Source organism: Pinus tabuliformis, chromosome 3_1, assembly GCF_031772625.1.
Source record: "Pinus tabuliformis cultivar Carrire ecotype Pingquan chromosome 3_1, CPIR1, whole genome shotgun sequence".
Classification (NCBI taxonomy): Eukaryota; Viridiplantae; Streptophyta; class Pinopsida; order Pinales; family Pinaceae; genus Pinus; species Pinus tabuliformis.
In genome coordinates, this window is record NC_142301.1 from 316,181,752 (window position 1) to 316,325,930 (window position 144,179).

Here is a 144,179-nt window from a genome sequence, read left to right on the forward strand (position 1 = left end):
CTCAAAAATTCTTGCACCTCACATTACAAAAATCTTCAACAAAATCTTACAATCATCATACAATAAGGGCTCCCCATAGATTGGACAGCTAGCTGGCAATACCTCTTTTTAAAAGCGGTGACGTCAATAATCCCTCCAATTATAGGACATGATAAACCCTTTGTTTGCAAAGCTATTTGGAAGCATGCTAGAAAACAAAATTAGCAAGTGGGCAGAAGAAAGAGATAAGCATGCTAAAGGGAAAGCAGGTTTTAGACCTAAACATTCCACAGTTGATCATCGTATAACTTTAAGGCACATCATTGAAAAAGTTTGGGAGAAAAAGGAAACAGTCTTTTGTTGCTTTGTTGATTTCAGAAAAGCATTTGACTCGGTTCCCGGGGATAAGCTTTGACACATAATGTTGGAACTTGGGGTTCCTAAACATTTGAGAGCAACTGTGCATAGGTTGTATGAAGAGGTGAAAGTCAAAATTAGAACTTTAGCAGGCATTTCTGAAAGTTTTAGAAGCGATATCGAGGTCAAGCAAGGTTGCCCACTATCTCCTACCCTTTTTGGTTTATATATCGACAAGCTTGAGGAGTGGTTAAATTCGCAAGGGGGTGATGGTATCTATTTGGGCAAGTTTGTTATAAGGCTTCTTTTGTATGCAGATGACCTTATTCTGATTGCTAAATTGGCTCTTGGTTTGCAAGAGCACTTACTATCCCTTGAGAATTTTTGTAGAAGTGTGGGGATGCAAGTCAATATCAACAAAACAAAAGTAGTGTTCTTCTCTAAGAAAAGAAAACATAACCAACATAAGGTCTACTATGAAGGCAACATTCTGGAAGAAGTTGTGGATTACAAATACCTCAGAATTGACTTCAGCAAAAATCTAAGCAGGAATGGTTGTAGAAAGAAAAGAACTTTGGGGGTTGGAAAGCATTTTATGCTTTTCAAAATAGGTGTAGAGAGGCAAAGTTATGGGACTGGAAAACCACTCAAACTCTTTTTGGGATTCTAGTGATTCCGATGATTCTCTATGGTTGTGAACTACGGGCCAACAATACATCCAACATGCAGTGGAGACAAATCGAGAAAATTCAGAAGCATTTGATTACAAACAAATTTAAAATTAAAAGTGCAGTTTCTTATGATATCTTGTTAAGTGAAACATGGACTGCTCCTGTTGAAGCAATTGCTATGGTGCGAGTCATAAGGTATCTAAAAAAAATTGAACAAATGGAAGAGGGTAGATGGCCTAAGGTTGTCTTTAATGATAGATTGTGCAAGAGCAAAAAAACTTGGATGCAACAAAATAACAAATGTTTTAGTAAATGAGGTATTTGCTTGAATGTGTGTCCCATAAACAATGAAGAGATAAAAGCTTTTGTTATGGAAAAGTTCCACAAGCGTACTTGGGATAAGGATCTAGGAAGAAAGAAAAATGACTATATTGAAGTGTTTAATCCCACTCATAGTCATCAACCAAAAGCATACACAGAGGCCAGTGTCTCTTGGAGAGCCAAAATTACTATTGCTTAGTTAAGGACTAATTCTCATCAACTCCGTTGTGAAACAGGGTGCTGGAAAAGGCGAAAGGAAGTGTGGGAGGAAAGAGTATGCATTTTTTGTTCTTCCGGAAAAGTGGAAACAGAAAAACATTTCATTTTAGAATGTGAGGCCTTCAAAGATGAGGGAAAGTTATGCAAATATGCTGGAAGCTAGTTCTTGGGATAATCTATTTAGCGAGGGATTTGTCAAGAAGCTTGGAGCATTTATTTTGAAGCTTCACAGAAAAAGGGTTGAATACATCAAGCAAAGGATGAAGAAATAATCTCTCCTATAGGATATCTTTAGCCTCATGAACTTTAAAATAATTTCTTTCTTTCTTTCTTTCTATATTATTAAGGTCGGAAAATTAATTTTCAAAGAAATAAGATTATTGGTGAATAAATGTTTAGATAAAACTGTAGAAATAAGTATATCAAAATGAAACTTTAAATCTTATAAATTAGTAAAGGTAAAAATATATTATAATATTATTTTATTCACTAAACTAAAATAATTAATAAAATAAATGCATTATTGATTATTAAAATCAAAATTTATATAATAAAAAATAAAATATAATAATAACCTAATTTTGATGTTCACTTAAATACTTAAATTTAAAAATAATATAAAATGTGTTATCCAGATATATTTGTGACTATGACACTTTCACAAACTACAATCTCATGTTTTCAAAACTAATCAATTTTACCATGGATCTATGCGGTAACCACTTTATCTTAAGGGTTCGCTTTAGATAATTCTGGAGCAAGATCGAGATTTCTAATAAGGTGCGCAATTTTAGGGCCTCCATTCACTTGTTTTTCTCGAAGAATTGATACATTCAGGCAAGGCACACCTCTACATTCCCCGCTTTTGTTCTAGGCTCTAAAATCATTTCAGACGGACCATAGGTTTGAATCTTATAGCTACTGCGTGTGTATTTTCTTTCCGTTAAGCTTTGGGAAGGGCGTGCACCCATGGAATGTGATTCGGTCTTGCGGGACAAACTTGTGTTAGAAAAATGTAGGATTGAGTCATGCTGATCAGAAAAACGCAGCTCTACTTTTACCTTGGGGTTCAGAAGATGCGATTTCAGTATTGCCATCATTCAGGGACCCCTTTCTGAGGTCATTGAATTGACGGGGCTAAATCTTGCACTTGTAAAAAGCTGATTCCCCTACACGCTGGTTCCATTTCACCTTCGTCAAAGGTAGATATCGGTAGCAAAAATTCAAGCTCGGCTTGGGTAGAGAATGGGATAATATCCTGAGCCGGCCTTCATTCATCAGAATACTCTCGTCAAACAATTACTGGGCTTGCCTCTGAAAATAGAGTGTTTACCTGTGTTCTAGGACGCTCAGGACCAGGCCTAGAGATGGAAGCTGCAGATCCGGGCGAATCTCCAAGTGATTTCGAATTTCCCCATGTTGTGTTTTGGGTTCTTCTCGAATCTTCTAAGTGATTTCGATTTTCACCATATTGTGTGTTATGTTGTCGAGTGTCCTCCGTCCATAAACCAACATATATGAATCTTTACTTCCGATTTGTCACTCTCGCTATAAATTCATGAACATTTACTCGTCTTACTTTAAACTTCACTCATATGTTATTTTTTAACAAATTTGCTTTAGTCCATGTTTTTTATTATATTTGCAAATTTGTTTAACACATTTTTTAAATTGAATTTTTCTTATGTATAATTTTAATTTCTTATTATTATATATTTTTAATGGAAAAAAGATTTAAAGTATATTAAAAATTTTTATTAGTTTATTTTTAATGAAAACAAAAAGAAAATATTTTAAATATTTTAGAAAATTTGATTTATTTTGATAAATATATTTCTTATGAAATAAATATCACATATAAATAGTTTATTAAATTTTATTTAAATATCATATATAAATAATTTATCAAATTTTATTTAGAAAAATGTTTATGTTGAATTTTTTATTTATAAGTGAGAAAAATGTTTATGTTTGAACATCAGATGCCAAGCACTTTCAATGAGATTTGAACACTGGCAGATTTGTAAAGAAACCCTTTGGCTACCGAGACGAGAATGTTGAAATTTATTTTAATTTTAACTTAAGAATTTTGAAATAATATTTTTCTTTATTAATATTTTTTTTGGTAAAATGCTATCTTTCAACTTTATTATAAAAGTACACCTTTTTCATACTTTACTTATTTATGCAATCCATTCTAAAAAAGATGACTTGTCCATATGTCATGGGAAAGTGTTGGTTTTTAATTTCTTTTCTACACTTTTTTTCCATGAGGAAGTGTTGGTTTTTAATTTTCTTTTCTATATAGTTTTTTTCATTCGATGTTTCCTAGCTACTTGTTAGAAATTGTGATAATTTGTCTATTGATTTGTAATTTGATGAAAATGTCTGGGTGAATTTTTAGGAATATTGTTAACTAAATTAAAACGAAATTCAAATGTGTTAATCTCAAAATCATATACCAATTGAGAATTGGGAAATCAATTGTTGATAAAGAAGTGTATAAAATATTTAAGATTTGATAATAAAAAAATATTTATATATATGACAACAAATATACAAAGTTTTCTTTAGCACATAGCATGTAAGGATGAATATAGTAAAATGACAGCCATTGCAATAAAACCAAAATATATAAAATACATAAACATTTAAACTAATGACGTGAGGTGTTTAAAAATAATCATATTACAATTTAAGGTAACTCCTTTACATCCTCCTCATGGCTCTCTGTGTTTGAAGGTTTTAAAACAATGTTAGTAATTTGTGGTGGTGAAAGTGGCTTCAAGTTTATCCTTGATAGTGGGAGCATTATTAAATATATGAAAGTTAGGTTATATGATAATCCTAGGGTTTCTATTTTGGTTTTGTAAGGATGGATTGCTATAAAACTAGTCAAACTAGTTAGTTTTGACAAGCCAAAAAAGAAAATTGGGTTTTGTTAGCACTAATTAATTTAGATAACAGTGTTATGTATCTCTGTTTTTTTCCCTAGAGTGACATTATATTAGGATGTACAATTTTTATAGAATTTTATACATTTCTCTTAGTCCTCTTAGTTTAGGTTGTTCCCTTAAAGAAATGTATTTGTGTTCTTTTCCCTAGAGTGACATTATATTAGGATGTGCACTTTTGGTAGAATATTATACATTTCTCTTAGCCCTCTTAGTTTAGGTGTTCACTTAAAGAAATTTTTGCCATTAGCATATGTACTTTCATGGTGGTTGACGATGGTGCTAGCTTCTCTTCAAATTTTAATACAAAATATTTTTTCTCTTCTTACAAGTGATCGAATTTTACTTCTTTGTCTAAGGTTTACCCAAAATTACCTCTTTAACAATTTTGGTTTTTGTTATTACTTTAATCCATGCATCTAACTGTTTCCTTCAACACTCCCTCTCTTCACGTGATTCGTTGTATTATGAGTTTTATTAACCTATTTTCGTAGTTGTGAAAACTAACATACTTCTTTTGTTTAGTTCTTTCTGGGGCAAGATGGTTGATTAGTTTTAATGAGATACATTTTTGTAATTTTATGTATGTGTAGAAAAAAATATGTTACATACTTTCTTCTTGCTTTATAAACCAATTTTCTAGTTATTAACTAAGTCACAAGACACGTCCCTCAGGGTCTCGTGTCTCGTATTTCACATGTCGGACAAGAACTATGCCATAAAATGTGTTGAATTTTTTTGTGTCCTATAATTGAGACATGTGTTTTGGACGTGGAAAAACGTGCCCTAACATTTTTGGCTCTTAGGACACTTGTCCCACAATAAGTGACATTAATTTTTGGGTTTTTTGGTCATTGTTTGCCGCCAAAGTCAAGTTTGCGCCGATGGAATCAAATTTGTTGTGCAATGTGAGGAATTCCGCCGAATTCGAGCGCATTTCTCACAACTTCACAATGAGAGCAAAGTTCACAAGCTCTAAATTTCTAGTGTTATTTTATCAATCATGATATTGCTAAATTTCTAATTATTAGTTTTTATGTGCTTGAACATTGTTAATAACATGAACAATGAACATTGAACTGTGGACATCATTGATATAGTAATGTAAATAAACTAACTAGTAAATAGTAAATATATATCATCATGATTCATATCTATAGATGTCCTAATTTCTAAAAAATATGGATTAGGAATTATATTTCGGTATTATATATATATATATATATATATATATATATATATATATATAATGTGTTCCTTGTTGAAAAGTGTAATAGGTTCCGCCTTCATAATGTCTATTGTAATCATGATTTTATGTGTTTGATGAAAAGAGAAAAATATTTTTTTATTGTCATTCTTGATGCATGGGCTTCATAATCAAGGTAAATTTTGAAGTCAAAAGACTTATTGTCATACATGTAAGACCCCTTTGGGCATGTTGTATCTTGTTAATAATTTTTTTGTAGAATAAAAAATGTCACATCGACCCTCCAAGACCTTGTCAAGCAAGTCGACCTACATGAAAGATCACGTCGACCTCATGGAAGCAATTTGTACCCCTATAAATCCTATATATAACAAAGAACTCAACCTCATTTGGACAAAAAAAAGAAGCAAGTTTGATCTCTAGAAGAAAAAAGCAGCAAGACCAGAAGAAAAGGGAAAAATCACAGATTAGAAGAAGAGAAGCAAGATCGAAGTTTTGGACCTCTCTCTCTCTTGTGTCAGGGTTTCTAAAGTTGCTATACAAGTTGAAATTGTTGAAAGTTGTTGGGCAAGTTGAAGTCGCTGAAAAAGTTGTTGGGGTCAAAGTTGCTCGGAAAGTTGCTAGGGTCGATGTTGCTAGAGAAGTTGTTGGGGTTGAAGTTGTTGCTGGAATGTCAAAGTTTGTTGTCGTAATTTGTGTAAGGAAAGCTCATCAAGAAGGAAGGTTGAATTGGTCTTGGAGGGGTCTTGGTCAAGGGTATTAGGTCTTGGAATTCGTCATTTGAAGATTCTATAATAAGAGAAGAATTCTTGTGTGTTTTCCTTTCAAAAGGAGAGGCTTTGGCCCTTGCTAGAAACCTACATTTTGTGTCCTCTTGTCTCTTTGATATTCATTATTTGGTAGTTTTTTTATGATAGAAAACACAATAATAATCAATTTAAAGAAGAATCTAATTAAGTTAAGTAAAATTACATCACAAGTAGTTATCAAATTAAGAGAAATCACTGAATCTAGCTACCCCTAGATTTCTCAACATGGTATCCAGAGGTAAGGTGACAAGATAAGAAGAGGTAGCTTGAAGATCATGAGTTGAAGAAGGATACATAAGGGTTGAGCATAAGGAAATCATCAAGAAGGACCAATCCACACATCATCTTGAAGGAAGGAACTAAGGAGCATTAAAGAGGACTACCCTTTATTGAAGAAGAAGACCTCATAGACCCTACCTATTCAAAGAAGGAATAAATATTTGAAGAATTCTTAAATCATCATCCAAGGAATCAAAAGGAAACATTGCCATCATCACCAAAGAACTCAAGGTGATCTCCCTCACATTGAAGCAAAGTTCACATCTTCATATCACATTGACAAAAATCATCAAGAAGGCATTAGGTTGAAGTTATCATCATCTTGGAGCATCTTCACTTGAAAAGTAAGTATATTTATATTTATGTTTGAATCTACTATCAATATGACTTCATTCTGCAAGGAGGGCAATAAAATGGTTGGGTCATCAAATTTCCTTGCATGGAAGAAGAGGATAGATTTGATCCTCATAAAGAATGAATTTATTGGACATGTTAAGGGCTCAATCTCCAAACCATCACAAGAGGAAGCTAAAGCGTTATTGAATTATATGAAAGGGGAAATAAAGGCTCAAAGAATCCTCATAGAATCAATCAAGGATTCTCTCATCCCTAGAGAGATCAAAATAAATCTATGATAAGCTACTAGAGATGTTTTTCGTAAGCATTGCAGGAGAAGTTATATCATTAAGAACTGAGTTATACAAGATGAAGATATCAAAGGAAGAAGGGGTAGCCTCATAAGGGTTTCACAAATAAGAGGTCAACTACAAGAATTGGGAGAAATAATGTTTGATAAAGAAAATGACCACCATTTTTCTCAATGGACTATCTAATGAATGGGGCAACTTTGTATCAAGTATCCATGGAAAGAAGGAAGCCACTCCATTCAGTGAAATTTGGTCATTATGTAGATTGAAGAAAATAGGTTGAAGGCGAAGAACAATGTGGGATCAAATGAACAAGTTCAAGCATATGCTTCCATGGCCAGGAGAAAAGGAAAGTTTGTTCCACGGAAAAAAAAAATGAATATTGATATGTCAAAGATACAATGTTATGAGTGTAATGAATATGGGCACTTTAAAAGGAATTGTCCTAAACTTAAGAAGGACAACAAGAAGAGAAAAGAAAGAAATGAAGCCCATGTCACCGAAGAAGTGGAAGAACCTGAAAAGAAGAAGACAAAGGAGGAGGTGAAAGACCTCTACTATGACTAAAATATACTTGAGTTCTTTTCATTTTGTAGAAGATAGCAATCATGATGGAAAGCATCACAAGCATCAAGATGCATTAGAGTTGAAATAGAGATGACATTGTCATAGAAGCTTGGAAGGATAACTGAAGTAGAAGTATACATGATTGTAACAATCATCATGATAGAAAGAAAGTAGCTCATGACATCTCCATTGGAAGCATATAAGGACAACTGAAGTAGTAGTATATATAGTTGAAAGAAAGTCATCTAGCATGATAGAAGATAAAGAAATCATCATACATCATCATCATTAGAAAGGAGAATTTGGAGGATAGGGATCATCAAGATCCTCCACTAAAATATTTGTAAGAAGCTTCACCTCTATTTGGAAGAGGTAAGTGTCTCGCTAATCGTCTATGGTCCACCTTGTGTGGGATCCATTGGTAAGGTATGATGACAAAGCTGTGTAGCATGTTGAGTTGTTTGGAGTACTTTCATCTTCAAACAAGAAAATGAAGCCACTAGAAGGAAGTCTAGATGACCAAAAGAAGAAAAAGGTATGTATATATTTGTTTGAGTCATGTCATTATATAGTTGCAGATAGTTTGGTTGAATTGCTCTATCTCATGAGCATGATCGAAGAAGATGAATCTCTTCCATTAGAATGATGCATGAAGGCATGTAGACAATGTGCCTTGAACTCTTCTACATATTGATAAGATGAAATCAACATAATATGACCTCATATGGAATATGAGGTGGTTGACAATCATGGTTCCTATGTTGAAAGAACCATGTAAAGAAGGTCTCAAGGAAAGAAATATGTGAAGAAAGGAAGAAGAGTTTGTGAAATATGCAACTATAGTCACGTAAGATAAGATAAGTGATCAACATCCGATAACTAGAAGAATTAGCTATGACATCTCCATGGAGAAGGTATGAAGACCCTGATAAAGTCTGAAAAAGAAGGAGACCCTTGATATTGAATGTCTTGGAGATGGAGTCATACATGTGCAAGATGTTGATGTATAAAAGGCCATCATAAAAAGGTAATTTTAATTTGATGTTCATTTTGATTTATGAAAACATATCGTTGGGTTGAAACGGGGCTACAGAAAGAGGGTTGTAGATGTCATTTGCAACTAGCACTCATGTGATTGGATGGAATATCCTGAAAGAAACATGACTTGGAAGAGGTAGTTGTATGAAGAAAAGCCAGATGTGGACTAGAAGATCACTTTCTGATGAAAAGAAGGATGACATGACTATTGGTTCAACACTATGGTTTGTTGAAGGGAAAGTGATGGAGAAGATGGTTGATGCTCTACAATAAAGTGATGATGAATAAGGCTCCATAATGAAGAAGGTGAAGTTCATAGAATAATGCAAAAAAGGAGTCCTGCAAGCGACTGATAGTACCATGATCTCCACCATAGAGCATATAACTATTGTTGGAAACAAGTTCCTAGTTGAAAGGGAGCTTGGGCAAGTCCCTGATTAAGAGGGAGTTTGGGTATATTCCCTGTCTAGGAATGATTAGACCCCCCTTAGTTAAGAGTGAGTGATGGATATGGCTCTCTACTTCATGTGTCATGCACTAGATCAGGACTAACAACCATAAGTCTTAGTGAAAACCATGAGGGAGAGAAGGACACATCATTCTTGTCTTCATGTTATGAAGAAAGAATGACAGATTAGGTAAGCATATGGTTTTTGATAATCTTTGAGGATGTGGCAGGGCATCCAATAGGTAAGAGTAGTTGAATAGGAAATTCCTTGAGGATGTGTTATTCCAAGACAAGAATTGTCCTAGAAGGACAAACCTTGTGAACATTCAGGTGGGGTATGTGCCTTTAGAGACAATGATGATGGTGTTCTATCAACCATTGTTTCACCAACATTGTGCTTCGATCTTGGGGAGAGATAGAGGTGTTAGTCAAGGCCTTGCTATGTGACAATGTTGGTTGGTATGGTGAGATGCACTGGTATAAGATGAAAAAATAACTTATGATATGGCTTACCAATCTGAATCTTCTTATGAGAATTCTTCAGTTTGAGAATGTCCAAGTATCATGTATGGATTATGAATACCTCCCTAGTTAAGAGGGAGTGTTGAAACGTGTAACTAGGTTCGGTCTTGATAATGTCTATTGTAATCATGATTTTATGTATTTGATGAAAATAGAAAAATAAATTTATTATTGTCATTCTTGATGCATCGGTTTCATGTTCAAGGTAAATTTATTTATAGGTCAAGAACCCATTGAGTGCTTCTAGTTTCTTCATAGAATTATGAAGTCAAAAGTCATTGCCATACATGTAAGACCCCTTTGGGCATGCTGTATCTTGTAAATAAAATTCTTGTAGAGTCAAAAATGTCATAAAGATGCTCCAAGACTTTGTCAAGTAAGTCGGCCTACATGAAATATCAAGTCGACCTCATGCAAGCAATTTGTACTCGTGGAAAGGCTATATATAAGAAATAAATTGACCTCATTTGGACAAACAAAATGAAGCAAATTCAATCTCCAAAAGAAAGAAGTAGCAAGACCAGAAGAAAAAGACAAAATTCAAGGATAATAAGAAAAGAAGCAAGATCAAAGTTTTGGACCTCTCTCTCTCTCTCGTGTTAGGGTTTCTAAAGTTGATGGGTAAGTCAAAGTTGCTGGGCAAGTCGAAATTGCTGAAAATGTTGTTGGGGTTGAAGTTGCTGGGAAAGTTGTTGGGGTTGAAGCTGTTATTGGAAGCTCAAGGTTTGTTGTTGTAATTTGTGTAAAGAAAGCTCATCAAAAGGAAGGTTGACTTGGTCTTGAAAGGGTCTTTGTCAAGGGTATTAGGTTTTGAAATTCATCATTTGAAGATTCTATAAGAACAGAAGATTTTTGTGGGTTTTCCTCTCCAGAGGAGAAGTTTTGGCCCTGGCTAGCAACCTTCATTTTTTTTCCTCTTGTCTCTTTGATCTTCATTGTTTGGTAGTTGTTTGATGATATAAAACACAATAATAATCAAGTTAAAGAAGAAGCTAATCAAGTTAAGTAAAAATACAACACAAACAATTATCAAATTAAGATAAATAACTGAATCTAGTTGCATCTTGCCCCTAGATTTTTCAACATCTCCAGTGTCTTGTTTCCATGGTCATTGTGTCTCGTGTCAAATACTCACATTTACGTGTCATTCGTGTCTCATTAGGGGAGTTTTGAGGTCTAAAATGGGCATTCCAGGGAAATTATAAAATAATAGTGGAAATAATAAAATAATATTATATTAAATTATCAAATTTAGAGGGAAAAAAGAAAAAAAAGGTATTTTTTCAACTCGTATTTTCAACTTATCTCCCTATGGGTTTACTCAAATTTCGGGCGGAAACACTCGTTGGATGTAGAATTTGATTCCTCATCCAAGGAGTACCCATGTTGCATCTTTTCAATGGACCCTGCTACACGAAAAATGAGAAATACATGAAAAAACGTGAGAGTACCCATGTTGCATACTTTCGATGGACCCTGCTACACGAAAAATGAGAAATACATGAAAAAACGTGATTAGAATCATGTTTTTTCATGTATTTCTCATTTTTCGTGTAGTAGGGTCTATTGAAAGTATGCAACATGGGTACTCCTTGGATGATGAATTAAAATTTTCATTCAAAGAGTACTCCTGCTCGAAATCTGAGTAAAACCTTAGAGAGTCAAGTTGAAAATATGAGTTGAAAAGATAGTTTTATTATCTTATTATTTTTTAATCATTTTACTTTTTTACTCAAAAAATGGTGAATCATCCTCTATGGTTGACATCATTATCTTGAATCTTATTGGTTCTTATACAGTTTATTTTGGTTGTACATTTTTCTTAAGAGGCCCATTTTAGACTTCAAAATTCCCCTATGCATGTCCTCGTGTCATGAGACTTAGTTTTAATGAGTGTTCTTAAAAATTACAAGATTTTTTATTTTATTTTATTGCCTAAGGCCTTTTTCACCTTTAAATTATAAAATATTTAATTTACTTGAAATGTGTTGATAACCCTAAAAGCGATGTCCAGATATATTAAATATAACTTTTATGGTATGTGCAAAATAACCTAATTCAAGCCGAGTAGGGATATCAAATATGATCAAGGGACCATTATGATTGTGTTATACAAATTCTTAATGTAAAGAGATTCATTTGAGCTGAATTAGAAGCTCATCTTGCTCATATCTGAATAATAAAAAAATAGGTTTTAGAAAAATTATCTTTGATGAGACTTATGGTGGTATAGTTTTTTTTGTATTGGTTGACCAACAAGACCACCTTGGGGAAGGCGCATAAAGTTTTGTTGATGAATCCATACCATGGCGGGAACACATAGTTGGAAGTGTTATGGAAATTCTCCATGGAGTCAAATTATTTATGATGTTTTGTGCACATAATTTCATCACTAATTAAATGATGGTCTTGATCTATTCTCTAATTAAGTGAATAGATTTGAAAGGATGATTTTCGGGTGGAGTGAATCCATAAGTAGCTGTAGAAGCTAAACAATTTAAATGCAAATAGCGAACCAGCAATGCCTTAAACAATTTAAATGCAAATAGCGAAGAAGACATGCCTTAAACAATTTAATGCAAATAGCGAAGAAGACATGCCTCTGCGAAAGAAAAAAAAAAAACACGTGAAACCACTCCAGCACTAAGGGTTTTAGGAAAGGTTAGATCTAACTGCTGGACTGCCAAATTACAGGTAACTGGATGATCTGCAATCCGTCTCTTATGTCTCTTAAATGAAATATTGCATTATTATTTTGGTAGAAAGTGAATCTGTATAAAGTTTAGGGTTATTTATTGTTTAATTCCATACTTGAATGTCTAGAGATCATAAAGGAAAATAGAAGATTTGCTCCCAATTTCTTGTTTTTTATAAGGAATATTGAAGTTGGGAAATGCATTTTTCCGATAACTAGGCCAGTAGGCAGTTGTTACTGGATAAAAGGACGCATACTAGGATTTCCATGTCGCTTTTTGGCATTTTCTTCTTCTTTTATGTGGAGGATGGCCAATCCATTTCTGAGTAAAATTGACCCTTTTTCCGATTTTTATGTGTAAGTTTGTTTTCCTTGCTTAGTCACTATAATTTATAATTTTCGGGTATAACAGTGCCTTTTATTTTTCTTGCTAGACAAGTGGAGAGATTACATATAACGGCCAAAAGTTTTCAGAATTCGTTGTCCAGAGGACATCAGCATATGTCAGTCAAACTGATAGTCATATAGGGGATTTGACAGTCCGTGAAACCTTAGATTTTGCTGCAAGATGTCAAGGTGTTGGCTGCAGCTACGCAGGTAGGGACAGAAATGGTTAATGCAATTAATCCTCTATACTATAGGTCTTGGTAGTATTTTTGTCTAGCATGTTAGTTTGCTTAGTTAAATGATCGATTCATAACATATTTGTTATCTCTATCGTTTTATTATAATATTATGAATATTTACACACAAGTTCTGGATTGGTGTGCAGAATTGGCAAAAGACTTGGAAAAAAGAGAGAGAGAAATGAAAGTTCGTCCCGATGCAGTGATTGATGCTTTTATTAAGGTGAGAGTTTCAGCAATATCTACATTTGACTTATTTGTAATGTATTATATTTCATTGTTATTAGTACTGACAGTGTTATAACTTTTCAGGCAATCGCCGTTGAAGGAAAAAAGAACAGCATCTCAACAGACTATATTCTGAAAATGCTTGGCCTCGAGATATGTGCAGACACAAAAGTTGGCAGCGAAATGGCCAGGGGGATCTCTGGAGGCCAAAAGAAACGAGTAACTACAGGTAAAGATGTATCTATGTGATGTTGTAATGATATATGCATTTTACATCTTGTACATGATACTTCGAGAAAAGGATTTAAACTGATTAAATTCAATTCGATATGCTTATTCATACATTTCTAGTTAATAAATAGAGTAGCATTCACAATTTTAACCATATAAATCCAAAATCACCGGGGACAATTGAAGGACATGTTAGGACGAAGAAAAATGAAGTAAAACACTGTGCATGTAAATAAATCATGTGCCATAAATGATTGGAAATACGTGGAATCATTCTAACTTGTGTTTTCTCCGATAAATGGTGTAAATTGTGTGACATAAATTATAGAAAATTAATATAGCTCCGTGTAATCATTCAAATTTTATATGTGTCCTCTTATCTCCGCAGGAGAAATGGTTGTTGGACCCAAGAGAACGCTCTTCATGGATGAAATATCCACGGGACTCGACAGTTCTACAACTTATCAAGTAGTGAAATGCATCGGCAATTTTGTCCGCATTATGGATGGAACCGTACTAATGGCTCTCTTACAGCCTGCACCTGAGACTTTCGACCTATTTGATGATATAATACTTCTATCTGAAGGTCAGATTGTTTATCAAGGCCCTCGTGAAAGGGTACTAGAGTTCTTCGAGTCTTTGGGGTTTGTATTGCCACCCCGTAAAGGCATTGCAGACTTCCTACAAGAGGTATTATTTAGACTTCTACCCACTTTCATGTTTCACGGTACGATTGACTTTCAGGGTTCTGAGTCACACATTTGCACACATTTGCAGGTGACATCACGTAAGGATCAAGAGCAATATTGGGCAGATAAGACGAAAGAGTATGAATTTGTGCCCATTTCAAAGATGGTTGAAGCTTTCAACCAATCAGAGTTTGGGAAAGATATTGAAGCATATTTGTCATTTCCATATGAAAAGTCCACAAGTCACCCTCGAGCTCTTGCCCAAACAAAGTATGCATTACCAACCAGGCAGCTTCTCGAAGCATGTGCGCAGAGGGAGTTGGTTCTTATTTACCGCAGCTGGTTTCTTTACGTTTTCCGCACCTGCCAAGTAAGAACATTTATATTTTTATTGTATATAGTATAAACATAGGCATCTTGTGTGGTGGAAAAACATCACTTGAGAGATACTATATTATCTAATGTGTTGTGTTAATTTTAGATAACGTATTATTTAAGGTGTTGTGTTAATTTTAGATAACAATGGTATGTTCTATACTTACAACAATTTTACTTCAAATTTCTTTATTAGCCCAATATCAATATCTAGTTTAGCAATCACAGCATCATGATAGTAAAATGTAGATTGAACATAAACAATAATAGTAGAAGACAAGCCAAGACAAGAGGACACGAGATATGACACCAGCCAGAGATAAACTCCAATGTGGGGAAACCCTTGATCAATTCTTCTTATAATTCTTCAAAAGTTCAGCAGAGAGATAGTACAATATACAATATTCACTTGCCCAATCATAGTGAAATTTGATTAGTCAAACAACAGAAATAGAAAACCCTAACTAGAAAGTCAATGCTGGTCAACAAGGCAGATTTTGACCTCCAAAATAGTTCGATCAAACTCGGTCAACTTGGCCTCCAACAGCTAGTCAAATCAGCCCAAAAACAGTCCGAAAATGTCCAGTCAAATCTGGTCAATGAAAGTCAACACAACAACAAGCCCTTCCATAATCAATGCTGGTCAAACAGTGGGTCAAACAACCTTGGTTTTTGTGCCCAGAACTGCAGCCTACCCAAATAGAGATACCCCACAAAAAACTGTAGTCAAAACTGGTCAAAACAACTTTCTGCAATTTTTGGTCAACGCTGGTCAACGCAGGGACATAAAAAGTACAATCCTTTCTTCACACGTGTGGAGAGAGAGAAGCCTCAGAAATCCGTACCCAATCAAGGAGAGAGAGATGTGTGAGTGAGTGAAGTGCCAATATGAGGAGGAGGCCTCTTGAATTTATGTGCAACATTGAGGTGTAAATTAGATCATTGGTTGACCTTGACAATTTGTCCATAATCAAAATAAATTCATAATTCCATTTGTACATGTCAGAATGGGATCATTTTTGGATCAATCCTACACCTCTCGGAGAGAGGAATCCAATAAAAATATCAGCTGCCTCATATGCGCTGTCCAATGTGAAGTTTGGCCCTAGTTTCCATATTTAACACTCTTTCACAACTAGGGAGAACTTCACCTATCAAACTGTCTGACAATCTGTACCATCCCTGTCTCTGCTTTGTTGAACCATGAAGAAAGAAGAAATGATGAGAATGTATCATACCATTCTCTACTGACCCGAAGTCAATCTCCAATAATAGAGAGTGTGTCATACCACTCTTAACTGACTCGAAGTCAGTTTCCATTGATCCCAAATCAATATCAGCATGCTAGCATAGGGAGTACTATAGTACACGATGTGTCCATCGGTAGTACTATGGTCCCTATCCTCATTTTCCCACTCATTGGCGAGAGGTACCTTCCATGAGTCTCGGACTGCATGGGTAGAATGTGCCGACAAGAGAAGTTGAACCACTCATCTTGCTCATATGCCATAGGAGAAGGTGAACCACTCAACCTATGCATATGTCACCATGGGGTATCATAGGGGAAGGTGAACCACTCACCCTGTACATCGTGCACCATTAGGGGAAGGTGAATCACTCTCCCTATGGTCACTCATTGCTCCAAGAAGTACCCCAAGCCCCACGGAGCTCCTAGAGCTCAACATCCATCTCATATGGTACCCTCATAAGAGGGTCTCTCCACGACTCCAAGTCGTTCATGGAAGGTTAAGAATTTGACCTTCCCAGGGGCTTCGTAAGAATATCGACGGCCTGATCATCAGTACCAATGTGCTGGAGCATTATTGCTCCCTGTTGTACCATACCTCGGATAAAGTGGTAACTGAAATCAATATGCTTAGACTGGTCATGAAACACGGGATTCTCCGAAAGATGAATCCCACTTTGGTTGTCGTAGAAGATCGCAGAGGTATCCAACACATGTCCAAATAGCTCACTAAAGAACTTACTTAACCAAACAACTTCACAGGAGCCCAGACTAGTAGCAATGTATTCAACCTCAGCGGTGCTTAATGCAACTGACTTCTGCTTCCTGTTTATCCATGATATCAAAGCAGAACCTAGAGAGAAGCAACATCCAGATGTGCTTTTATGATCCACCACATTGCCAACCCAGTCTGCATCAGAGTAACCATAAAGCCTCACATTTCTGACAGTGTATCTCAGTTCATAAGTGATTGTGCCCAGGAGATATCTCAAGAGATTCTTGGTAGCAATCCAATGTATGTGATGAGGTTCGACCATAAACTGACTCAATGTATTCACTGCAAAACATATGTCTAGGCGAGAGTTCACCAAGAACATCAGGGCCCCCATGAGTTGACGATACTCAAAAGGATTTCCCAAATCGGCCCAACGACACTTCCGCATAACTTCTTGAAGTTAAGTTCCATCGAAGTAGTCGTGGACTTGCAGTCCACTATCCCAAATCTTTCAAGTATCTTCATGATATGTTTTCCTTGAAAAAGGAAAATCTCACCTGGCTTTTGCCAGACCTCCAACCCTAGAAAGTATTTGTAAATTTTGGTATGTTCTATGCTATGCTTAAGAGAAATTTACTTCAAATTTCTTATTAGCCCAATATCAATTTCTAGATTAGCAATCACATCAGCATGATAGTAAAATGCAGATAGAACGTAAACATAAACAGTAGAAGACAAGCCAAGACAAGAGGACATAAGATGTGGCACCAACCAGGGACAAACCCTAATGTGGGGAAACCCTTGATCAATTTTTCTTATAATCTTCAACAATTCAGCAGAGAGAGAGAGAGATAGTACAAATATACAAAACTGATATTTTGTGACCGCTACAATAAACCCTAACCAACAAAGTCAAAGCTGTTCAAACAGGGCAGATTTGACTTCTAATTAGTGCGGTCATCAACCCAAACAACTTGGCCTCCAACAACAAGGAGAAGCAGCCCCAAAACTGTTCGAAAATCACTGTAAAACTTCAGTCAACTGCAGTCAGCCTTGCGGCCAGCCCTAACACAGTCAACGCTAGTCAACACAGGGTCAAGGAGGGGTCTAGATGGCTTCCCAGAACTACGACCTGCCGAGGAGAGGCAACCTAACCCAATTCGCAGTCAAGGAGAGAAGACGCTGTCCAAAAACACAGTGAAAATCCTTCTGCAACTTCGGTCAACCTTCAGTCAACGCTGCCCTAACAGAAATCATAATTCGCCTTCCACATGTGTGAGAGAGACAACTCCAGTAATGCGTACCCAAACAAGAGAGAGAAGGATGAGATGAGATTATAAAATGAAGCCATAAGGTCTCCTCTTTTTATAGCAATGTTGAGGATAAGTTGGGGGTGAAAAATAACTAATTTGTTTGCTGGCCGACCTTGACAAATTGTCAAGAATATAAATAAATTCATATCTCCATAAATACATGTCGGAATCGAATGATCCTTAGATCAATCCTACACCTCTCGGAGAGAGGAATCCAAGAAAAATATTAGCTGTCCCAAATAAGGTGACCCACATGGAGTTTGGCCCTAGTTGCCAATTTTAACACTCCCTCTCAACTAGGGACAACACCATTTGCTAATCCATTTGTCTGTTGGTACTATCTCTGCCATCAATGCACTGCTCTGCTCTGCTGAACTAGAAAGAAGAAGAAGTGATCGAGAATGTATCATACCATTCTCTACTGACCTGAAGTCAGTCCCAGATAAAAGAGTGTCTCATACCACTCTTACTGACCTGAAGTCAGTTCAAATGAAGAGAGTGTGTCATACCACTTTTACTGACCCAAAGTCAGTTCCAATGAAGAGAGTGTGTCATACCACTCTTACTGACTCGAAGTTAGTTCCAATGAAGAGAGTGTGTCATACCACTCTCACTGACCCGAAGTCAGTTCCAATTGATCCTAGATCAATATCATCCTATCATAGGGAGTACGGTAGTACTATGGTCCCTATCCTCATTTCCTTACTCATTGGCCGGATGAGAGGTACTTCCTATGAGTCCCAGACTGCATGGGTAGGATGTCTCACCATGAGAAGGATGAACCACTCATCCTGCCTACATGTCGCCATGGGGTAATTACAGGGGAAGGTTGAACCACTCACCCTGTATACAACAAACCACTAGGGGAACATTGAACCACTTAGTGTCCATATCATACAGGACCCTCATAAGAGGGTCTCTCCACGACTCCTAGTCGTTCTTGGAAAGTCAAGAATTTGATCTTTCCCAGGGGCTTCGTCAGAATGTTGGCGACCTGCTCATCAATCCCAATGTGATGGAGCCTTATTCCTCCTCGTTGTACCATATCCCGGATAAAGTGCTATCGATGTGCTTGGAGGGATCATAAAATAAGAGATTCTCTGATAATCAGATCCCACTCTTGTTGTTACAGAGGATCACGTTGGTATCCAACACATGACCAAACAACTCACTGAAGAGCTTCCTCAACCAGACAGCTTCATAGGAGGTCATACTCACAACTATGTATTCGGCCTTAGCAGTGCTCAAAGCAACCGACTTCTGCTTCCTTCTCATCCAGGATATCGAAGCAGAACCTAAAGAAAAACAACACCCAGAAGTGCTCTTGCGATCCACCTTACTTCCTACCCAATCAACATCAGAATAACCATGCAACCTCACATCTTTGGCAGTGTATCTCAGTCCATGAGTGATTGTGCCCCAAAGATATCTCAAAAGATTCTTGGCACCAATCAAATGTGAGTGATGAGGCTCAACCATATATTGGCTCAACATGTTGACTGCAAAACATATATCCAGACAGGAGTTCACCAAGAACATTAGTGCTCCTATGAGTTGATGATACTCAGAAGCATTTCCCAATTTAGGTCCGGCAGCACTACTGCATAACTTATTAAAGTTAAGCTCCATTGGGGTAGTCACAGGCTTGCAGTCCACCATCCCAAATCTTTCCAATATCTTCACCACATATTTTCCTTGAGATAGGAAAATTTCTCCTAGATTTTGCCAGATCTCCAACCCTAGGAAGTAGTGCATCAGTCCTAGGTCCTTCATCTCAAATTCGGAAGCCAACTCCCTCTTACATTTGTGAATGAGAGGTTCTGCACCAGTCAAAAAGAGGTCATCCACATAAAGCACCAGTATGAGAGGTCTATCATCTTCAACCTTGAAGTAAAGGTTTGGATCAACTTCACTCTTAGTGAATCCCAACTTCATCAAGTAGCTATTGATCCTCTCATACCAAGCTCGGGGTGCTTGCCTCAGCCCATAGAGAGCTTTCTTCAACCTGCATACATGAGATTCTCGATCATGAATCTCAAACCCTATGGGTTGTTCCACATAGACTTCCTCTTTAATCGAACCATGCAAGAAAGTGGTCTTGACATCCATCTGATGTAGGTTCCATCCTTGTGAAGCAGCAAGGACTATGATCGAGCACATGGTGGTATATCGGGCAATAGGTGCAAATATCTCATCATAATCTACACCTTCCTTTTGAGAGAAGCCTTGAGCAACAAAGCGAGCCTTGTACTTTTCTCCATTCCCATCAGCTCCATGCTTGATTTTGAAAAGCCATTTAGATGTGACAATTGATTTGTCTTGGGGTCTAGGGACCACATCTTAGACATCATTCTTCATAATGGACTCGTATTCTTCATTCATAGCATCCTTCCATACTTTGATGCTTCACGGCTTCTCGAATGATGTAGGCTCATTTTGAATGATAGTGCTCATAATGGTCAAGTATCCCTGATACCTGGTCGACTTCTTGCTTTCACGGAAAGTCGCCCTAATATCCCTGATAGTGCTCATAATGGTCAAGTATCCCTGATACCTAGTCGACTTCTTTCTTGGTGTAATATGTTTCTTGGCATCTTCGAGAGTCTCCCTAAGCCATGAGGGCCTCTTCTTGGAGGAGGAGGGCTCTTGAGGAGGGGGATCAATAGGATCCATAGGTTCATCTACATACGGCATCGTTTCATCTTCTTTTTCATCCTTCTTTCCAGTGTCAGCGTCTTTATTCTTCCTTGGAATAGGAAGATTGTCAACCTTGCTAAGAGCCATATCTTTGTCAAAGGTGACATCATGACTTATCTCAACTTCCCTTTGACCAGCCACATAAATTCTATAGCCCTTAGAATTTTCACTATAGCCCACAAAGATTCCTTTTTTTCCAGATGCACCCAATTTTCTTCTTTTCTCTTTCGGCACATGAAAGTATATGGGACTTCCAAAAATTCTAAAATGAGAGACATTGGGTTTCTTACCAGTGAACATTTCTTCGGGAGTCTTGGAGTCCAATGCTTGATGAGGGCATCGATTTTGAACATACGGTATTTGCAGCTTCAACCCATAGAAACTTCAGAAGCCTTTGATCATGAAGCATGGCACGAACAACTTCCATAATAGTACGATTCTTCCTTTCAACCACACCATTTTGCCCATGAGTGTATTGTACAGTAGTCTCCCTCTTAATGCCAGCGTCTCTGCAATAGTCATGGAATTCATTGGATTCATATTCTGTCCGATTACCAGTCCTCAATATCTTGATTCTCTTCTTAGATTGATTTTCGATCATGGCTTTGAAGTGATGGAACCAAGTGAACACTTCATCCTTCTTTTTCAAGAAGTAGATCCAAGTCTCGCGCGAATAATCATCTGTAAAAGTGAGATAATATAAATATCCTCCCAAAGAGTTTACGGGCATCATACTAGATATGTCAGAGTGGACCAACTGCAATATATCTGAGGTCTTGCTATTACTTGAGGGGAATGGTCCCCTTTTGACTTTTCCTTCGGCATATCCCGGACATATACCTTCATGCTCTACTTTGAACTTGGGCATTCCTGTCACCATCTGTCTCACATCGGGTAGGGCCTTATAATGAAGGTGGGCAAACCTCCGGTGCCATAGTTCAGATTGTAGAGATGTGTCACAAGATATGGCCCCTAATGGACTTCCTCCAACTTGATACAATGAACCGTGCATCTCTTACCTCTCTTGAGCAGTCTTTCGCTTTTAAAAACATTGCTCCTTTTGGTTAAGTGGCAATGATATTCATCAATGGCTTGCGCCTTGTATCTGTCCATCCATCTGAGACTATGGTAACCTAGAGCTACTCTAGGAAGAATGAATTGGTGATAAGATATCCTCCACAAGCTCCTCATTTTTGAGAAGCTGAGTTCTGTCTTTCTCATAGTTGGGCCCCTTGTATTGTGTGGGAGCTTTGTTAACTACCCTTATCATATCTTGCCAGTAAGGAGAGTGAACAACATTGAATGGGATACCACATGCATAGATGCATCTAGCCACTCTGGAATCAACTTCTTCTCTTGTTTGCAAATTCACAAATTTAGCAATTTTGCTACCTTGAACTAAGGTGGATGCCCCTCTAGTATTTTTGGATGGTGGTTGTTCTTGTTGTCGAGTGGCTCTCTTATTCCTTGCTTTAACCACAATCCTTGGCTCAATGTTTGGTGGAGCTTGAGGAGTAGATTGAGGAAGCTCTTCATGCCTTCTTTTAATTTCATTGGCCTCATCTTGTTTTATTTGATATGCCCTCCTCATCAATGGGTCTATTGTTTTTGTGCAACTTGCAATCCCCTGTCCTCCTCCATGCAAAAGATGTGCCTTCACTCTTGGGTAGGAGCCCTTGTATGAATTACTGCAAAGATTGCATTGCCATTCCCATGAGCCACCACCTCCACATCTTTGAAGCTTTTGAACATGCCTCCAAAGAGGATGATATACAACCCTCAGGTTGGACTTGGGGGTTGAACTTGCACCTTGGTTGGAAGCCATTGTTGCAAAAAAAAAAAAAATTGTAAAGAAAAAACGTTTTTCACATTTTTGGAAGCATAAGCCCACGAAAAATAGAAGAAATAGTGGGAAAAAAATAAGAAAATGAATGCTTCTTACCCAAATTAATTTTTTGTAGCTGAAGCTACCCCAAAATGTCACAAAAAACAAGAGAAATATGTTTGTAACTGAGCCAAAAACCAAGAATGCCGTAGTTGGAAACTCCGCACTCCAAATATGCTTGTGAAATCTCTTTCTCTTGCTGCTGAAATCTCCTTTGCTCACCGTTGAAAATGCCCTAGCTGAAACCACTGCTCTCTTCCTCTTTTCTCCTTGCTAAAATCCTCTGCCTCCAAGTGAAACAACTTGCTCAATTCGTGTGATGAGGGAATGAGGTGAGAGTATTTTTATAACTTGCAAGAGCCATCTAGAAGCATCCAAAAAATATTTTATTCGCCAAATAAAATAATAAAAACGAAAAAAAACCACTTAAATGCTGAAACGTGGCCGTACGACCTGGAAACGTGTTTCAGGCTGTACTGGGCTATGTTTCACCCACATGAAACATGGCAGTATGGCCTGAAACACATTTCTAGGCTGTATCAAACATGTTTAAGCGTTTTTGTACCGTTTTTGCCCAAAAACGGGCTCTGGCTCAACATTTCCTGCAACATTGATATATATTGACCCTTGGCTAAAATATGACTTTATTGCTCAAAACCGCAAGGCACAAGCCTAGCTATTAATGATAGAAAATTGAAGTGCAAGTTAGTAATGAAACTAATCTATAATAGAAAAATAAAAGTTTTTGGATTTGTAATAAATAAGTTGTTGTTGAAGAAAAGATGCCATTACTACAATACTTTACCTCAAGCTGTCGGTTTGTGAACCACAAATCCTCTTAAGTCGATTATACAATTTAGACAGTGAGGTGGGCTTGGCCTAAAAAACAGAATATCATCCCCACCTATGACTAAAATGTCTCCACAACTTCAGATCCAACTAGGAGTAGCTTGTAGCATGGCGTCTCTGACCTTCTGGTCAACTATGTGCTGAATGCTACTTTTCTCTTGGTTGAAGCTACCTCCTCAAAATATTGGTCCAATGTTCGTCCAAGTGATCCTACAATAACAAAATGTTAAAGTAGACTAGCGCCTAGTCCACCTTTTCTGCGTGGCTATGTAGCCCCTCAATGGATCGTCCCTCCAAATTTTATTTAATATTAATTATTATGGAAATATTTTATGTTAAGCCCTCTTACAACTTGAATCAAGAAATAGAAATACAAGAAAAACCAATCCACACAAATTTTTTTATATAGAGGTTTGCAAAATGAGTTCTTTTATTATGGTGTAAAATGATCTCACAAAACAAGAAAAATAATCTCCTTGAGGAGAGGCTAGCTTTTATAGTTTGTTTTTTTTAATGGCTAGTTGGACTGCCCCTCTAGGATTTCATTTTAAACATGTCATCCACATGTTAGAGACTAAGTAATTTTAATAAAATATTGCATTTACAATTTTTTTTTTTGCAAAACCCTTATAATAGCCCTATAATTTACTTGATTGGTCTAAGGATAGAGTGCTTGAATTTTGGTGAAGATTGCATTAGCCCTCTAAGCTCTGCCGATACTTTTTACCAATCATTCGACCTTATCCATCATCTTGAACCCTGCTTATTGAATATCCTTTCACTAATCTATAGGGTATCCTCCCTTGAGTTTAAATACCACTTAGTAGCTGGAGAAAGGATGCTGAGGTGATAGTGGTAGCTGATCTGTTGTTGCCCTCAGGTCTAGATTTGCCTTGTGGGGCTTTGCACTAGGCCTGCTAGATTTTGCAACAATAGGTCACACAGACAATTCTCTGACTCAATCCCAATGATTCTTCATTCAACAATTGGGTAGCACTTTTCCCATCTTTAGTAGGAAATGAGAACAATTTCCTGTTAATAGGGAGGAATAATGAGACAAGTCTAATGAACATGTATTGTATTTGTACTTTTTTGGTTTTATACAATAATACACTTTGCACTTTATGGCTTAGTCTAAAATTTAAATTGATCACTCACCCACATTATTGTACTTCATTGGAAACTTGGTCAGTTTTGATCACTCTCCTCACAATTTTTACTCTCTATATATAACAGAAATGGGTGCTCAACATGCATACAATTGTTGTAATCATTTTCTAATACTTGCATAGTTTCATCCTATTATTTCTTGTGTGGATATCTTCTTGAATTGCTGGTATTTTGTTCATTTCAAATCCATACAAAAATTGGTTTTCCGTCCTATAGGTGTTGCACCCACACTAGGGGCGTCTAACATGCATGGGTGAATTGATTTGCATTTGAAAGGAGGTGTTTCTAATGACTGGAAAGGAATTTGGTTAGGGGGTGTCCTAGATGGAGGCGTTTTCCAACAGTGGAAATGCTCCTTGTAAATTGGAAGTATTTCAACATTCAACAGTTAGGAAACCGTTCATCTTGGAAGATAAGTCCCATAAAGACATGAAAAAAAAGAGCATGCATGGGATTCCATCAAGCTGCCCTACTTTGCATCAGCCTTTACTAGGGGTTTTTCACTTGGTGGTTTCAAGACGTCCATATAAAATTCTCTAAATATGTGGGTATTGTGTAAAGAACGTATGGCTTAAGCAATACACTGCGCCATTAAGTTGGGCATTGCAAACTAATAGTAACTATTTTTCTATCTTTTGCACTTGTATTTTAAGTGTAGAATGCTGAGCTATAAGATAGTTTGTATTGGGAGTGCTATACAAGCTATACACTCCTCTTTGTACTCAGAATATGTTTTTTGAGGTGATCGTCATTCATCCATGCAACAGTACTCTTTTGGTGTGCATGACTGGTTCTATTTCATCTAGCCTCATAGATCTTTCTTAACTTTTTGTACTAGTTATTTAGATGTTTTGCTCGACTTAATTATAAAATCTTCCTCAACAAGTTCTTAAGAGACACCTGGGAATTTTTTTAATGCGAAATCCCTGGGTTTATTTGCTAGTTATTTCAGAGGTTTCAATCTTCTTAGTAATAATTTTTTGTACCATTATTTATAGGAATTTGACAATTACTCTGTCTAATCACAGCTCTGTCTATATATATCAAAGTATTTATAATTTCTTAGACGATGGTATTTTGTACGAAATGAGTTATTATAACTTACGCTATACATAGAAAATTTGACAACTAACGTGTTTTTCATAACATTGGTGCTGTTTCATCATGGATCAAATGCATTTGCAGGTTGGATTTGTAGCATTTATCACCTGTACATTGTTTCTACGGACAAGGTTGAGTCCCACAGATGAAAACAATGGAAACCTATATCTGAGCAGCCTGTTTTTTTCATTGGTGCATATGATGTTCAATGGCTTTTCTGAAATGCCTATTTTAATAGAACGCTTACCAATATTTTACAAGCAAAGGGATAATAACTTTTATCCTGCTTGGGCATTCTCAATACCAAGCTGGATATTACGGATACCTTATTCTATTGTTGAAGCAATTATTTGGTCTTGTGTTGTGTACTACACGGTTGGACTTGATCCCGACATAGGAAGGTGAGTCTGGATCATTTTCAGTGATTATGTGAGTTGAGCTTGCCAAGTTAGTACAAACCAACTTTCTGTTACGCTTTTGGTTTTGTTTAATCTACAGAACATTTGCAGGTTTTTCCGGTATATGCTTTTGCTATTCCTTATACATCAAATGGCCATTGGTCTCTTCCGTTTGATTGGTTCCCTTTCACGAACCATGATTGTTGCAAACACATTTGGAACTTTTGGACTCTTACTCATGTTCCTGCTTGGTGGTTTTATACTCTCTAAAGGTTGGTACTTCATTGTTTTTCTCAATGATCGTTTGGGTGAACTATTGTCATGAAGGATAAACCATATCATTATTAATGTGCATTGTAAGATTATTTTTTTCTTATTTAAACAGGTGATATTGGACCCTGGTGGGTTTGGGCTTACTGGTTATCACCACTATCATATGGTCAAAACGCACTCTCTGTGAATGAATTTCTAGCACCACGATGGAATAAGGTGCATCTTTTGTAAACTCTGATCTTTCTGTTTGTGGACAAGATTGACAAGTATCCAGATTTGTTTTTAAAGTGTGGCCAGGAAATGACAATCTTTTTTGGAGGGCGTTCTATCAAGTACTGTTTGCTATTCTTTATTATTTGCATAGAGATTCTGCAGAGATGCGACTCTTCTCCTTGCAAGTGACATAAAGATATATTACATACTTTCTGTGCTAGTGCAGACATCTCCCTCTGGACATGGAACCCTTGGATCCAATGTTCTCGAAGCACATGGACTTTTTAGAAGGGGATATTGGTATTGGGTTGGCGTTGGTGTGCTAATAGGCTACACAGTCCTTTTCAATTTTCTGGGGACATTGGCTTTGCGTTATTTACAGCGTATGACCTTAGACTCTGAATAATGTTCAGTTATTTTTTATAAGATTAATTTAATCTTTTGCATGGTATCTTGAAATCATCTCTACAACCATTTCTTGCTTACTGCATGCAGCCCTTGGTAAACCTCAAGCAATGGTTCCTGAGGATGTTTTGAAAGAAAAAACTGTTCATAGAAGTGGTGAGAAGTTTTCATCCCCGGTTAAAGGAAATTAATGAATTTTTTAACCGTGCTGTTTTTTGCATGCAAAAAGTGTAGAAACTTTCCTAAAGTGGACCATCTAGTGGAATTAGTTAGATTATGTTCTTAATTTATTTGGTTTCAGGAGACTTGGGAAGCAGTGAAACAGATCAGCGGCAAACTTATCAGGAGTCTGTCCCCAACGAATTTGATGTCTTAGAGAGTAATGAACGAAATGCTCCAAAGACTGGCATGATTTTGCCTTTTCAACCATTAGCAATGACATTTTATAACATCAATTATGATGTTGATGTACCAAGGGTAAATAGGGATTTACAAGAGTCAAATTTCTACTTGATGAACCGATTTCAATGACAAGGATATGTAATTTTGATTGAAGGCAAATTCATTGGAAATTTTTTGCAGGAAATCGATATTGAGGGCATGGAAAGAAATAGATTGCGGTTGCTGTGCGATGTGAGTGGAGTCTTTCGGCCTGGTGTGCTCACTGCTTTGGTTGGTGTAAGTGGAGCAGGTAAAACAACACTTATGGATGTGCTTGCTGGTAGGAAAACAGGTGGATATATAGAGGGGCAGATCAGAATCTCGGGATATCCCAAAGTTCAAGAAACATTTGCACGGATCTCAGGATATGTGGAACAGACAGACATACATTCTCCTCAAGTAACAGTGGAAGAGTCCCTTGTTTATTCATCATGGCTACGACTTCCTAGAGATGTGGACAAGGAAACACGTGAAGTAAGTTGCATATACTTTTTACTGCTGTGCAATTGATTCTCATAGAATGCATTCATTTTTATTTGAAGGTGAATTTCAGGACTTTGTTACTGCAGGCCTTTGTAAATGAAGTAATGAGGTTAGTGGAGCTTGATTCTTTGCGGGATGCATTGGTTGGTCTTCCAGGAAGTGCTGGCCTTTCTACTGAACAGAGGAAACGTCTTACTATTGCTGTGGAACTGGTAGCAAATCCATCCATTATCTTTATGGATGAACCAACCTCTGGCCTGGATGCAAGAGCAGCAGCAATTGTAATGAGAACTGTTAGAAACACTGTGGATACTGGTCGAACAGTAGTATGCACAATTCATCAACCAAGTATAGATATATTTGAAGCATTTGATGAGGTTTGTAAACCTTCTTCTTCTTCCTTCTTTTAATTATATGTTTACACGTCTATTTTACACACATGGAGAGAACCATTACTTGAAATTTTAAGACCATATATAATACTCATTTAGTGAATCATTTTCTGACAGTTGTTACTTATGAAACGGGGTGGACAAGTTATCTATGGGGGACTTCTTGGTCCGAACTCACAACAAATGATTGATTATTTTCAGGTAGAATTTGTTGCTGTAAATTGAAAGTCCTTACAACTTTTTATTGATTATTATTTGAGAGAAGAAGCCTACAGCAAGGATAGTAACCATGGATTTAGTTTGAGTTTCTATCCATTTTGTTAATTCTTTCTTCTATAAATGCAAACTAAATTTTAAAGATCTATTAATCTCATGAATTTGGAGAAAAATAACATAGTATTATTATATTTACCCTCTTAAGATAACAAAGCATAAAATTGAAACAAGAGGATCTTTATGTATGGCTCTTTAGAGCTCTTGTCTTAACAGCTAAGATAAAGGCTATACAAAAATTTTTGTTTCAAATCATATTGAATGATTGCATGTAGGCATGTAATAGGTGCCATGTGAAGCCCTAAGGTTTAGCTCAACTGGTTGAGTTCCCGTTGCTAAGCACCTCACCGATTGGGAGGTCACATGGTCAATTCTCCTCGATGCTCTTGGGTTTAGGCCCTGCTAGTTTGGCCGGCAGGATTTGTGATTCCCTTCGGGGTTGATCTGCCTAGATTTTCTTGTGGATGTAGTGGCCAGCCAGTGTCCGTGAATCACCATTAAAAAAATAGGTGCCATGTGAAATCTCAATTTGCACAAAACACAGAGGTTCCCTACAATGCTGATTGACTATGATGAATTTTTCAATGTTGGATCGATTTTACAGAATCAGGTGGTATTGGTGCGATCCTTGAGGTTATTCCCGTGGATTGCCACTAGTTCCATTTTTCTGAAACTGTCACTATAATGGAAATATATAGGCCCTCAGCCATGTAGAGATGGAACTCAAGAAATACAGTTTTGGATTTGGATTTTATCAAATATTATACTTTTTTCCTAAATGCCCATGCCATGATCTGCCAAAATAGTACGAGTGTAAATGTAGCATACATTTGGTGCGGGCCATTCTTCATATCAATGTTTGTTCAGGCATAATTCACGCACATGCTGCATTGCATTCCTTTTTGTTGCTGAAAACGCAACATATATTACATTAGAAATCAAAATATGTGCATGTCAAGATTGACACGTCTGGGAGCTACAGAGTATGCACACCTGATTCCCCCTTCCCTACAAGGACAGATGGTGTATCCATTTTGGATCCAACTTGAAGTGTATCTACAGCTTCCCCAGAAAAGCTATCTGGGCCAAATTTTGGAAAAGCTAAATCTGATATAATTGTAGAAACTTCTCCCATGTTGAACAAAGTATTTACCTCTTGAAAGGCTATATGTTGGCCCTGTTTCATCAAGTGATGCCTGTTAGTACTCATATCTTACTTTTGTCATCCTGCTGAATCATCCACTTGTCCCCAGACACAATCACTTTCCAATGACAAGGAGAGACCAAATTTTGTACTTGGCAGAACTAAACTGGAGAGGATGGAAGTTTAATTTACATCCAATGAAGGAAGAGACTGGTGAATGTAGCAGCAGTAGATTCATGTTATGTAGAAAGATAGAATTCTTGAAGGAGATGTTGGAAATACTGAGAGGGGGGTGAATTAGTATTTCTTTCAATTGTTATATTATGCTAGTTAAGATTTTTATCACAAGTTAAACCAAAACACAAGAATTTGAACAAAAATAATTTTATCAACAAGATAATGAGGACTCGAATCCTCTTTTTACAATAAATCAGGCTCCAACTTGTACAACAAAATCTCTGACCTTGAACAAATCGAAGATCGAACTTGGACAAATTGAGGAATCCAATCCTCTCAACAATTCCAAGCTCCAACTTGGTCTACTTGAGGACTCCAATCCTCTCAACAAATCCAAGCTCCAACTTGGTCAACTTCAAAACTTAACAAGGACAATACTTATTTCCACAATTGTTGATTTGGGGTAGCATCGAATGTGCTGTAGCCACGAAAATTGGTGGAGAGGCTAAAGCACATAAGATCTCTGAGACCTAGAAATGGTTTGGGCAGAATCTAACCAATTTGGGAGATATTAAAATAATTAATATTTTTAATGGAGTTCTTAAGTCTAAACTCAGGAAAAATAAAATATTAATGTGAATTAATATAAAACTGAGTTAGAATGGTCCAAAAGTCATGGATCAAGCTAGATCTAATATTAGCCGTTGATTAGGGACTTAATCTCGGCCGTTGAATTGTCAATGAGAAGAGTATAAGAAGAGGCTTGAGGATCAGTTGGAGAATACATTGAGTGGATCAAGAATTCGATTTTCTAGGGCAGGGCTTGCTGAGGAAATCGAAGCAGTGATCAGAGTTGCAGCTGAGGGGCAATGAATACAGTAGAAAAGAGGCAGAGATAGTATCGGGAGCATCAACCCAGAAGCCGAGAGAGGGTTGATGCAGAGCCAGCTAGAGGCCACGCAGAGGTAGCCAGAGGCCACGTAGAGGTAGCCAGGAGCTGCACAGAGCTTGAGGAGGACCAACGTGGGAGATGCAGAGGCTCCAGACGTTGATGCAGAGCCTCGAGAGGCTGACGCTGGGCCAAATAGGTTGACACTGGGCCAGAGAGGCTGATGCAGACCCTAGAGGCTGACGGTGGGAGATTTCGTGGGGCAGATTGGAGCTGGAGAGCTGGATAGGGTGACGCAGTCCCTATTAGAGTAACAAAGAGTTGCAAAAGTGTTGCAGTGTTGTTGTGGGATCGTTCCTCTGGTGATTTAGTTGGAATATCTATCTCTGACCGAGAGGTACTACTGCCGAGGGCATTCTCTGTTCGGCGAGCCATTTCTGGCACCTAGATTGTATTCTGAAACTGCTTAATAATAAAACCCTTTGATAGCTGCACCAATTTTCCCGCATTGGATTTTTCATGGGACACTAGTCCAAAAATCACTGTGTCACTTGCGTGCTTGTTTCTTTCAGTTGATGATCTATATGTGTTGATACTGTACTTGTATTTATTTTCGGTATTTACATGGTAAATAACTTGTTAAGTAACTGACGTCACTCCTGCTGCCCTCTGCGTGGATGATGCAGGCCCTATGGCCTCTGCACTGTCTTAGCTAGCCTCTGCGTGGCCTGCTCTAGCTTCTGCGTCTACCTCTTTGCCTTTGTGTTAGTCTCTCGGCACTTTCCTTGCTTCTCTGTCCAGTACTCACTTCCCCTCGCTTCAAACTGATCACTGATTCGACTTTTCTTAGCAAACCCCGCTCTAGAAAATCGAATGATTGATCACTCTGGTGTGTTCTCCAACTGACCCTCAAGCCTCTTCTTATATTTTTCCTGTTGGTCCTTCAACGATCGAGATTACATTTCTAATCAACAGCTAAAGATTAGATTTGGCTTGATCCATGTCCTTTGGAACCTTCTAACCCAATTTTATATTAATACCCATTAATATTTTATTTTTCCTAAGTTTAGACTTAGGAACTCCATTAAAAATATTAATTATATTAATATCTCCCAATCCGGTTAGAATCTGCCCAAACCATTTCTGGGTCTTGGAGATATCATGTGCTTTAGCCTCTCTACCAATTTTCATGGCTAGAGCACATTCGATGCTACCCCAAATCAACAAGTTTTTGGTCAGGACTACTTTGAATGCAGTCTCTGAGGACTAGGAGACGTTTGTCCAAAGCATTTTGGGCAGAGCGACTCTGCCTAGTTGGGAGGATATGTGGGCAACTATTCGACAGGAAGAGATTAGGAGGTTGATTAAGGTGGAGAGTAGTGGTAAGGGAGTTCGAGTCAAGAAAGAGGAGGAGGAGGATGCGTCTCTAGCATCTGCAGGACAACAAGGGAAAAGGAAGAAGAAGGACATCTCCAAGGTCAAGTGCTTCATTTGTGGGGAGCTTAGACATTATGCATCTCAGTGCCCTAGGAAGAAAGGCAAGGGAGAAGCTTCCGACTCAAAGAAAACTCCAACAAAGGCGGAGAAGGATGTCGAGACTGATGACGATTGTGCCATGAGTGCTTATGCACCTCTAGAGAAGAGGTGGGGTGACATCGAGTTGTAATCAGGAGGACTACATGTGGGGCAGGATCCTTGAGGTGCCCAAACTCTTGGATCACATCCCGCTACGGGAGCCCTTAAAGGCAGTAGCATGATGACAGGTGTCGGGTGTGTTATCACTCAGGTTGTCCTTAAGCTCCGGAAAAGGATACGGCCGAGGTAACCACAGACCAACTTTGGACTGCAGGTTCTAGCCAACCTACAATCAGAGAGGGCTCTCTCTTTCAGATTTAGCTTTGTTGAAAAGGATTTTAGGCTAGGTTTTGGGTTCAGAGGGTTTTTGTTTTGTTTTTGGTGGGAAAATTGATGTTTTCTGACAGAGAGGCAAGGCATAGTCTGGAAGTTTCAAACCATTGGGCGTGGAGTCGAGGAGGAGAACTGCTGGTGCATTTCTTCGGTCACAAGAGAGGAAAATGGAGCAAGATAGCTGCGCATGAAACAATATTTCAGGTTTAAATGATAGAAATAATGCTAAGTAATGAGAGGCAGTTAAGAATCTCTCAATCAGCTTAACATATGAGGGTAACAGAGCTCTACCGAGGGGCAGTAAAGAATCCCTAGATAATTGGCCAACACAGGTGAATCGGGGTAAATATGAGCCAGGAGGAGTTCATATTCATAACCTATTCATTTAGAGGAAAACATAAAGAAATAGCAGAAATTGAGCATAGAGTGTACTTAAACAAATTCTAAGCTATTCTTTCTTTCTGCTATTTAGATAGTGGTAAACAATAAACAGAGGTAAGATGCACTTATTGCTTCAGACTGCAGCACAAGGGTTCCATCTTCACATCTTCAAAACATTCATTTACAGCAGACAGTTTGCTCTCCAAGCAGCAACCTTTGATTATAGAAAAAACTCAGGTATACAATGCGAGTCTCTAGTGAAAATTCTCAATTAACCAACCCTTGTAACAATGTAGAGGGCGATATATAGAGGAAAAACTCTCTACAACTACTTTTATTACATATTGACCTAAACAGGTCCTAAAGAATGATTAATTTGATCTAATCCTATCTGAAATAAATGCATGAAAATATCTTTGGCTGCGCTGAGGGCCGTCGTATCAAAACTGAGTAAATGATGTTGTCCTCGGTGGCTTGGTGCAGTGTTTTATGAAATAAATGTGTATGGGTTTCTGTTTCTCTGCTGTCTGGTGGCTTTGAATGCCTTAATTGTGATTTGAAGGCAAGGACGGGCTTACGCCTCTTGATTTGACTTTCTGGGGGGCTCATCAACTTTCAGGTGCTTCGAGCCCCTAAAAAATCTTGACTGATACTCTTTGGCTCATCTTCTTCCTCTGATACTCTTTCACAATAAACTGGGCCGCTGTTTTCCTTTGCTGTGGGTCTAATCACAAATTAATGGTCGTTGTTTGGCCTCTGTTTCCTCTAGAACTGTCTTCTGCTCCTTACGGCAAGCTTCGCGAAGAAAAAGGGGTCATTCGGCGCCTTTCGGGCTTGCTGGGGGCTGCATATTAAAAGATTCCCTAAAGATTCCCCATTCAGGCCTAATTTATCTAGCGATGAGGCGCAAATCGCTCATCAAAAACTGCCTCAGAAACTGATTCCGGGGCTCCGGAGTGCGATTTTCGCCCTTCGCGCTAAAAATGCTGATGACGTCAGCATGACGTGACTTTGTACGACGGATGATGTTAGCATGATGACGTGGCGGGATGACGTCATCACGTACGGAGGTGACGTGGCAGTACGGCGGGTCCGATGATGTGGCAGGACACGTGGCAGGTGACTCAGCGGTACAGTGGCAGGAGGGCCATGCAGGCGGGTGACGTGTCATGGTGACTGGGCAGGGGGTGACGCAAGCAGGTGACGTCACCGGGCAGGGGTGGTTTCCGGTTTTGGGGCGCACCGCCTTTGGGCATGAGCGGTTTTGTCAGAGGGGGCTCCGCCACAGCCCAGGAGGTGACGCGTGGCGGGAGGTACGGCGGGAATACCGCCCATCTCCCGGACGCTAACCTTCGGGCGGTTCAGAGATGGGATGGCCCGTCAACGGTTGATCTGGGCGTAGGACGATCGGACGGTTGGCGGGAAGGTTGAGGCGGCGGGAAGTTAGGGAAGGGAATATACAAGGGATATTCCGATTTTAATAATGTGCGGCGGGGGTTGTAAACTTAGGGAAAGTGGGTTATGGGGTTTAAAATGGGCGGGTTAATGTATTTACAGTTGGGGCTTGGGGATAAGGGGTAAAACATGGGTTTAATGCGCGCGGGTTTAACAATTTTTGCCCAAAACTTAAGGTAAGGGGGCGGAAAAGAGGGTTTTTGAGGGTTTTTAGGGCTAGGGGAGAGGTTGTTAGCATGACCAGGTGTCATCTAACTCCTTCTATGACTCAGATGGGCTAAAAACAGCCCCAGGTGGACTGCTTTTTCCCTGACTTAGAAGAAAATATGGCTATATTGCCAGGGAGGGGATATTTACATAGGGGAATTTTATATGCATAGTTTTAGTAGGGGAAGGGGAAAACTAATAGGGAGTTATATACTAGAGTTAGTAGTTAATATGGAGATGATAAGCAGGCGCTAAGGTCAGGGACCTTAGGCTAATTTTGGGGAAAAGAATTTGAAAAGAAATAAAATCCTTGAGTGAAGCAGATCTTCACCAAGGCAACTGAGATGGATGATGATGAAACTAAGAGGAATCAAGCAGATCTTGACCTCTTTGGGAAGTTAGTAAGTGACTTTAGGGAATTAGAAGAAGGGGGAGTTAGTGATGTCCACCTTTGAGCTCCTTTGAATGAAAACTGCCTGCACTGTGATCTGTAAAGATGAAGCACTTTGTAACACAAAATTGATCATAAATCATCATTCTGCAACCTCACAGCTACCTACCCGGCCTACTTTCCTAACATTTTTTCTTCTTTTTGGTTTGGGTGCACTTAGACTTGCAGACCCTGATTTACAATTTTTCTTTTGAATGTTTCCTATCTAAATCTACACTTATTTCTGCCAGGGCCCAGATTAAGCAGTTGGGTCTCTTTGATTCTCTACCTATCTACAGATCTGCCAAGATTAAACTGTTTGGACAGATATCATTCTCTATATTCTAAAACAGGAAATTGAAACCTAGGGAGACCAAGATTAGACTGTTTGGACCTCCCTTAAATGAAAACTCTTCAAAACTGGAACAACTCATCAAAATTGGAATCAGCAGTGGCATTTGGACTAGCACACTTCATGGCCTTCTTGTGGAAATATGGAACACTGCAGCTTGCAAAGTATGACATATTTGGCATGTAAAAATGTCAATCATGAAAGATGAAACCCTGTTGCAACAGGAGGCTAACAGGGTGGAGCAAGTTGTGATGGAGTGACAAGGTAGTGCTAGAGTGCAGAAATCTGAGGCAGCGCAGTGGAGGTTGCAGTGGTGCGAGAGGCACAAAGGTGTTTGCAAAAACGCAGTGGTAGCAAAGGGAGCACGTGATAGCAGAAGAGGCGTGTTCAGCACCACGAGGCTTCCACACTAACTGGGATGTCAGTGACGTACTTCTCGGTAACTGAGTTGCAGTGCAGCAGTTAGCAGTGGCAATGCTATGGGCAACATGATGTAGCATGTTGAGAGGGAGCTGCAGTACAAATGTGGCAGTGGCAGTGGCAGTGTCATGGGCAACAGTACAGGAAACAACAATGCAGGGAATGTGAGGCACCAGCCAAACATCAACACAGGTACCGATGCAGAAGATCAGTTTGATGTTTCTATGGTGAAGCATTACTAGAGCACATTTCTCACTAAGAGGGAGTGTTGATTTTTGATAACATTGGATGTGCTCTAACCATGAAAACTGGTGCAGAGGCTAAGGCACATGAGATCTCCAAGAGCCAGAAATCGTTTGGAGAAATTCCACCTGGATGAAGAGATATTAAAATAATTAATATTTTTAATGAGACCCTAAGTCTAAACTTGGGAAAATTAAAATATTAATGTGTATTAATATAAAATGGGTGAGAAAGTTCTAAATAAAGAGGATGAAACCAGATCTAATCTTAGCTGCTGATTAGGGACTTAATCTTGACCGTTGAATCGTCAACAGGAAAAGTATAAGAGGAGGCTTGAGGGTTAGTTGGAGATACCAATGTTCCACCAAGACTCTGGTGCGGGGAGACGCACAAGGGGGACATGTAGGAGTACCCTCAAATTTTAGGGAAATTTCAGGGGTGCGGGGGGACTTCGGGGTATATAACTTTTTATTTTATATATATATATATATAATTCAAGTTCATATTCATTGTTCAGTAATGAAAGCATAATTATTAAATAGACTAATAGTAATATGGATACCAATACACTGAAAATTGAAATTTCATCCACACATAAAATTTAAATTCATGATTGAATTATATAATGACATACATTGATCCATCCTCATCATTCATTTTGATACATACATCATTCATATGACATAATCATTATTTATCCATACCATGAGATTCAATAAAAAAAATTCAATAATGAAATATTCAAATACATTGATCCATATCATTCATCATTCATCATTCTACAATCTACATTGATTTAAAAATTAAATTCATCATTGATCATTCATCATTCTAGAACCTAAATTGAAAGCAAAAAATACTAGTGTATTACCATATACTATATATTAGATACTAAAGTTTTGAGGGGGGACGCCCAGACGCACCCCTTTTGGGGAGTCTCGTCCCCCACACTAGGGAAACGCACCCCCTTGTGTTTATTTGGCATAGCATTGGATGTGCTTTAGCCATGAAATTTGGTGGAGAGGTTGGGGCACATGAGATCTCCAATACCCAGAAATGGTTTGGGCAGATTCTAAGCAGGTCATGAGATATTAAAATAATTAATATTTTTAATGGATTCCCTGAGTCTAAACTTAGGGAAAATAAAATATTAATGTGTATTAATATGAATCTTTGTTAGAGTGGTCCAAAAGATATGGATCAAGCTAGATCTAATCTTAGACGTTGATTAGGGACTTAATCTCGGCCATTGAGATGTCAACAGGAAAAGTATAAGAGGAGGCTTGAGGGTCACTTGGAGAGTACACCAGATGATCAGTCATTCTATTCTCTAGAGCGAAGTTTGCTAAGAGAGATAGAATCGGTGATCAGAGTTGCAGCTGAGGGGCATTGAGTACAGAGACACAAAGAGGCAGAGATAGTGCCGGGAGAGCAGCGCAGGAGCTAGAGAGAGTGATGCAGTAGCAGCCAGGGCTCACGCTGGGCCACGCGGAGGCAGTTGGGAGTTGCGCAGTGCTTCAGAGAGGCCAACGTTGTTGACGCAAAGGGCCAGAAGGCTGACGTAGGGCCCCTTGACGCTGAGGCAGACCCATTCAGGGTGACGCAGGGCTAGTGCTGGGCAGAGAGAGGCTAACGCAGTCCAAAAAGGCTGACGCTGGGGTTTCTGGGGCAGATTCAAGCTGAGGAGCTGCCGGAGGGTTTATCCAGGGTTTTCAGCCGAAACATTTGTCTTAGATTGAGAGGTACTACTGCCAAGGAAATTCTTTGTTGGGTAAGCTGGATTTGGCACCCAGATTGTACTCTGAAATTGCTTAATAAGAAAACCCTTAGATAGCTGCACTGGTTTTCCCACAGGGTTTTTCCGGGGACATTGGTCCAAAAATAATGGTGTCATTTGTTGTGATTGTTTTTGTTTCCTTCAGTTGATGATCTGTAATATGTTGAGCATGCACTAGTGTTTATTTTTAGTATTTACATTGTAAATAACTTGTTAAGTAACGAAACAAGTAGGTAGGAATAAATCAGTAAAGGGCATGGAGGGTTTCTAACTAGTAGACTTAGAAACTTCAACACCTTGCGTCTCCCCAAGACTTCCCAAAAAGGGTGCATGGGGAAACGCACGCCCAGTAGATTCCCCGTCTCGGGTGCGTGGAGTGTGAGGGGTGCGTGCACCTAACCCTGTGGGATGCGTCCTCATGGAACACTGGGAGATACACCAAGAGAGATCAAGAATTCGATTTCCTGGGGCAGGGTTTGCTGAGGAAATCAAGTGAATGATCAGTTGCAACGAGGGGCAGTTCAACAAGAGGATTTCGATCCATTGAAGGCTAAAGAATACATATCAGAGAGGCAGCAAAGTGCTGGAAGAGGCAGCGCAGTGCCTAGGAGGGCTGACACAAAGGTTAAGGAGGCCAGTGCAGAGGATGCAAATGGGCAAAGAAGCTGACACAGAGGCCATAGAGGTTGACGCAGAGGATGTAGAGAGCTTCTGGGGCTGCGCTGAGGTGATTCAGTGGGATAGACTGAGAGCTGATTGGTTGACGCAGAGCCAGAGAGGGTGATGCAGTTCCAAAGAGGGTGACGCAGTTCCAAAAGAGTGCATGGAGTAGCTTTCTGTTAAAATTGGCAACTAGGGCCAAACTCCATGTGTGTCATCCTATTAATGGAAGCTGATATTTTTCTTGGATCCCTCTCATCGAGAGGTGTAGGATTGATCTACAGATCATCCGATTCCGATAAGTATTCTTGGAGATATTGTTAGGATATTCCGACACATAGGAAATAATTAAGTATAACTTGGTCTAGTGTAGAGTTAGGTAAAGTGTGTTCCTTTACTATGTACTTTTTTAACTTACAATCCGACGGTCACGATATGTAGTGATTCGACGGTTCATTCTCTCCTCGGTATTACCGACACTTGATCCATGGCTTAACACCCGATTGGTCCATGATCTCTATTTAAAGAGCATGGAGGGTCATTTGTAGTGTAACCATTCATGAGAGAAGCTTATGTAAATTTTCATTCTTTTATTAATAAATTGCCTGAAGTGGCTGCGTTGGCTCAGGCCATGGACTGTTTCCCTCTTAGAGGGTTTTAACCACGTCAACAATACTGGTGTATTGATCTGTGATCTATTTGTTAGCGGTGTCCTTTGGTGTTCTGTCTGAGGAACTTACCCTGTAAATTCCTACATGGTATTGGAGCTATTTGAGGGCCGCATCCGTTGGTGATCCAAATCTGAAGCCGGTAGAACTGCATCCGACTGCTGTTTCCTAGATCTACTGTTTCTGACTACTTTTGTAAGGTTCTGAGTCATTTAACCAGAAATGTAAAGCTCTAAAACATAATATGTGTTTTCTTCAAATATGTTTGTAGCTTAAATGACTTAACCAACATTCATATAACTAAATTACTCAGTTTGGTATGGAGTACCTACCTGTATTCTTGCGGTTGATGATGCCTCAAGCTGCTCCCGCTTCTGTTACCAAAAGATCGAAACCACCTAGCCAAACTGAGCATAACCTCAATACTCAGTCTAGTAAGCTTTTCAATTGAAGCAGACTATTCCCCCGTGCCCAGAAACCTCAGAACAACAAGGCTCTCGTTCTGAATTTCGCCCCTCTTCAGTATATCTCTTCCCTTGGTTCTTTCTTCTGCTCCCGATGCCCCTCCAAAACTGTTCCCTGCCCCCTATATGCTGTTTCTTGGCGGTGGCCGCCCCCTCTACCAGCAACCCACTGCTTCTCCTTATGGTGACACCCTTCCCATGTCACGTGATATGTATTTCTTTTTAAAGGTATATTGATACGTATTATGAGTTTTGGTTTAATATTCTTTTTTGTTTGTTTTTAATATAAAGGTCCTAGGTTCATACTAGGTACCTTATCTTTAATTTTTTTTTTATCATTTTATTAATTTATTAATATAATTTATTAATATTCTAAGATATATAATTATATAACCATCTTTTAAGATTAGCTTAATTTTTAACATCTATCTCTTTATAATTATTTTTACGTTATACATTTTAAATTTATATTATTGGTATTTGCCCATTAATCATGATGCATTAAGCAATATGGGTGTTGATGGGTGAATATAACTTCTATTTGAAGGAATGTCATGAAATTTAATACTTATAGTTAATTTAATATATAAATACTAGTGTGGTGCATGCGATACATGCATATGTAGCTATCATATGCATGCATCGTATGCATGCTAATATTCTTGTGTTCTCTATATTATAGATAGGTCATTACATATGCCCCCCTTCAGAAAATTTCGTCTCAAAGTTAGATTTTTTTTCTTATATGAATACTTATGATAGCAATTAGTACATTCTTCTTAGGATTGTGTATCGAGGTCAAATTATTACTTAATGTGAGGACACTATAAAATTGGTGTTTTGAATACTTCTAGGTTTATAACTTTAATGATCATGCCATACTTCAATCAGGTTCCCAAGCTATTACAAAATCATCCTATCCTTCCTAATCTCTTCAGCCCCTATCCTATTCGTTTTCTACTGGAGTATGCCATGGTGTCAGTTATACTGACCTAACCATTCATAAACTCTAAGGATGGCAGCGTCGACTATACCAACCTGATTCCCAGTAGGCATCCGGCAGTCATCATCACACGTCTAGGGGAGCGTGATTCGCACAGTTCTCCCATGACTCCAGGGTTCAGAGGATAAACAGTGGGTAACACCTCCACCCCTTCCAGTAGAATCAGGGTTAATACCCTATCATGGAATCTCTTTGAGTCTTAATTGTTCTGAAGTTTCTGTCATCACGTGGTCATTTTGGTAACGGATATTATCTGCAATCATAAACACTGGTCCATGCATTTATAAAATGTACATTAACATATTCAAAAACAAATAGCTAATGTATAATTCATACATGTCAACTACAATATAACATACTTTGCCATATTCTATTCATGTCGTTAGCTTTCATATTAAAATGTAATCATTCTTTGATTTCTATCTCAACAATCATATTGCTATGCATAAATGAAACAAAATTATAATAACTATGTAGATAACTGTGTCTTGCACACCAGCTCGGCCATTTCCTACTCATGAAATTTAAGATTCCTTAAATGCCTGGTCAAAGAGTTTAGAGGTACAATATCATCCTTTGTTCTTTCCTTCCTCTTCATGACATATAATATAATAAGAAACACCTCCCCTCATGCAAATTCTAATTTCTTCCTAGTTCTATTAACTTTCACATTAGAAGAGTCCAAATCAACCATTTTTGTCTTTTCCTAATTTCAGTGCTCACAGGGTATAAGGAATGCGGCAGTTATTGTTTGACAGTGTCTATTTTACTTGCTAAGAGTGTTATTTCTACAGGGAAACATATGGGTTCGAGAAATTGATAAGAAATATAGAGTATTAAGAAGTAACGAAGAACACATCCACTGCAACAGGGATTGCCTCTTCAAACTTATTGCAAAAATCCATGAAATTGAAAGTCAGATAACATCATAGATTGCAAAATTCAAAGGTTTTTTTTTGGTGGACTTAAAATATCAATTGGCAGTTGAGGATGCTCAATGCAACCTTATCCAAAATTAACACTCAAACTAAATAACGTTGACCAGTTAATAACTTCGAACCAAAGGGCTTCTGCGAACTTGTAAGGAGCAGATCTATAGAAGGATGCATCAATAAGGAAATGGTACCCATGAGTTTGGAAGCTAAATTAGCAAGTACAGGTTTGGGGATACTACCACCCACTATGCTTATTGCTTATTTAAATGTTTTTCAGGACTATTTTAAAAATAAAGGCACATTTTATAGAATATATTGTATAAAGAAGCATTGGATAGTTTTGCAGAAGGTTAAGACCAATTTGTGTTTTGGGCCTGTATCAGGGTCTATGGACTATGCAACTGAGATTTTGAAACTATATAAAACAATATCATGTGCAATCTCTGCTGTAGCTTTTGCCATAACAATTTAATAATGCAATTTACCCTATTATTGTTAAATAAGCAAAATAAATAAAAACAATTGTACAATATAATTCTAAATGTTTAAACACTCTGTTTTCAATAATAATATAATTTAATTTTTAGGTGATAGTGAAACCAGACAGTGTATGAGATTTTTTTTTGTTAGTGTAATAGAACCCAGAGTGTTTAAGCATGCAGGTAGAGGAGATTGCACAATAGGTTAATGATGAGCAGCCAATAATGTAAAAGTGTATGCATATATATTTGTAGCTAATTGATATTTTTCTTTTAAAAATCGGTCAATTTGATGCTCCACAAATTCTTTTCAGCTTTTCATTCTAGTTTTTATTTTAAAACGAAGCAATTGTACCTCATAACTAAGCTGTCATGTATTTATCTTGCATTCTTGTTTCACCTCCATAGCCTTCCAATCTTCAATTTTCATTCTTACATGCCCTAACCATCATTATTTTCTAACATTGGCTCCACCATGGCCACGGTCTTTTTTTTTTAATTTTTAATTTTTTATTTTCCACTTCACTTCTTGTGGTTTTGTTATGGTCACAAATTTTGGTATTCAACTCAATAAAAGTCCCAACTTATTGAATTTTTGATAGACAGAAATTCAGCTGCCATTTTTCACATCTGTAAGAATTCTATTTGTAAGAAACAGTGAGCATTGGAAAAACTGGATCTGTGGAAAAATGGATAAAAGCAGTCGATTCTTTCATATTACAAAATTTGACATTTTCAAAGCATTTGTAAATTTAAAATTACAACACTCATTCACAGTGCGCTTATATATTGTATTTCTTCTTTAAATAATTCTCTGGTTTTCTTAATTGTTAAATTATTGTCTTGATTTATTACGTGCATTTTCCAGACTCTAGTCCTCAACCTAGATTTCTGCACAATGTTCACCATTATAAAGCTTTTATTGAGGTTTTCATAAGTCTCATATCCGAGTTGTCAGCATGTTTATCCCAAATAACTGCTAACTGCAAATATTTCTCTAAGAAAATGAACACTGAAGCCACCAATTAAATTAACCAATTATTGACTATTACTACTTGTCCAAACCCACTTTCTCAAGCCAAACAAATCTACTGAAACTCTTGCATGCTACTAATTCCCTATTTTTCAACAGTATACAACACATTATCACCTCGTCTATTTTTCAGCATTTTAAGAGGCTGAATTTCCTGATTAAAACCAATCTCTGAAACATCAGCTGGCTGCCTGAACTCATTCCATTTATATTTGTAATAATTGTTATGTTTTTACAATGGATTAGTAATAGCAGCTTATGTTTTAAGAAGCATTTCTCTGCAATACATACGTTTTTAAAAAAAATGAACTCGTAAACAACAGGTCATGGTTAGTTGGTCAAGTGGATGGTGTTTCATACACCTAACCAATGTTCAAATCCACCCAAGACACGATTGATAACTCACCTCATGGGCCATCTTGCTCGTGTAATTGGGCCATTTCATGCACTTAGTGGCAAATGGTGCAATGGTTGAGACCAGGTGAAAGACATGAGGGAATTTAGCAGAATAAATAGTAAATTCTTGGTTGATGGAATCTCTGTAGAGTGATGTATACATCCCATCTATCTGGAATATTGTATACATGGGAAAGTTTGCCAAACAGTGTCAATAGAGAGTATCTTGTCACAAATGAAAGAAAAAGAGGCAAATTTGCCACAGAGATAAGATGGGGTATCTTATTTAGAGATTAAATTTTTTGAGAAAAACAGATTACCAACTCAACATATAACCTCAATATATTCCACTCATTAAAATTCCCACTGCCACCAGTGCTCGGATTCATGTAATGGGATATATTGGAAATATGAATGAATCTAAAACAAAAGGGCCAAGGCCAAGCAAAAGAATTCATACTTTTCTGAAACTGCCCTTGGATAAAGTGAAGTGATTGTTATCAATACTCTCCGTTCTTGCCCAAAACCCTCCGCCGCTTATCTCTTTTACATATTTAGATACCCATTTTACCTTAGTGTCCGAAAAAGCCGGTTCCGGTCTGTCGCCAGTCCAATCGAGCCCAGTTCCAGACTCTCACCAGACAGTTTCTGAGCCGTAAACCATGGATCCGGACATAGTGGCGAAGGCCTTCATGGAACACTACTACAACACATTCGATACCAGCAGAGCCAATCTAGTGACACTGTATCAGGAAACTTCCATGATGACTTTTGAGGGGTAGAAGCATGAATACTGTGATGGTTGGGGTCTCCACTGCCACCTGTCTCTCGATGAACGCCCCATGTGTAACCTTTCGAGCTCCAAGCGGTGAAGGCCTGGGAGCATTCTATGTATCAACATCAGAGCACTCCACCGTTATACCACTGCATGTTCCTTTATCCACCGTCATACCATCGCATGTTCCTTTATCCTCTAGTGGCTGACATATGTCAAAGCTTTAGACCATTAATTTCATCGTTTGACACTAAACGCCATCCAAGAATAAGTTTCAACGCGTCAGGTGTTTAAATCGATGTGTGAGCACCGTGGCTTTTATATGCATGCAGGGTCGCAGGGTCGTTAGTTTCAATCTAACAGGTGTAGTATTTGTGGAGAAGCATTTTTTTGAAGACTCAAATGACCATCCAGATATTAATAATACATATGTGTCCTCTGTTTTCTACAGTTAACTAACTAACAAACTCTCAATGAAATTCCAGAGGCAGAGCGAAATGGAAGCATTACGGTGAAAGTAATCAATCCAGTTGAAAGACCAAGGTGAAGATGAAGGCGAAAGCGTACGTATACTATTGTGCAGTGCAGTGCAGTAGAGCGAAGTTAGAATGGTTGCCATTTCTTGTTCCTAGGATGCATTAATCTTTTCCTCCAGAACCTCAGATTCAATTTGAAGCATCACACCATAAAAATTCGGAGTCGTCTACGGAATTGCTTGTACTGCCAAAGTGGCTGACCTCCTTCCTGTAAAATCATCTGTGATGTATATGGGCCCCCTTCTAATACAGAGCTTTATAGATGTCACCACAAACAAAGAGGTTTTGTGGTACACAAGAATGATACTTGCTTTTATATTGTTTCTAGCTAAATTTTCTGAAGTTATTATCGATCATCAATACAAGTTTCTTTGTGGTAAACTTAGGCTGTCGTTGCAATCGTCGCTAATTTGTATGGTTTACCAAAAGGGTTTGTGCCTTTCAAATTCTGCTTGACAAAGCCATGGAATGGGGAAAATTGTGAACTATATGTCGGTTGATGAGAATACAATGAGTCAGATGGTTCAAAATGTTCATGACTTTTGGTCAATGTCAATTTAGATATCAACTGCATTGCTTATTCTCCTTGGCATGATTCGATTTGCTGTGCTGGCTGGCCTGGCTACTATGGTAATTGTGATGGTTATGACTCTATTCTTAGCCTCTAAACAACATAAATGCATATCACAGGTACTGTCTTCCAAAGATAACCGTATGAAGGTTACTAATGAAACATTAAGCAACATGAAGATTATTAAATTGCAGGCTTGGCAAGAATGGTTTCTAATATGTTTTCACTATTTTGATTAACAGGTTCTTATGATGTTTACATCGACTGGAAGCTTCTTGTTGCGACAGACAATAAATAATTAAAATTTTGTTTATGACAACTTCAACATATAACAAAGAAGCAAACACTATAGTTGACCCAAAGCAGAGATTTTTATTTATCCTTATAGAAGATTCTTTATTTATATAGATACCTAGATTCTTATGAATACAAACTACAGACAATAACAACTTCCTTTCTGAGAATTGGTATTAAGTAGTCTTTTTGCTTGCTTCAAGAGCTATCTCCAGTCCTTCTTAACTTAGAATTTTCGGTCATTTTTTATGCACAACACTATAAAAGTTGGGATGACATTTTCGGATACATATTTTTGGCTACTATCTCTTTGTCTACAATTCAGACTTTATATATGTGATTGTAACAGATCTTCCACAGTTCGGTCTTGGTCTTTTGTGACACAGTTCGGTCTTGGTTTTTTGTGATTGTAGCTTCAAGTTGATCTTTTTAACTATGCTTACAGTGCCTCAAGATAGTGCGTGCTATCTTAGACACTTTTGGTTGAGATAATTTCTCCTTTGGTTGAGATAATTTCTCACCAGACACACACCAATATAGGTGTTACCTAAACTAACTCCTATCTTAGAGGAACAACCCAAGAGTCAGGCACAAATTCCTAACTTGGAATATTTAATTTATTAATTTATTTTTGGATTTATTATTGTTTTATGAGAGAGGCTAACACTGAGGTGACATAGTATTCTTAATTTGAAAGGTGATTTCAGATCTTAATATTTATGCCCAGAACTTCGCTCCTTTTTCTAAGGATTCGACCTTGAATGGGCTATTAATCTAGCCTCCTAGTCCTTTAAGAATAGTGCTTCTATACTCTTCAAATTATTTCACTATCTTGCTTAGGCTGTGACCTAATCATAGGGTTATTTGTTTTTGTAACAACCCATTAATAAAATTTTAGACTTTAAAACTTTATAAATATATATATATATATATATATATATATATATATGTATTAAATTTTATAAAGTATATGGTTAGACTTTATAATATGAATTTATAAAACATATCATTAAACTTATATAACATATATAAAGAAATGTTATAAGATATATTACTTAACTTTATATCATATATAATTTAAATGTTATAATATATATATCTTAAAACTTTATAGCATTTATAATATAAACGTTATACAATGTGTCATTAAACTTTATAACATTATAATGTAAGTTATAAAGGTATCAGTTATAAAACTTATAACGTATGCTGGAAATGTTATAATCGTAAATATCAGCTGCCCTAAAAGAATCTATACATATCCCAGCCATTAATAAAGTCGGTCGAACCAGCTAAATACTTATTACAGAGCGCAGAGGACAGTGAAAAAGATCTGAGCGCCTTCAATGCGTGGAAGGCGGTGGCTGCAAGTGGGAGGGCGGCCACCGCCAAGCCGGTAAATAAATAGCAGAGGTCTGAACCGGGAGAAGGGGGGGGGGAAAAAACCAGAGAAGGGCAGGAGAGAACGAGAAGGATTAATTCATCAGCAGGAAGCCGAGAGAAGGGATTTACCAATTGAAGAGCTTTAAGTGGTCTGGGGTTCTGGGCACGGAGGGACAGAGAGCCTCGGTGGAGAGCTTTCTGGATTGAGCAGCTAGGTTTGCTCAGTCCGGTTGGGAGGTATTGGCCTCGCGAAAATTGAATCAAATTAACCACAGCGCAGCAGATTCACCAGACAGAAGCAGGATCAGCAGCAGTTGAGGTATGTACCGATTTAATGTTCAGGCTTCCGTATTTCAGGTTATAGTTCTGTGTTTGTATTTCAGGTTTTAGTTCTGTGTTGGATTGGTTTTTACAGTTTTGTAGTTATGCTCAGAATGTCAACCTCTTTACCCAGTTATGACCTTCTAACTACCCTTGTGCCAAAAGTTTTAAATATGTAAACTTAACACTTAGTGTTAAATAGGAGAACTCTCTTATGTTTATTGATTATAATTCTAGCTATATGATGGTAGCCACTAAGGTCCCAAGTATTTGAATTTAGCTTTGATACCAAATGTAAGGTTCTGAGTCATTTAACCAGAAATGTAAAGCTTTAAAACATAATATGTGTTTTCTTCAAATCCGTTTGTAGCTTAAATGACTTAACCAACATTCATATAACTAAATTACTCAGTTTGGTATGGAGTGCCTACCTATATACCTGCGGTTGATGATGCCTCAAGCTGCTCCCGCTTCTGTTACCAAAGACCAAAACCACCTAGCCAAACTGAGCATAACCTCGATACTCAGTCCAGTAAGCTTCTCAATTGAAGCAGACTGTTCCCCCGTGCCGAGAAACCTCAGAACAACAAGGCTCTCGTTCTGAATTTCGCCCCTCTTCAGTATATCTCTTCCCTTGGTTCTTTCTTTTGCTTTCGATGCCCCTCCAAAACTGTTCCCTGCCCCCTATATGTTGTTTCTTGGCGGTGGTTGCCCCCTCTACCAGCAACCCACCGCTTCTCCTTATGGTGACTCTTCCCATGTCACGTGATATGTATTTCTTTTTAAAGGTATATTTATACGTATTATGAGTTTTGGTTTAATATTCTTTTTTGTTTGTTTTTAATATAAAGGTCCTAGGTTCATACTAGGTACCTTATATTTAATTTATTTTTTATCATTTTATTAATTTATTAATATTCTAAGATATATAATTATATAACCATCTTTTAAGATTAGCTTAATTTTTAACATCTATCTCTTTATAATTATTTTTACGTTATACATTTTAAATTTATATTATTGGTATTTGCCTATTAATCATGATGCATTAAGCAATATGGGTGTTGATAGGTGAATATAACTTCTATTGAAGGCATGTCATGATATTTAATACTTATAGTTAATTTAGTATATAAATACTAGTGCGGTGCATGCGATACATGCATATGTAGCTATCATATGCATGCTAATATTCTTGTGTTCTCTATATTATAAATAGGTCATTACATCTTTCGGGCCGAGAGGACTGCTCTATTGTGTTAGGAGCATATGTTTCAGTGAGGAATCCCTTTCATTTCATGCGAAAAGGTTTCTAGTAGCCATAGCTACGTCATTTTTAAGATCTGGAGGTATACAGTGTTTATTTGTAGTTTTTAGTTATTTTCTCCTCTTTATTTCGGTTTATTTAGTTCTTTGTTTTTTTATTATCGGATCTATACCTTTTATTTCTGCGTATGCTCTTTGCCCCGCGACTTTGTGCGATCTGGGAAAATCAGAAACAGAGAGGAAGGATTTTTCTCATGCGTATGCTCTTTTCCACCGTGCTTTAGTGTGATCTCGGAAAATCAGAAACATTGAGGAAGATATTTTGTTTCAGGGTAAAGCTAACTTCAAGCCGTAAGGTTTTTTTTTTTTGTATGTCCCTGTTGGGTTTTGTGTTTTTTGTTTTGTAGGGAAAAAGACCTTTCTCAAGTAAGCACGCAACCCAAGGCTTCAATGACTAAAAAAAAAAAACCCCTTCCTCTTTTCCAAAAATTACTAACCTTTTAATCTAGCTCACTTGGCCCAAAGCTACTTTATTAGATTAAGTTTGGAAAGGGGGCGGATTTTTTTTTAATATAACATTATCATTCATTTCCGCACATTCCCGCATTTCGTCGGCATCTTCAACAACTTTTCTTCAAAAAGCCATAACTTCTTCATCCAGAAGTCGTTTTAGAGCCGTTTTTTTGAATCCGCCTAATTTTTCGAGATCTTTCCATTGGAACACTTGTTTCAGCATCTATAGCTTCAGTTTCTGTTAAAATGGAATGTCCATGCCAAGTTATTCTTGACAGCACCAACTACTTCCAATGGTGGTCCTACATTGTGGATTTACTTAGAAGTAAAGGTCTTTACAGAATAGCTTCAGGCCAAGAAACCAAACCAAAAGATGAAGATAAAGTAGCTAAATGGGAAAATAGGCAAGATCAAGCACGTGGGTTGATAGAGATGTCTATTTCTCCAGATCTTAGATTTCATATTGCAGAACTTGAAACTCCTGATGAAGTAATGAAACATATCACTAAAGTTTTTGGAATTAAAAATGAATTTAGAGCCCATCAACTCGAAAATGAGTTGCTTACATTGGACCCCAATAATTTTTCTTCCATTGAAGATTTTTTGTCCAAGTTCAAGACCCTTAGACTTCTCTTGAAAGGTGTTAAGGTTAAGAAAGAAGATAGTAACCTTATCTATTCCATTCTTACTAAGTTGGGACCAGGCTACTCTGTGTTTGTTTCCATCTTCCATTCTACAAGAGAAGCCTTCATTTCTCAAGGACAAGCCTACAAGTCCCCTTCCATTGATTCCTTTTGTGATTCTTTAATGAGAGAACAAGAAAAACTCTTACATCTTGGTCTTCTTAATCTTGGAAACTCTTCTAAGAAAGCCTTAGCCGCTCAGCAGCAACAAAATTCAAAGAATCCTAAGTTGTCGTATCCTAAAAGGAATGGTCCTATACCAAATGAGGGTCCTAAGCAATTCTAGTCTCAAAATGAAAAATCATTTTAACAAAATGATAAGGCAAATAAAAACAAAGGGAAGAAGACTGATAGACATTACCACTTTTGTAATCGAGATGGCTACTTAGAATCCAAATGCTTTAAGAACATGGAAGCCTTGGAAGCAGCAATGAAAAAGCATAACATCCATTTGGAGCACTCTTCAACTTCAACTTCATCTTCAGGAATAACACTTTTTGCATGTGGTTGTCAAGTATCTCGGTCTGGCTATGCACTAAATGTATCTTCTTGTTCTCATTCTCATGAGTGGGTCATTGATTCTGGAGCTTCTTATCACATGGCCAAAAACAAAGCCATGTTTTCTTCTTTAAATGATTGTAACACCAAAAATATATATGATGGTAATGATAGATCTCTTAGTGTTGTAGGGATTGGAATTGTTCATATAGACAATGGTCAATTTAATGATGTATTATGTGTTCCAACTTTATCCTGCAACATTCTATCTGTATATTAGATAACTCATTCAGGGGATGTAAAATCGTTGAATTTTCACCTCACGATGTTGTAATTAAGGACCTAAGAGACCCTAGATAGATTTTAGCTACTGCACTGCTGATGATTCTACAAGGTTGTATAAGTTTAACAACTTTGGGTCATCAAATCTTCCCTCAGTATTTATTGCTCATGACAATGAAGTGAGCAAACTTTGGCATGACTGATTTGGTCACTAAACTATCGCTCCTTTCAGAATCTATGTAAAAAAAATATGGTGACCGGTCTTCCCATGGTATCATGCAGAGATGGTGTTTTTTCCGGATGTGTACTTGGAAAACATCATCGAGATAGTTTTGAAAAACGTGCCTCTTTGCACGCCTCAGCGCCTTTACAGCTTGTGCATAGTGATTTATGTGGTCCACTTCGAGTTGTTTCATTCTCTGTCTACAAGTATTTCTTAACTTTCATTGATGATTTCTCCAGACGCACTTGGGTATACTTCTTAAAACTCAAGAGTGAAGTATTTAACATGTTTTTGGTCTTTAAGGCCTTTGTTGAAAAACAATTTGGACATCCATTTCTTAAGCTAAGATCTGATAATGGCGGAGAATATGTTAACAACAAATTCATCAACTTTTGCACTGAGAATGGAATTCAAATGCAACATACTGTTCCATATACTCCCCAACAAAATGGTGTAGTTGAAAGGAAGAATCGCACCTTAAAGGAAATGGCTAATTGTATGCTTCAATCTAAAGGACTTAGTCTTAATTTTTGGGCAGAGGCAATTAACTGTGCAAATTACATAATAAATCACACTCCTACTAAGGTTTTAAAGAATATCACTCTAGAAGAAGCATGGAGCTCAATTAAACCAGATTTAAGTCACTTTCGTGTTTTTGGAAGTGAAGCATGGGCCCATATTCCAGACGAGAAACATAAAGCTTTAGAATCTAAGAGTGAAAAATGTATTTTTGTTGGATATTTTGAAGATGTCAAAGGATATAGACTTATTCCATTTAAGTCCAAAAATGTTATCATTAGAAGAGATGTAAAGTTTGTTGAAAATATATTGACCTGTGAGCCTAGTTCGGCGGATGTGCCACCTCTCTCTATCTCTTCTACTTTAGAAAATATTTCTTCTTCAGATGATGAAAGAGAGGATGGCAATCCTCCCCCACCTTCTCAGGATCCTCTTTCAGCTCCTTAGCTTCCAAAATGGGTCCGTGCTACTCAGGATGCAGCAGGTGATCTTACAGATCAGCAATGTACACGTTCTCAGTTCGATAGAGCCTCTTCTTTATTGGCTCAAGCTTCAGCGAATTATGATCCTGACACCTTTGCAGAAGCTTCAGGCCATCCAGATTGGGACGCAGCTATGAATGAAGAATATCGTTCATTATTGGCAAATGATACATGGGATCTTGTTCCTCTACCAAAGGGACGAAAACTTGTTAGATGCAAATGGGTTTACAGAACCAAGTATGGATCAGATGGGAAAGTTGATAAACATAAAGCTTGTCTTGTTGCTAAGGGTTTTTCACAAGTTGAAGGCATTGACTATACTGAAACCTTCTCCCCTGTTGCCAAAATGAACTCTATCTGCATTGTTCTTTCCCTTTGCTGCCTCTTTCAAATGGGAAGTCCATCAGATGGATGTTAAATTTGCCTTCTTGCATGGGGACTTGCATGAAGAAATCTATATGGAACAACCTATTGGATTTATACATATTACAAATAGACTCCAGCCTTGTATGTCGGCTTAAGAAATCCCTTTATGGTCTCAAGCAAGCTCCTCAGGCTTGGTATGCCAAAATGGATAGCTTTCTTTTAGAATCTGGCTTTTCTAGGTGTCATTCTGACAATACTGTCTACACAAAGAAAGTGGGCAAGTCTCTTATCATTCTTGTTCTTTATGTTGATGATCTTATCCTCACTGGTAGTGATCCCAACCTTATCAACCATGTGATGTCCAGCCTTAAAAAGAAGTTTGAAATGACAGAGTTAGGACACTTGAATTATTTTCTTGGTCTTCAATTCTTGCAATCCAAGGAAGGTATTTCCATTTCCCAGTGCAAGTATGCTTGTGATTTTCGACGCCATTTTCACATGGAAGACTGTAAGCCTGCCCCTTCTCCCTTTCAGTCTGGAGCCAAACTTTCAGTGACTTGTACTTCCCCTGAAGTTGATGCTACCTTATACCGTCAACTTGTAGGAAAACTTTTGTATCTGACCCATACTCATCTTGACCTTTCCTTTGCTGTTGGCCTTATTGCTCGGTTTATGCAAAACCCACATGAAAGTCATTGGAAAGCAGCTAAAAGAATACTTCGTTATGTTCGAGGTACAGTCCAGTTTGGGATTCATTACGGTGCAGAAGCATCTCCTCTATTGGTTGGTTTCACTGATTCTGATTGGGCTGGTGACCCCGATGATCGGAAATCTACTGCAGATTATGTGTTCACTCTTGGTTCAGGACCTATTACATGGGCTTGTAAGAAACAAAGTGCCATTTCTCTTTCTTCAGCAGAAGCAGAGTATCGTGGTGCCCTAGAAGCTAGTAAGGAAGCCTTGTGGCTTCGTCAGATCCTGTCAGAGTTTGGCTTTCAACAGTAGCTTCCGACTACACTTTGGTGTGATAATCGAAGTGCCATTCAACTATGCAAAGATCCAGTCCAACATCAGCGCAACAAACACATTGAACTGCACATGCACTTCTTCAGAAAGCTCATTCACAACCATGTTCTTGAAGTGCAATATTGTTTAACAGATGATCAAGTTGCAGACATCTTTACAAAGGCTCTCACAGAGGCGAAGTTTACGAAACTTCGATTTATGGTTGGAGTTCAGGAAGTTGTCACTAAGGGGGGATAGGCTCTAGTACCTCCTTCCTTCTCCTATTATGTCATATTTGTACATCCTTCAATCCTATCCCAAGTTGTTCTTAAGGGGGGATGTTAGGATATTCCGACACATAGGAAATAGTTAAGTATAACTTGGTCTAGTGTAGAGTTAGGTAAAGTGTGTTTCTTTACTATGTACTTTTGTAACTTACAATCCGACGGTCACGATATGTAGTGATCCGATGGTCCATTCTCTCCTCGGTATTACTGACACTTGATCCGTGGCTTAACACCCGATTGGTCCATGATCTCTATTTAAAGAGCATGGAGGGTCATTTGTAGTGTAACCGTTCATGAGAGAAGCTTGTGTAAATTTTCATTCTTTTATTAATAAATTGCCTGAAGTGGCCGCGTTGGCTCAGGCCGTGGATTGTTTCCCTCTTAGAGGGTTTTAACTACATCAACAATACTGGTGTATTGATCTGTGATCTGTTTGTGAGCGGTGTCCTTTGGTGTTATGTCTGAGGAACTTGCCCTGTAAATGCCTACAGATATGAATTTATTTGTGTTATGGGACAATTCGTCAAGGTTGGCCAGCAACCAAATAAACCCCACTTGTGCTCAACGTTTTAGTATAAATAGAGGTGGCCTTCAAGTCATTTTCAACACACTTGGGATCTCTTCCTCTCTACTTGTCTTTGGGTTTTAGTAGGAGGAGAGATCCTGAGGGATAACGCTGCCCTAATCCAAAGGGCAGAAGCCGGAACTGTCGGGAATAGCCGGAATTGCTAGAACTGCCGGAACTGCTAGAACAGCTTGAGCATCTGTCTTTGAAGGAGAGCAACATGCAAGGGACAACTAACTAACATTGGGATAGTTGTATGGTACTTAGCAGCTAATACACCAAGCATGCAATGTTATAGCTAGCATGCAAGGGACAACTAGCATACAACAACAAGCATGCTCGGAACAACAAGCAAGCTAGGGACAACAAGAAAGAAAGATGCAACCAACACATAGGTCAGTGTGGCAACATGGTGCAGTAATGGCACATAATGCAGTACAGTGATGGGTACAGTCATGATTAATGAAGCATGATGAGATGCAACATAGTGATGATGGGTGCAACATGGTGTAGCACGGTGAGGTGTAGCACAACGATAGGTGAAGGAGTCACCTTGGAGAATTAGTTGAAGCAGCTTGTCTTCAACTGATCTCATGTATCATCTTCTTAGAGATGATCTATGCTCTTATCTAGATAAGTCAAAGTGTTGCCTTCCATTGTAAACGTACTATCTCTCTCTCTCTCTCTCTAAACTATTGAAGAACATATAAGAAGAATTGATCAAGGGTTTCCCCACATTGGGGTTTGTCCCTAGCTAGCGCCACATCTTGTGTCCTCTTGTCATGGCTTGTCTTCTGCGATTTATGTTTATGTTCTATCTGCAGTTTACTTTAATGTTGATGTGATTTCTTATCTGGAAAAGATATTGAGGAAACTGTGAAAATTGAAATAAATTGCTTTCGCTGTCCAACACAAGGAACAACCGAAGTCATTGTGGGATTGTTCATCCGGTTGCTGATCAGCCGGAATATCTATCTCGAGATAGAGGTATTGCTGCCAAGGATATTCTCTGAAGGGTGAGCCATTTTTGGTGCCCTAGTTGTATTCAGAATCTGCTTAATAATAAAACCCTCATATATGCTGCACCGGTTTTCCCGCATTGGGTTTTTCAGGGACGATTGTCCAAAAATATTGGTGTCCCTTGTGTTGTCTCAGTGTATTTTAGTTGTTGATCTGTATATTTGTGAAGGCTGCATTTGTGTTTACTTAGATATTTATGCATTTAAATAACTTGTTAATGCAAAGAACAAGTAAGAGATAGTAAACCAGAAAATGCAGTAGGGGTTTGTGATGTGTTAGATTAAGAAATATTCACAATTCTGTCTCAACTGATCTTGTTGTAGAATAGATGTGTCAATCTTCTCATACCACCATTCTTGAATATCACATTTGAGAATCCTCGACGCCATGATCTAGAATGCCTCAAAATATGTTGAATTTTCCATGACATATGAGAATATAGGTTAGAGTCTTACAGTCTCTAACACAACCAACTGAAATGCCACAACAAGACTACTTTGCACAGCGAAAATAAACACAACAATAAATAGACACATGCACAGTAGACAACTTTTTTTATAATTTTCAACCTAACTTCGTTATATTAATCAATCTTTAATACAACAGTCTTGGGCAACCGTACCAAGGATCATGGCCCTCATACAATCACTAACACAAGAAATACAACTAGGGTTTGGTGTCAGTGCTTCAACAACCAATCTACCTTTAACAAGACTACGCTTGACCTACTCGCTGATGTAGCGCTCCATAGCCCTTTCAGTTCACGTGTCCTAAACACATTTGTCGGTCCTTTGGATCCCAATTCGCAACATCCAAATCTTCCTCTATCAGTGATAATAACTCCTTTTGTTGATCCGAATTGGATCATTATATTGTTTTTCATCCATCTCGATGCATTTGGAGTGGAAAAAGTGGAGGAATCAGCTCACGGGGCCATTTTTACCGGCATGACGCAGTTTCGCAAAACGAAGTCTGAAACCTTGCGGAAGCATTTTGAGGCATCAAACGACGTTTTTTGGGGGTAAAATTGTTGCGTGAGTGCCAGACCTTTTCAAGCTATTTTACACACAGAGACCTTTCCAATGGCGCAATAAGCGCGTCAATCGGAGTCCGCAAAAGTTATGCCACAAGAAGCTGACCTTCCTATTTCATACCTATAGTTCGGGAGGATGCTGCGTCAACCCCCATTATTCATGGAAAAGGGGCTAGCCATGTGTTTGTGATGTAAAAGACTCTAGAAGAGTCTATTTTGTAACTCTAGCTAAGAGTTGACGTAGTCAAACTTAACCACTAGTAGGCTATGGGGTTATGTTATAATTGGGCCACTAAGAGGAAGAGGCATTCCATTCTTTCGAGAACATTTTATTCCATAGTTGAGCAAAGATAGCTAAGAGAGATAGGAGGGAGAGCGCACAGAGAAGATCTGTGCACTGTAGCAGCCCATGGGCCACAGATATTACTTCTTTGTACTTGTGGCCATATTTCCAGACATAGAAAGAGAGCGAAGTAGCCTCACCTTCCAGCTGGGTTTTCTCCCGAAAGGGTTTCTTAGAGAGCATATCTTGTGTCTTATATGTGTGTGTGAGCTCATTTTATCGTTCTCTACTTTTCTGCATAATTTTCATTTGCGTGAATGCACTAATTACAAAAAATCTACAGATCTAGAAATTAAATAAAACTGTAATAGTGTAAAATTTGAATATTTGAATATATTATTATCAGATCTGTTGTGACGAACTGTCCAGTGGAATATCCATGACAATTTATGGATCATTTGGTATCAGAGCAGGCTTCTTTGGGTATTTTGTGGAGATTGCAGGGATCTAGATCCGCTAGGCCAAAAATTGTAAAACCCTAATTATGGGCGATGAATCTGTAAACAAACCTCGTGATCGTGCAGAGGTGAGGTTTTCGCGGCTTGAACAACAAGTTGCAGATATAAATCGCAATGTAAACCTCCTCATGGCGGCCCTAAGCAATAAGCTGGGGATATTTGGAGAAGATGGGTGTTTGAATGTAGAGGACAAACCAGAAGGGGGATTGGGAGATCAGGGAGATACGTAGAACTAGCCGAAGAAAGAACCCGGAAAATATCAACCTAGTTCGAGTGCTGTGAATCAATCCTTGTTCAAAGTGGAAGTAGAAGTCGATATCAAGTCGTACCACAGCAAGATCGATGCTCTGAAGCTGAACCACTAGTTGCAACAACTAGAAGTTTATTTCAGTGTCCATCAGATCGAGGAAGGGCAAAAGATCTCATTTGTGCGACTGAAATTAGAGGGCCATGCACTGACTTGGTGGGAGAGCGACACAGAAACCATGAGGTTGGAGGGAGAACCTCCAGTGACTAAGTGGGAGGATTTCAAAACCCTCATTAAGTCAGTTTTATCCCATTGGGTAAGTGGAGGACTAGTGTATTCGGTGGCATTACTTCAGGCAAATGTCGGGCCAAAGCATGCAGGAGTACACCACAGAATTCAGAAAGATGGTTATCATGTTGGGTATCTCTCCAAAGAACCCAGATGTACTCTTCAAGTATTTGGGGGGTCTACATTGCCATCTACATGAGCAAGTGATGTTGTTCAAGCCCAAATTGGTGGACGAGTCTTGTGTATAGGCACAATACCTGGAGAACATAGGCTTGAAAAGAGCGCAATCAAGTGGATTGGAGTAGAATGAGCAAAAGGAAGTTTCTTAGGAGGGGAAGAAGAAGAAGCAAAAAGGGAGAGAAGATAAAAAGACGAAAGCCACAACACACCAGTGCAAAGATCTTGGCAACCACTACAACATTCATGGCCATATAGAGGAGAAGTGTTGGAAGTTGGATCCAGAGCTAAACTCGAAGAACAAGAAGAAATATAACAAAAAGAAGAATCTCATGGCCACTGATTCGAGCAACCAAGTTGAAAGTAGCTCGGAAGTGGATGAGAGGATCGTCTGTAGATCAGTACAGAAGGAGGTGAATTTGAGTAGCCTTCAGCAACAGGAAGAGAAAGAAATGACCAAACCCTTCCATATAAAGATACAGGTTAAGAAGACAAAGATTGATGCTCTACTTGACTCAGGATCGCAGGCGAATCTCATTGTAGCAGAGATGGTCAAGAAGTTGGGGCTAGAAGTTTGTGATCATCCAAATCCATATCCGTTGGGATGGGTAAATAATGATGCAGAGTTGAAGGTAACAAGACAGTGCAAAATTAGATTTGCTATTAGTGCTGATTTTATTGATGAAGTAGATCTAGATGTGGTTCCCCTTGATGTATGTGGAGTCGTGTTTGGGAGTCCATAGATGTACATGCATGATGCAATATTCATGAGGAGAGCTAACTAGTACTGGCTCATCAAGGATGGAAAATCAGTCATCTTCAAAGCGCACAAAGGCAAGTCAAAAATTTCACTGGTAAGTGCCAATCAGGCCAAGAAATTGATAAGTTCTAGCAAGAAGTATGTTTTAATGTTTTTAAGAGAACGTCAGTCTGAAGAGGAGTCAATAAGAGGCGAGGCATCCCTAGAAGGGTGTACTAAGAAACAGAAACAACAATTGGAGGAGTTGTTACATGCATTACAAGGATGTGTTCTGAGAACCTAAAGGGTTACCACCTAAGGGAGAAGTGGAGCACAGGATCCCGCTATTGCTAGACTCCCCATTGCCAAATATTGGGCTGTAGAAGTAGTCCGTTATAAAAGTAAGTGAGGTGAAGAAAAAATTGCAACAGCTGCTGGAACAGGGTGTCATTCGACCGAGTACATCACCATGTGGGTCACCCATCATCATTGTGCCAAAGAAGGATGAGACTTGGCGGATGTGTATAGATTACAGGGCATTGAATAAAATCACGCTCAAGAACAGATACCCCCTGCCCAGGATAGATGATCTGCTAGATCAATTGCAGTAAGCAAAGTATTTCACCAAGATGGACTTGAAGTCTGGATATCACCAGGTTCAAGTCAAATAAGAAGATACATGGAAGACCGCCTTCAAAACTAGGCAAGGTTTGTATGAGTGGTTAGTTATGCCATTTGGCCTATGTAATGCACCAACTACGTTTATGAGATTAATGAATGATATACTACGCCCTTTTATAGATTCATTTGTTATTGTCTATCTAGATGATATACTAGTATATAGTGCTACCTGGGAGGAGCATATTTCACATTTGACGCAGGTGCTGGAAACATTGAAGAAGCACCAACTGCTAGCAAATCTCAAGAAGTGTGAGTTTGCGCAGTAGTCTTTGGTGTATCTGGGGTATGTGATCGGTGGAGGAGAGCTGAAGATAAATCCTTCCAAGATGGAGGCCATCATGAAATGGCCGGTGCTTACTAATGTTTATGAGGTTAGGAGTTTCATTGGGGAAGCACAGTACCTGAGGAAATTCATAGCCTCATTTAAAGCGGTAGCAACACTGCTCCATGCCATAACAACAAGTGGGAAGAGTTTAGTAAAGCACAAGTTCTGGCATTACTAGACTTGAAACAACCCTTTGAAGTGGAGACAGCTGCAAGTGGGTATGCTATGGGAGTTGTCTTGATTCAAGGAAGAAGGCCCATTTGCTACCATTTTGAAGTATTTCATGGGGTAGTTCTTAACTACCCAACCTATGATAAGGAGCTCTATGCCATGGTGAAAGCTGTGAAGAAGTGGAAGGACTATCTAATGGGAAAGGAAACATAATCCACATAGATCACTGGCTGTTACCATACTTGCAGGCCCAAAGTAAGCTACAACAGACCAAACATTACAAGTGGATGGGGATTTTACGACAGTTTCATTTGGTGATCAAGTATAAGAAGGGAAACACAAACAAGTTAGCTGATATGATTTCAAGGTGACCCACATCAAAGATTACAGCTTTGGGGACTCTTATGCACATGGATCCATTCACCCATGATGCATACAAAGAGGCATATTCAGAAGATGAGGACTTCAAGGAGGTGTATCAACAGTTACAGAGTCAGAGTCATGTGCACAATGGCAAAAGCACCACTAACTACCATCTCCAGGATGGGTTACTCTACAAGCTCGATAAGCTATGTGTTTCTAAAGGTGAGAATTTACAACTAATTAGATAGGCTCACACCTCCAAGGTTGCAGGGAAATTTGGCGTAGGGAAGACTGCGGCTAACTTGTAGAGGTATGTGTATTGGCCCAAGATGTAAGAGTAGGTGGCTAGGTTCATAAGAGGATGCATGATTTGTTGTACCAGCAAGCCTAGCAACAAGAAATAGGGTTTGTATCATCACTTACTTATGTTTAATTGTCCTTGGGAAAGCATTTCCATGGACTTTGTGGGAGGTTTCCCGACGACCAGGAAAGGACATGACTCTTTGTTCGTGGTATTTGACAAGTTCAGCAAGATCTGTGCTCTGATGCCCTGTAAAAAGACCATTAACAGACAAGAAGCAACAAACTTGTTCTTTGGATAGGCCTAGGTGCACTTTGGGATAACAAGGAGCATAATTTCAGACAGGGACACAAGATTTCTCATTGCATTCTGGAGTATATTGTGGGAGAAGGTGGACACAAAGTTGAAGAGATCTACAACATTCCATCCACAGACAGATGGGCAAACAGAAGTAGTCAACAGGACTTTGGTGCATCTTTTGAGGGGATACAACTAGAAGCATCTGAAGACTTGGGATGAAAATCTGGTATATATACAACATTCTTATAACAAAGCAATCCACACTTCTACAGGCAAGTCCCCATTTGAGACTTGTTTTGGATATTTTCCACCTTCACCTTTGGATATTGCATATGGGAAACAAGGAGGAGTGAGGGAAAATATTACAAGAGATGCTTTGAGGGTTGAAAAATTTATAGAGAAGATTAGACAGATCCATATATAGGTACAAGAAACATTGCAGAAGTCGCAGGAAAAGTATAAGGTCAGGCATGATTAGAGACAGAGTATGGCTACAATTGAACAAGGAGAGGCTACAGGGGCCTAGTAAGAAAATCAAGGCTCTAAAGTATGGTCCCTTTGAGATACTTGAAAAAGTGGGTGATAATGCATATCGACTCAGTTTACCACGATATATGTTTTACTCAGTTGTGAATGTAGTGAATTTGAAACTCTATAAGCCTTCCATGTTAGATCAGGAAGAGGAACATGTCCTACCTTCTGTGGAGGACTGGGCACTAGGTGCTCAGGCAGAGTTGACAGAGGATACAATTTTGCAGAAGAGGTCCAGAATGACAAGACAGGGGCATCGTGACCTTTGGTATATTGGGTTGAAGGGACAACTTCCAAGAAAAGCTAAATGGTACACCAAAGAGAAGGTGGAGGAAAATGTCCTCACCTCATTCAGTAAAAGCTTTTGGGGACCAAAAACCTCCCAAAATGGGGAGTTTTGATTCGAATTGGATCGTTATATTGTTTGTGTTCCATTTAGATGCTCATGGGACATTTTTACTGGTGGGACCTAGTTTGGCAAAACATGGTCTGAACCTTCTGGGAGCGTTTTGAGGCATCAAATGACATTTTTTTGGGGGTAAAACTTTGTTTCTTTTGTGACACATATTTTTATGATATTATGCATGCAAATAACTTTCCAACGACACAAGAAACACGTCAATCAGAGTCCATATGCAAAAGTTATGCCACTCAGAAGTTGACCTTCCTATTTTCACACCTATAGTTCGGGAGGATGCCGCGTCAACCACCATTATTCATGGAAAATGAGCTAGCCATGTTTTTGTGATGTAAAAGACTCTAGAAGATTCTATTTTGTAACTTTAGTTAAGAGTTGATGTAGTCAAACTTAACCACTAGTAGGCTATCGGGTTGTGTTATAACCGGGCCACTAGGAGGAAGAGGCATTCCATTCTTTTGAGAGCATTTTGTTCCATAGCTGAGCAAAGATAGCTAGGAGAGATAGGAGGTAGAGCACATAGAGAGGATCTGTGCACTATAGCAGCCCATGGGCCATAGGGCATTATTTCTTTGTACTTACAACCATATTTCCAAAGAGAGAAAGAGAGCAAAGTGACCTCACCTTCCAATTGGGTTTTCTCCTAAAAGGGTTTCACAGAGAGCATATCTTGTGTCTTATGTGTGTGTGTGTGTGAGATCATTTTATCGTTCTCTACTTTTTTGCATAATTTCCATTTGCATGCATGCACTAATTACAATAAAATCTTCAGATCTAAAAATGAAATAAAACTGTAATAATGTAAAATTTGAATATATTATTATCACATTTGTTGTGACGAGCTATTTAGTGGAATATCCACGACAATTTACGGATCATTTATCCACTGAACTTGGCTCACCAATTGTTTTCCCTCTAGTTGATCATTAGTTCATCAAGGAGTCAACACATAGGGTCTTCATCAACTGCCCACTTGCTGCTCCTTAGTCCTTCAAGAACACAACACTTTGGGACTTCACAACTCTTCCCACTTCTACTTTCCTTTGTTGCTATATGAAGACAAACTTAGGGCATGGAGGCTTCCCATCTATCGCTATAGAAATCCATCTCAACAGTAAACTTGGGGCTGAATACTAGGCCCACTTGGCTTGTCCTTAATCCTTCAAGAATCAACCCTTAGGGATTCTCTTCTTTTGCCCTTCTAACAACTGATCTTAGTCCTTCAGGAGGCTATGCATAGGGCTTTGGATCAATCCACTACAACCCTCCAAAACTACTCTATGACTGCTCCAAATATTTTCCAAAGCTTGGACCCCAATCCTGCACTTCTTCTCCTTGAAGACGTCCTTTTGCTCTCCCAAAACACCTTGGATGTGAAATAATTTTTTGAGGAACTTGAACCTGTCTAGGGAAACCTAAAGCAGCTTCAAACCACCACCAAATCCACTCCAACAACCCCTAATCTCCACAATCCTACTCTAGGTGTATGCTACCTAGTCTTGGTTGCCAAGTAGGCTACTCGACAATCCAAAAACCACAAATCTGTCCACCTGTGATATCTTAGATATTCTCGGTTTGTTAGAGATAGAATACTTCTGTTTTGTGCTAGATTTTGTCCTCAAAAGTCTCGACCTAGTCTCTTTTTCTTTGCTTCCTATATCTTCCCAACCATTGCCCAAACAGTCACAAAGAAACAAACCAATACCCAGATTCGATCTTCCCCTTCGCTAGGCTTTTAGGGCTGCGACTATCTCAAGATTATTAAACCCTCTTTTGTTGTCCTCACATGAGAAACAATGCCTTGATTGGATGCCAAATGAGGTCTCACATCACTTGTATTTATATGAACTTGAGTGGCAATGTCTAGCCCTCACTTGGGCCTCCATAAAGTCAAGCTGACCTTATTCTTTGCGTCACTTTTCCCACACATATAAATAAAAATTATTTTCTCCCATTTGGCACATGCTCCCTTGGTGTTCTTGGCAACCCCTTGCTCCATTAAGGGTGCCCCATAATCTCCAAGTGTCAAATTGTCAAATCCATGCATGGTTTCACACCCACAAGCTTGGGTGGAAAACCCACCTCTTGGGTTCTTAGCCCACAAATGACTTTGTGATGCCAATTCCTCCACAATCCTCTACCTTACGGTTTGGAGTACCTTCTAAACTACCAATCTCAACGAAATATACGGGTGGCGACAACAAAACCATTTGTTGGTGCAAAATTTGGATTCGAAGACCAGGGTTCGACCACTGTGTTGACCACTACGTGTCAACAATCCATAGCAGTACACCCCCTTCTTTCACAAAATGGATAGTCCCTGATTGATGTGTTCGTGCCGTCCAGTTATCATCATCAGCTTGATCATTATCTTATAATGTAAACCCATTTTGTATGTGTATAATGTAAATAATCTCAGCAGACTCGTGTCGTGTATGTAATTACCTAGGTAAACCTACTTTTCTGGTGATGATTTACATTTCGGGAGGTTTTTTGTCTCATCGATCCATTCTCGGATGGTCGGCAGAGTTTTCCTTTAGCCTTATTACGCCAAATCCGAAATGAATTTTGTCACTGGGATCTTAGGGGAGTCCTAGTGTTCTAGATCGAGTCTATGTAAAAGTAATTTGGGAATAATCTTAACTATTTGGTTAGGTTATTTTATTACAAATTGCTTGATCTACTAGATTATATTTGTGTCGCAGAACTGGGTAGTCTGTGAGGGTCTTTTGCAAATGGGTTTTCCCCCTTGAAGTGTAAAAATTATAAAAATCATGACGTAAAGTGTCTTGAGGGTTGGAAAAATAATTTATCCCCTCAAAGGTTAATTAATTAAATTTTCTGGCCAAAATTAATTAAAATCCTAAGCTAGAAATTTAATTATTTCTAGGTCCTACGTAAATTTAAATTCTCCAAAAACAAAATTCATCGGTCCTTGAAATTCAAATTTTAAAAGGTCCTGGGACTAATGTAAATTAATTATTTTGCTAAATTTTAAGCCTTTGGTCCTTGGGGTTAAGTCAAAGTCAAAATTTTGAGGAAATTAATTCAAAATTTTAATTTTTGAATTAATTAAAATGCATTTAATTAAAATATTCGAATTTCCTCAAGAATTTAAAGTTTTGACGGATGAGATTAAAAGAAAATTTGATTCTCATCAATGGTCGAGATTGCTTTGACAAGGATCACTCGAACTAGCCGTTGGATGATTTATCTTTAAATAGGAAATCATTTATCAGTCAATTGATCCGATCTTTGGATCGTGTACTAATCTCTCAAGATTTCTTGTATACTTTTTTGAATTAATGCAAAAGTCTTTGGGGTTTCAACGTGCTGTAGTGTTCCTCTTCATGAATTTATGGTAACATTGTTTTAATTTCTGCTTAATATTATGTGAAAACTATCAATCAATAGCTCTCTTAGAATAGTCTGAATACAGGTATCTTATTTAGTTTGTTGGATCTAGGGTAACATTTTTAATTTTGATTTAAGTAACAGGTATCTCTATTTCTTCAGAATTTTATTGTTGTTCTATTTCTCTACTTGATTTGATAGTTGATCTAGTGTTTGCAGAAGATCTCTTAGGTTCTCATTGAGCGTTTGGGGATAGTCTTCAGTTGGACCAGCCAACTTTCAACACATATTTTTTGAAGAGTCTACTTCATATAAGCCTCAGGATTTATCTAATGATAATCTTTTTTTTGCAAGGTGTTTTTGGGCTAGTACCTCTCTAAAATTTCAAAATCTTTTAAATATTTTGTGGAAATTTTGATAGATCTGGTTATTAAGAACCTTATATTATTAGATCTGGGAGCGGAGTTGTATAGATCTGTTATTTACTTGTGTAGATCTGAAATTTTGTAACATAATTATGAATTTTAACACTTGGGTTTTTGAGATTTTCTCTATTTTTGTAGATATTGGGTATTGGGTTTTTCTCTTTTCACTTGTGCAGGAATAGATCTGAGAAATCAGCCAAGAAAATCTTCAGATCTGAGCTAGATCTAGACCCCGGGGGGCAGGATTTAGGCTCAAAGATTGTTTGCAGGAATAGATCTGAGAAATCAGCGAAGAAAATCTTTAGATCTGAGATTTTTTCAAGCAGATCTGGGGGCTTTGAAACAAATCTATGCCCTGGAGGGCAATATCTTGCCCCAAATATTTTTGCAAGGCCAGCCATTAAAGATTTTGCAATAGATATGAAGATCTGAAGTAAAATAATTTTTTTCAGAACAGGGTTTTCAAGTTTTGGGGCTCCTAAGCTCAAATCTGTTTTCTCCTAGCCCAACGCTAGTTCTATTGGGCCTAGTGCTAGCCCTCATTGGCCCTAGATTCCCCTTGCTCCATTTCTTATTTGAATATTTGATTTTCTGAAGCTAATCATTGGTGGTTTTTTGTAGAAGATTGTGTAAAAATTTGTGTTTTAAGTATTGAATTTTTTTTGTCAACTTGGGCAAGTGATCTTCAAGGTCTAGGGCCTAAGGGTTTGATCTCTAAACCATCTTTTTCCTCACTGTTTGTTACAACAGTCATATACATTTCTAATAGTGGTGAAAAACACATCTAAGTGGTTTGAAATTAACTAAAATAATTGTTAAATACATTAATAAGTCATTTTATGTTAGATGTGTACAAAAAAAATTGGCATAGATCTACATTTTGGGTGACTGTTATCTCTGAATAATTCTGTTTCTGAAGTTTGAAATATAATAGTGGAAAAGTTTCATGTGGGTTAACCTAAAATCAGTTCCTAAGTTGTCTAATACATTAGGGAATTAATTTCTTGAGTTGGGTATTCATCATTAGACTTATTTCATGTTTTAATTGCTCGCTGTAATAAGTATATCAGATCTGATATAATTATGGAGATCACATCATAACAGGCTGAAATTTTTTGATAATTTATGTGGGCAAGTTTGGAAAAATTTCGGTAAATTTTTGGCATAAAGATATCATTGATAGCTTACTATTTTCATTGTGAGATTGCTGCTATCATAAAGTTTTTCTTACTGCTGTCCTAAAAACTAATTTTTGAAAATTAAGTACTCTGTCATGGAATTGTGATAAAATGCATATCTTTTGTTTCATAAATTGAGTATTTTTTGAGCATCTGTTGACATTGATTGCAAAGAAGTTTTTGTTCTCTTTGAGCTATAATTGTATCAAAAAAGATTTGAAATAATCTTGTGGTTTAATTGTAATATTTTGAAGGATTTATTTTTAAGTCTTCATCCAATAAAGCAAACATTTTATTTTGGTGATTAAGGGCTTTTGCAACACAAGTGTTTCTAATCCTCGGGTCTAACTTCTTCTCATCATCTGGTGCATTTTCATATAAGTTAGTTTTGCATAAATAAAATTTACTTCTAAGCATAAGCTTGGTCGATAGAGAGATAGGTATCCATCCATCTTTGCTTAAGAAGCCAACTTTTAATAGTACTTAAAACGGTGACCTTGCAATCGTCAGAGCCACAACTCTTTACAGCGCCGGAGGCACCAGGTATGTTAGATTTTTAGGAGAGGTATCGTTAATAACACCTTAGTCTGCTTCACCTGATCTTCTTTCTGCCAATTATTACGAAATCAGGGTCAATATAAAAAAGATCGAAGGGTTAAAACTTAGATAGGCATTTAACTAAAATTAATCAAGATTCCTGCATCTCATATTAGTTTTAGGATCTGCACTTCATATAAGATAGTCATTCATCTAAGCAGTAGTCGCTAATCGATTACTTGGTCCTAATTTCGGTAGCAAGATCGTTGACTCCATAAGGCATTGGTATCGATCATTTAAAATCTAATCAAATCCTATAAGTCTTGCTAAATCTTAATCAAGTACGTGATCGCTTCACTGTCTCCTGAACTGGTTGGTTCCCAACTAGTTCTTCTTCATTCCATTTTTCCATAGGGTCTACCCCCCTTAGCCTGCTGTAGGGAGACAACTTAAATGGAGAGATTGGGGATCAGGGTGACAACCCACGATCTGAGCATTGTCGCGCTGCCTAGATACTTTGTGCGACAACACACTGGTTTCCAACAAAGGTTTTCGTTGTAGTTTAAACATTGCCAACATTTTCATTCCTCCACGAGGGCGAAGCATCTCACCCGAAGCATGCCGAGACATTCAAAGAAAAAGGGGATCGAAGGATGAAGCTGAGGATCTATTACCGAACATATCATTCATTACTCAAATAGTTATATAGCATTTGTGCAAATATTCAGAACTCTGTATGTAGTTAAGATAGAAGCCTATGTGGAAATAAATACTGGGAAATAACCATTCCATATGCAAACACACAAAACTTTCCCCGCAACACCTTCTTTATTATTGTGATAAGTAGATCATTACATTACAGATCTGTGAAAAAGCACACGATTTTTCACTAGGTAACATGAGCAGATTATAGTGGAACCAGTCTACAATCTAAAAATAGACACAGGACTTCATTCGAGTCCAACAACATTTGAACATGATCCTTATCTCTCTCTCCTCTCTTGCTCGGTCCTTGCAACTTTTATAGATTTCCCTCCAATCTCGCACTCTTGATTCGGTCCACTTTGATCCCACTCGCTTGATCTGATCCATTTTAACAAAACTTGGTGCTTTGGTCCATATCTCTTTGATCTTTTCAAAATCCGGAGCATAGATCCATCTTTCACAGATTCTCCAAGTCTTGAAATAACCTCTTTTAACTTCTTCCTACTATTTTCCCTTTTATGTTCTCAGCTTCCGACTTATTTGACCATTTAATATTATGCTTATATTGGCCATTCCTGTAACCTTTCTCCAATCGAAACTTAATAAAAAAATTATCCAAAAATGAAGGACCCAACAATGTATAGGAGGCAGTGGATGGTGATGGCGTGTAGTGGCAGTGAACGGCCATAGACAAACCAAGTGACAGTTGATGCAGATGCAGAGCACTGGGTCTAATACAACAATGAGAAAGGAGATGACATTTATATGTGGCGAACCAATTGTTGTGTCTGTGTTTTCACCCCTTTTTATAAATTCTTTTTTATTTTTTTATTTTATTATTATATTGTTTTTTCATATATGTATTTTAATTATATATAATATAGTTTAAATAATTTTAATTCCCTTTTTTCCACTTTCTTTATATATATATATTTTATACTTATATTTATATTTTTCCTATTTTTTCTGTAATTTTATTTTTTCTTCTTTTCTGTTATATTATATAAAATTTAACCCTTCTTTTATCAACGTAATGGAGAACCTTCAATCAAACTTTTGTGTGGCTAAAAGCCTCAATTGCAATGGCAACAAACTTGACAAAGAGTTGATGGCCAAGGGATGGGATCAAAGAACAAGGCTCTAATACCAATGTAATGAACAAGATTCTTATATGCAACATAATATTCATAATATCTGTAATATGTAAATATCCATTATAGGGCAACTAATATTTATATATTAAAATGTTGAATGTACAAGAGATGCTGTATGATATGTTTACAAATGAGGGCCTTGCTTATATACTAGGCAAGGTGCCTCTTTACAAATAGTCTCTTGAAGACATGCCTCTTCAATATACTAATTATTGTAATGATTAATTATTAATTATCTATTTTCATATATATATAGCCATAATCCATTGTCTTTTCCTCATGTATGTTTTTCTTGAAACTTGGTGATAACATCGTTGAACTAGTTGTGCATTCATAATAATTGGTTGAATATGTGAAGGGCACAAACATCACAATGTCTTCAAATCAAGTAAATATCTCATGTGAGCAGTTTTCCAAATAGAAAGGCAATTTGTAGTAATCAAAACTGGAAAACAGGAACTGTAAAATATTTGATTTTGTACTTACCTGAACTGCTATTTGATCCGGTGAAGTTGATGATGCTGCTGCTGCTTTGCTCCAATTACCCGGGAGACCAATTCCACCCAGCCAGACTGAGCAGAGACTGGCTGCTCAATCCAGTAAGCTTCTCACAGAAGCTCACTGTCCCCCGTGCCCAGAACCTCAGACGGATTAAAGCTCTTCCAATGGCAGACCTCTCTCACTGCTGAATTCCTCCTCCTGGTTTCTAACTCCGTTGTTCCAGCCCCCCCTCTCGGTTCAGACCTCCGGTTTTTAACTACGGGCTTGGCGGCGACCGCCCTCCTACCTGCAGCCACCGCCTTCCCTCCTTCCGACACGCCTTCCATGCATTCTGCGGCCCTTAGATATTTCTGCCTCTGCTGTCATATGTACTTTGTTATATATATCCCGTTTGGTTTATGCGTCCCCTTTTTTGTAAGGGTGTTTCTTTTTTTGATTTTATTTTTATTATAAAGTTTAATTTTATAAAGTTTAATTTATATATTTTATAAGGTTTAAAATTTATATTTATAAAGTTTAATCATATTTATTTTAAAGTTTAACTCATATTTGTTTTAAAGTTTATCATATCTGTTTCAATATAAAGTTTAAAACTTTATATTAGTGGATTAGTTTAGATGGGTCGTTACACATTTCACTTTCAAGTATTCAAGAGTCTTTTCGTCTACTTTTTGTGGTAATCATTTGACTTTGAACCGAATAGATAGAAGTAACTATGATGCCTAGAGGAATGTAGGTGAGATAGCCACATGAACATATCTCATTGCAAACTAATTGCAAACTTTTGGTCTTGGAGTTTGACCTAAATTGTGTCTACTTGGTTAAGTGTTCATCTTTCTCCAATGTAACATAACAAATTATAAAATATATAGACAAACTACTTGCAAACTTTTGGTCTCGGAGTTTGACCTAAACTGCATCTACTTGGTTAAGTGTTCATCTTCCTCCAATGTAGGAAAACAAATTAATGGCCCAAGACCTAGAGACATTTGACAGGAATGAAAGTCTGTCCCTTTATGGACCACCAATGGGTTATTCTAGGTGGTGTGGTTTTCTTTAAATAATGAAAATGAGCCAACCGACATTTCTAAATAATATCCAGTGATGGTTGCCCTTACTATTGAATTGACAACTAAATTATGATAACTTTTCTTACTATTTAAAAAATTAATTGCAAACTTTATTATTAAATTATTTTTTTCCATAAAAATGATAATAATAAAAAGAAATTAAAAATTCAACCTAAGAATTATTTCAAATAAAAAAAATGGCCAGATAAAAAAATTTATAAAAATATATATCTTTGTCTAAGCAAAAAATTAAATATTTTTTTTCTATATATAAAAAAAAATTGTGCGAGATCTTGGATTTGATTTGTCATTTTGTATGGTATATATATATATATATATATATATATATATATATAATGTCTTAGCATTTAATGTCTTTTGAGCTATTTTTGCTGCCCTATATGTAAGTGTTTTGATATGAGACTTATATTTTTTTCATAAGTTTTTTTGTTTGTTTGTATAACTTGCTCATAATTCAATATAGATTTGTTGGAATTACAAGTTTAAGTTGTGAATTCTCTATAATCCAAGTGTTGGAGGAGTTTTTCAAGGTGCTGAATTCATATATTTAATCAAAATCCCAGTTTAAACAACAGAAATCAAAATTTCACAAAAAAATTCACAAAATTCCAGCCAAAATATCCAAAACATGTATTGATTAAACATAGCCAACCCCATATACACCAACAAAAGGACATGGTCTCGATTTCACGTGGTTTCTTTCCCCTCAGTCATGGTTGCTGCTGACTGGTGTACTCCATGATTAATTTATGATTAATTGTATATTCCAAGTTCAGAACAATCATTCGACTTCTCAATAAATTTAATTTAAATATAACTTACTTTCCTTCGGGTGTACTGTTTCGTTTTTCCTAATTTCAAAATTTCTGTATAGCCGGCCACAATTCTGGCCTTGAGGAATCTGTCTCTGGTCTTGAACTCCAACCGTCAGCTTTGTCTTACAAATTTTTAACATTGCTTATCTGCGTCAAACTTTGACATACACAACAAATATGAATATGATGTCTCTATTAGAAATGGAGTCACCATGTGTTTGGTAATTGGTCTACCACACATTCATAGACACTAGCACCAATATTATTTAAAAGAAACGTGTTAATACTCGAACCTTCACAGGTTACAAACCAATGCAATCAATTCTTTCTCCTTAGTCTTTTATGCTTTAGGCATGGAAAACATGAGCACCAACAGCAAAAGTAAAAAAGAAAAAAAAAGGTCGGAACAGCTTAACTAAACATCACAAAAAAATCTATGGAATCTCCATCCAAGATTCAGGGGATCTTGAATTGATATATTTCTTTGGATATTAAAAATATGGTTTAAGGGATCTGTTAATAATACTAATCTATTCTAAATGATGGCTAGTAGTTTTACTTGTTTACGGACAAAAGTTTGATGATTCTAGAAGCAAGGTGTTTTCTGAAAAGCATATTTCTGTTGTGAAGGTTATCTTAAAAGTTTGTGTAAGCTTACTAAAAGATTGCAGCAGAGAACATACAATGCTGGTCTACTTTCAGTTTAGATTTTACAGATTTTTATCCTCTTCCCATTTTGCATCGTTTTTTTGATATGCTAACAAGGTAAGACTCATCAAGGTCATTGTTTTGACTATTTTGGCATTTAGATCCTAACAGGAACATGATTACCTGGAGGTACATAGGCAATGGAAATGGCCAAAATGCTAATGTATTGGGAGGGGTTATTACAGTACAACTGTCTCCCTCAAAGTAAATTGAGACCCTTTATGCAGTTATGCAAATATCTCCAATACCTCTTGGTCCTTCTGTGGTTTTGGTTGCTGATTTTCATACATTTTCTTAGATTTTCAGGTCTAAGTTTATTCTTGCCGATAATTTCCAATAAATTCTGATATTTTCTCTTATATTTCCAATAAGTTTCTATCAGACCCTCGGCAATATATTACAGAAAACGATATTTGCAAAATTACTTTGATGGTGGTTGCACAAAAACAAAATGTCCTTCTGGTGTAATGAATTATTAATATTTCTATTTTAAGAAGAAATAACCTTTGTTTGTAATCAGTATGCAATTTTTATTGCTTTATACTGCTATAACAAAAAGAATTTTCTTAGTTTCCTCACCAGACGAAAGCATCAAGAAACTGAAACATGCCAGCCTTCAAATATTTAGAATGCAAAAGAAGATGCAAAATACTGGAACACGAAGGATAATAAACATTTGAAACTTCACCGAACATTACTGGCAGCTCTATGGGATTTTCAACCAAGATTCAATAGACGTCCTGGTCTTGAGATATATTAGGAAATGAAAAATAAAATCCACGCTTTGTGGTATTTATTATTGAGAACCTATTCTATGAAGGTTAGTGATAGTTGAAGTCAGACAGCAGATTATTATGATACTGGGAACAGGATGCTATTAAAGAACATCTTTTGTATCTAAAAAGGTTGTGTTTCAATCATAAATAGACAAATTTCATTTGGAAGTGGTAGCAAATGTACGAGTTCAATACGACTCTTTTCTTAAGTTATTTTTTGTTGGGAGTACAAGTCCAATATTAAATGATTATCATGAAGGCAGGTATGGAATCTAGCTCTTTTTATCATTTTCATAAGAGCACTTATTCTTGCAGGCAATTCCTGGAGTGCCTGCAATCAAAGATGGTTATAATCCAGCCACGTGGATGCTTGAAATCAGTACACAAGCAGCTGAACAGCGTATTGGAGAGGACTTTGCAACGATATACAAAAATTCAGATCTTTATAAGTAAGTAAAGGAACTGTTCTTTTATAAAATAACCCTTCCTGGTTTTAGCGACCACTGTTTTCTTATTTGACTCAGCAAATGAGATAAGAACAATTTAAAAATTAGATCAAAAGTTTTCTAGTCAGAGAATTTTTGACAATTTAAACTCTTAAGTTATGTCATATTGTAGGAGAACAGAGGCTTTGATTCAAGAGTTAAGCATTCCAGTACCTGGATTGAAGCCATTGAGTTTTCCAACCCAGTTTGCGCAAAGTATTTTTACTCAGTTCCATGCATGTTATTGGAAACAAAATGTGTCGTACTGGCGGAATCCCCATTACAATGTAGTTAGGATTTTCTTTTCAACAATTTGTGCATTAATCTTCGGTTCCGTGTTTTGGGATCGTGGCTCAAAAAGGTACGTTTCTTATTCTGTTTTATTTATTTCAGACATTTTTTTCTCTGTTAAGTCTTTCCAATATATCATCTTGGTTATCTTTTGATGCTATACATGTTATTATACTACCCTTCGTTCTCCCTTTTGATGCCAATCACAGGTTTTGTTCTGCCTTTTGGGTTATTTTTTGACTTTCTCTGAAGCGCATGTTTTGTTCCCAACTCAGGTGGAAAGTGTCCTTGTAATTTCGTAAATATAACTTGACTAGCTCTGTACTTCTGATTCACAAGGATTGTTGGTTTTTCCAAGGGGATCAAAATAATGCTGGGATTTGATTATATCATTAATAATTGACTTGCTTCCTTGTTTTCTTCCTTTTACATGGAAGTGTTTACTACGAATTTAAATTAAATTTTGGTAGGTTATCAATGTTGTTCTACGAATCATTGTTATAAGAAGTCGAACCAGATCAGACTTGAAAAAGCCAAAATCTCAAATTGGTCTGGAACTGAGAAAGTAGCCTGAAAATAAAACGGTGTCACAAAAAATACACATAATATTCAAATCTTAATTAAAAACTGCCATACATACATCATCGTAAATACAGACCATTATACACCAAATATGCAAAGTTTTGTCATGTATATATAACATGTAAGGGTGAACATAGCAAAACAACATTGAGTGCAATCCATGTTATAATTAAAATACATAAACATTGTTAAATTTTCAAAAACCCAGCAACTTGGCAATTATTCCTAGCAGTCTATATCAGATCTACTGAATAAAAAGCACGACTAGGCTCTTTAACTTAAACATGCAGTGGAAGCACAACCAATTTCAGTCACACACATGAACATGTTACACACAAGTTCTGTCCAATCGACAGTTCATTAAATTATTTTCAGAACCTACTTTGGCTCCCTCACTGGGATAATGACACTCGAGGAAATTACGTATACAACAATTACCCAGGATCTCATCTAGGGGATCAAGCCCTAGATCTGTACTTGATCTGGCTGATTTGGATCTCCTATGTTGCTCCGTGCTCTTTCCTCAGACCTGACACAACTAAGTATCTCATTCACAACAAACTTGCAATATTACTCATGCAAATCTCTTGCTTACTTGAGAGAATATCTCTCTTAATGTCTTGTGTCGCTGCACATCTTTGTGCTCCACAAGATTCCTCTCTTGTTTTTTTGCCACCTTCCACAGGCCTGTCCATAGGTTTGAGGCCTACTTAGCCCAATGTTTTAAAACTCCAACTCGGCCGAGGGTCGACTCCGACTCTGACTCCAACTGGGTATCGACTCGGCCAGCTCGATTTCAATGATTCGGTTGTTGTAAAAAATACATTAAATATTTTTATTTTTTTTATAAAAAAACATAATTTTAAAGATTTCCATTCATGTTTCCAAACACACAACATTATAATATAGATGGAAGACAACATATGATCAAAGTAGTCTCATGAATATATCCATTATATCAAAATGGCATCCAATGCACTGCCCAATGGCAATACATACATGATCAAAGATTCAAAACAAAAAACACATAACCAAGGAGGCTAGAAATGGCCTCTACAACAAAAGTAAATTGTGACTAGACTCCAGTACTACTGGCTAGTAGCTACTGCCAGAGGAGCCAAGATCATGTCGATCAATCTCTGGATCATCATCAGAGTCAGACAGGGGGCCCCATGGCTTCTCCTCATCATCATCATCTCCAATTGCAACTGTAGAAGTGGTACCACTAGCAGGATGTGCAGCAGATGCAAGCTGAGATAGAGAAGATATGCAGCTGCTCTTCTGTCGTGGTTGCGCAAAGGAAGCGCCTGCAACTAGAGTCCTTGCTGGCTGTGAGATTGAGGCTGGTAGTACATGTGGATCGGGATCTGCATTCAATTGAACATCATGTTTGAGTGATGCCTCCATATCTAAATCGAAATCAAGATCCTCATCAGGATCAAACTCTGCTGGATGACTCTCCACTACCCAATCTGATGTTGGATCAATGTCTTCCAACACAATGGGATTTGAATCAGGTCTTTTGTTCAGCAATTGGTTTCGTCTGAGCCGGAGGTTGTATTGGACATAGACTAGATCATTTAACCGTTTTTGATCCAAACAATTTCTCTTCTTTGTGTGAATCCTTTCAAAGACAGACCAATTGCGCTCACACCCAGTAGCACTGCAAGTTTGACTCAAAATACGAATTGAAAACTTTTGCAATTCAGGACAATGGCCACCAAAAGCCTCCCACCATTGTGCTGCAAAAAACATAGGAGTGTAATGAGTTAGCTCAACAAAATTACAAATTTTATCCAACTTTCAAATTATAAACGATTTAACAAAATTAAAAAAAGAAGTAAAACTATTAAGAATTTGAAAATTGAAATTTTTGTTTACCTGGCTCATCTTCTTCTCTTGCAATCTTTGCTAGGTTCTTCCCAAAGGTACTCAAGGCATTGCTGAAGGTCGTGACCTGTCGGTGTATCTCTAGCTGATTAGACTCCAATGGGATCATGCAATCAATGTAGTCAATCAGTCCATCTCTGACCTCCCCCCTCAAAGCTCCTGACTTAGCTTTATAATAATATCGTGGGTTCAAAAAATACCCAGCTGCATGTATAGGGGGATAGAATTGATTGTTCCATCTTTCATCAATTATTGCCCAAATGGGCCCATACTTAGCCACTCTATCCTTGTATGCCCTCTTTATTTGCTCTTTTGCTTGATCCATAGCCTCATAAATGAAGCCCATAGCCAACCTTTCCCCATCCACCAACTGCAACACCTTAACCAGTGGCTTAGCAAGCTTCACAATCTCTGCTGCCTTTCTCTAAAAATTTTCTTCATTAACTTTCTTTTTCAATTCTTTACCTTCCAGTTTGTGAGACCAATTGCTTTGATTCCATTCATCACTAGAAAATATCTTTTGCAAGTTTCTATTTTGGAAAAGCATAGATTGCAATGTCAAAAATGAGTAGCAAATCTAGTGATGGCAGGGCTAATAATATCCCTGCCCCTAGTGTGTTTCCTCATGAGGCTCAAAATCCATGAATGGTTGTAGATAAATTTTGTTATGCTTTTGGCATGATCTACAGTGTTTTTGACCCAATCTATTTTTCCAATATCCTCAAGCATGAGGTCTATGCAATGTGCAGCACATGGGGTCCAAAAGATGGTCTTGTGTTTTTCCTCTAACAATTTACCAGCAAGAACATAGTTAGAGGCATTATCTGTGATGACTTGAACAACATTAGCCACCCCCACCTCCTCAACAACCTGATCCAATAGCTGAAACAACAATTGTCCATCTTTTACCTTATCAGATGCATCAACTGATTTTAAAAACATGGTTCCCCGTGGGCAGAAGACAAGAAAGTTTATGATGGTACGATTTTTTTGATCAGTCCATCCATCTGACATGATGGTACATCCTGTTATTGCCCATGAGTCCTTGAAATCTTTCAAATACTCATTAATGGAGGCAATTTCTTTCTGCAAACGATACCCCCTTAGCTCATGCATAGTAGGGCCTTTGAAGCCTTTTCCAGCAGCATGTATGGCATCAAACATAGGCTCATAATATGGTGAACAGGAAGCATTGAAGGGGATATCAGCATCATACCATCATATAGCTATGTAATCACAAGCAGTCTCCCTCAATTCTTTCTTCAAATGGTCATCTAAAGTGGGTTGCATTTGACTTTTAGTAGCTTGAGGACCATGTGCATCTGATGGAGAGGAGGGAGTGAAATAACTTTTGATAGTCATATCACCCTTTTTCATTCTACCCTTTCCCTTATCTTGAACAGAACCAAAAGGAGGAGGAACATATCGGAAAGGGTTGGATGCATCAGTATGAGGGATAGAGGAAGAATCTCAAAATCATAATGGGGGTTGGTGGCCATCATTTTTTGTATCTCCCTCTTCCTCCCAATTTCAGCTCCTAACTCTTTTTGCCTAGCCTTATGTTCTTTAAACTTCTCAAAGCTGGCTAACAATTTCTTCCTAATCTCCCCAATTTCTGGTGAGGTACATGGAGTAATTTGACCTCTAATCACCGCCAAGTGTTGTTCCAGCCTATTAATGCCCCCAGGACCTTCCTTAATTTTCCTTTGGCAAAATTTGCAATGCATTTGACTATCAACCATTTCAACATATGCCCAAGCAGGATCTCTCACTCTAGGTGCCATTTTTTGACTAGGAAATGAAAGCAAACAATCTGAAAATGAAAAAAAAAAAACATTGATTCAATGTTCATTTCTTTCACAAAAAACACTCTCTAGGCTTTCTAGATATGCACCTAAAATTTAATAAGCAAAAACAGATTTGTACAAGTGAAAAAAAAAACCTCTAGGCACAAACTGCCTCCTCAAGCTTGTTCCAAGAAATCAACTCCTCAATGCTGCTCCAAATGGCTGCCCAAGAAGCTCCTCACTCCAGCTACAATGCTTGCCCAAGACTCCTCACTGCTGCTCCAAAAACTAACTCAAGAATTGCTCACTAACTCTTACTGAAGTTCTCACTCAAATGCATGAGATGGCTGTGAGATAATGAGAGCATTTGAGTGGATTAAATAGGGTTTGGGAGAGGGGAATGGACCCCAAATAGCACTTAACCAATTTATAAAACACCTTGGAGTCCCCAACACTTAGCTAAATGTTGAAAATTTAAAAAAATTATGAAAAATAGCTGTTTTTTATGGGTTACAGGCCGCGTTTATTGACTCGGCCGAGTAGATGCGGATCCGGCCAAGTTGGCCAAGTTATGACTGACTCGGCAATAACTCGGCCGGGTCAGTCACGACTTGGCCTCCCCAACCGGTTAATCTGTCAGGTTGAAAAAAAAATTTCCGGCTCGGACCAACTTGGCCGAGTCGGATCCGAGCCGGCCGGATCTTAAAACAAGGTCTTAACCTTCTCCTCTTGAGAGAGTCACTCTCTCGTTAACCTGTTAGAGGCCCTCTCTGCCCACCACAAGTCTGAGGCCTCGGCTTTCTCCTTCACACGCTGTCTCTTGCCAACTTCAAGAATGAATCACTCACCATTGTACATTTCCAAAGAGTGCAATACCATGGGTTATTAGAATACCATGGGTCTATGAGTGAAAAGCCCCATCACTTGGCCCAGTTGCCCCACACGTGAGAATACTCTTGATGCTACCTGGAACATCAACATTCCCTCTGAGTGAAGGATGTATTCCCACAACACTAGCTAGAAGTGGCTCTGCCTTCAAACCTGGAACACATTTCCACCCTTGAACCGCCACCAGAACTGCTCCATATGACACAAAAGCAATTCCCACTGTATGACAGGGATCCTTCTTCAAAGACATCTTGCTCCTAGAAGCCCCGCAACCTTGAGCATCTTGCATGGCCATCTTGTAGCATGACACAATCTTGGAAGACTAGTCCCTCCTATTTGCATGACCGCCTCGTACCATGACTCTTAGAAGACTACTCTCTCCCACCTACATGGCCATATCGTATCAGGACTTCCTAAACTGGAGGTTTGTCTTCCTATGAGTTGTTGACTCCCTTTGAATCTAGATTGCAGGCTTTATCGGTCCTCAGGGTCTCTACTTGACCTTCACTGCAAGTTTTCACTTGCATCTCCAATGGTTATCTCAGCGCTTTGGCCATCTCGGTCTTGCCTTCTCGGCCTCTCTCCTATCACAAGAATATATTTGGCCCTTACTCGACCCCTCCAAGCTCAGATCTTTTCACAAGACCTTAACACCTGGATCATAATGAATCTCTCATTCATTTCTCTCTTGTCTACGCACTAGACTGTAATTGTCCACAACCTGTTTGAACAATGTACTCCATGTCTCATTAGGCCTGTTGATCCTAGCCTTTGCAGCCTGTTGTCACCCGGATTGTACAGGGACCGCGACAACCGCTTAAGGCGAGGGTTGTCACTCTGATCCCCACCCACTCCGTTCTAGTTGTCTCCCAACAACATGCTATGGGGGTTACTCCCTATGGAATGAGGTGAAAGAGACACAGATGAGTGGCCTAGCTACTTGGTAAAATTTTAGCAATATTAATGATTAGATTAGATTTTCAAGTATGAGACCATTGCCTTATGGAGTCACAATTCTTGCTTAATGTAAATTAATGCCAAGTAACCAGATGGAAAACCGCTGCTGAAATGATTGAATAACCTATATCATATGCAAATCCTAGGACCTAGGTGTGATGAAAGGCTCTTGTTTAATTCTAACTATATGCCTATCCTAGATGTAACCTTCCCTTAGTTGTTTTGGAACCAGGCTCCAATGTAGGTTGTGGGAATGAGGCCAATAGGAAGTAGGCTAGTGCCTGATTAACGATACCTTCTGTTAGGATCCTATCACTCGGTGCCTCCGGCACTACAAAAACTGTGGCTCTGACGACTGCAAGGTCACTGTGTTAACTACCAAAGAGTTACTAAGCCCCTCAAGTTAGGTGAGAAGGGTGGCCCTATGTTTCTATCAACTTAGCTTATGCTAGGAGGAAAGTTTTAATGCAAGCTAGATCCTAGAATGCTTGTGCAACAATGATGAGTGAGATTACTTGAGTTAGGATTGTTTAAGTGTTTAAATACTTAAGTTATGATTGTTCTGTATGATAATAGTACTTAACAATAATATGAAAGACAACCTTAAAACAAGACAAGTGCTTGAGGATACAAGTGCCAATGAACCAATCCACAAGATACTTAGAATAAATTATCCAATTTGTCAATTAGCTAATGATTACAGAATGCCAATAAAAATTATTCAAGATGTTTTTATAACAATTCCAACTAGATTTCAAGTGTCAAAGAAACTTATACCAACCACAAGATTAGAAATTTAGAGCTGAAGTGTATGAGTGCTTTAAGTGTAAAATTCAAAAATCCTTGTAACTTAGAGAAAGACAAGCAAGTGTTAGATTTCAAATATCCAAATCAGCAGTAATACTTAAGAAAAATTCAACACTTATTAGATTTACGACAACTGCAAGAAAATCACTTTAGATTATGGAATTTACCAAACATATGAGACACATTTTTTTTCCAATGATTAGCAAATGTAGATGTATGGATTTAGTTCACTTAATGATGAAGTATTTAGTGATATATCAGATTTGAAATAACTTATTACAGTAGTAAACAAATCATTAGATCAACAAGCTAATGATGTTACAAGTAGTGCCCAATATGCCCAAAACTAGGAAAAATTTACCAAAATTGAAAAAATCAAGATTTTAGGGCTTTTAGAGGATGATATTAAGAAAATATAAGATCTGAAAAACTTGTTACAATAGTGAGTAAATCAGAAAACCATTGAGCTATTAGTGCTTGAACAAATGCCAAAAAATTCCCAGAATTTGAAAAAAATTTGCCAAAGTTGAAAAATTGAAATTTTGAGCCCTTTAGGTAAATTGTTCAGAAAAGTTCAGTTCTGATATATTCAGTTATGCAGTAAAATTCTAGCAAGAAAAAAAATCAGATCTAGGTTAGATAACCAATGTCCAAATGGCCAAAATTTAGAAAAATTCAAATTTTGCAATTTTGAGTTATTTTGACCAAATTAAATGTGATTTTAAGACTTACATATCACTGTTAAAAATAAAAATTACTACAGGGGTAAAATAGTGAGAAGCTAGGGTTCAGATAACAAACCGAGAGGCCTTGGGGCCTTTGTAGATGGCTAGGAAGACTTCCATTGAAGGTGACCACCTGAAAACACAATGTTAACCCCAAAATCGCTGCAAAACAAATTGTTAGAGATAAAATGCCAATCCCTTGAAGAAATCCTTGTTTGCAATGAAATATAGTCCTTGTAGGGATTATGGCCTTCTTAATGCTTGCAAAATAGGTCCCAAACACTAGCCTTTTAAGTTGGGTAAGGGCTATGGCCTTCAAAAAATGGGTTTCTTCCCCGATTTGAAAATAAGCAACTTATAAAAATAGCCTGAAAACCCTAGACGTCTAGGGTTTTTGAGGTCTCCAATGCCAATTTCTTCCTCAATCCTGAAACAAATTTAGAATAGAAACCCAAATACCCAATATAAAAAATTAAATTTAAATTTCAAAACCCCAAATATATACAAAATCTCAAAAAACCCAAAACCCCAATTAGCAAAAATAATTTACAAATCTATTCACAAAATTTACAAATGTACAAGGGTTTTGAAATAATTTTTTTGAGAAATAATATTTTTTTATGGAGTTTTTTCTTTGATGAATGGCTAAAAATACTTTAGAAACCCAATGCACACTATAGCCTTAGCGAAGATTAAATCCACCATACAAATATTTGGGATCCAAGCAAAATAATTCCTGCCCAAGTTTTTGAACTTGGAGACCGAGGACTGAAGTACCTGCAAACACTATGTATTCATCCCAAGACAATCTGCTAATCATATGGGGAATCAAACCACCTAAGATTAACCCAAAACTATCAATAACATGATTTTATCTCCATATCATGGAAACAGATCTTACCAATATTCAACATAACATAGGAAAAGCTATAGTCAGTACATACCACAAACCATGAACATGGAGCACCTTGAAATTGCATCCCAAAGTCTTTATTATGATAGAAAATAAGCTCCTAGCGGACAATAGTTTACATGAAAGCTTTAGCAGCAATTTTCTAGTCAGAGATCATTGTGCTAGAAACTCAAATGACTCTAATTTATAGCTAAATCCTCCAAGTGGAAAAATAACAGCTAGTTTCTTTGATCCTTGACAAAACAATCTCGGCCGTTGATAAACTCTTGAAGATCTTTTAATCTTAGCTGTTGAATTTTTAGTTTTGAAGAATTTTCGAATTTCTCATTTAAGTCCATTTATATTAGCTCAAAATTAATTATTTTGAGCTAATTTCCTCAAAATTTTGACTTTGACTTAACCATCAAGGTTCAAGGGTCCAAATTTTCTTGAAATATACAATATTCCCTTGGTGGAGGACGCTAAAAATTACTTCTTTTAAGACCAACGAATTTATCCACTTGGAGGATTAATTTTCCTAAGACAATTTAATTTGACTCTAATTAATTAGTTTTTGGCTTAGGATTTATTTAATTTTTAATATTTTTTCCACCCTCTAATACATAAGATTTTACATTTACAACTTTCAAAGGGGGAATACACATTTGGCTTAGACCCTCAAGACACATATGTTGAAAAGTGTAACTAGGTTCAGTCTTCATAATGACATGTAATTATGATTTTATGTATTGAGATGTAAAGAAGAAAAATAAATTTATTGTATTGTTTGCTTCATGGGTTTCACAAGCAAGAGATTTTATTTTTGATTCAAGACTGCCATTGAGAGTCTTTAGGAATTATTTGTCATCTAGTCATAAAATGATAGAGTCATTGTCATGTAACGAAGTCATGTTACACTTTGTAAGAGGTCAATCGTGTCTATGTAAAGTATCCTCCAAGACCTTGTCACTTATCCTCTTCAAGTTGGCTTACAACGATGGAAAAACATGCTAGAAGTCTGCCTAACTACTTGTGATCATGTTGGCCTAAAGGACATGTGATGAAGTATATATATAGGCACACTCGGCCTCACTTAGAGGCAAGCAACTCGACAAGCATCTCGACAAGTAGAAGTGCAAAGAAGAGATCAAGCAGAAGTCCGAAGAAGAGGTGAAGAAGTAGTGCGAAGAAGAGGCTAAAAGGAAAGAACAAAGGAGAGTTTCTTTTGGGCAAGTGGACGAGAAGTTTCTTCTGGGATAGCGGAGGAAGAGTTTCTTCATTTTAATTTCTGGAGCAGCATTCGGGGCAGGTTCCCTTTGGAGACGTGCCCTCCCATCCCGCTTTAGTAGGCACTTGCTTCACATTCATCAGTTTCAGCACAATAACATTCGGCTTGGGTTCCTTGGAGACGTGCCCTCCCAACCCAAGCTATGTAGGCCCCTGCTACTTCATCAACAACCAACATCACGGTTATGGGTCAACCACACAAAATCCTTGTCATCAAAGTCCATTTGCTAGGCCACACACTGTTAGTATCACAGTTGGTCACAAGCATTACAGGGTATCTCTATCCTCGGATCTTCGTTTGTCATGGTTATGGGTCATCCATAAACCCACACTTCATCAAAGTCCATTTGCTAGGCCACACACTGTTAGTATCACAGTTGGTCACAAGCATTACAGGGTATCTCTATCCTCAGATCTTCATTCATCATTGTTATGGGTCATCCACAAACCCACAGTTTATCAAAGTCCATTTGTTAGGCCGCACACTGTTAGTATCACAGTTGATCACAAGCATTACAGGGTATCTCTATCCTCGGATTTTCGTTCATCATGGTTATGGGTTAACCACATAAAACCCTTCTCTTCAGTGGCTCTTTATATTCAACAAATGTTTCGCAGGAGGGAACTTCACGCAATGGGGACCATTGCTTCTTAAGGAGGGAGGAACGATCCGAATAGAAAATGGCATCAACCCATGGTATTCATCCACCCATGGTACTGTAGGTGACATCCACCCATGGTATTCATTCACCTATGGTATTTTCCCACGGTATTGTGACATCCACCCATGGTATTCATTCACCCATGGAATTGACCCGTAGTATTGTAACTGAAAAAGACTATAAGTAACAAGTCACATTTTGTAAAAGGACAGTTTGTCTGACACAATGTAGCTTTTATAGTTATTGTCTGTTTTAATAAAAAATTTCTTTGTGGTTTTGTTTATTGGGCATTCTCCTCTTTTTCTTCTGGCATTTCAACTTTTCAGATCTTAGGGGCTTCTCCAAAATCCATTTCAATCTTTTAGATCTTGGGAGCCTCCCCCCAAGATCTGGATCACGAGCTCACCACATCTGAAGCACTTGACCTTTGAAAAGTCCTTCTTCTTCTTTCTCTGCTCCCCCTATCCTTGACTGGGACCCTTTGATGTGAGGGCAACATTCTCCTCCTCCTTCACTGTCTTCGATCTGTTGCTGCTACCATTGATGGAGCTCTTTAAAGGGCTAGTCTCAACTCCACCTCCTGCAAATTAGCCCTCATTCTATCCCAGTCTAGTAGCCTATCTTTGCCCAATATGCTTTGGACAAATACTTGCTAATCCTTTGAGACACTTTTGAGTGTCAAGTCGCATTAGCTCCATGGGTTGAGGTGCTGCCCCAACAACTAACAGCTCGTGTCAGACCTCTTGAATCTTGGTAAGGAAGGGGTCTATGCCTTATCCTTTCTACATCTGGATGAGTCTCAACACGTGGAGAGAGCATCCCACATATGTTTGGCAGTATCTTTTCCAGCTATATGTGAGACAACATGATCCATGACTGCATCTAGGATCAACCGCTTCGCCCGCACCATCTACTTCTTGTATTCTTTCTGTTGATCTGCATCTTGAGGAATCGCCACTACAACATCAATATAGGATTTCAATCCATATTCATCTAGAAGGAAGGACATCCTTGCCTTCCAGATGACGTAGTTGGAAGCTTCATCCAACCTGTCATAATCATGAAGCTGAATAGTGGCCATCTCAATGAATTGTCAAAAACTTCCTCTTTCCTTCTGCTTGGCTGCTGCTCTGCTATTTGCAATCCCTTTTGGAGTGAGATTATCTACTCACAACTACTGTCGATCTATAAGGAAAATCGAACTTCTTGAGACTATGGGTCAATTCCAATAAAAATGTTCCCAAGTGCTCAAGGTCTGATCAAATGAAATGGTTTCTACACACTTTCACAAAATTTTTGTTATATCCATAGGGATTGGATGACACAATTAGAAGGAACATCTTCCATTGCTGGGAAGTACCCTAATATAACGTGGAGAGAGCATCCCACATATGTTTGGTAGTATCTTTTCCAGCTATATGTGAGACAACATGATCCATGACTGCATCTAGGATCAACCGCTTCGCCTGCACCATCTACTTCTTGTATTCTTTCTGTTGATCTGCATCTTGAGGAATCGCCACTACAACATCAATATAGGATTTCAATCCATATTCATCTAGAAGGAAGGACATCCTTGCCTTCCAGATGACGTAGTTGGAAGCTTCATCCAACCTGTCATAATCATGAAGCTGAATAGTGGCCATCTCAATGAATTGTCAAAAACTTCCTCTTTCCTTCTGCTTGGTTGCTGCTCTGCTATTTGCAATCCCTTTTGGAGTGAGATTATCTACTCACAACTACTGTCGATCTATAAGGAAAATCGAACTTCTTGAGACTATGGGTCAATTCCAATAAAAATGTTCCCAAGTGCTCAAGGTCTGATCAAATGAAATGGTTTCTACACACTTTCACAAAATTTTTGTTATATCCATAGGGATTGGATGACACAATTAGAAGGAATTCTGGTGGTTCAAACAAGAACCCACTAGATCTGCCCAATCTAAAGTGTTTCCCAAATCCAAATAATAGTGCAAGATAACTATACACCAATAAATCTACAAGAGCAAATGGAAATATTAATTAAATTATTAGCGGTAGAATATTAATCACAATAGATCAGAATGATATTACCATAAAAGACTGAAAAATAACACCATAGCTTTGCCCCGAAAGACTTATTTTTTTTATTACTGAAGAAAATATCAGAAATCCAACAGAGCTTCCTTAGCCAAGAGCTTGATTACAATGTGTTACAACGAGGAGCCTTGAGCTCAACTTATGAAAAATTGGGAGATCTAGATCCCTCCTCAAGTGAAAACGGGTAGGTCCAAGAAGTTGCACAAATTTGTCATGATCTTAGAATAAAACAACTAGTTGAAAGCTTGATCCTCGTCGAATTAATCTCGTTCCTTGATTTGGAGGAAAAAATTCGATTTCCTTGAAGATGGAGATTGATCCTAGACCAAAAATATCTTTTCTTGAAATTTCCTCATTCAATTTAACCAACTTGGACCAAAAGATTTGATTTTCCTTGAATAAATTATTATTTTTGGCCCATGGAATTTTCCCTTGATTGATTTGTGAAGATTCCTTTCTTGGAAAGTGCACATCCCTTTTTAAATATTTTTCCCTTGGAGAAAATTTTATTTGCTCTCATTTAATTTTCTAACCATTTTCCGGCTAATTATTTTTTCCATTTTTTGTTGAAAAATAAAATAATAACTTTAGAGGGGTTTAAACATAGTTTTCCACCCTCAAAGCATGTCTAGATAGAATTTTAGGGGTTAAGGTGTAATTTTAATTACTCATACTCCCATCAACTTCTATATACATTACATTTTGCAATTTACATCAAAATAATTATTAAAAATCCAGACTCGTGGGAAATTTTAATAATTAAAATTAGACACTTAGACTTAACCAAATTCTGCGAGACTTTAGACATGATCTAATATGGTATTTTACATCAAATTTATACATTAGGAATCACTTAAGATTTCGCCATCAAGCCCCACTCTAGTTTTGGGGTATATTTGGGAGAAAAATTTAACCAATTATTTGCAGTTGAAAAGCACAAATAATTAGCTAAGGAAAAAAAACTCACTAGAGTGAAACTCTTCAGAAAAAATCATAAGCTTACTTAGATGTGTTACATGGCTTTATAAACATACTAGAATAATTTTAACATAATGGCCCACAGAGTTGCAAAATTTGGATTAAAATTGAAGACCGGAAGTTGCATGATGATGATGAAATCTGAAAAAAAATTGACTGCTCTGAAATGTACTCTGCTATAGGGTACTTGACACTTGAGTGGTCAACATCTGGCTCCACGTGGAGACACATTTCTTCATGAAGGAATGTGAGAATCCAGAATCTGCATCCAAGCCACACGAATTATATCAGGCAGTTATCCATTCAAATATACATAAGAAATCATCATATAATATCAAATGCTGGAATAGAGATTCTACTCTAATATAATATCGAAAAGAGAAACTACTCTAGTAACTTAAAAATAAAAATGTAATCTATGGAATAGAAATACTGAAATGAAATCTAATCTAAGAGAATAGGGTTAGAGATACTATACAAAGGATGCCCAATGGCATTAGATATCCTCGATGAAGTTCATGTTGAGAACATGTTGACTCATTGGCATATCCATGGGTTGATTTTTTGATGTGCCATGCCAAATTCTGAATATCTTAGGACTTTGACTCATCCAAATGTCGTGTTGTTCCCGACCATCAGATGCATCAAGCTTCTTCCTTTTTCTTTTTTGATTTATGCCTAGTGTTAGCTTGACACCAATTGATAATGATGATTCAATTTTTATATCTTTTTCCTTTTTATGCTTTTTAATTTTCTTCCTGATAGGATGTGATGTGATCAATATAGACCTCTCCACCTAATCTTTGTATTGCTTAGATAGAAAATTTGAAATATCCAAGACTTTTGTGACCTTTCTTCATCCTCAACTTCCTTTCTAAACATGCCACTTTTAATTAACCATTTTTCAATGGGACAAGTGACCTCTTCATGATATTCACATTAAGATGGAACTGGCTTCAGTGGATTGGGAGGCCTATGATTTGTTGAAAGTTCTTTTTTCTTCTACCATTCATCATCTGACCTAGGCTGGAACTTTTGTAATTGTGATTTTTTCATTTCCTCCAATCTATTTTGTAGGGTCGTCTCTAGATTAGAATGCTTAATGTCCATGGCATTTATTTCCTTGGAGTGATTAGATTCCCTAGTCTTTATTAATCGTGTTTGTTTTTCTTCCATGGATACCAAGCTGTTTTGCATAAAACTCATTTCTTTAACATGATTTACTATTAATTTCACTTGATTGAGCTCCATGTTCTGAAATACTTGTGCATGATTTGTTTCCATGGCCTCTATCCTGTTCTGAAGAATGATAATCTAGTTTGAATAAATAACTTCCATGGCCTTCATTCCATCTGTGTGATATATTTCGACAGTCTTCATAATTTGAGCTTGATTGAGTTGCATATCCTTAACCATTTGAGTCAACTCCTTGATGAGATCACTCTCATTTTCCTTCACTTCAACTTTCACTTGAACATCTCTTTTATCTCCATATTTTTCATTAAAGGCATCAATGATTGATTCCAGAGAATTGAAAGTGTTAGCAGATAACTTTGAGAACCAATCCAGAGCATACTGATCTAATGAGAAGGCAAAAAGTCTCATCTTATCGTCGTCATGGTAAGTATAATGGCACCACTTGCTCATACAAAGGTTGAAATTCCTAAGGTGAGTTTCAACGTTGTTACCTAGAAAAATAGGGAACTCTTCATTGGCTTCATTCGGATAAAATTCAAATAACCCTTAATGTTAGTAAAATCACAAGGGGCGAACAAGACAAAGTCACACATGATGTCATTCCCACTTGACCTTGAAAGAGAAAATGGATATTAGAGAAGACCTCCTGTCCAAGTTTAGCAATCAGTCTACAAGAAAGATTCAAGCAGAAATCCTTGCAAAAAATGAACTAAGTGGATTCACCACTTGAACTAAGAACCAAAAAAATAGTAAAAAAACCAAGTCAAAGAAAACTTATCCCCGACAGTGGAACCAAAAAATGTTGTTGCTTTAGATGTACACCTAAGTGTGGGAAAAGTTTCCAACCCCACAAGGTATGTTCTTTAAGGCGCAATGCTCAGACAAGGGGCTGCCACCTATTCCCAACTCTCTCCGTTTAAACTCTCTCCTAGGAAAGCTAAGGGGGGTGGTCCTTAAAGATGGTTAGTAAAGGAAAACTTGTTGAAACAACAAGTTATGGGAGACAAGGGCAAACCAATTCTACTAAGAGAAACTTGATTTAAGATTTAATTGGCAAGTATGATTATTAATGAGCAAATATAATATGATAGATTTAATGACATTCCTCCATGGTATGTTATAGGAAAAAATTTACATTGAGCAGCCATAGGGATTTGAAGTAGATGATCGAAAGAAACATGTTTGCAAGTTTAAGAAGGCATTGTATGGCTTGAAGCAAGCTCCCATAGCATGGTAGGACCACATAGATAGCTACTTGGTGAAGCTTGGATTCACAAGAAGCAACGCCGATCCCAACCTCTACTTCAAGGTAGTCCAAGGTATGCCATTGATTTTAGTTTTATATGTTGACGATATATTCTTGACAGGGAGTGAGCCCTTGATGATCGAGTGTAAGAGGGAGCTAGCCTCTGAATTTGAGATGGAGGCCTGAGCTGCTAAGCCACCTGACAATCACAACATAAAGTCTAGTGAAAGCAACTAGATATCAAGGAAAATAATCATTTTTGCATCTAAGCGAACCAAGCATGAATGTAAAGGGCTATTTAATACTTCAAATAGGGATTCCCTTCCAAAAGTTAGGGGCCTTGAACTCACAATGGTGTTTCCTCCCTAGGTAGGAGTGGCTAAAGGTTCCCTAGGTAGAAGCAACTAGATATCAAGGAAAATAATCATTTTTGCATCTAAGCGAACCAAGCATGAACGTAAAGGGCTATTTAATACTTCAAATAGGGATTCCCTTCCAAAAGTTAGGGGCCTTGAACTCACAATGGTGTTTCCTCCCTAGGTAGGAGTGGCTAAAGGTTCCCTAGGTAGAAGTGGCTAAAGGACAACCTGTTACCCACCATTTGTGTGTGGTACTGGTATCCATATGAGAATTTTCTTTTTCCTATATGGTCCTCAGCTAGCAGCCTCTCGCAACTACCAGATAGCTCGACGTGCCAGTTTCTCTGCCACCTGAGCTAGCAATAAGTTCCCTCACCCATTTGTTATGATCGTATGTTTGAAGGTGGGCCTTCCAACCCTGAAGGTATGGTTTTTCATTTTGTAGTTGGGTAATTTTGTTTACTTATCATGGACACTTTTTGGGCATGGAGAAAGAGTGGGCTTGGTTTGTACTTTTGTCTCCTCTGTCCAATTTGATGGTTAGGTTTGTATCCTTGTCCCATGGGATCTCCTTTATTGGCTATAGGCTTTAGGGGAGGCACTACATGGGAAACCCCAATTTTTGTTGCGTGGTCCCGCTTCCCGACACTATATACATCACTCCCCTCCACTCATTATAATCCCATTCACCATATTTCCCATCCAAATCCACATTTGTCCATTGGGTCCACAAAGAGTTAGCCTCCCCTTCCCCTTACCCATGCTTTGGGTTGGGCCTGGAACGATGCCATGGAGGTTGATGTAGCTAAAAGAAAAGAAAAAGCATAATTTGGCCACTCTCAACAGGAAATGTACCATAAAATGCAAAAGATGGCTGGGACATACAAATTTAGCACGTGGGCAAAATCCAAACATGAGCTCTACCTTTTTCATCATGGCCATCACCCTAGATCCTAGGGCCCCTCACATTGGCCCCTTCATCATTTAGGAACCCACGATTGTCCCAAACCCTGGTGGGTGATGAACTACCCCACCTTAAAGGGGGTATCCACTGCTATATCCTACACATCATGCTCTTATCCCTTGGAGCCTTGAGCAGTTACAAAAGAAAAATCAATAAAAGGCAAAAGGCATATGAAGAAGGGTGGAAAAACAAAGGCCAGGGTAACTCATGTACAACGATTGCTCTCTCCTACATTCAAACACCCAAGTGTGGGCTTCCTTTATTATGGCCACATGCCATTTGATGGATGTACCATGGACATGTCACCTCCTTGGAGGATGAAACCATCTAATAGGTTCCTTGGTTAAAGTGCTTCTTGAATTTGTAGACACTTGTATGTTCTAAAGCCCACTATGGAAGGGCATGCCACCATGAAGTGTCCACTTGGTTCCATGATTTGTAAGCTTATTTACTCAATTGCACTAATGATTTGTTGTACTAGAAGGTGATGGGATGCATTGGATCTTATACAGGATTATAGGCGGGTCTTCGTTTTCGACTTGGTCACCCTATATGGGGTCCAAGCCCTCCAGAGGGTCATATTGGTGTTTGTAGGTGTGCGTTGAGAGCCACAGGTCTCCACCATAGCTCAGAGCAAATTGCTACTTCATGAGATCCTTCAGTTCCACATATTGCTTGCTTGTGTTCCACCTTTTAGACAATGATGATGCACTTGGACCACCTTCCCCAGCCGGCTCCACTCTTGCACCATACATTTGGCAGTTGATCCAGGGCCCAGATGAGGATGTGTCTCACTGTGGGAGACAATGGGAGGGCTTGCACCATTCTTCTAGCCCTTATAGATGGGATATAGGCTTGTTTGATCTATTTGGAGACCCATGAGGATATTTAGACACAGGTTGTTTTCTAGGATATCAAGGGGCCAAGCCCTTGATCACTATGTTTGGAGCTCATTCATCCATCTTGGCACACTTTGGACTCCATTAGGCCTCTTCAATGGTTGTTCGACCTATTGTATCTATTATTTTGCCTACTTGGGAGGCTTATTGTTGTATTATGGAGCTATCTTGGTGGGCTTGTCACCAAGGGATGTTATTTTGGAACATTATTTTATTAGTAGGGGCATTATTAGGCCTTATTAGGCAAATCAAACCCCTTAGGGAGGATATATATTGATGTGATAATCATTTCATTTGATTATCACTTGGATTTGAATTTTGGATCATTTGTTTCTTCTGGGAATTTCACTATAGCCTTTTGATGGATGAATTGGTTTCTTAATGTATTTCGATGTTTGGAAGAGCTTAATTCTTGTCTTGGAGCTTCGGTTTTCTTACACTTTGATGACTAGAATAATTTCGCTATACTTGTGAGTACATTTTTTCATGTTTATCTTGTGCTTTGTCTCATTTCATGAAATATTTTCATTCATGAAGTTGGTGTAGCTGCCCTGATGCTAATGCGAAATTACTAATCTTGTCTTTGTGAGGGATTTTTCATATAATTATTATGAGGTATGGTGAATTATTGTCCTAGGTCTACACGATTATTCATGTTTTTCCTTGATAAGTCATCAATTTGCAGCATCAAGAAGTATAAATTTCCTTAAGTAACCTAGTTGCTGCTAAAGGCCATATGGAGTTGCTGGGGAACTCCTTGGTTGGGAATAAACATCTGTAAACATTGATTTCATTAGACTCCTTTCTCCCAATAGGCTAGGCATTAGTCTAGTCCTAGGTGGTCATCAAAAGAAATTTATTTATAACCTTTTCTCCTTTTCTAAGGCCTAACCCTAGTTGGCCTCCTAGGCATCACACAAAATTCGTTCTAGCCATCAAAAATACTTGAAAATGGTCAAGAACTGTGCTGGGGTCTTCTTGAGAGGTCCTCCATATTTGAGACCAATCCAATGGTGGAATCTCAAGATATTGCAAGCCCTAGCTCAAAGACCGTTTTTCTCCCTAGGGTTCCTTGGGTTAGTACCTTCATTAGGATCATTGCTTTCAAATTTCAAGAGAAATTTAATTCCTTTGATCCCCTTCTTATTCCTAACTTGGTCAAGTCCATTAGTTCATTGTTCAACCCTAAACCCTTGACCCTGTTTGGGTCCACTAGGGCTTCTTTGTGGTCTTGCAACCTTGACATTCAAATTCCACAAGGACTGCTTAGAAACCCTATTTTTCTAGGATTCTTTGGACACCTCTTACCAAGATATACTTCTCAACCCTAGACCCAAGTATCATCTTAACGCTTCTTAGAGAGCCATACTGCTTGCTTCTAAAGCAAGTAAGCTTTTCATCTGAGCCTCTCTTGTGAATAGGCTTTGGAATCACTTTATGTACTATCATTGATTTATCTTGCCTAGTGATTTCCCTAATACCGAGACTCCTCCCATCAGTGAAAGTCTATAAAGAGAAGGGAGCTTTAGTTGATGTGACAGTGGGCTATTTCTCTAAACCTTTCCTAAGATCTTTTGTAGTTTGAGTGGTAAGACAACCTATTAGGTGCTTCCAGCGCCCAAAGGGAAGTAGCATTTTCTTGGTCCACCCTTCAATTGATAGGTGTTATTGAATAATGATGGTACAGAGGGGAGAACACTTAATGGATAAGTGCCATGGTCAAAGGGATTAGCATGATGAGGATCCACATCCTGAGCATATAGATGTGAGGAAGGAGCAATCATGGATGCATGAGTTACTAGCTTGACCTTTGTTTTTCCACCTCTCTTGTGCAACTCTTACTTTTGCTTGATTTTTCTTTGTATTGCTACTTGTAGCTCAAAGGGTTAGAGATTTCTTTGAATGAGGTATAACATTTGTATTACCCCTTAAGGATGAGTCATTTCATTGCTCATTAGGGTTGGGACACAAAGGGTTCCTTTTATTATGTAATGGAGCAACATGTGCTCAGGGACCGGGTGATGGCCATAACGAGTGAGGTGGATCTTATGCTAGGTTTTTCACCACATGCTAATGTGTGTCTCAACCATCTTTTGCATTTTGATATTCATTTATTTTATTTTGTGGCCATCATATGTTCTTTTCTTTTATTTTAGTTGCATCAACCTCCCAGGAATTTTTTTTGGGACCTACCCAGGTATGTGGATGTATGGGTGCCAAATCCTAGAGAACCAATGGTCAGTTGAACCCAAAGAATGGAGGTGGAACATGGTATTATAACATAATATGGAAAGTGGTAAGTATGGAATAGGGATAGATGGAACTATGTTATCTCAATCAAGGCTTCCCAAGTAGTGCCCCTCCTATACCCATTGGGCCATTAGGGGAGGTCCTACTAGACTAGGGTCAAAGATCAACCCCCATTTAAGGTGAGGGAACAAGATCATGGTCAAAGCCCCTCTTTTTCACAGTCATCCCATAATCCAAATCAAATGCGCAAATACAAGCAAGCATAAGTACTCGATTGCAAAATGAATAAAGTACCTTTTGATTGGAAGCCCACCTTTGCCCATGTGTTCTTGGCAGATGGGTCAGAAACATGTGGTTGATGTAGGTGGGGGAGATATAATGGCACGTCACCAGCTAGTGGTGGTTGTTAGGGGCTACATGGCTGGTTCGCTGGATGTGCCAAATGGGAGAAAAGTTTCCTCCTATAAGGTTACCATTTTGGTGGGTAGCAGGGAGAATACAAAGGTTCCTTTTTATGGATGGAGCAATGAGTACTCTAGGAATTGGGTGATGGCTAATGAGGGGAGTAGAGTTCATGGTAGGCTTTCACTCATGCACTAATTTCTGTCCCAACCATCTTTTGCATTTTATCTTTTTCTTTCATTGTAGATTTCTTTGCTTTTCGCTGCATCAACCTCTAGGGAAACATTTTTTGGCCTAAACTCAAGGATGAGGATGAGAGGGTTCTGATTCCCATGATCAATGACCACCACCCTAAAGAATGGATATTGAATAAGGGAAATGATGGAAAGTGGTAAGTACGAGATATCATGGATATGCTACTTCAATCAAAGTCTGCCCAGTAGTGTCCTTCCTATAACCCTAAGTCCTTAGTGGAGGTCCCACTAGACTAGGATCAAAGACTAACCTCCCAAGTGAAGTGAGGGAAAAAGAATAGAGTCAAGATCGGTCAATCATCTAATTCACCCCTTGATTCTGTAGGAATTTACAGGGTGAGTTCCTTAGATAGAACACCAAAGAACACCGCTCACAAACAGATCACAGATCAATACACCAGTATTCTTGACGTGGTTAAAACCCTCAAAGAGGGAAACAGTACACGGCCTGGGCCAATGCGACCACTTCAGGCAATTTATTAATAAAAGAAAGAAAATTTACATAAGCTTCTCTCATGAACGGTTACCCTACAAATGACCCTCCATGCTCTTTAAATAAAGATCATGCACCAATCGTGTATTAAGCCATAGATCAAGTGTCAGTAATACTGATGAGAGAATGAACCGTCGGATCACTTCATGTCTAGAACATATCGTGAACGTCGGATTGTAAGTTACAAATGTACATAGCAAAGAAACACACTTTACCTAACTCTACACTAGACCAAGTTATACTTTACTAGTTCCTATGTGTCGGAATATCCTAACATCCCCCCCTAAGAACAACTTGGGATATGATTGAAGGATGTACAAATATGACACAATAGGAGAAGGAAGGAGGCACTAGAGCCTATCCCCCCTTAGTGACAACTTCCTGAACTCCAACCATAAATCGAAGTTTAGTAAATTTCGCCTCTGTGAGAGCCTTTGTAAAGATGTCTGCAACTTGATCATCGGTTGAACAATATTGAACTTCAAGAACATGGTCATGAATGAGCTTTCTGATGAAGTGCATGTGTAGTTCAATGTGTTTGCTGCGCTACTGTTGGACTGGATCTTTTCATAGTTGAATGGCACTTTGATTATCACACCAAAGTGTAGTCAGATGCTGCTGTTGAAAGCCAAACTCTAACAGGATCTGACGAAGCCACAAGGCTTCCTTACTAGCTTCTACGGCACCACGATACTCTACTTCTGCTGAAGAAAGAGAAATGGCACTTTGTTTCTTGCAAGCCCATGTAATAGGTCTAGAACCAAGAGTGAAGACATAACTTGCAGTAGACTTCCGATCATCTGGGTCACCAGCCCAATTAGAATCAGTGAAACCAACCAATAGAGGAGATGCTTCTGCACTGTAATGAGTCCCAAACTGAACTGTACCTCGAACATAACGAAGTATTATTTTAGCTGCTTTCCAATAAATTTCATGTGGGTTTTGCATAAATCGAGCAATAAGGCCAACAACGAAGGAAAGGTCAGGACGAGTATGGGTCAGATACAAAAGTTTCCCTACAAGCTAACGGTACAAGGTAGTATCAACTTCAGGGGAAGTACAAGTGACTGAAAGTTTGGCTCCAGACTGAAAGGGAGAGGGGGTTGGCTTACAGTCTTCCATGTGAAAGTGGCAGAGAAGATCACATGCATACTTGCACTGGGAAAGGAAAATACCTTCCTTGGATTGAAAAACTTGAAGACCAAGAAAATAATGCAAGTGTCCTAAGTCTTTCATTTCAAATTGATTTTTAAGGCTGAGCTTCACATGGTTTATAAGGTTGGGATCACTACGAGTAAGGATAAGATCATCAACATAAAGAACAAGAATGATAAGAGACTTACCCACTTTCTTGGTGTAGACAGTATTGTCAGAATGACACCTAGAAAATCTAGTATCTAAAAGAAAGCTATCCATTTTGGCATACCAAGCTTGAGGGGCTTGCTTGAGACAATAAAGGGATTTCTTAAGCCGACATACAAGGCCGGAGTCTGTTTGTATAAATAAAGCCAAGAGGTTTTTCCATATAGATTTCTTCATTCAAGTCCCCATGTAAGAAGGAAAATTTAACATCCATTTGATGGACTTCCCATTTGAAAGGGGCAGCAAGGGAAAGAACAAGGCGGATAGAGTTCATTTTGGCAATAGGGGAGAAGGTTTCAATATAGTCAATGCCTTCAACTTGTGAAAAACCCTTAGCAACAAGATGAGATTTATGTTTATCAAGTTTTCCATATGGTCCATGGTTCTGTAAACCCATTTGCATCTAACAAGTTTTCGTCCCTTTGGAAGAGGAACAAGATCCCATATATCATTTTCCAATAATGAATGATATTCTTCATTCATAGATGTGTCCCAATTTGGATGGCCTGAAGCTTTTGCAAAGGTGTCAGGATCATAATTCGTTGAAGCTTGAGCTAGTAAAGAAGAGGCTCTATCGAATTGAGAACGTGTACGTCGCTGATCTGTAAGATCACCTGCAAGAGTGCCTGCTGCATCTTGAGTAGCACAGACCCATTTTGGAAGCTAAGGCGCTGAAGGAGCATTCTGAGGAGGTGGGGGAGGATTGTCATCCTCGTTGTCATCATTTGAAGAAGAAATGTTTTCAGATGTAGAAGGGATAGAGTGAGGTGGCACATTCGCCGAACTAGGCTCATATGTCGATATATTTTTAGTAAACTTTACGTCTCTTCTAATGATAACATTTTTGGACTTAAGTGGAATAAGTCTATATCCCTTGACATCTTCAGAATATCCAACAAAAATACGTTTTTCACTCTTAGGCTCTAAAGCTTTATGTTTCTCATCTGGAATATGGGCCCATGCTTCACTTCCAAAAACACGAAAGTGACTTACATCTGGTTTAATTGAGCTCCATGCTTCTTTTGGAGTGATATTCTTTAAAACCTTAGTAGGAGTGCGATTTACTATGTAATTTGCACAATTAATTGCTTCTGCCCAAAAATTAAGACTAAGTCCTTTAGATTGAAGCATACAATTAGCCATTTCCTTTAAGGTGCGATTCTTCCTTTCAGCGACACCAGTTTGTTGTGGAGTATATGGAACATTATGTTGCATTTGAATTCCATTCTCAGTGCAAAAGTTGATGAATTTGTTGTTAACATATTCTCCACCATTATCAGATCTTAGCTTAAGAATTTGATGTCCAGATTATTTTTCAACAAAGGCCTAGAGGCCAAGAACATGTTAAATACTTCACTCTTGAGTTTTAAGAAGTATACCCAAGTGCATCTGGGGAAATCATCAATGAAAGTTAAAAAATACTTGTAGCCAGAGAACGAAACAACTGGAAGTCGACCACATAAATCACTATTCACAAGTTGTAAAGGGGTTGAGGCATGCCAAGAGGCACGTTTTTCAAAACTATCCCGATGATGTTTTCTGAGAACACATCCGAAACAAACACCATCTCTGCAAGATACCATGGAAGACTTGTCACCATATTTTCTTTACATAGATTTTGAAGGGAGCGATAGTTTAAGTGACCAAATTGCTCATGCCAAAGTTTGCTCACTTCACCATTATGAAAAACAAATACCGAGGGAAGATTTGATGACCCAAAGTTGTTAAACTTATACAACCTTGTAGAATCATCAACAATGCCAGTAGCTAAAATATGTTTAGGATCTCTTAGTTCCTTAATTACAACATCGTGAGGTGAAAATTCAAATGTTTTACCTTCACTTGAATGAGTTATCTTATATACATATAGAAGGTTGCAAGATAAGGTTGGAACACATAATACATCATTAAATTGACCATTGTCTAGATGAACAGTTCCAGTCCCTACAACACTAAGAGATCTATCATCACCAACATATATATTTTTGGTGTTACAATCATTTAAAAAAGAAAACATGGCTTTGTTTTTGGCCATGTGATAAGAAGCTCTAGAATCAATGAGCCACTCATGAGAATGAGAAGAAGAAGAAACATTTACTGCATAATCAGACCAAGATGCTTGACAACCACATGCAGAAAGTGCCATTCCTGAAGATGAAGTTGAAGTTGAAGAGTGCTCCAAATGGATGTTATGCTTCTTCATTGCTGCTTCTCAGGCTTCCATCTTCTTAAAGCATTTGGATTCTAAGTGGCCATCTTGATTACAAAAGTGGCAATGTCTATCAGTCTTCTTCCCTTTGTTTTTATTTTCCTTATCATTTTGTTGAAATGATTTTTCATTTTGAGACTGAAATTGCTTAGGACCCTTGTTTGGTTTAAGACCATTCTTTTCAGGATACTGCTTTTTAGGATTCTCTGAATTTGGTTGCTGCTGGGCGGCTAAGGCTTTCTTAGAAGAGTTTCCAATATTAAGAAGACCAAGATGTAAGAGTTTTTCTGGTTCTCTTATTAAAGAATCACAAAAGGCATCAAAAGAGGGGGACTTGTAGTTTTGTCCTTGAGAAATAAATGCTTCTCTAGTAGAATGGAAGGTGGAAACAAACACAGAGTAGGCTGGTCTCAACTTAGTAAGAATGGAATAGATAAGACTACCATCTTCTTTCTTAACCTTAACACCTTCTAAGAAAAGTCTAAGGGTCTTGAACTTAGACAAAAAATCTTCAATGGAAGAAAAATTATTTAGGTCCAACGTAGGCAACTCATTTTCGAGTTGATGGGCTCTAATTTCATTTTTAATTCCAAAAACTTTAGTGAGTTGTTTCATTACTTCATTAGGGGTATCATGTTCTGCGGAATCTAAGGTCTGGAGAAATAGACATTCCTATCAACCCATGTTCTTGATCTTGCCTATTTTCCCATTTGGTTGCCTTATCTTCATCTTTAGGTTTAGTTTATTAGCCTGAGGCTATTCTGTAAAGACCTTTATTTCTAAGTAAATCCACAATGTAGGACCACCATTGGAAGTAGTTGGTGCTGTCAAGAATAACTTGGCATGGACTTTTCATTTTAACATAAACTGAAGCTGTAGATGCTGAAACTAAGTGTTCCAATGGGAAGATCTTGAAAATTAAGGCTGATTAAAAAAAACGACTCAGAAAATGACTTCCAGATGTAGAAGTTATGGCTTTTTGAACAAAAGTTGTTGAAGATGCTGACAAAGTGCGTGAATGTGTGGAAGTGAATGATAATGTTATATTTAAAAAAAATCCCGCTCCCTTTCCAAACTTAATCTAATTAGCTCACTTTAAAAAAGATTTTATGTGACACACTTTTATAAATAAGTGAAAGTCACTTTTACAATGGTACTTTATGAGCTATTAATTAAATTGTAACTTAAATAAAAGATAAAGAGACTTTAGAATTATAAGTGATTCACTTTTTATAATGGATGAGAACACTTTTACATAAAGTAACTTTAAAACGTAAGTTACATGTGCTTTTTGAAAAAGTAACTCAACAAAAAGAAAGACTTGAACCCAAGACTTTTATTCTCATAAAATAACTTTGGACCAAGTGAGCTAGTTTAAAAGGTTAGTAATTTTTGAAAAAGAGGAAGGGTTTTTTTTTTTTATTTTTTTATTTTTTTTTTAAGTCAATGAAACTTTGGGGTGCGTGCTTATTTGAAAAAGCTCTTTTTGCCTACAAAACAAAAAATCACACAACCCAACACGAACATGCAAAAAAACCAAACCTTATGGCTTGAAGTTAGCTTTCATTGGAAACTATATATTTTTTTTCTCAATGTTTCTGATTTTCCAAGATCACATTAAGGCGCGGCGAAAAAGAGCACACGCATGAGAAAAATTCTTCTTTTCTGTTTCTGATTTGCCCAAATCACACAAAGTCGCGGGGCAAAGAGCGTATACAAAAATGAAAGGTATAGATCCGGTAATAAAAAACAGAGAGCTAAATAAACCGAAATAAACAGATAGATGAATTACTAAAACTGCAAATAAACACTATATACCTTAAGATCTTAAAAATGACGTAGCTAGGGCTACCAGAAACCTTTTCGCGTGAAATGAAAGGGGTTTTTCACTGGAACAGATGCTCCTAACACAATAGAGTAGTGCTCTTGGCCCGAAAGCAGTCAGAAACAATAGATTTAGGAAACGACAGTCGGATGCAGTTGTACCGGATTCAAATTTAGATCACCAACGGATGCGGCCCACAAATAGATTTGATACCATGTAGGGATTTACAGGGTGAGTTCCTCAGATAGAACACCAAAGGACACCACTCACAAACATATCACAGATCAATACACCATTATTCTTGACGTGGTTAAAACCCGATACAGTCCATGGCCTGAGCCAACATGACCACTTCAGGGAATTTATTAATAAAATATATTTTTTTTTACATAAGTTTATCTCATGAACGGTTACCCTACAAATGACCCTCTATGCTCTTTAAATAGAGATCATGGACCAATCGGGTGTTAAGCCACAGAGCAAGCGTCCGTAATACTGAGGAGAGAATGAACCGTCGAATCACTTCATGTCTAGAACATATCGTGACCGTCGGATTGTAAGTTACAAATGTATATAGTAAAGAAACACACTTTACCTAATTCTACACTAGACCAAGTTATACTTAACTATTTCCTATGTGTCGGAATATCCTAACAGATTCATATTTGTATGCCTCAAAATAATAAGTAAAATCACATGATTACAAAATGGTTGAAGTACCCGTCGATGGAAGACCCACCTTCCTTCAACACTGAATGTCGAATGGAGAAAGAAATCTGATCAGAGCAATATGTGGAGGGTCCATGGCATCATGTCAAGTTCTGATCAATAGGACTGTTGGTTAGTTCGCTGTCTAAGGAGGAGAAAAATTTGTCCTATGGGTTACCCACTTTTTGGTTGGTAACATTGGGCTCCAACTCGGGGACATTTGCTCACTGTAGAGCGCATGATTCATGTACTCGAACGAGGAGTGCGTGAGAACTCCAGCTATCCCCGAGCCTTCGTAGACCCATTTCTTTTATGCTCAAACCAACTTGTTGATAGCAAATGTGTTGGGTGTTGATCATTACCCTTGTGATATAGGATTAGATAAAATAAAAAATAAAACATCAACTAACAATGTCTCTCTAGCATGCGAACACATCAACATGAATGATGATAAAAATAGGGTGCACACACACTACACAAATGCAATGCAACCATCTAAATCAGAATATGTATAGGGTTCCACTAAATAAGGTGAGATGCTTTTCTTCTTACATGAATAATGATAAAAGTAGGATGCACACACACTACACAAATGCAATGCAACCATCTAAATGAGAATACGTATAGGGTTCCACTAAATAAGGTGAGATGCTTTTCTTCTTACAAGGGAGGACAAAGGCTCACATATGTATCGGGTTCCACTAAATAAGGTAAGATGCTTTTCTTCTTACAAGTGAGGATAAAGGCGCACCATCAAGGTTGGTTATGTAAAAGTAACCTACCTCTACTTTGTCGTGGACCTGAAAAGGATATGGGTGAGGATAAAGGCGCACCATCAAGGTTGGTTATGTAAAAGTAACCTACCTCTACTTTGTCGTGGACCTGAAAAGGATATGGGTTATCATCAGCAAGGACGTCTGGAGTTTAAGATAAGTTTATGCTAGTTCTAAATTCTTAGGGGAGATGGTAATTGGTTAAATTCCTTTTCCTAGGATCTAAAAGAATTTTCAAGGAATTATTTAATAATTAAAATTAAAAACGATTTTCAAGAAAGTCCCAGTTAGCAGTAAAATTACAGAGACATGGTGAAATAGCCATCCATCAAATTTGCTAATCAGTGTACGAATTGGAGTCCAGAAATTTGGGATTATGATCAACAGATATTTACAAGTCTCACCTCTTAGAAATTTGTACGATTTTTAAATGAATCTGTATAATTGAATATAGTATATACAAACGCTCTTTTCTCCTCAGGAAAATGATTATGAGAATATTATGTGGAGGGAGAGGATTCAAGGTTGTCAAGTCCACTTTCCCTCGGCATGAAACAAGATTTGATTGAAATAATTAAGAGGAGAAGGAACAAAAATTGGCTTAGTGGATGATCAAGGCCGTATACAAGCCCTGGACATTGTCTGGCTTGTGTTTATGTCGTGAAGGTGTATACAAAATGTTCCTTGGGCAAGGAAATATGTGTAAAAAAGCTCTAGAAAGCGCTATCAGTCAATACAGCCAAGTAATTAAGATAATAATGATAAATTAGATAAATGGATCTTATTCAACGTCTTGTTTATGCTGGTTTTCTCTTTTTGATTGAGATTTTCACCGTAAGCTGCAAATTATAACATATACAAGGGCAATGCGTCGGAGCGCTGCTTCTATTATAAGTTTTGTTTGATACTAATCTCGATTTCACCCTTGATAGAGATACAGTTCAAGATCTATTCAATGTGATGGGGGCATTATTTGCTGCTGTCTTGTTCGTTGGAGTCAATAATGCATCCTCAGTACAGCCAGTAGTTTCTGTAGAAAGAACCGTCTATTATCGGGAGAAGGCAACTGGAATGTATGCTGCCTTTCCATATGCATTGGCTCAGGTATGTCAGATCATCAAATGTTACCTGATAGCACTTTGCCTCTTTCCTGTATAGTTTGCGTGATTTCCGATTGGGTGGTACTGATACATAAAGCTGGTTTTGTTGAAATAAACAGGGTCTGGTAGAAGTTCCATATATCTTAGTGCAAACGTTGATATATGGCACTATTACATATTTTATGATCAATTTTGAAAATACAGCAGGTATATATCATATATACACCATATGATCTGAATTGTTATAGTCAATATTTGCATGTACGATGCCAGTTTCAAACATATGAATCAGGCTTAACAGATTGTGAACAATAAATTTTTAATTACAAATTCAAAGACGGATTGTTTTGAAATATTCTTTTGTTTGTTACAGGAAAATTTTTCCTTTACCTGCTGTTCATGTTCCTGACCTTTACCTACTGTACATTTTATGGAATGATGGCTATTGGACTGACACCTTCTCAGCAGCTAGCAGCTGTAGTGTCATCTGCCTTTTATTCAATATGGAATCTTTTAGCAGGCTTTCTTATCCCCAAACCTGTAAGTCTGCCTTTTTTCCATTTTACAAGATTTTGTAGTTTTTCCCTTCGGTGGTATAGATGGTGAATATGGTTTTATTGCACAATGTCTTTTACCTTCTATTACTGCAATTTATATTTGATATATTGATGTCTTCATCATTCTTCCATATGCAGAAAATTCCTGGATGGTGGATTTGGTTTTATTATATATGTCCTTTTGCCTGGACACTCAATGGAATTATTTCCTCTCAGCTAGGAGATGTGGACTCAGAATTAAATGATGCAAACTTCCATGGATCTGTAAAGGACTTCATCAAATCATACTTGGGCTATCACCACGATCAGATAGGAATGTGCGTAGGGATTTTGGTTGCATTCAGTGCACTGTTTTTCGGTGTCTTTGCCGTCTCTATAAAAGTCCTGAATTTCCAGAGACGTTGATTGTGTGCCCAGACCGATTATTCTTTTGTTACTTTATGTTCACTCTGTCATTGCTGACTATTGAAAGTGGAGATTCTTGCAGAAGAATAGTGCAACTACCTGCAGTCTCTCATGCCAGAGGTGCACGTTGGAGAGTCCGTTTTTTTCCATTTTAAGACATTTCCAAAATATAGAATATTTTATATTGTTTTATTGATGCTCTGTTTCTGATTCTGTATCTTATATGCTAAAAACAGATCACCAAATTATTTACAGGTTTAGGATAGGAATACAAACTGATAAGAATGTTAGTAGGTTGAAGGAACAATTTTTTTTTTTGGTGGGGTAATAAAAACCCAAAGTCTCATTTTATTAAATATTTGTGATTTTACGTGGATATGATAAAGAAACTGAAATAAAGTGTTCGTTGTCCTGTTAACTTTGCTATGCACATTTTATTTTGCTTGTTTTTTTATTTCTTGCATTTGGCTATGTTTTAGATCTATTTTATATTCAGCTATTCTATTCGAGTATTATATTATTGGTTTTGAGCTATTTTTTTAGTTTTCTACATGGTATTAGAGCCAGGGTTGGCTCGAGGTTGTATATGAGGCTTTGGCCAATTGTGAGCCAGGGTTGGCTCGAGGTTGTATATGAGGCTTTGACCAATTGTGACTTAAAGGGGGCCTTGGAATCCACACTTGTCATAAGGGGGCGTGTAATTGAATAGTAGAGGAATCCTTTGGGCAGGGGCAAGTCCTAGGTTAGTGTTATCACCCCAAGAAACTCTCCTAGGTTGTATCTCAGAGATGATCGGGAACATTACAAACTCAACAAAATATTGGAAAAATGGTGGATGAATGAAAAAATTGTTGCATATTCAAGCCAGATAACCACTTCTACTGTGCTTAACCCTAGACATGGGTGAACACCCCCAGACTACAAGGCTTTAGACCACCAATTACTCACAGTTTTAAAGAAAATGTGAAGATGGAGAATACTGATCACACCAGCAGATGCACAGGGCCCTGTGATGGCCAGCTGCAACCAGTAAAGAGGTCTGTAAATCTATTTCCTAATGCACAGACAGGATGACAGCTCTCTGGCATTAAAACAACAGAAACCCGCATACACATTCAATAATACTAATTAGATTCTAACACAGAGGTGGGATGACAGCACCTCTAATGTTAAACCTCAAGAGCAAATGAAAAGTGCATAACAGGCATAGCCTGGAACAAAGAAGAAGTGGAAAGTGAGCAATTAACAACAAAAGAAGCTTGCATTAGCTGAAAATGAAGACCAGACGCTGCAGGTATCACAGTAGTTACAGTCTCTAGAAGTTGAACCTTACGTCAAAATAACATTCATCAACCATCAACTTTCTGTCTTCTGGATATATATAGAGGTTGATTACAAAAACACTCTCCTGAGTTACATGAGAAGGGGTCATAATGGACCACCTATTCTCAGATATGGGGCTCTGCTACAATCTGTTGGTTTTAATGGACAAATTTGATCTTTTCTGATACTCTGTTGTCCTTCCTGAGCAGGTGGAATGTTGACTGAAAGAAACCCATAACTGATAAATGCTTTAACTGCTCGAGGCTGTCTTGTTTCCTTCTCGGCCATGCTCTTGGTTAATTGCGGTTGTTGAAGCTTTATTACGCAGGGTACAGGTAGCTGGCCTCCTTCCTTCCCCGGCAGCAGAGAGCAGTCGGGAGTGATACAGGCAGTATGGTGGGAGCAGGCCGAACAGAAGAACCAATCTAAGCCGTCAGATCGCACAGATTAACAGTGGAGATCGCTAGATGAGGAGTATCGGGAGGCAAGGCAGAAGAGAGTTGTGAGCCGTCGGGTCGAGTGCACGGACGACAGAGATCCATCGGCGGAAGAGAAGCGGGAATGAACGGAAGTGGACAGATGAGGGTCGTCAGATCAGGGCGCGGTGGATCTGACGGTCATCGCATGAAAAAGATGTGCGGACGATATTGAGCGAGGAAAGGCGGTTTCACGGGCGGGCGGTATTCCCCGCACCGCTTATCGGATGTGGGGGTTTCCGTATAACCCCTCGTAGTCCAATAAGATCATGATGCATGGCAGACGAAAACCACCGCCCCCGCGGGCTAACATGTGCGTAGGTTACACGATCGGGGTTTGCGACAACCGTTAGATTTCGCGATGAACGCGATCAACGACGGGGAAGTGAACGATGCTTAGCGTGCGAGAAAAAGGTGGCAAAGGGTTATGGAGGGGTGGGTCACATGGGCGCGGGCTCATAAGTTTAGCACTCGGGGCTTAAAGAAAAGGGGCTATGCAGAGTTTATAAGGATAAAACAAAGGCAACGGGGTAAAGGAATTAAGCGGGGAATAGGGAAAGGCGACGGATGAAGAGGTTTATGAACGAATCAGAGATAGCGAAGGTTAAGAGGGTGTGAGGAAACCAAAGGAGAAGGAGGAGAATGACTGCTGCAAGCTCCCTTCCCGGAACAATACTAGCCATCAGTGCGGAATTTGACCTTTAAGCATTGAAGTTTATAACAGAGCTAACATTGGCTTCTTCTGGGGATGAGATCCTCCCTGTGAGGTCTCAAGAACCTGCAGACCAATGCCTTCATACAAAACCAGCTTAAAAACATTGCCTAGTATCCATTGGGCATGGAGTCAAATTAAGTCTACACTAAAACCTGTAAAGAAAATGCTTACAATCATTAAGGCCTGAGGACCTTAAACAACCTAAATATTCAAAAATTGGCCAACTGATGGGCCACCAAAATTGTTGCCTGTCAGCCGGTTCATCATAGATCAGTAAAACTGGATTAATTTGATCCTTTACCTCAAAAAGTCTAAGACATTTAAGCTTAATAGGTAAATATGGATCAAATTTCATCTCCCTTCTGTGTATTCTTCTCATTGGATGTTCTTCATGGGAGCCTCTGTACATCTGCTGAATACCCATGTCTGCTGTGTACTTGACTGTATCATCTCTAGTCTGCACAACTAATATGAATGATGAACCATTGTTTTCTTGTGCAGGGGACACATAGACATCATCTGCTCCTTTATTTTTCTTAGAACAGTACTCATCCAAGGAGGAGTTCCAAGACTGTGCATCCTCTTCCTCTGTCATCTAATAGGCTGCCCCTTCATTCTGTGTGGAGGCCATTTGAGCAGGTTTCAGAATACCAAGATGGAGATGATCAGTTTCAGCCTTGATCATTGAATTTTGTTCTGTCTCAGTGTTCAGGGGGCAACTTTGAGGGATTTTCGCTTGAGCAGATAGAGGGACAAAAGATGATGGGGAGCTTTCCTCTCCCTCTTTGATTACTGGGTCGGGGATGATAACAGGCTGGCTAATTTGTAGATCTGCATAGCCATGTGAAGATGAGCTGGCTTCGGGCACAAATTCTTTGAGGAAGGTAGGACCTGCTGCTGGCTGCTTCTGCTGATCAGCTTGTTGTTCTGCAGTTACAACAAACTCATAAGCAGTACCTCTGGCTAAGGCTTCTTCATAGGTAGCTCTGGTTAGGAAAGGAGCACCTTCCAAACCATGGACCTCCTCCTCATCATGATGCTCATTTTCCATGACTATATTCTGTAAAAGGGTCTTCACCCCTTTATCTTCGTTTGTAACTCTGTTTCTTTGCAAAATCTGCAAATGGTCATGTGTTCCTCTATAAGGATTTGGAGTTGGTAGAGAAAAGGAATAATGAGCTTCTGCCTCCTGATAATACTGCTCAGCTTTTAGTTTGGAAACTTCAGAGGCCAAAAACTCAATCATCCTAGCTAATTCATCGATTTCAGGGTCTGAGGATGATGAGGACTCTCCTCCTTGTCTTCTCCTCTCGGCATCACCTTCAAGTCTCTCTGCAGCAATGATGTTTGCTTCTATCTCAAAGGTTGCGTTTTGTAAATCAGCCAAAGAAGCACACCTCCTTTCTCTTAACAGCAGGCAGAACTGAGAATCAAAGGCATTGGCATAGGTAATCATAGCAGAAGTAGGGGTAGGCTTTACTTCAGTTGGCATTCTGTTGTACATATGATTGAATCTGATGTTGAAATCAGACAGCAGCTCACCATCTTCTCTATGCAAGTTCCCAAATTCATCATGATAGAAGAGCAGATCTTTATTATTCCCCCAGTGCTTTAGGAAAACATCATCTAGGGCCTCAATGTCTGTAAGAGACCTAGGGGGTAATTCTCTAAACCATTTTTTAGCTTCCCCCTCTAGGCTTTGGACAAAAACCCTCATCCAGACATCCTCTTCTTTGATATCCAGATTATCAGCATAGCTATAAAAGGCCTCTAAATGCTCTTCAGTGGTTACTCCTTTTGCACCAGTAAACTTTGGCATGAATTCTTGATAATCTCCTGCAGGCATGGAATTGAAAGGGACAGAAAAGACGAGAGGTCCATACCTAGCAGCAACTATTCTTTCTATTTTTTTAAGAGCTTGCTGGCCTGCCATGACTGAGGTACGTGGAAGGATACTGGTAGACTGAGTGGAATGGATCAATGAAAATAATGACAGAAACAGAGGAATATGATAGACAACATGGAAAACTTTTTTCTTTGAGTTAGAATCCGAAAGGGAAATGAATGACTAAGGAGCTAAATGAATCTCTGAAGGTGACATTCACTAACAGAGATACATGGAACTTTTAAGTCTTACCTGATCTTGGTGCTCCTTATTGCGATATTTTCTTCTGCTGAACGATCTTCTCAAGATCAGGCACTAGTTCCGCCAGTGATTTCTGAAGATATCTCTGAACATACCTCACAAACTGAGCCAGAACTGCAATGTGGAGTCACCAAAGCTTGGTCTTCCTCCAGTGGAGTCGCCAAATAGATGATTACAACTAGAAAATGTGCCCAAACCCTGTCTATCATCAAAACTTGGAACTGTGTCGTTTTCCTAGGGAAGCTGAGCTTCAATCTCCTCTCCTCGGCAATGGCGCCAATTAATGTTATCACCCCAAGAAACTCTCCTAGGTTGTATCTTAGAGATGCTTGGGAACATTACAAACTCAAAAAAATGTTGGAAAAATGGTGGATGAATAAAAGAAATGCTGCATATTCAAGCAAGATAACCACTTCTACTGTGCTTAACCCCAGACATGGGTGAACAACCCCAGACTACAAGGCTTTAGACCACCAATTACTCACAGTTTTAAAGAAAATGTGAAGATGGAGAATACTGATCACACCAGCAGATGCACAAGACCCTGTGATGGCCAGCTGCAACCAGTAAAGAGGTCTGTAAATCTATTTCCTAATGCATAGACAGGATGACAGATCTCTAGCATTAAAACAACAGAAACCTGCATACACATTCAATAATACTAACTAGATTCTAACACAGAGGTGGGATGACAGCCCCTCTAATGTTAAACCTCAAGAGCAAATGAAAAGTGCATAATAGGCACAACCTAGAACAAAGAAGAAGTGGAAAGTGAGCAATTAACAGCAAAAGAAGCTTGCATTAGCTGAAAATGAAAACCAGACGCTACAGGTATCACAGTATTTATAGTCTCCAGAAGTTGAACCTTACATTAAAATAACATTCATCAACCATCGACTTTCTGTCTTTTGGATATATATAGAGGTTGATTACAAAAACACTCTGCTGAGTTACACGAGAAGGGGTCATAATGGACCACCTAACACATTAATTCTCAGATATGGGGCTCTGCTACAATCTGCTGGTTTTAATGGACAAATTTGATATTTTCTGATACTCTGCTGTCCTTCCTAAGCAGGTGGAATGTTGACTGAAAGAAACCCATACCTGATAAATGCTTTAACTGCTCGAGGCTGTCCTGTTTCTTTCTCGGCCATGCTGTTGGTTAATTGCAGTTGTTGAAGCGTTATTATGCAGGGTACAGGTAGCTGGCCTCCTTCCTTCTCCGGCAGCAGAGAGCAGTCGGGAGTGATATAGGTAGTATGGCAGGAGCAGGCCGAACAGAAGAACCAATCTCAGCCGTCGGATCGCACAGATTAACGGTGGAGATCGCTAGATGAGGAGTATCGGCAGGCAAGGTGGAAGAGAGCTACGAGCCATCGGATCGAGTGCACGAACGACAGAGATCCATTGGCGGAAGAGAAGCGGGAATGAACGAAAGCGGACAGACGAGGGCTGTCAGATCAGGGCGCAGTGGATTCGACGGTCATCGCATGAGAAAGACGCGCGGACGATATCGGGCGAGGAAAGGTGGTTTTGCGGGAGGGCGGTATTCCCCGCACCGCTTATCGGATGAGGGCGGTTTCCATATAACCCCTCGCAATCCAATAAGATCACGACGTGTGGCGGACGAAAACCACCCCCCGGGCTAACGTGTGCGCAGGTTACACGATTGGGGTTTGCGACAACTGTTGGATTTCGCGATGAACGCAATCAACGGCAGGGAAGTGAACGATGCTTAGCGCGCGAGAAAAAGGCGGCAAAGGGTTATGGAGGGGTGGGTCACATGGGCGCGGACTCATAAGTTTAGCACCCGAGGCTTAAAGAAAAGGGGCTATGCAGAGTTTATAAGGATAAAACAAAGGCAGTGGGGTAAAGGAATTAAGAGGGGAATAGGGAAAGGCGACGGATGAAGAGGTTTATGAACGAATCAGAGACAACGAAGGTTAAGAGGGTGTGAGGAAACCGAAGGAGGAGGAGGAGAATGACTACTGCAAGCTCCCTTTCCGGCACAATACCAGCCATCAGTTCGGAATTTGACCTTTAAGCGCTGAAGTTTATAGCAGAGCTAACAGTTAGATTTTTAGCTTGTTCAGTTTTCAACATGGTATTAGAGTTGAAGGTCCAATTTCAAAAATTCTTAGACCTTAGATTCTTTGATCAAATCATGAGCAACAAAGTAAAGATTCTTCTAATAGTTTGAAGCATGGGAGTTGGTAACAATTGCGGCAGAATAATTTTAGAGGCCATGGAAGGCAAGGAGAAGATGATGTAGGGTCAAGGTAAAATCATCAATTGGGAGGCTAGAGATGGAAAGCTCTTGCCTGCATAATTTTAAATTTGAGTGATATAATGATTTTACAAGTTGTGGATCTACTCCAAAGGAACCTTGGGATTGTTCGATTGACAGGTATCAATCATAAATTATAAGAACTACATGATATCTAGAAAGGAAATTTTGTTATATGAAAATGCAAGAAATATAAAGTATGGGGAAGCTTTATATCAACCAATTCGGGATGCAATTAACATGTGGATCAAATGTTTTAGATGATAATATTTAATGACCCTTTGCAAGATTTTCATAGATCTCAAGAAGTTAATGTATTGGGAACGTAGTTTTTGATTTATTTTACAAAATTAACCCTCTTACTAATCCAAGAAGTAAAAAGGGAAAATGAAGAATTCGATCAAGAAACCTAGGCAAATCTACCTTTAAGAGGAGGCAAAGGTAGAGAAAAGAAGGAAGTTGAAGATAGTACTTCCCAACAATAGTAGAAACCAAGTACCCATTAAAATTAGCCAGGGCACAAAGGAGAAAGAAAAAAGGGTGTGTTTTCACTATGGAGTTAAAAGGACATTATTAGAAAGAATACCCAAAATGTGTTGCAGTTTAGAAGAAGTTTGAAAAATTTAGGCAACATATGTACAACTACAAGATACACAAATTGAAGCTCTTCAAATTGCTTGTACTTGGATTTAGGGTTTACTCAACATATAACATCTGAAAGGAGCAGATTTGTTAAACATAATGGAATTCTGGATATATATGTTATCCTCGGAGATGACAACAATTATGCTATATTGCAGTAGGGAATTGTCTCGCTAAATATGCTTGATTGTGCACATAAAAAGATTTGTAATATATTATGCCCCTGTTGGTAACAAATGTTGGGCTGTTGGTACAATTTAATGCCAATCAATGTATTCTCAAGAATGATGATGTCATGATTATTTCCAATTCCAAAAGTGTAAGGGAGGGTAATTTGTATGAGTTGTACAAAAGGTGCCAAAAACAATATTGGGAGTTGCAGATGATAAAGTCACTTGGCATCAGATTTGAAAACATCATGTCGTGAGAATATTATCAAGGGCATGGAAAATAATATATCAGGAAAAATATTAGAGAAATTTAAAATATAAAAATATTCATTTTTTTAAAACATTTAATAAAGCAACATCAAATGTAATGCATTTCCACATAATTATGAAAAGAGAATTGATGCATAAGATGTTTAGTGATATATAGTGAAATAACACTAATGTCCGAACTCTTGAGTCCTGATTATACAACTTCAAAATGTCATCAAAAGTAGATTAAAGGTATCTCATAATCATGAGTAATGTTAGGCCAGATAGTAACTCCTCAAAGCAAAATTGATTCATATCTTATTCCTTCAGGTTGGTCTTCATTATATATATGAGGGAGAGACTCTTCACTTCATCTCCCGATGACTGTTCATATTACTTATTATTTATTTACATTATATTTACCTAATCCTGATGATTAGGTGTCAACATTCCCCCCCTTAATCTGAAGGGATGTTGGTGAGTCCAAGCATCATTTTGAATCGTTCAAGCTTTTATCTTCCAAGCACTTTGGTGAAGATGTCTGCAATTTTCTCATTAGTGGAACAATGACAGAGATGGATTGTTTTGGCCTCAACATGATGTCGAATCAGATGATATTTAATATTGATGTGCTTTTTTCGATCATGGAACTTTGGGTTCTTGGCCAACTTTATTGCAGAGATATTGTCAATCATGAGTGGAGTTGATTGTACTTGTTTTAACTACAAATCTTCAAGAATTTTCCTGAGCCACACAATTTCTTTTGTTGCTTCAGCTGTTGCCACGTATTCTGCTTTTGTTGTGGAATCTGTTGGAACTGATTGTTTGCGTGATCTCCAGGAGACAGTTCTTGATCCAAGACTCATAACATATCTTGAAGTAGATACCCTAGTTTCTTTGTCTCCATCGAAGTCTGAATCAGAGTATCCAATCAAGCTAACATTGTCCCCCTGTGTATACTTGATTCCAAAGTCTTGAGTTCCCTTCAAATACCTTAGAACTCTTTTTGCAGCAGACCAATGCCCCTCACAAGGCTTTTGCATAAACCTGGAGAGGATTCCAACAACGAACGAAATGTCTAGTCTGGTAGTAGTTAGGTAGTTGAGACTTCCTACAAGCTGTCTATACTTTGTTGCATCTTCAAATTCTTTTTCTTCAATAGATGTGAGCTTTAAGTTTTATTCCATTGGAGTAGTAAGAGGATTGCATTCTGTCATGCCAAACCTATTCAACAGATTTCCAATGTACTTCTTTTGAGAAAGAAATATGGACTTCGGATGTTGGGTTACTTCAATACCAAGATAGTAACGAACATAGCCCAAATCAATCATTTCAAAACTTTTCCCCAATTCCTTTTTTATGGATGCAATGTAGCTTTCATTGTTTCCTGTCATCAAAAGATCATCTACATATACCATAAGATATACAACTGTTTTTCTAACTTTCTTGACAAATAAAGTTGCATCATCAAGATCATAATGTTTGAAATTGAGTTTCAGAAGATGCTCAGTTAGTTTTTTCATACCAGGCTCGCGGTGCTTGTTTGAGGCCATACAAGGACTTCACAAGTTTGCATACTTTATGTTCAAGTCCTTTCACAGCAAATCCTTAAGGCTGGGACATAAAAACATTCTCTTTTAGATCTCCATTCAAGAAAGCAGTTTTTACATCCATTTGATGGACTTTCCAACCGTTTTGAGCTGCTAGGGCAAAGAGTATCCAGATGGTAGCCCATTTTGCTGTGGGAGAAAAAGTCTCCTCATAATCGACCCCGTCTTTCTGTGTAAAACCTTTTGCCACAAGCCTAGCTTTGTTCTTGTCAAGTGAGCCATCAACTTTATACTTGTTCTTGTAGACCCACTTGCAGCCAATTGGTTTGGTTCCTAATGGAGGATCAACCAGCTTCCAAGTGCCATTTTTTATGAGGGCATCATACTCCTTTTGCATCGCTTCTTTCCATTCATCATGAGAAGCAGTTTCTTAGAAGGAAGTTGGTTCAAAATATGTAGACAAGTTCAATTCACAATCATAAGAAACATTCATATCAACAGGTGAATTAGAGTCATCTACATCACCTCCATTTTGCCGGTTTGAATTTCTAGTTCATGTCTTTTCAACCTCATTAGAATGAACACTTTCAAGTGTCTTTGTCAGCCACTTTGGGGGACCTTTCTCAGATGGTCTACGCTGCTCCGCTGATTGAGTTGGGACTGAATCAAGGTTGAGTCTCCCAATTCTGTCAATCACATCACTTAAAGCATCATTCGTTGTTGGAGTTTCATGCAGGGGGGAGTGTTCTTCAAAAGAAGATTCCACATGTTGATCTAGTATAGGAATCCCCCCTTCAAGATGTGGAATCTGATTACCAAATTCTTGAAATGATTTTGCATTTGCGAATCTATCCAAGCGATCAAGTTGCCACTCAACAACATTGTCAGTTTTGGACGATTCAAAAAAAATTACATCTCTAGATACAACAAACTTTTTATTTACTTCATCATAGAGACAATATGCTTTGGAGGTGTTTAAATACCCCAGGAAGATAAATTTACAACTTCTAGCACCAAGTTTGTTTCTATGTACCTTTGGTATCAAGGCATAACAGGTGGAACCAAAGACCCTGAGATGCTTTACCGAAGTAACATGTCCATACCACATTTCATATGGAGTCTTGTTTCTGATAGCATTAGATGGACATCTATTCTTTATATATGCAACACATAGAAAAACATCAGCCCAAAACATTATCTTTACATTTTTGAAGAAGAGCATGGATCGTACCATATTTAAGATTGTCCTATTCATTCTTTCAGCTACACCAGTCTGTTGGGGATTATAAGGCACAATTGTTTGATGTTTGATCCCATGTTGGCGAAGATAGTTTTCAAATTCATTTGATGTGTATTCTTTTCCATTATCAATGCGAATAGACCCAATATGAGATTGTGCATCATTTTCAATCCATTTATGAAAGTTCTTGAATGTTTGAAAAGCATCGGATTTGTTCTTCAATAAATAAACCCAACACATTCTGATGTAGTCATCAATAAATGTCATCATATATTTATTTCCATTTGCAGAAGGAACAGGCATTAGACCACATAAATATGAATGAATAAGTTTAAATTCTCTATGTGCTCTTGAATGTGAATCATGAAAACACTGTTTGCTATGCTTTCTTAGAATGCAAGCATCACATTGCTTAAGTTTCCTAGGAATTGTAGGCAAACCAACAACACCATTTTTCTTCAACAAGCGGAGGCTGTCATAGTTCAAATGTCCAAATCTAGCATGCCATAATAAACTTGATGGAAGTGTACCTTCTTCATAATGAGAATTGTATGAGAAATGTTGTGCACGAGCATAGGTTCCTTGCAGCTTGAGAAGTCTTTCTTCTTCTATTCCCCTCATGACAAGTGAGTGGTCAGATGCTTTTCTTACCTCAAGCTTGCCATCAAACATATGAATGGAGTGACCTTGCTAGCGGATGTGGACCAAGGACAACAAGTTTCTCTTGAGCTGTGGGAGATATAGAACATGATGTAGAAGAAAGTCTGGAAGACCAGGCAGTTTAAGCCTGATTGTGCCAAGCCCTGATGGCTTGATTTTTGATTGGTCTGCAAAGTATACTGCTCCATCAACATTGTTAGTAAATTCTTCAAAAAATTCTTTTCTATGAGTCATGTGGCAAGTTGCTCGTGAATCAAGCAACCAATCATTTTTCCAAGAAGCAAGTGAAGCATTAAATAAATCTTCATTTACTCCAATATTACATTGTGCCATAACATAGTGAGCGGATTCAGGTGCTTTACCTTTGTCTGTATCATCAGTTTTACCTTTCTGTTGGTTTCTTTGCTGCTCAATTTTGTCCCATGGTAACTTGCATGTAAAGGTATCATGTGATCCATTTCTTTTGCAATGTATGCAGTGTAAATCTGCCTTTTCTCCTTGAGAGTGTCTGCCCCCCTGTCTCTGAAATATCTTCCTCTTCCTCTTCGATCACCTCTTCCTCTTGAAGAATCTTGAGTAGGATGCTTTTCTTTATGAGCAAGGCACACAACCTCTTCAGAAGTTTCAGGGGCTGTCTTCTTTCCAAAAGCTTTCTCTCTTTCAACAAACTTTTTCACAAGAGAGTCAAAGGTGATATCTTTGAGATTTCCATTTGCTTGCAATGACTCAAGATAATTGGAGTAAGTAGGATAAAGTGCCTTGAGAAAAGCGATAAGGGGAATATCCAATTCAACCTTAGTGGATTTGATATCATGCATTATATTTTACTTCGGATGCAAGAGAGCAAGAGGATCATTATTTTGCAATTCAAGAGTGAAGAGTTTAATCATGAGTTGAACAACTTCAAGTGTAGAATGTGAGTCATAGAGTTCTTTCAGCATTTGTAAGGCTTCAAAAGCTGTTGAAAATGGCAAAATGTGGCGACTCACCTCTTCATTTACAGATGCTGCGATTAATGCATAAGCTTTGTTGTTTTTGTTTTCCCAAATGGTGAGCTATTTGTCTGAGGTAGGCTGTTTTGTCTCTTTGTCTCCGTCTCCAACACACACTCCTTTCCACAACTCATTGAAAATGAGGGTGTGTTTTATCATCCGGGACCACTTAGGATAGTTCTCCTTGCCAGTGAGAACTATTCCCATAATGGATATGATTGAATGCATTGTAAAATCTTGTACTGTAATAAAAACTGTGTACTGTAAAAAATATACTTCTGCTGCCAATATATAAAATATTTTCACTTCTGGTGTTAAAGAAAAATTGCACTATAATGGCAATATTCTGAAGAAAGTGCAGTTTTGTTAGCAATATGACAGAGGTGTTGCTGCAAAATTATTAGTTGCAGAGCAAGTATTGATCCATCGCACTTAGAGTGGCGTGCAAGTAGAACACGCACCACACCAGTGTCCTGAAATCTTATGCTGAAATCCAAATAATTTTAAAGTGCCCATGCGTTCAAGATACATTCAACGCATGGCATTTAACAACATTCAAGATACCATACAAATGTGTGGAGGCACCTGCGTGGAGGCACCAACATTCAAGATACCAAAACAACGTTCAATACCAACGTTATATGCCAAGAAAACCAACGTTATATGCCAAAAAAACTTCAGCGTTGAAGATACCAACACTATATGCCAAAAAAACTTCAGCGTTAATAAGACCAGTGTTAATACAATGCCATGAACTTCACATTTCCACTCCAGCGTTATAACTCGTTCTCTCTAGCATGGTCTGGAGGCGAGGCTCTACCAAAAACCCCAAGGTTGTTATTTCGAATCCTCATATGAAGGCTCCATGGCTCGTATTAAGCAGACAACTCGTATCAAGCAGGCAGCTCGCCACCAAGGCTGCTCGCAAGTCTGCAGCCACACCATTCACGCAGTAAACTTTCGCAGCAACACAGCCTCAAGGCATGCAACGATTCAGAAGGTTTTCAGGTCTGAGGTTGTCAAGTCTGAGGATTCAGAATTAATTATGGTAGACAGAGCGCAGAATGGCTCAGAATCACTTATGGCAGATAGAGCGCACAGGGGCAGTGGACAGAGAGCGCAATAGGTAGAAGGGAGTTACAACTATTTTGGGAGCTGGCTCTGATACCATGTCAGGCCAGACAGTAACTCCTCAAAGTAAAATTGATTCGTATCTTATTCCTTCAGGTTGGTCTTCATTATATACATGAGGGAGAGACTCTTCACTTCATCTCCCGATGACTGTTCATATTACTTATTATTTATTTACATTATATTCACCCAATCCTGATGATTAGGTGTCAACAAGTAATTTATAATGAAATCCATTAGAGTTGAAAACATCATCTTATGAAAATATTGTTAAGGATCTAGAAAAGGAAATATCAACAATATTTGGGAAAATATAGGAAAATATTGGAAAAATTAAAAAAGATACAATTTTTTTTTTCAATTTTTTTAGACATCTGAAATGACAACATCAAATATGCATTGCCACATAAACATGAAAATATAATTGACATATAAGAGGTATACGATACGTCACAACAACACTAATGTTTGAACCTTTAAGTCTTAACTACATAGTCTGAAAATAGCATTGAAAAATAGAATAAATGTATCTCATCATCATGAGTCATCTATAGTAAAATAAGATAAATAAACTAGTGATTTCTTTTGTCCTTTTTATTGGAAAAAATAATGGCTTTAGAAATTCTTTATTTTCCTTTAGAGGAAGAAAGCCTTGCGGCTAGCGTTGGACTTTTATGTTCTCTAGAAAAAGCACAAGTTAGAATCTATCATCATCCACTGATGCTACTACTAAGTCTAGCTCGCTTTGTTAGAGTTTGTAAAGGGTGGCGCAACATGTGTTTTCTTTGGAACATCCTCCTACTCTACACCTCCCTCCCATTCGACCTCCTCCTATGCCTCGTCGCATAACTAATAATGGGTCTATTCAATAACTTGCCTCAGTCAACTCTCGATGCATTGGTGTTGTTAATCTCATCCAACAAAATTTCCTCCGCGTTATGTGTTCTCTACAATTGCATTACCCATAATCAAAGATTGTAGTAGATGTAGATCATGCCATTAAAGTGTAGGGATTCGAGTGTACATGAGGCTCAGAAGTGATAAATTATTAAATTATTAGCTATAATACATAATTTAAGGGTGAATAGACATAAAATAATAAATTATAATTTATAAACAATTCATATTTAATTTGAAAATTTTAAACATGTTGCGCCTCTTGGTGTGTATTTTCTGAAATAAATTTTAGTGGTGCTCGTACCCTGAAGAGCTACATGTTTGTGTAAGAACATGAATGACAATTTTTTTGTAATTTGAGTATTTTTGCATCATAGTTTGGCCACTGAGCATTTATAAACAATTAAATAAACATAAGAAAATACATTGAAAGTTGAACTTTGAAAAAAGTAAGAAGAGACATTGAAAATTGAAACATATTGAAGCTTATTTAGCATTCTGGTCTTTTTGTTTTGAATGGCCATGTCAAAGCCAAATCATTCACCGACCATTCTATATATTTCGAGTTATTTAGAAATTTCCACACATTATTATGGCTTTGCACCATCCATCCTTTGAATACATGTGAGGATCCATAGCCTCATTGACAGAAAATCTAAAACCACACAAGTAAGAGAATGTAGGGTCGAGGTAGATCCTTGTAGCATGAATGGGGCAATAGAGTGTATTGTTCCATCACTCATCAACCATTGTCCATATCAATAGTCGTTTATCAAGTCCACCAATCCTCTTTCCCCCATAATAGGCACTAATGGATTCTTTGTTTACATCAATGGTTGCATACAAGTATACCATCATGGGTTTGTCTCCATCAACAAATTGAAAAAACTTTACCAAAAGTTCACTAATGGCACACACCTCCATTCCTCACATGTCCTCCACTCGTACGCAAAAGATCTCCTTGTGTGACACTAGCTTGCATATGTTGCTTCTCCCCCAACCCCTATGCTTTATGACTAAAGGATAAAGTTGCCACTCATATGAAAGGAACATTCCCTTCACTTCCCACCATAGTTATTAGAACTGGGCCAATCACTGAAACGATCATCTCTAAAAATATGAATCAGACTAAAACCAAGAAAAAAGCTTGACCAAAAAACTAGTCAACCAAAATATACATAAATATTCAAAATTAGAAAAAAACATATATACCCATTTGCATCCATATGAATCCAAGGGTGGGTGCATATAAGAAAAATAGCATTTAGTACAATTCATCTTTGAACCAAAAATACATCAACAAAGAGGCTCTAAATGGGCTTTAGAGTCCAAAAATAGATGCTACAACAAATAACTACATGTTATCAAAATCATTTCCTATATTGGGATCCTCAAAATTAATATCACCTCTAAGCATTAAAATAAGATAGAGAAGGCTTAACATTCCAAATTAGTGATTGTGGTTGAGTAAAGGGTACATTTTTACTAGGGTTGTGACAAAGGAGTCCAACAATCAATGCCACCAACATAGAGATACATGGACGGATTGGTACTCTTGCATAAATGTTAGTTCCATACCCTTAGACATGACATAATCCAATGGAAATGTTGGAATCTCTCCAATTCTAAAACCATGAAAATTATTAAATTTGCTGAATTTTGAATTGGATATAAAATTATAGTTTCTCCATATGAAATCCAATGATGTTGAAATCATTGTCAAACATACTAAAATACTTTATTGTAATGTTAAAACTTTAACTAAAATGATGTGATTAAGGATTTAATGTCACCATTAATTACTAGGGTGATCAAACGAAAAGGGGTTGAGTCTATTTAAATAACATAATAGGGCCCTAGGGTTGGGTATTGTGCTTGCAAATAAATTGGCTATTTTTTCATTTTTTTTTTGCTAGTCCTTAGTTGCATCATACACCACTGAACATAACCAACCAACACTATATGGAATAGGCCATTTTGGTGTTGTAAGGCCAATGCCAATACATAATCAACAAAAAAATAGTCTAAATCCTTGAATTGGACCAAAATGGCCTTGAAACTGATTAGATCCACTGGTTTTTCCAGTTCCTATTCAATTCTGATAATGTTACCTCCCACATACAAGCCAAAAGAGACCAGATAAATATGAAGCTAATAGCAAAACATGTGATTGCATGACACAATTCACTATTATTTGTGAATCTTCTCATCAAGCTAACCATATATACACATTTTGTGATGCGTCTAAATAATTCAATAATATTTTTAATATAAGGAAATTTTCACATATCCTATAAAATAAAATCAATGCAATGTGCAACACAAGGAGTCTAAAAAAATAAAATAACTCAACATAAGAAACTTGTCTACATCGATATTACTAAACATTCTTTGTTATGACTTAGACAATATTCTATTGATCCACCTCTTCAGTGAACCCATCCAACAACTCACATACAATAATGTTGCATCTTTAACATGTATAGATGCCTCAACCAATTTGATAAACATTGTCCCCTTGGAACCATTAACTAAGAAGTTAAGAAGGGTCTTACCCTTTTGATCAATCCAACTATGTGACATCACATTGCATCTAGTGATTTCCCATAATGCCTTAATTTTGTCCAATCTACTAGTGCAATTGGCCTATTAATTTTGAAGGATAGTTTGTCTCAACTTATGATGGTAGGGGCCTTATACCTTGGGCAAACAATAGTAATAGCATCAAACATAGGTTGATTAATGGTTTTTTTTTGTAAATGATAAAAGAAATGTCATTCCATATAAAATGCTTACCCACAAGTTTTTCAACATCTTGCTACTCCTTTATTTTAACAATTAACTTGATAGAAGGTTTTATACTAGGTATGATTTTATGAACAAGAAAAGATGAGGTCATTGAAGGCATTGTTGAAGTTGAGGTCAAATAAACAATGTCACTTCTTTCCCCTCAAATCTTGCAACTCCCCTTCCAAACTAAGCTTTCAAATATTGCCTAGTATCTCTATTTTCTTTCAAATCATGAAATTCTTTGTTGGAAATATAATGATTTTTAGGCTTGCATTTGGGAAAATAATCACTTCATGTCTCACAACTTATACAAGGTGACATTTCAACTGAGTGATCCCCTCTTCCCCATCATTTCCTGCCCACACAAATTACAATTCAACTTTTGTCTATTAAAGCCCCGCTTGGGTTCACCACATTCCCACACAAGGTCCAAATTTCTTAGTGTTTTCAATCTTCAAAGTAATGATTAAACCTAGGGCACAAAAAAAAAATCAACATTGAAGATTCAAAATACAAAAATATTGCATAAAAGATACAAATCTAGATTATACACGAATGATAGATCTCCAATAGTCCATTAAACGTTAAGAAAAAAGAAGAGGGGAAACTGATAGGCATTGCAAAACTAATAAAAAATTTGAAAAGAAAAAAAAATGTGTAATTTGTTACACATACCTGCGAATATACCACTAGTTGTGTGAATCAATCCCCACTCCGCAAAAAATTGATGGTGGCAAATAGAAGCACTCTCCCTAGCAAGAGAGAAAATCATTTGGTTAATAGAAACATATCAAAAATATAAAGAAAAAGATGCTTAAATTTGTTTCCCGTACCTACAAATCAACCCACATTTGTGGAATTTATTTCCCAATCCAGAATAAAACAATGATGGAAAATAAACATGGTCTTGTCCTCATCCTTTTCTTTAGGAAAAATTCTCTTCTCCTTTTTCCTCCAAACCCTTCACTTTGTTTTCTAAATGAGGAAAAGAAAAAAAAAAACAAATGTCACTCTATGCCAACATATTTGCGACTCAACAATACTTTGGATCATGGAGTGGTAATATTGCTAAGGAGAATATTGCAAAATTTTCATTCCAAAACTATTGTTTCCTGCAAAATTTCCCCAAATATTGTGATGTTGCTAATATTATCATGATTTTTTAAACACTACTTAGCACCATTGATTTGGGCTATCAAGTGCACATCCTTGGTAATGTTGGTGGATTGACTTGTTTCTAGAAAACTTGCACTTGCATTTTCTAATAAAATGGATTGTGCTAGTTGCGAAAGCAACATAGGATTTCTTTTTGAGGGGAAATGGCAACAAGAGAATTGGAGCACATGGAATTAATAAACTCATAAACCATCCATATATATCCTCATCAACTCTTACCTAACAAATGTTCAAGAAGTCATTTAAGATTAGAACATTCAAAGCATTATTCCTTGAAGTAGGAACTCTATATGGACAAATGTCTTTCGAAGATGGCTATATTGTAACCATTAACCCTTGAGTGGAGTTAGTGGGGAGGTTCATGCATTGTCCATGGGCTCTCTACCTACTGAGGGTCTTGATTGATCAAGCTAACTGCACATACTTATAAAATTTCTAAAACTATTTTATACCTTTCCAGGTTGATTGAATATTGGGTTGAGGAAGTAGATGATAAGACCTTTTAGGTCCTAACATTTGAAGTCGTGAATTTAAATGACATGGTATTTTATTTGATTTCTAGTTTGAAAAGGTTTGGTGCAAAACTTTACCACATGGCACATAAATGTATTTTATCACCTTAATTTACTATTCTTCTAAAAAAGTGATTGTTTATTTTCTTAAGAATAAATTATATGGCATGGACATATTTAAAATGTTATGATGAAAAGGGAATTGGAAATCCATTGAAAAGCCTCAAATTGGATGATGGGATGAATATACATGCTTCGTGGCTAATTGACAAATTTATGTCAAGAATGGGGAATTTCTATTCCAAGATAATTTTAAAATATGTAGCTAACCACTAAATTGCATAAAATCTACCCCATTATGTTAGCATGGAAGTAAGCCAAATGTTGGGAATTCGAAGATTGTTTCTAGAATATGTACATGTACCTAATGAGAAGCATAAAAATGTATGATGATAAAAATAAAAAGTGCATAATTGTCAATTATAGTTCAGATTTCAAAGCATATAGGCTCTATAACCTTATTAAGCATAAGGTCATAATGAGATGAGATGTTGTCCTTTCTAGAGAATCAATTTTACAGGTCAGTGGGAGTTGAAAATGGAACATAAGCACATGAGATGGAATTGTTGGGTTTCCAATCAAAAGAAAACATTGTTGTTGAAGAATCATATTCAAGCGGCACTCTAAGATTAACAAAAGGGAAACAATCATAGGAAGGAGATGAAAATAGAAAGAAAGTTAACTTATAAACATTAATATCACTTGGAACATCAATATGGAATGAAACACCCGCAAGACATTTAATAAAAATGTACTTCACATATGAGATTATGAGCCAAAAACAATTGGAATGACACTTGGAAGTTATAGGGTAGTATGTTGTAGATATGTGATCTACATTGAATGGTAATTACCAATAAAATTGAGTTAAAACATCAACAATTCTTACACCTAGAAGGAAGGTAGTAGATGTATATGAGTGTTTAAGAATAAGTATACAGTGGATGGGTTGTTGGATCAGATGAAATATTGGTTGGGAAAATTGGTACACCCAAATTGAGGATGTAGATCATTAAATCACTTTTTCATTCTTTCTTAGAATAATAGTAATTGAAGTATCGTTAGCAGTGTAGGGTATGTAGATATTAGAATATCTTGTATAAGTTAAAATAATATTATGGAATGTTGTATCAATGCAAATATGGTTGCTCAAGCCAAAAGGATATATATATATATATATAGATATATATCATTTCAAATGATTTTATCTAGCTTTATTTTATAGAAAATTTCATATAATGAATAAGTACATCATGGATTAGAGGGACTTACAACATACATATGAGGATAGTAATTGGGAAAATCCTACCCTAAGGTAACCAAAAGGAAACCATGTGAGCCTACACACCAAGAGGAAGGGACTACAAATCTCGATGGAAGACATTGAGTTTGATTCCCATAATCAAGGCCAAGTCTTGCTTAAAGATCCTTAATTTCCTCAAGCTAAAAGGGGAGGAGATCTCCTTAAAAGTAGCTTTAAACTGATGTTTCCAAAAAAACCAATTGTAATTAACCAACTTGTTTGCCATAGGGACTTGTAGTTGTCCCTAATTATTCAAGTGTATCTCAAGAGAGGAGCTTTCCACAAGAGTTGGGCAATGAAAACAAGTGAAGCTTAGCCTAAAAGAATGCCCAAAAAAAATTGGGAGGACAACATCTCCAAAAACATTCTCAACTTTTCTTCCTTACCACATAGGACACAAACAATATATATATATATATATATATATATTTTAACAGAATCAGTTACTTTTGTATTATAAAAACCAACAGGAACAGAGTTCTAGTACATAAATATAGTAGATTTGATAGATGAGGATCAAAAACGGGTTTGCAGACCCTGTTTCCTCCTTGCTACTTCTAGTATGACTGAAAGAAAAGTAGTAACGGCTATATTGCCGTACAAAAGAACCGCCAATCCAACAAAATTTACATTCCATAGCTCCTAGGGAAGTTTCTGAGTGACCGAATCGTCAGGAAGAGGCTCTTTCCTGGCGCTGGCTTTAGTTGAAGCCTCCGCTTGAAAACTCTGAGTGAGAGAGCGGATATGCTCGATGGCTTCCTCAAGATGGCTGCACCTCTCCTTCAACGCCTCGATCTCTGCCTTTCGCTTCTCCAGCTTCTTTCGTTTCGATCTGCTATCAGCCTGGTAGTCATCCTTCAGTTCATTGAAATGTTTGACAAAACGGTTGATCATGAATGTATGCGTTTTGCACATAGTGCACTCGCTGTTGTTGAAGATCCTGTCTAAAGGATTGTTGGCCTGCTCCTGGGCATTTGGTTGGTCCTGCTGATCCGCCATCTTGGTGGTCTGAATAAGAGTATCAGCAATTTGAGGAAGCGGGCCAACTCCAGGAAGGGGGGAAGTACCAGGGAGGGAAGCGATATGAGAGAGAGGATAAGCCAGAGAAGAAGGGAGCGGAGCAGCACAGGGAGGGATGAAATGAGATGGGAGCTGAGTGACTCGAAGGGCTCTGCTGTATCCAAAAAACCACCAGTTAGCAAACTTTAATATAACAGAGAGGAAACCGGAGATTACCACAGTCAGGGAACGAGGATCAAGCTCCCGATGATTGCAAGCCGCTTCAGGAGGGAGCCTACGCTTGATTAGAGCGCACTGAGGAGTCCAAGCAGCGTTGAAGAGTGAGAGATCGCTGAGGCCCGAGCTGCTATAAATAGGATGATGGAGGTTCCTCAGGCGCTTGGACCAGTTCTGGGGGGGTCGGCTCTTGACATGACTGAGATCCTCAGGATAGATCTTACAGCGTGCGGAGAGGGTACCGAGGTGGTGATCCAAAGTGTTGAGGCAGAGAACTTCTGCTGAGGGTGCCTGATATTCGTGGGAGTGGCTGATTGATGTGGTGTGAATCGATGCAGGGGGGTGGATATGATTTATGAGGTACCGGTTTGTGCAGTCGAGGGGATTTTGCAGGGGATATGGAGATTCGGTGAGAGACCAATTTCGAGGGGTGTGAAGCTTGAGGTGACTCGGATGGAGGAGCTTATGGGATGGCTTTGTCATAGACATCATTGTTTTCTCTGACCTGACCTGTCTGTCTACTAATTGCTTTTTTGGCCTGTTCATCGGCCTTTGCATTGTTCCCCCTTAGAACGTGCTTGAAGATGGCCCCGCTTATTTCCTTGATATTGTCCATAACCCTGTATTTGATGTTGTTCAAAGCCATTTGATTGAAGTCCCTTCCAGAAACCATGGCCGCTATGATAGTAGCTGAATCTCCCATAATTAACAGGGTTTGGAGACCAAGTTTTCTTGCAATAGAGGTCCCCAGAAGGAGGCTGTAGGCCTCTGCGTTGTTATTAGACATTGATCCCAATCCCCACTCGTAGGTTACTATTGTTTTACCTTGGAGGTCTTTAATGATTCCTCCAGCTCCTGCTTGGCCCGGGTTATTTTTTGAGGCCCCGTCAAATTGTAATGAGGGCCTCCTTTGCTTTTGTATCCAATCTCTAATTTCTTCTTTAGTCCCTCTCAACTTCCAATCCAAATTTCCTTTGCCTGTGCTTACTGTTTTTTGGATTCTTACTTCATAGCTGAATTTGCTCATCCACTCTGTTTCTCTTGGGTCTCCCGGATTTGAATCAACATGGGTTATTCCATTCGCCTCAATGGTCTCTGAGATGAGCGCGATTGTTTTTGCTATTGTGTTGGAGATGCTGGGGACCTTGTTATTGAAAATTCTTTTGTTTCTGGCGTTCCAAATCTGCCAGCACAGGTTTGAGGGAATGCTGTTCCACAACCTTTTAGCCAGGGTCTTGCCTTTTTTGGGGAGGGGATAGCTATTTCCCCAGTTTTTCTGCAGGAGAGCCATCTGAGTGGGGAGATCGCCTATGATCAAAGGGCTAGTGATGATCTTCCAGCAAGTCCGCGCAAAGGAGCACTCTAGAAAGAGATGGCTACAACTTTCTTCCGAAGCCCTACACAAACAGCAGATTGAGGGACCATGGATACCCTTTTTCCTTAGATTTTCCGCTGTGAGAATTTCGCTGTTGAGGAGGGTCCAATTGAAGAATTTTACCTTTGGAAGGCATTCAGTTTTCCAAGCCACTTTGTGGAGAGGCCAGTTGTTTATTGCTGAGGTGCTTTGAAGGACTTTATAACCCTCTTTGACTGTGTAGCTTCCACCATTGGAGTCCCAGACATATTTATCTTCTGACATTCTATTAAGGGGGGCTGATCCTATGAGTGATATCTTAAGATCAAACCAAAGGTTCTTAAGATCATTGGGAGGGGAGATAGACTTCCAGCCTATCCAACTGTTTTGGTCCCAGGAGGAGATATCATAGAGTGTCTTGAGATTTCCCTCTGTCATCCACCGTTGCAGGGGCCTGAGGTTTGTGAGGGCTTCCCTTGCTTCTGAGCCCATTATTCTGTCCGCCCATATGTTGATGTTTCTACCATTGCCCGGGACTCTTGAGATGCAGGCTTTGAAGTGAGGGAGAGTTTTTTTAATAAGCTTCCAAACTGGGGTGCACTGCCTATCAATGATGGATTCTGAGAGGATGTTGGAGTTGGCCCCATTCAAGTATTTCTTTTTGATGACCTCTGTCCACCAAGCTCCGTTTTCGTTGAGAATTCTCCATATCAATTTGAAGCCCATGGCCATGTTGGCTAGTCTTGGGATTCTTATTGCTAGCCCTCCTTTCTCGAAGGGTAAGATGACCTGTTCCCACTTTACTAGGCTGAACTTTTTTGATTCCTGTCTGCCTCCTTGCCACAAGAAGCTCCTAATGATAAGTTCCATATGTTTGTGAATGCTTGCCGGAGCAAGGGTGGTTGCAAACTGATAGATTGGGAGGGCTGAAAGGATGGCTTTGATGAGAATTGTTCTGCCTGCCAGGTTGAGCCAAGACACCCCCCAGCTCTGAAGCTTCCCTCTCAGCTTCTCAATTAGCTTGACCCAGATTTCGGTTTTGACCTTTTCCTTGGCTAATGGTAACCCCAAATAAGTGAAGTGAGTCCAGTTCCTTTGAGCCGGGATTTCCAAGATTGTGGAGATTCTTTGAATGATATGCCTGGGGACATTCCATGTGTAGATCATGCACTTATTATTGTTTAAATTGCCTCCAGAAGCTTGAAGAAAGAGTTCCAGCGTGTTCTTGAATCTCCTGGACACAAACAATATATTGTACACCAAATTTAGGAATATTTCTCTAAACCATGAACACATGATGAAGTAAAAACCACCTCCATGATGTGTTTAAAAGAAGCATTTGATTCTTTAATGGAATGACACCTCCTTAACTAGTGTGTGACATTATCCCTAAAACTTGACCTTTTTCTCAAGATAGGAAAATATTATATGTGTATTTTACCATGTTGTAAATTTTTCTGGTCACATATATGTAAAATGGATTTCCATTCCTCTATCTCCAAACCCTCCAAAATAGACATGGCATATGTCCTAGTATTTTAAAAAGACAATATATAGAAGTCATGTGACAAAGGCCCTACAAAAGAGATTTGTATAAATTAAGTGATATTTTGAGTTCATTTAAGATCACCCTAGATGTACCATTGTTGGTTTTCATGATTCCTCAAATCCTTCCAAAAGAAGAAATCTTTCTTACCTAATCTTTTGCTAGAAAATATAGACAACAGACGAATTTGATTGCTAGGATACATAAATGTCCAAAGCAATCATGATCCATGTTACCACTCGATTTAGTAGTGTTGGAAAGGTTAAACCAAGACTGATACATGGTAAACACTATTATAAATATTCCCAGTGTCACCTTAGCATATTCCTCTTGGTTTAGGCCAACTCCCATTGAAAGCCATGGGCGATATCCCTACACACAACAAATCAACCAAAAAATAAATAGACTAGTGCCTAAATCAAGTAGATGGATGAGGTAGGAGTTAGTTTGATAAGATAAAATCTGATCAAATTAGTGATATGACAACCAATTAATAATGCAGAATAACAATGGAAAAGTACTTAATATGCTAGACAGATGAGCTTGAAACACCACAAATTGAGTATAATAACATCTTACCACAATAAGATTCTTAATAGGTACGTTAAATACCTTTCTATATTGTTGCAAGAAGATAAAATACTTATTTCTCAAACTTGTACTTTAATATTTTTGGGGAGGTGCAACATGCCAACAAACATAGGGCCAATTTAAGGGCCCAAAACTAACCTTTAGTAAACCTAAAACTTAAGGAACTTTCTTAAATATGTTAGTAATATCAAAGATATTTCCAATGAGCACAAGAACACTAAATTTTTTACAATTAGTATTAAAGATATTAAATTTGCAATATGACTACCCAGAAATGAGCCCACAACCGCGAGGACTGAAAATTGACTTGACCAAAAATAATAATCAAACCCGCAAATATTCTGGGATAGCCAATATATGATCTAATATAAATATCTAGTCAATGAAAATCTTGTTTAGATAAATTTAAATTGCTACGAAAGGTTTAACTTGGTTTTCATGTATCCCATGGCAAGGGATTGCCTCTAAAAACATTTAATTGTTGTAGATTATTTCAAAACAATTGAAAATATGATTAGTATAGCAATACAATGCAAATTGAAGGAGGTCATGCAACCTTAGGGCCTAGGCCTTCCTTAAATCCCAAATTTTGTGGTGATTTTACCAAATATATAACCAATGAATATAATGTAAACCACAACTAAGTGAATAAATTCACTATTAAATATTTTTTTAGATTTTTTTGTAGAATATAATATTGATATTTTGAGATATGTAATTTTTTTCAAGGCTTTTATATTTTATACTAACTACAAATTCACAAAAATACAAGAACTTTTGAGATATAATTTTGTAAATAAAATGATTGCAAATTGTTGGAATAAGGATATGATCCTTCTTCCATAAAATTCAAGAATAGGAAGTTAAGTCCTCACTTTTTTTGGTATCTCAATGCTTTAGGTTTTAGAACAATAGGTGGAACACTAAGGATACAACCCTAGCCTCCAAAACAAAACAAGTAATGGAACCAAACTTCCACTTGAAGGGCCTTCCAAGAAGAGAATCATCCAACCAAGCAACCAACAATTATCAAAGATAAGGTTATTTAACTCTAGATGGGAGAGCTAATCATGTCCAAAAGGAGAACCACAATATGCCGAATGAATTAAGGGAAGATGTGAATTAAATCTTAAACCTTCTCTTCCAAGATTTCTTGGGCTGATTAGCTTGGCCTTGTAGTAACTTTTTGTTATTTTTCTTTGAAAAAATTTTGATCAACCAAACAAAAGAATAGAATTCACATGTACACCGTTTTGTCTCATGAAATATCTCACATTTTTTATATCTCAACAAGTTTACAATAATATTCCAAGGAGGAGAAGGCCTATCTTTATAGCTGAGTCTCTCTGTAATATCCTCCTTGGTCTCCCATGAAATAAGTAACTTTCCATCCATAAAATCTTGGAGGCTAAGTTAAGAAAATTGATTTTAAAAGTTTACATCAGACAAAACCCCAAAAGTGGCAATAATGCTATCAAAAAGAGGTTTGAGAGGGTCATTTTGATCACCATTTACCAACGTTCAACTTGTGGCTCCATGTCTGGCTTGCTTGAAAAATAAACTCTCTCTTGGTGGCAAAACAACCTCATTTGACCAAGGATTGACCCTAAAATGGATTGGTTCAAAGGTAGTAGCTAGGATTAGTAGATGACTTGCTTAGGTGACCCTTTCTTGCTTGCAATTTGATCAATCTTTCCTTGAATGCTAACTTTCCTTGTTTGGACTCCCTTTGCTTGATTTTAGGAAGGCTTCATCAGGCAACACTTTTCTTATTTTTCATTCTTTGCTCTAAATTTGATTTCTTGACCTCCTTTCTTGCAATTGGCTAGCTGGTTGAGGTGAAATTTTCTTTAAAATAGGCTTATAATTGTCTTCTTGACCTTGAAATTCCCTTGGGGCCTTACTTCATCCACATACTTCCTTAACTTTTCCTGATGTCAGCTATTCCGTCCTCCATGAGGACTTGACCTCCTTTCTTTTCCTTGAATCGTTCCAACAATGTATTAATTTCTTTGTATGCTTGAATTTTGACCTTCTATTGACCTTGATTAGGTTATTTTAGCCCTTGGGTCTTGCTTGTTCACTATTTTCTTCAAAATGTACCTTGGAAGTACCCTTTTTGCCTTTTTTGATGAATTCGACTTACCCATCTTGCTTCAAATGCTCATGGCCAACTTGATTAGGAGGATATTGGCCCTTGGAGTATATTGCACTATGCTTGATAATTAGCCCTTAATGGATCTAAATTTTCAGATTATGCTCCAACATTCCAATATTAGCATCACGTTCTTCCTTTACTCTGAAAAAATGACCCCATAGAGAATGAAAACATGCCACACATGTGGTACAAGTGCTCGGACTTGAGTTGATTTCTTGAGCATTGATTTGATTTGACTTATACAAGTTTCCTTCTTGCCTCATATTCCTTTTCCACTTCATCACTTGGCTTCAAAATATGTTTCTTGCAATGCCACATGGAAATCCCATTTGCCCCAAAATTATTTCCACCATTGTAATTAGAGTTCTATGAGGGTGCTTTGACTACTTCGAAAGAGAAGTGGTTCATGTAGGCATAGAGAATCAAATGGACACATTATGTGCCTCAAAACTTGTAGCATAATTCCTCGAGTGATCCAGACTTATGCAAGAATGCAACAAAATACATATATAAACACAAACACAGAGATGTAGCAAAAATAAAACTTCATTTCATTAATATCAAAGAACTAAAATATGCTTACACACAGAATGGAAATAAAATAGCTCAGGCGATGGTAGCTTATCTCTAAGAAGAGATGTGGTAGCTACATGCCTCTTAAATGTGTTATAATGAGGCTTAAGGGCCTTTTTATTATTGAAAAACAAAGGAAAACCCTAAACACCCAAAACCCTAACCCCAAGAGATGAAACACCAAGAGTTTATGGGCCCTGTTAGGGTTAGTTGAGTAGCCAACTTCCTGGGGTCGTAACTTGGTCATATGATATCTGTTTGGCATGTACGATACCTTGTTGGAAAGATATCTCCGAGTACTATATGATTTTCTATGGAAAAAGGCTTTATAGTGGACCTAAAAAAATGGCGTTTAGGGGGTCAAAACAACTTCAGAAGTTCAAGACCCGAAAACTGCTAAAAATAGTAAATGATGCTATAATCAAGGAAACAGACGAAATCGACTAGAGGTATAAGTGGAATAGGTAGGTGGCCACCAATATCCAATTGGATAAGTCCTCCCTCCTTAAGAAGCTCTGGTCCCCATTACGTGCAGAGCCTCCTTGAGGTGAGGAATTTTTTGTTGAACTACTTACCCTGGATCCTCTGCTGGTAAGTGTTCTTGGTCTGTGTGTCCATGATCTTATCAGTTGTGGCATGCTCGATGTAGCTTGGATTGAGATTTGTTGGTGTCAGTTTCTCAGCAATGTCGGATGTGTCCAATAATGGAGGAAAGTATGGTCGCAACCGGTCCACATTGAATACTAGGTGCAGACCAAGGAAGGTGGAATGCTGAGTTCAAAGGCATTTTCCCTGCATCCTTGGTGATGGTGTATGACCCATATTGGAGTGGGTGAAGCTTGCGGTGGGGCCTGACAAGGCGCTCCTTCTGCAAATGTAACCAAACTTTGTCGCCCACTTGGAACTTGTGTGGCACTCGATGATGATCATGACGCTGCTTGTACTTAACATTGGATTTGTCCAATATGTCATGGACCTGCTAGAGGATGTGTTGAATGTGCTTAATGAAGTTGTTAGCTCGGTCATCTTTGGATTGGACATGAGCTGAATCTACTTGAGTAGTTGCAAATGGTATGACCACATCAATGGGACATAGTGGATGGAATCCCAACCCCACTTGAAAGGAGCTGTGGCTAGTGGAGCTATGGAGAGTTTTTTTGTAGTTGTGCTAGACATAGGGGAGGCTTTCATTCCATGTGCATGGATTCTTTGAGTTGTACATGTGCAAAATGTGCACGATCATCTTGTTGACGACCTTTGTTCGACCATCATTTTGGGGGTGGAAGGTCGTGGACTTAGTGAGCTCGGTATCCAACATTGATTAGAGGCTTGACTAAAATGTACTCAGGAACTTGTTGTCCCTATCTGAGATAATGGATTGTGGGATCCAAAAATGTACCCAAACTTGTTCAAAGAAGTGCTTAGTAGTGGCTTCTACTGTGATACTATTTTTGCAGGCCACCAAAATGGCCATCTTAGAGAATCTGTCGATGACCATGAACACACAGTCGTTGCCATGCTTAGTAGAAGGAAGGCTTGACATGTAATTCATGGATATGGATTCCAAGGCTGATTAGGAGTAGGAAGGGGAGTATATAGGCCTTTCTTCTTGATTGTCGGTTTGGAAATGGCACAGGCAGCGCAATATCTTATGTACTTCCCAACATCATGTCGAAGGTTAAGCTAATAAAAATACTTCTGCAACACTACCAATGTTTTCTCTACTTCGAAATGTTCAATGAATCGACTATAGTATGCATCCCAAATCATCTTGGCATGTTCTCTTGTAGGAACATGAAGGTGCTCGAGGTATCATAAAAATGCGCCCTAGAGGTGAAAATCAATAATTTTCTTGCCTTCTAGGAGAATCTAGTATGTGTTATCGAATTATGGATAGATCTTGTAAATATGCGGCCACCCCGAAGTCTCGTGTCCACAAGAGTCGAGCATAATCGTCAACACCATAACCAGTGGTCAACTGAGACAGTCTGCGACATTATTGGTGCTTCCCTTCTTGTAATTGATGCTCATTTGGAATTGTTGCAAATATGTGGACCTTTTCTAATGGTGACCGTTCTGCAACTTCCCTTATGTCTGTATAAGCTACAGGGGTTGGTGATCTGTGTGGATGATCATTTCTTTCCCCATAATGTAATTCTTCCATTTTTGGTAGGCCTGCACAATAGAATATATCTCTTTGTCATCAGTGGGATAGTTTCAAACTGTATATGAAAGTTTCTCACTGTGATATGCCACTAGATGCCCCTGCTGGGTAAGAACTGCATCAATAGCATAGTCGAAGGTGTCTGTCTCAATTTCAAATGGCTGTGGCAGGTCTGGTAATGTGAGCACTATTACAGAGAATATGCGATGCTTCGAATCGATAAATGCCTTATGTTGGGATTCAGACCAAAAGAAATTTTCTTTTGCTCCACCCTTAGTGACTTGACTCAAAGGCCAAGTGATATGAGAGAATCCCAATACAAACCTACGATAGAAATTGGCAAGACCCAGAAAGCTTCGGAGCTCTGTTAGAGTGGTTGGGGCTAGCCAATCTCGAATAAATTGTATCTTGGCTTGGTCCACATGCACACCCGACACATTAATGATGTACCCCATATATTGAACACAGGTTATACTGAAAGTGCATTTCTCCAAATTGGCACACAATTTGTCCTATCACAGGGTTTGGAGGACCCGTTGGATATGGTGTATGTGCTCTTCCCAAAGTTGGTTGAAGATTAGGATGTCATCCATGTACACTACCATGAATGAGTTGGTAAAGGGCCACAATATGCCATCTATCAGACGCATGAAGGTTGTGGGGGAATTTTTCAACCTGAAAGGCATGACGAACCATTCGAAAAGGCTCTCCTTGGATTTGAAAGCATTCTTCTACACATTGGAGGGTTAAATTGGTACCAGGTGATAACCGGACTTCAAGTCAATCTTGCTAAAATATTTTGCCCTCTTGAGCTGGTCGAGAAGGTCATCAATCTGTGGGATTGGATACCTATTCTGGACAATGATCTTATTTGGCGCCCGATAGTTAATATAGAGTCTCCAGGTGCCATCTTTCTTTTGTACCAACACGATCGGGATCCAATAGGGTGGTGAACTTGGCCTGATGTGCCATTTTTGTAAAAGCTCTTGAATTTGTCTCTTAATTTCATCGTTCTCTAGAATAGAGCATCGATAGGTCAGTCCATTAGGTTGCGACGCACCTAGGGTCAGATCGATGGAGTGCTTGACTTGACAGTGTAGGAGTAGCCATGTGGGTGAGATGAAGATGTCCCTGTACTCTTCCACAATCTTATTGTTGCCCTAAGGGAGAATCATAAGGAAGACAAATTTCCTGGTTTGGAAATGATCTTACTGCATTGGTTCGCAGAGATCAAAGAGATGGTGGTAGGAGGTGCTACCTTTGGTATCATGTATAACTTATTTCCCAAGAATAGCGCAAGGCCTAGAATCATACACAACATGATGCCTCCACAAGTATGGTTGGCCTAATAATACATCACAAACTTAAAGAGGAGAAACATCACACAATACCTCATCTGTGAAGGGTTTGATGTTGTAGGGAAGGCGACACTATTAGCTGACGTGGAGATCTCTCCCTTGGTGAAGCCACCTGATGGTGTACGACTATGGTTGTGGTGTGGTCGGTAGGCCCAACAAATTCACAACCTTTGCTGAAATGAGGTTATTTTGGCTTCAATTGTTGACAATGAAGTATAGTGGATAACCCTTCACCCATATTTGTAGGTGGAAGAGCCGCTCCCCCTCCTCTTGATCTTGGTGGTGGTAACAATGGCACTGGGCTTTGCATCAAGAATCTACTTCCCTTTGTCATTCCCCTTTCCGGTTTTTGACTCAGAGTCAGAATATGCATCTGATTCAGAAGCCTTCATCTCGGCCAACAGTGACTTCTTGGCTCAACACTCACTTGTGTTGTGAGTGGGGATCTTATGGAACTCACATTGTTTCCCTGTGTCCTTCATCTTATTGGTGTTGTTCTTTGCTTGTGGTTTTGGCAAGTTGTCCTAGGTCACCTTGCCTTGGCTTTGTCCTTTGTTTTGTAGTTTTGGGGCACCTTTTCCTTGCTTCGGATTTGCAGATCCAAAGTATCACTTCTTCTGTTTAAATTTCTACTTGATCTTGACAACATATCGATAGGTGGTGCCAAGCGAGGAGATGTCTAGGAACTCCATCTCGTCCTTGATGTACTTATGTAGACAGTCGCGATACTTGAGTACCAAAATCTGCTCAAAATCATTGATACCTAGTGTCGTGCGAAGGGTATGAAATATATTTGTTAACTCCAGCACATCTTCATCCCTTACCTACCGCAGTGTGGTCAACTTTATGTATTTCTTTTCATAACTCCGGACATGGAAATATTGTTCCTTGATGGCGTGATGTAAAGAATTCCAAGTGGGTGTAGATGAAAACAATGAGGATCCCCTCTCTTCCTTTTGTTCACAGTAAGTTTCTCACCAGTCATTGACATGGGGGGCGTCTTTGAGGAGTGAAAAAGCAATCTTTTCCCGATTGGAAATGTTATGAACCGAAAAATATCCTTCCAACAAATTTAACCATCTATCTATGGCGTTTGCATCTATCTGGCTTTGAAATATGGGAATGTAAAAGTTAACTTGTACCTTAAAAGGAGTGGCACCTCCGGGGTGGCTACTCGATGAAGATGTGTTGCTTGTGGATAACCATCGAAGGATTTGGGCAAAGCTATCCATCATCATGTTCCTTTGTCGCTCAAGGGCTTCCTCGAGAAATATTTTGAAAGGATCTCCTGATCCGTCGTCTTTATTTTCTTCTGCCATGGGAGGCCATTGGGGTTTGCAAGGTTGAAATTGTAAAGGTTCAACCAATTTGAGCCCTAACTCCTTATACCCTGACCTCATTGGGGACATGCAAAGAAAAACATATAAAGAGCAGACCGCTCTGATACCACTGATATGGACTTATGCAAGAATGCAACAAAATATAGATATAAACACAAACACAAAGATGCAGTAGAAATAAAACTTCATTTCATTAATCTCGAAGAACTAAAATATCCTTACATACAAAATGGAAATAAACTAGCTCGAGCGATGGTAGCTTATCTTTGAGAAGCGATGTGGCAGCTACATGCCTCTCAACTGTGTTACAATGAGGCTCAAGGGCCTTTTTATTATTGAACGACAAAGGAAAACCATAAACAACAAAAACCCTAACCCCATGAGATGAAACACTAAGAGTTTGTGGGCCCAATTGGGGTTAGTTTGGTACCCAACCTCTCGGGGTAGTAACTTGGTCATATGATCTTCGTTTGGCATGTACGATACCTTGTTGGAAATATCTCTCCGATCAATATAGGATTTCCAATACGGGCTTGTTTTTGACCTCAAAATAATGTTGTTTAGTGGGAAAAAACAAGTTCGAAAGTTTAGGACCCGAAAAACTACTAAAAATAGAAAATGTTGCTATAATAAAGGAAACAGATGAAACCGAATGGAGGTCTAGGTGGAATAGGCGGGTGGCCACCAATATCCACCTAGATCATCGGGTGACACAAATGCATTGGAAATTGAGAGACTATCAGGATGCAAAGCCAAGGCCAAAGGGGAGTGAAAAATATATAAGACACATTACACGTGGGGTAGGGGGTGCATCGAGATCAAAAGGGATAATTTCATGGAAAGGTACATATGGTGATCACCCTTATAAGGATTTATTGATGCAAATGATCCCTTAAACGATGAATCCTAGCAATTCTTACTCCATGATACCTGTACACCATCCAAGAATATAAAAATATCCCATCATTTTAGGGAGTTAATATCCACAAGGGCGAAGTCAACAATGTCACAGAGGTAGAAATATCATGAAACAAATAATTCCAAGAATAGCGATGGTTGTCTACACTAACAGGGATCTAAGAGTCACTTTTAGAATATAACACACAACCCAACTGGCTTTATATGCCTATAAGGCACATCCTTTGGGTTTATATTGTGTGGCCAAAAAGTATAGGAGTACCCATTCTAAAAGAGGGATAACATCTGGCTCCAACTATGGGATAAGTGATCTTCTTGGGGGTACTTGAGAACGTGAAAATCTCTAAATGTCCATCACTCGAATTATTACATCCATCAGACCAAAAACAAGTATCAAAGTATATTGAACAAATAAATGAAAATAAAGGGAAAACAAACTAATCTAGTGTGCAATGCAGCAACATCAATGATGCGAACCACACAAGTATGTGAAGAAAAGATAACACCTACTCTACCTAGGGATGCCCATAAGGCATCATATATTACCTTGAAAAAATAACTTTAAGGCTTTCCCATTTATGGGAAAAGGGAGCTTCTCACTGTCCATATGCCATAGATGGAAATAATTTGTACTTGTAATCACATCAATAATAAAGGTCCTAACCATAAAATTTCAAAATTACCATGCTTACCTGGTTTTTCAATTTTCTTGTTCCATAAGAGGACCATTTACCCTTTTTGAAAGTTGCATTGGCAAGCCTTCTTACCAAACTTCTTCTTCATCCTCGTTTGAATTTTCCACAAGTGATCATAAGCATGTCTTCTACTTTCATCGTGTTACATAATTTGATTGATTCTTTGTTGCAAGCCATTTGAATCAATGGAGTATTAAATTTAAATATGGGAATCTTTAAGTTAACCAACAATGTAACATCTATCCTCTACACTAGCTCAAATGGGATTTTGCTAGTGGAGTAGTTTTTTGTAAGTTTATGTAGGTTTTAACCCTCTACAAAAATTACCTGCAAATGAATTCTTAAAACAAAAAATATACAATGGCGAGTACAAAAAATAAATACACAGATATTTTCCCCTGGATCCCCAAAACAATATTACCAGATTGATTTTTCATTATATTCCTTTCAATGTTACAATACATATATATACATGTTGAAGCATTCATAAACCCAAATCCATTAACCCTCGATTAGAACATAACCATAATTCCCTTGATTGGACCTACAAAATACCATGGGTAGAAAACCATCATGCCCAAAACCATGTGCAAAACCCATGCACAAAACCATGGGTAGGCCCACCCACCTATTATAGGGTCCAAAAAAAGATTCTCATGGTGCTACCCCGGACCCCATGCAGGGGGGCTATTGCCCTCCTGTAAACCCCATGTTACCCCCCTGCTTCACGTGTGAGTAGTCATGGAAAGAATATAACACACACCCAACATTTTATTTGTTCATAGAGCGTATTTAATTTTCCTATCCCAACTCTTCTTATTGTTGGAAATTACTCTTTTGATTATTTTCATAAGGTTCTTGTTGGTCAACTCTGCTAACCCATTACCTTGTGGGTAATAATTGGAGGAATGAGAAACACAATGTCGTAATAAAAATATAATATAGTAATTTATACTAAACTAAATGCTTTGGCATTGTCAGTTGTAATCTTATTTGGTACCCAAAATCTTGTGAAAATCTAGTCTTCTAGGAAATCTATCACCAATGAATCAGTTTCCTTCTTTGTGGGGACTTCGTCTACCCACTTGGCGAAATAATATGTAGCTATTAAGATCCATTGGTGACCATTGGTTTATTTTTCTTTGAAATCTCCAATGAAATCTGACGCATTGTTGGAAAGGAACTTCCACTACAACTAGTTCAAGAGGGAGTGCCAGACCGACTTTTTCTTTCATATGAAAAACTGACATGGGCGAAATTCTCTGAAAATCTTATGCACATCTATAAATATTGGAGGCCAATAATAAACTACTCTAAGAATTTTGTACACGATGCTTTTTGCTGAATAATATCCTCCACACAATCCTTTATGCATTTCTTTCGTCAACTTGGTGACTTCATATGGCTTGACACATTTTAGAACCAATCGATTAGGATTCTTCCAACCAAGACTGTGCTTAATCAAGCAATACTTAGCTACACTCAATCTCAATGATCTTTCCTTATGTAGAGGAAGATCTCTTGGTGATGCAAGGTTCTCGAGATAGAAAATTTTATCATTGTAGCATCAAATGTGTTCTAGCCACAAAATTCGGTGGAGAGGCTAGAATGCATGTATTCTCGAAAACCCATAAATCGTTTCTCGAAATTCCACCTAGAGACAACTTAATTAAAATAAGTAATCATTTTTTAATGTTAACTAAGTCTAAACTTAGGAAATTTGATTAATTAAAGGGTATTAATTAAGTCATGGCGAGAATCTTCTAGAAGAAGACATGGATCGAGTTCTAGTCTTAGTCATCGATTATGTTTTAATCTTGGCTATTGATGTCTCAACGAGAGATTATAAGAATAAATTCGATGGGGATTAGAGAACAGAATTAAGACACCAACAATTCGATTTCACTGGTAGATCGAACTCCAGAGTAGCAGCGTTGAGTTTCTAGAGAGAGAGCTAGTGAGCTCGAATAAGTGAGAGAGGGGAAGGGATAGTAAGGTTAGAGGAATATTTTCCTATTCCAATGAATGCATTGTAGAGAGGCAGTGAGTGCCACATAGAGGCAACGCAGTGTTTCAAAGGGGAATCTATATTTTGCTGGGGAGAAGAAGTGATTAAGTACCAAAAGCCAGAGTGGGAGCTCAGAGGCTAGGCGAGTCCATCTTCTAGACAACAACTGATCAGATAGCAAGAGAGGCATAGTTCCAAGTTGTGGGATGCAGTACTGCGTAGGCTGACGCAGGGACTGCGTAGAGGTAGCATAGAGCAGCTCATCTTGAGCCAAGGCCATTGTCAAATCACCAGTGGGAGTGAGATTTTTCTCACTAGAATTATTGACAGTCATTTCTCTGTATGGATTGCTATATTTGAGCATCCATAGTTTTGTACTCAAATTTACTATTGCATAATAATAAAACCCTCAGTAGCTACATCGGTTTTCCAAAGTTGGGTTTTTCCGAGGACATTGGTCCAAAAATAACTGTGTATTTGTGTGTGTGTGTGCATCAATTCTTCCAATATTCTTTTTCTTCTGCAATATTTTATTTGTGAAGGTTGTAATGTATTAGTTTCGATATTTATGATAGAATACATTAAATAATTTGTTCAATTAATTTAACAAATAGAAGAAACTTAATTAGTTGTTGCAGTAGGATTTAGGGTTCTTAAGATTTTCACATGTTATCAGAGCACAGATCTTAAGCCAGAGAGCTCAGTAGCAGAAGGGAAGAGGAATTTCAAAGCTCTATGTAGGCAGCAGTTCAAAACCCTTAGAGGCAGCACAATTCCTTTGGCCTGAAGGGTCAAGTTTTTGAGGAAAGGTATATTTATTTGAGAGAGTTGACAGAGAAATTAGTTTTTCCAAATCAAAGAGTACCAGAGGTAGAGGGAGCAACAATATTTTCCTTGTAGAGAAAATCTTCAGCTAGGACGTAATTATTTTGCAGTAGTTTTCTAGTGCAAAATAATGTCAGGAGGAAGGAAGAGCACACACTCAAGTAATTCTTTTCTCAGGGAACTTCTAGTCCAGAAGTTCGATTTTTCCCATCAAAGCAGTAGTAGTTGTGAGCATATTTTCCCACTCCAGTAGGGAATGTGTAGAGCTAGTCAGAAGCTGCGTAGAGGATAAGAGAAATTTGAATTTTTGAAGAGATGGCATCAACAAGGTTGAGATATCAGGATCGGTTGGAGGGAGCATCCAACTATGTGATATCGAAGGCACGGATTTCCTGTCTTCTAGATGAATATAAACTCAAAGCATACATTGATAACATTGTAGTTGTACTCGCAGATGTAGATCCACTAAAGACCTACAAGAAGGAGATGACAAAAGCAAAGAGGTTGATTCTCGATGGGGTTTGAGATCACATGGTGTCTCACATAGTTGTCAAAGATATTTCCCAACATATGTGGGAGGATCTTGCTATGCTATACGAGGGATATTCCAAGTAGCGAAAAATGCATCTTGAGGATAAGATGAGATGAAAAAGGATGTAGAAAGAGGATCACATAGACCCCTTCCTCACTAGGCTTCAGGATGTATGGGACCAACTGTTTGTAGTGGGGTCAGCTCCCCAACCTACAGAATTGGTGTGGTTATCTCTCAACAACATTTCCGAAGACTGGCAGGCCTTCATATAGAGTATTTTGGGTAGAGATAAGTTTCTAGAGTGGGATAAAATGTGGGATGATCTTTAATAGGAGGAGATGAGGCAAGATTTGGAAAAGAGCACCATCAATGGCACTAGCAACAATAGTGGGACAAAGCAAGTAAAGGAAGAGGAAAATTTGGTCCTCACATCAAAGGGGCAGCAAAAGCAGCACAGGAGGAAGAAGGAAATTTCCAAGGTAAAATGTTTCAGATGTGGTGAGCTTGGCCACTACAACAATCAACGTCCTCTTAGATAGAAGGACAAAGAGGGGAAGCAGGATTAGCAGGCTGCATTCATAGATATCGACAGGCTGTCCTCTAGATTGGAGGAAGAATTTACCATGATCACCGGTATACCTCCAGGAGTGAGGTGGGGTGATTTGGTTTTGTAGCCCAGAGAGCTACAGGTTGGGCATGATTCTTGAGGAGGTCCACCTCATGAATCATACCTTGATATGAGAGCCAATGTCATGCAGTAGTAGGATGGATCAATAGCAAATGGTGCAGTCAGATGCCAGAGTGACATATGCAGTGGCTAGTAGCAGTCAGATACTGGGTAGTGTAGTGTAGAGGTGGCAATAGTGTAGTTGGAACAGAGCAGAGTCAACAACAACATAGAGGCTTCAGTGACAGTGTAGAGTCTAGAAGCAGTCAGGACTCGGGTGAAAAATGCATCACACTGATCATAGTTGATTCAGTATGTTGGATGATTTTTAGTTGCAGATGTTGCAGTTGCAACAATAGCAGATGGAGAGGGTGTTGTAGTGTAGATGCAAGGTTGGTAGCAGTTCAGGAGGGCTAGTAGCATCACAAATGCATCGTATATTAGAGTTGCGAAGTGGTTGGTGGGTAATAGCATCTAGATATCAAAAACATAACAGGAGGTGGTGTAGAGACAGGGTGTTTCTTCAGTGGGTTGTAACACTATAACACATTCCTCACTAAGAGGGAGTGTTAGTTTTTGTAGCATCAGATGTGTTCTAGCGATGAAATTTGGTGGAGAGGCTAGAATACATGTATTTTCCAAAACCCAGAAATCGTTTCTGGAAATTCCACCTAGAGATGATTTAATTAAAATAGTTAATAATTTTTTAATGTTTCCTTGGTCTAAACTTAGAAATCTTATTAATTAGAGGGTATTAATTAAGTCATGGTGAGAATCTTCTAGAAGAAGGCATGGATCGAGTTCTAGTTAATATTAGTCATCAATTATGTTTTAATCTTGGTCGTTAATATCTCAACGAGAGATTATAAGAAGAAATTTGATGGGGTTGGAGAACACATTTGAGACACTAGCAGTTCAATTTCACTGGCAGATTGAACTCCACAGTAGCAATATTGAGTTTCCAGAGAGAGAGCTAGTGAGCTTGAAGAAATGAGAGAGGGGGAGGGATAGTAAAGTTGGAGGAAGATTTTTTTTTGTTCCAGTGAGTGCATTGCAGAGAGGCAGTGAGTGCCATAGAGAGAGAGCATAGAGCCATGGAGAGGCAGAACAGTGCGTCAAAGAGCAATCCGTATTTTGCTGGGGAGAACCAGTTGTTGTGTTGTGTTATATTATTTTCGTGACTAGCACCCCTAGTTAACTGGGGGATTAGAGGGGCGTGGAACCCCCCCTTCGTTGCGCAATGGGGGGGTCACAGGGGGTTTGAGGGGAGTGGGTAGCCCCCCTTTGCGAGGTTTAGGGCAACACCCCAGGGAATTTTTTTTTGGACCCTATATTAGGTCGGGTGGACCTACCTATGGTTTTGTGCATGGTTTTCGCACATGGTTTTGGACACGATGGTTTTTGGTCCATGGTATTGGATGCTTTGGTATGCACAAATATGTATTGTAATATTGAAATAATGAAAAATCAATCTGGTAGTCCTGGTTTTGGGATCCAGGGGAAAATTTCTGTGTATATGTGTTTTATGTGTTATGCTCTCGCTTTTTTTTCTATGTTTTAGAATTCATATGTAGGTAATTTCTGTGCGGGGTTAAAACCTACATTTGGTATTGGAGCTGTTTTGGCTTTAAGGG

At 38.1% G+C, this 144,179-nt stretch overlaps 1 protein-coding gene across 1 annotated transcript; it reads left to right on the plus strand.

The window, feature by feature from the left end:
- Positions 1 to 12,500: 12,500 nt before the first annotated feature.
- ABCG31 (pleiotropic drug resistance 3) lies at positions 12,501 to 104,510 on the plus strand. Its single transcript, XM_089411271.1, has 21 exons — positions 12,501 to 12,712; positions 13,148 to 13,310; positions 13,486 to 13,562; positions 13,652 to 13,796; positions 14,187 to 14,488; positions 14,576 to 14,857; positions 25,923 to 26,239; positions 26,348 to 26,508; positions 26,622 to 26,725; positions 26,949 to 27,105; positions 27,218 to 27,283; positions 27,429 to 27,604; positions 27,710 to 28,042; positions 28,138 to 28,428; positions 28,561 to 28,644; positions 73,261 to 73,394; positions 73,564 to 73,791; positions 103,129 to 103,300; positions 103,416 to 103,503; positions 103,670 to 103,836; positions 103,992 to 104,510. The coding sequence occupies exons 3-21, from the start codon at positions 13,521 to 13,523 to the stop codon at positions 104,256 to 104,258; spliced, it is 3,516 nt and encodes a 1,171-aa protein (XP_089267397.1). The 5' UTR covers positions 12,501 to 12,712; positions 13,148 to 13,310; positions 13,486 to 13,520; the 3' UTR covers positions 104,259 to 104,510.
- The last annotated feature ends 39,669 nt before the right edge of the window (positions 104,511 to 144,179 follow it).

Coding starts and splice junctions, on each gene's coding strand:
- ABCG31 (XM_089411271.1), top strand. CDS start 13,521: ATGAAAGTTCGTCCCGATGCAGTGATTGATGCTTTTATTAAG. Junction 27,284..27,428: donor AAAAACTGTTCATAGAAGTG/GTGAGAAGTTTT, acceptor ATTTGGTTTCAG/GAGACTTGGGAAGCAGTGAA. Junction 28,429..28,560: donor TATTTGAAGCATTTGATGAG/GTTTGTAAACCT, acceptor ATTTTCTGACAG/TTGTTACTTATGAAACGGGG.